At 43.7% G+C, this 144179-nt stretch overlaps 1 protein-coding gene across 1 annotated transcript; it reads left to right on the top strand.

Annotated features, from left to right (window-relative positions):
* Positions 1-48329: 48329 nt before the first annotated feature.
* Positions 48330-117766, top strand: CACUL1 (CDK2 associated cullin domain 1). Its single transcript, XM_020895685.2, has 9 exons — positions 48330-49204; positions 70258-70384; positions 71254-71356; positions 96073-96168; positions 98080-98182; positions 100120-100209; positions 103766-103904; positions 112941-112984; positions 113411-117766. The coding sequence occupies exons 1-9, from the start codon at positions 48841-48843 to the stop codon at positions 113449-113451; spliced, it is 1107 nt and encodes a 368-aa protein (XP_020751344.1). The 5' UTR covers positions 48330-48840; the 3' UTR covers positions 113452-117766.
* The last annotated feature ends 26413 nt before the right edge of the window (positions 117767-144179 follow it).

The raw sequence follows: 144179 nt of genomic DNA, 5'->3' as shown, positions 1-144179 counted from the left end.
CCTCTGTTTGCATGGCCAAGGCCAATATTGATTAAAAGTTGAGCTGTTTTCTAATTTTCCTTACCATTTAATTCATTGAAGGTGGTGGTTGGTGATATGTAGTTTTTGTTTAAAAAACTAAAATGGAGGTGAGACAAATGGGTCTTGCCACAGAGCACTTTATTGCCAACTCTACCAATGCATGTTTTGGGTACTTTTGCTTTTTTTTATTCTCAGATATAAAGACATGAAACCAGAGAATCAAAGGACAATTGAATGTGTTTAATAGAGGCTTTAAATAGCTGGCGAGACTTTCAGCTCATTAGGAGGGGAGCTGAGAGGCGGGCTAGGGTGGGGAGAGTGGAGAAAACCTCCCAGAATGTAATACTAACCATCCTGTTTGTAAGCATCATCTTTTGAGCAGTCTGGTCCACCTATTATAGTTTACAAAGCCCTTTGAGTCCCTTATCACTTGGTCCCCACACAGCTCTGGGATGGGGACGGTGGGGAGGGACCCACCGTGGGAGCCTCAGCATCTCTGATGAGTAAACAGGCCCAGAGAAGTGAGAAGAGTTGAGCAAAATGGAGCCAGCTCAGGAACTGTGCCCTCTGCAGGTTGGACCCTGTGTCTTCCTTTGTGCGACCCCATGGACTGTAGCCTTGGACTACATGTAGTAGCCATGATCCCATGGACTGTAGCTAAGATTGCCAGGACAAATATCAATAACTTCAGATACACAGATGACACCACCTTTATGGTAGAAAGTGAAGAGGAACTGAAGAGCCTCTTGATGAAAGTGAAAGAGGAGAGTGAAAAAACTGGCTTGAAACTCAACATTCAAGAAACTAAGATCATGGCATCCCATCCCATCACTTCATGGCAAATAGATGGGGAAACAATGAAAACAGTGACAGACTACTTTCTTGGGCTCCAAAATCACGGCAGATTGTGACTGCAGCCATGAAATTAAAAGATGCTTGCTCCTTGGAAGAAAAGCTATGACCAACCTAGACAGCATCTATTAAAAAGCAGAGACACTACTTTGCCAGCAAAGGTCAGCATAGTCAAACCTATGGTTTTTCCAGTAGTCATGTATGGATGTGAGAGTTGGACTATAAAGAAAGCTGAGCACTGAAGAATTGATGCTTTTGAACTGTGGTGTTGGAGAAGACTCTTGAGAGTCCCTTGGACTGCAAGGAGATCCAACCAGTTCATCCTAAAGGAAATCAGTCCTGAATATTCATTGGAAGGACTGATGTTGAAGCTGAATCTCCAATACTTTGGCCACCTGATGCAAAGAACTGACTCACTGAAAAAGACCCTGATTCTAGGAAAGACTGAAGGCAGGAGGAGAAAGGGATGACAGCATGAGATGGTTGGATGGCATCATTGACTCGATGGACACGAGTTTGAGCAAGCTCCAGGAGTTGGTGATGGACAAGGAAGCCTGGTGTGGTGCAGTCCATGGGGTCACAAAGAGTCAGACACAACTGAGTGACTGAACTGAACTGATAGACTGTAGCCTGCCAGGCTCCTCTGTTCATGGGGATTCTCCAGGCAAGAATACTGGAGTGGGTTGCCATGCCCTCCTCCAGGGGACCTTCCCAACCCAGTGATCGAACACAGGTCTCCCACACTGCCTGCTGATTCTTTACCATCTCAGCCGCCAGGGAAGCCCATCCTTTGTGAAGACTGATGCAAATATTGGCTGATTCTGGACTTCTGGGTCTCTCAGCTTCACCTGTGAGGTAAGCCAGGTGCCAGGCCACGAGCTTTAAGGCGTCCCCATTCTTAGGCCTCTGCACCTGTGCCCTCATGGCCTCATTCACTCCACTCCAACCCCGGGCCCTGGATCAGAGCTCACTTATCTCTGTCTCGAGCTTACTTCCTGCCAGGCCCTCTGTTACTCCTGTTTTATGCACTATCTAATCCTCATGAGCTGATAAAACATGTGTTTGGGTATCTCCATTTTTAGTGATGAAGATAACGGGGCTTAGAGAGGGAGTAGCTTGCCTGAAGGGCTTCCATGGTGGCTCAGCGGTAAAGAACCCACCTGCCGATGCAGGAGATGCAGGTTCAATCCGTGCATCAGGAAGATCCCCAGGAGAAGGTAATGGCAACCTACTCCAGTGTTCTTGCCTGGAGAATCTCATGGACAGAGGAGCCTGGCGGGCTACAGTCCATGGGGTCGCAAAGAGTCAGAGATGGCTTAGCGACTAAACAACAAAAATAACAACAAACTTGTCCAAAGTCACGTGTCTGGAAGGGTAGAACTTGGCTGGAGTCCTGGCTGGCTGGCTCCAGGGCCTTCGCTCTTGAGGCAGAATCCTAGATTTCCCAGGAGGAGAAATACTTGGACCTGGACTCTGTCTACCTAGGAGCTGCTGGCTCGGCTTGCCCCGGCTGGGGGTTCCTCGGAGAGGGGCTGGCAAAGGGAGAGAAAGCTGTGTGCTGGCATGGCTTGGGAACATGGCCTGGAGATGATGGGCAGCCCCAGGAAAGAAGCGAGGACTCTTGCTTGGTCCCCTCAGGGGGGCAGACCCTGCTGATGAAAACAGGCCTGCTCTTGCCTCTTGCACTCTCCCAGTCTTCTTTCTTTTTAAAATGTCTTTATTTATTTATTTATGTATTTGGCTGTGCTGGGTCTTAGTTGTAACATGTGGGACCTAGTTCTCTGACCAGCGGTTGAACCCCGGCCCGCTGCATTGAGAGCATGGGGTCTCAGTCACTGGAAGGGAAAGCCTAGCCTCCCAGGCTTAAAACACAAAATTCCCTCAGGTCGTTGGGCTTGTCTTCCAGGTCTCCGGAGACAGAACCTTTCCCAGGGGCTGGAGGATGGAGTGGGCATGCTCAGAGGGGCTGTGGTTTGGGGTTCAGGCTGTGGCTGTCCAGTGGGCAAGCAGCTTTTGGGGAGTCCTTTCATGGCATCCCCTCACCCCACAGCCTAAGGAATAGAATAAGTGCTTGGGGGAAGGAAAACGGGGCAGGAGGTAGGCGGGGCAGGAGGTAGGCAGCGCAGGGGAAGCAAGATCCCCCCCGGGGGCCGTGAACAGCACTCTGAGGGGCCTTGCCCAGACCTCTGCCAGCAGTGGGGTGAGGACCAGAACAGCGCCTGACCTGTAAGACTGTGATCTGTTCATTTATCCCCAGATCCTTCCGGGAAAGACCGATGGCTGCCTGTCGGGGGTTGTCGGGGGTTTGAAACCACGGCTTTCACTTTGATGAAGCTCAAGGGATTTCAGGTGGTCCCTCCGGTTAAGTGTTACTAAATTGAGATCATCTGTGAAGTGGAGTCTTGTGTGCTGACTTCTCTGCTCACAGCACTGCTGTGGAGTCAGGATGGTTATGTGACAGATAGGGAAACTGAGGCTCAGAGGGTGAAGTAACTTGTCCAAGGTCCCACCCTGGGGAAGACAGGATTCCAATCCAGGTTTGACTTGGGCAGCAACTGGGACTCTTCCCTGGAAGCAGATGATGACACCCCTTCAAATCTGACTGAAATCTCTTTGGTACCTACAGCCATCTGAGGCATGACACAGGTCAACACCTTACCCTGATGGTTCCAGCACCCACTGAACACTGGCTTGCATTTCCCTGGGATCATTTTCACCCAAAACGTGGGTCTTGGCTGGTCCTGAACGGATTGTCTTTTGTTGGGTAGAATGGAGAGGGTGAGCCTTGGCAATCTGTGTACTTTGTACCTACAGGCCCAGTCACATGGAGACCCACTACCTACCTCTCCAATCAGAGTCGAGTTGTAGATAGTGAGGTTCTTCTTTTCTTTAACTTTTTCTACTGGAATAGAGCTGATTAGGGGCTTCCGTGGTGGCTTAGCAGTAAGGAATCTGCCTGCAGCGCAGGAGCTATAGGAGATGAGGGTTTGACCCCTGGGTCGAGAAGATCCCCTGGGGGAGGACACGGTCACCCTCTCCAGTCTTCTTGCCTGAAGAATCCCATGGACAAAGGAGCCTGGCAGACTATAGTCCATAGGGTTGCAAAGAGCTGGACATGACTGAGATGACTTAGCACGCCCCCTTGCACATAGCTGTTAACAATGTTGTGATAGTTTCAGGTGGACAACAAAGGGATTCTGCCATATACATACATGTATCCATTCTCCCCCCCAACTCCCCTCCCATCCAGGCTGCCACTTAATACTGAGCACAGTTCTCTGTGCTATTCAGTAGGTCCTTGTTGGTTATCCATTTAAAGTATAGCAGTGTGTACACGTCCATCCCAAACTCCCTAACTATCTCTTCCCCATATTTTCCCTGCTGGCATCCATCATTCTCTAAGTCTGTGAGGCTCTTTCTGTTCTATAAATTAGATCATTTGTTAGCTAGAGTGGTTCTTGATGTGGCTCTGAAGTCAGACTGCCTGGTTTCACTGATGGCTTTGCCATTGGCTGGTGTATCAGCTTGGGCTGCCATTACAAAATACCACAGTTGGAGTGGCTTAAACAAGAGAAATTTATTCTCTCACAATTCTGGAAGCTGGATGTCCATGATCAAGGGTTAGCAGCATCGATTCCTTCTGAGGTCCTTCTCCTTGGCTTGCAGGTGGTCATCTTCTTTGTGTCCCATGTGGTGTTTTCTCTGTGAGAGTCTCTCCTGTCCTTCTTGTAAGGACACCGATCCTGCTGGATTAAGGCTCTACCTAGATGACCTCGTTTACCCTTTTAACCCCTATAAAGGCCCAATCTCCAAATTCAGTCACCATGGGGATAGGGCATAAGAATTTTGGAGAGACACAGCTTCATAGGTGAATGTAGGCATGTACCTCGCCAGTCTGTTTCCTTATCTGTTACATCAGGTTAATAAAAGTGACTATTCCATAGAGTTTTTGGAGGTAATTCAGTGAGGTGCTACATGAGGGTAATGATGGCATACAGCAAGGGCTCAGCCTGCTGAATACCACCATCTCTAACCCCTTCATCATCCCCATCACCATTGCATCATCTCCATCAATCTAGAGATCTGCTGGTTTCAGACCTCTGCATCCTGCTCGTCATTTGTGCTTCAAGGTTGCAGTCAGTGAGGATCAGAGAGGCAAGAACCTTGACCTTTGACACCAAATGCTGATTTTACAAACAAGGAAACTGAGGATGGGCTAGCGGTTCATCTAGAATCAGAATGCTGGCAACCTGTCCCCTAGTTTGGTGATTTTGAATCATTTCCGTGACAAGGAGGGGCTAAGAGAAGGGTCCCCTCCCTGTTGGGGCCACCCCTGGACTATTTGGACAATTCAATTAGTTTTAGCCCCTTAATATTTTATGGACTGTTTCTCTCATGTCTTAATGAAGTGCCTGTCACACAGTGAATGAATAAAAGCCATTACTTGCCAAATCCCTACACTTGGGTCCTCAGCCCAGCCCCTCTCCATCAATCCAGCATCCCAGCTCCTGGTGTGATGACATCAAACCCTTCCAAGGGCAGCCGAACATTTCCTTGCTTCGTCCCATCCAGGCATCTGTGTCTCCCTGGGAATTTGGATGGAAGTATTAATAAGCCACCAGGCTTCAGTCAGAAGGGCATGGTGACTCACTTGTTTTGACAGTATAATATCTCTAGTTAAAAATAACGCAGAAGCTAAAAAAACAAAAATCCCAACAAGCCCTGGCAGCTGGGTTGGTTTCCAGTTGAATGTCCACTCCCACCATCTTCCTTCCAACAGAATACCAGCTGTGCTCAGGATGGGGTGCTGTGTACACTGTGGGGGTCAGCCTGTAGCCTGGCTCTCTGCCCTTTGCCAATGATGGCTTTCAGGCTGGACATGTGAACCAGTCCTGGCCCATGGGACTCTATGGAAGTCTACTAAGGACTTGGTTTGAATGAGAAACCCCATTCCCCACAACTTCGTGTCTTGGGATGCAGTTGTCTGGGAGGTGGTACCTTCAGCATCTGTCTTGCAGCCAGGTGGGCAAGGCCAACAGCATAAACTCTCAGAGGATGTGACCTGGAGATGTTCCACAGCTGTGAACTTACCCTGGAACCTCCGACCTCCAGGCTTCTCATTCCATATTGTTTAAGCCTGGTTGACTCAGGTGCAGCCAAAGCCATCCCACCTGAAGCTGGGTTGGTGGTGACTCACGTGGCCAGGTGCAGGTGGGGGAAAGTATCTGTTTGCACTCAGGGATGGAGGGAAGACACCGGGTAACCGCTTAAAAATGTAAAAGCAATTCTTGGTTTGCAAGTCATACAAAACCAGGCAGAGGGCCAGATTTGCCAACCCCTGGACTACAGTTTCCTGGGCAAGGAATCCTGCAGGAAAGGCCACCCTCAGCTTTCCTCCAAGGCTTAGCCACAGAGGTCTGGGGCCAGCTGAGCCCCCACGCCCCTGTGCACGGCCACCTTAGCTGGGGACAGACCGCGTGAGTGTCCCAGGCCCTGGCCTGCTGCCTGTGCCATGCGCAGGTCTCTTTCCCCACTCTTGGTTCCTTGGGCCCCTGAGCTGCTGTGTGGCCATCCCGACATCTCCTGGTCCTCACCTCACATCTTCTTGCCTTAGTCCAGGCGCCACCGAGGCCCCCAGCTGTGCCCGGGCTCGCTGTGGTCCCAATGACCCCCTCCCTGTGTCACGCTCAGTGCTAGGCTGAGGTCATCTGTCTGATTCCATCTTCCCTAGGTGACTTCTCTCCTAACAAATTCCTTAGTTCATCAGACAAACACATTTCTGGTGGCCTCAGGGCCCAAGCCTCAGTTCAGTTCAGTTGCTCAGTCACGTCCGACTCTTTGTGACCCCACGGACTGCAGCATGCCAGGCCTAGCCTAAGTCAGGTCTGAATCCGCTTAGCCTTGGGCTGGGACGCTGGTCTTCTAGATCATACTGCCAATCCCACTCCATCTTACAGGGAAAAACTAGCAGAAAGAAGCTTGAATCAGACACCTGGTCTCAGGACCTGGAAACCAGCCATTCAATTCACCCCCTAACACCTTCCCATCTGTGAAAAGCAGGGATCACGGCACCCAGCTCAGTTCAGTTCAGTTGCTTAGTCGTGTCTGACTCTTTGCAACCCCATGGACTGCAGCACGCCAGGCTTCCCTGTCTATCACCGACTCCTGAACCTTGCTCAAACTCATGTCCACTGAGTCGGTGATGCCATCCAACCATCTCATCTTCTGTTATCCCCTTCTCCTCCTGCCTTCAGTCTTTCCCAGCATCAGGGTCTTTTCAAATGAGGTCAGTTCTTTGTATCAGGTGGCCAAAGTATTGGAACTTCAGCTTCAGCAATAGTCCTTCCAATGAATATTGGAATATATCAGAGTTGATTTCCTTTAGGATGGACTGGTTTGATCTCCTTTCAGTCCAAGGGACGCTCACAACTCTTCTCCAGCACCACAGTTCAAAAGCATCAATTCTTTGGCGCTCAGTTTTCTTTATGGCCCAACTTTCACATCCATACATGACTACTGGAAAAACTGTAGGCTTGACTAGAGAGACCTTTGTCAGCAAAGTCATGTCTCTGCTTTTTAATATGCTGTCTAGGTTGGTCATAGTTTTCTTCCAAGGAGCAAGCATCTTTTAATTTCATGGCTGCAGTCACCACCTGCAGGGATTTTGGAGTGCCCAGCTCAGGGGCCCACAAATCGGACTTGGTACCTGGAGGGGTCCAGCACAGGGCATCTGTGACCTGGAACATGTGTTGTCTTCAGTAGCTGCTTCCCAGATCTGCACAGAAAATTGAGGTTCAGAAATAGGACGAGCTGTGGACATGCTGGTGGAGAAACAGCCATGGGAAGGCAGAGCGCGGCTGGTCTGAAGCCAATGAGGAGGGGACACAGGCAAGGCTGAGATGAGAACAACCCACTTCACTTCTCAGAGCTGTGCCTGCTGGTGCCTGGCACAAAGTGATGGGAAGGGGTTGGGAGTCAGGGAGAAGGAGGGGTGGGAGGTGACCTGGCCACAGTCGCCAGGTGAGTCACCGCTGAGAACAAAGCCCCCACCCCAAGCATGGAGGGGTGGGTCTGGGTGAGGGTACCACGCTCCAAGACTTGGCTCCAGCCTCCCCACCAAAGTCTTCCCAGGGCCACTGATGCTTCTGGCAGCCTCCCTTGCTGGGGGCAGGTATGTTCCTGCCAATGGAGCAGCATCTTGCTGATAAAACCTAATGAGCTGCATTTAACAACAACACAGCCCTGCCATGTGGCTTCCTCCCGGGGCTGCCCATCTGCCGACCCTGGGGGCCACGCTTGGTGCAGCTGAAACCCCCTCCCCCATCATGGAATCAGGAGACAGCCCAGGTCCCTGGGGCCAGGCCTAGCACGCAGGCCAGCAAATCTCCGTGCTTAGCTCGTGCCAGCTCCTGGCCACCCTCCAGGCTCTCAACAACACCGCCAGATGGTGGCTAACGGAGGGTGAAAAGCTCCTGGGAAGGGCTGGGCACAGAGCAGTGGTGGGGGGAGGCCAGCCAAAGGCACCCTGACCATGGCCTTGGGGAGGGCTCCAGGTGTGGCCTGCCTCGGCTTGGACCAACCTGCCTTTATTCCCAACCCTTGCCGTCATCTTTCCTCTCCTCTCCTTGTCACTGGACCCAGAGACCTACCAGTTGGGCATTTATTCCTTGCAAAAGGACAAACAAGGCAAGGTGTGGATAGACATGTGTGGTCCACAGGCCCGGGCCAGGATTTCCGGGAGGGACTTGCTCCGTGGCCTCTTACCTGCAGATGTCTTAGCCGCCCAGCCTTCCTTTTTCCCGGAGTGAAGGAGTGTGGCGTCACGCATCTGAGGACTCTGCAGCTCCTCCTGCACCCCTGAGTCACAGGCTGGGCTGTCCAGGGGAAACAGTTTGACTTAAACCATCAGGGCTGTGATGGACATTCATTTCATCCTCTGGTGGCTTCAAGCATCGTGATATAGAACCCACTTCACAAACATGCCCACTACCCCCCAGGCCAGTGTCTTCTCCCTCCAAATCCACCCCCAGCCCCTTTGGGCTGCAGGACTAGGTTGGTAAAGACAGATGAGAGAACAGGGCTGGATGAGGGCAGATCCAGCCCACAGGAAGGAAAAAGTATCATCATAAAAAAATCCAAGCCAACACCAGGATGCCTGTTTTCCTGGGGGGAGCGAGGGACATCCTTCCCTTCTGCTTGAGGAAGTGGGTGTTCATATCTTTAACATCACGCGGGACAGGGTATCACCTGGACCGTGCACTGGTCTAAGGACGTGCTCTGGTGGACAGGCAAAGGGGTACTGAACTATTAGGAGCTGGAGAAAGCTGGGCTCTTCTATGCAATACAATGGTTGGGGGCAGTGTTTGCAGTTGCAGGGGAGCCAGCCACAAGAGAACCTGAGCAGCCTGCTGGCACCCAGGCGGGTGAAACAACTGAGGTTCTATTTGAGAGCAAGCACATCTGAGGTTTAATTTTAAACTCGTTTTGTGGATCCATCTGCCTTCATGTTTCCAAATCACCAGTGTGAACTGCTGCCCTCTCAAGGCTGGGGTGGGTCTACATCCTACGGCTGGGTGGCCGTGTGGGCGCAAAAGACCAGCAGCAGAATGTGAAGCAGAAACAGGAACTCAGGGAAGGCAGGGATTAGAGCAGGGTGACTGTGAGGGTGTAACACTTTGGGGGGAGCCAGGGCTGGGATGGGGGATTGGGTTTGAGGCAATGTTGTCTGGATTTTTTTTTCTTCTCTTTTGGTGGCACCACACAGTAGGGCATGTGGAATCTTAGTTTCCCGACTGGGATCAAACCTGTGTCCTGTGCATTGGGAGCTCAGAGTCTTAACCACTGGACCACTGTGGGAAGGACTGTTGTCTGGGTTTTAAGGGGTAGAGAGAGCCAGGTGATACCAGGGTTGTATCCACTCTAGAAAAGTGACTTGAGCCCCTTGAGCCCACAGTGGGTGGACAACAGATTAGCTCTGCTGGATGCTGGCCTGTTTTCCTGGTTGGTTTCTAGCCAATCCCACTGTCAGCACAGTCCCGGCTTTTAATCTGTAACCCAGGTCTCCGCCTGGTGAAGCAGCACTTTGGATGGGCACCAGCCATCTCTTCTGGGCATGAGGGAGGAGCTGGGACATTTGAGTGTTTCTTTTATTCTGCTTATTTTATCTCAGTGGATGGGGATTGAATGGCAGGAATGAAAAACCCAAAGAATCTTATAGCTTCAGATGCAAAAGAAATGTGCAGCTGTATTAAGCCATGAAATTTGGGGATGTTTGTTACACAGCCATAACTGACTGATACAGGGGTAGGAGGAGGTTATTACTATCTATTAAGCACCATCTTGCCAGATATTTCATAGGCAATAACTTGTTAAATTCTTGCAACAGAAAAGCAGAAGCATCACAGCCTCCCCCCAGGGGTTGGGAAAGACCTCTGGGAGAAGGTGCTATTTGAGGAGAGATGATAAAAAGGGCTGCAGTACTGGAGCAGACTGGGAGAGGGGCTGGCACTGGCACGAGTTCAAATGGTAGCAGCGAGCAGGTCACACAGGGCCTTAAAGCCACAGGTATGGCTTTTCCCTCCCAGTGAGAGGGGAAGCCCTCGGTGAGTTTTGAGCAGAAGAGGACACAACTTGACTTCAGTTGGAGGGCTGGCCCTCGCTGGTCCATGGAGAACAGGCGATGAGAGAGGGGCAAACAGGGAGACCAGCCAAGAGGCATGGTTGCAGTAGGGAGCATAGGATGGGCTGGACATGAGGTGTGAGAGAGAGAACTGGAACCAAGATTTGGTCTGACTCGCTGGAATACTGGGCTTGGCCATTATGAGATGGGGGGAACCATGGAGAAGGAGGTTTGAGGTGGGGCCCCGTGCCTTCCCAGGACTCTATATCCCGCCCTGTTGGTACTCTTTGGGGCTGTACTCAGCCAATCTCCCACAGCAGATGCTCTGGAAACCTCCCTGGGGCTCTGGAAGCTCCTGGAAGGTGGGACTGTGTCTATGTTTATCTTTGTAGTAGCTGCTCATGGAATGGGTGCACAGATGAAGGCATTCTGGAAAGTCCCTGGTAGAAGTGATGCTTGGCTCAGTTGGGGATGAGGCGATAGCATTTTCTGGGCTTCCTGACTTTTGCTATGTGGGAGTGGGATGCAGAACAGGTTTTCTCAGAGAGGCTGGTGTGACTGGATTTTGTGCTGCTTTTTCTTTCCTCTTCACTCTATTGTCCCTTGATCCAAATCTCCCAAAGACAGAAAACGGGGAGACAAGGGCTGGCCCTAGGAAGGATTCGCTCTGTGAGTAGCCTGCCCTGCACAATGAGGAGACAGAGGTCTGACTCATCCCTGGAGAGCAGATTCCCATCTGAGCAGGCTCAAAGTCTCCACGGTGCCCGTTGCCATGGCAAACAGCCATTTACAGACGAGCAGATCATTCCAGAACCCCTGCCCCATTGGTTACCCCGTGACCCAGCACAGTAAATAGGTTATGCTTTGAAGATGCTGCATCTCTAACCCAGGTCTGAGCTCAGTGTGTGACCTCTCCTTTGACGGGCTCTGCCCGTGCTCCTGCTTTGTAGCTGGGAAAAGTTTTCTCTTCACCTGCTGTCCTGGGGGATGGTAATGTGATGTTCAGATGCTCACAGCCCCTCGGCCTTAGGAAAGAGCCTTACGCTATGCTGATGAGCCTGAAGGCCGGAATTTGAGCTGTTGCGGAAGGCCAGTCCTGAGCAACTTTTCCTTTTGGGCCTCGCATGTCCCCTCACCACTCAGGAGCAACTTACTGTTCACTGACTAAGGCTGGTTATTGTTTTGTTGGGTCAACCAGAATGTCTCCCTCTTTTGGGCCCCTGGGTGAATGTGCTTGAGTGCTCAGTCGCTTCAATTGTGTCTGACTCTTTGTGACTCTATGGACTGTAGCCTGCCAGGCTCCTCTGTCCATGGGATTCTCCAGGCAAGAATACTGGAGTGGGTTGCCACGCTCTTCTCTAGGGATCTTCCAGACCTAGGGATCAAACTGGTGTCTCCTGTGTCTCCTGCACTGGAGGTGGATTCTTTACCACTGAGCCACCAGGGAAACCCTTCCTGGGTGGATAGTATGAGGTTTGATATGTCAAGGGTTTAGCACAGGGCCCTGACCCAGGGAGGGGCAAAATGCATGCTTGTCCCCATTTATTATCCTTATTCCCTACCCCCCAACCCTCTCACCCCACCATCCCCTACTCTCTTTTCTGCTCTTTCCCCCCAGAATACTCCAGAAACTTGAAAGAGAGCCTAGAGGGCTTCCTGGAGGTGGTGTTCCTATAACCAAAGCAAATTGTATGTATTTTAAAATAAAATGACGGCCCCTATTTCTAGAGTATCTACTATATGCCATGCACAGGCTATGTGCTTCTCACTTGGTTCTTATTGCGACCCTTTAAGGTTTTATTATCTCTATTTTTTAGATGAGAAAATTCAGATGAGACTCAGAGAAATTAAGTGTTTACTCAAGATCACACAGGTTATTTGAACCTGGGAAGTCTCGATCCAGAGTGTGGGCATTTACCCACATGCAGTACTTTTTTGATGTCCTATTTGTGTTTGTATTAGCTTTGGGCCTCTTCTCAGTTGCCCTTCACACCCCTCTTCCTGGTTCCTCTGAGCAGCAGCGCCTGCTTTTCTGAGGATCCAGGTCACTTCTTGCCTCTGCTCTCTTTCGGCTCCTCTCTGCCCTCAGCAAGGCAATGGTCACTTGTGCAGCCACTGGACCACACCTTCCAGTCCACTCAATGAATATGGAAAGAGAAGGGAAAGAAAGGAGACAAACTCAAGTGTGAGACCCATCGGGGCCACAGCCATGTGGCTGACAGGCTCAGGGGAAGAGAGAAGGCCCCAGGACCAGGAGGGATGGGGTGGATGTGGTCCTGGCAAGTCCAGCTGTCCAGGGGCCAATAGCAAGCTCTGGGAATCAAGCTCCAGCCTCTAATGAATGGCTAGAACAACTCAAGTGGAGTGATAGGTCCCCAACTCAGCAGATTAAGGGAAGTGAGAGCGGGACACGTGGTCTATAGGGCAACAGAGTGCTGGATTGGGAAACTGAATCAGGACTCTTGTCCTCCATGCTGGGTCAACTCATGGGGCCCCATTCAGGCTTCTGATTCCCAGGGTAACCTGCCTATACAAGCCCTAGAACCCATGGGCAACAGAACTTTCCCCCAGCCCTGGGGGCTGACATTACTGCCAAGACACTTGCTGCCCGTCAGGACGGTCTCAGACCTGGGTAGTGCTGAGTCTGCAAGTGAGAATGGGCATTCTCTTTTTGGAGAGCAGGGAGGAAAAATCGGGTGAGAAGAGATGAAGTTGGCACCTCTCAGCAACCTTCTCGCCCATCACAGGACCCTGGTAGCACAGAGCTGCCCCTCCCCAGCCCCCATGCAGAGCCTGAAGGCCTCCAACACCTACTGTTCAAGGACACTCAGGGATGGTGTCACCTAGGGCTTTGGAGGGAAGAACCTGATAATTTGATTCTAGGAGTTCAAAATGTCAGTGATGACTTTTTTTTAAAGGGTCTAAGAACCTCAGAGATGCCCTCCTTGGTGTGATGTTTGTGGCAGGAGTGGTGTTGACTAGGCTGGGGGTTGCTGTACACACTCTGATTCCCTTCCTGGGGGCGCTTGTCTCCTAGTTTTGGCCTGCGGTGATTTCACACGCTGTTACGTGTCCCTCCCAAACTGAGGCTGGCCACAGGACAATGCCGCGGGAAGAGACGAGGGAGGCCACACCTCAGGGCTCTTTGCTGTCTGGCTCCCATGGGTGATGTTCATTATTCTTAAACCCACGGCGCTGGGAGTCAGCCATGCTGGCCTCTGCCCGCAGCTGTAAACACCTATCTCCGCTCCACCAGCTTCATTCCGCCTGATAACCGCTGCCGCCTGCACAGGAAGATGGATGGCTGCTGTCATCCAGGCTGGTGTGCGACGTAGAGGCGCAGACTGGGGGTGACAAGGGCAAGGGGGGCCGATGCAGAAGGGCTGGGGCTAGCATGGGGCTCGAGGGAGGACGGATGCCCCAGGCCCGCCCAGCCCTCTGGGGGAATGCAGCTGCCTCCTTGTCTTTTCCTCTTCGCCTCGTGTCTAGAAGCCTCTCCCCTTGGAACCCGCAGGCTGGTGGGCTGTCCTGCAACTCCCCTGCTCCTCCTCTCTTTGCCCCCCATGGGTGTGAGGGGAGGCTCCCCAGTCTCTGATGACCTGTGTGCTGGCTCTGTTGTGTGTCTTTAGCCTGATGCCATCATGACGATTTCCAGCCTGGTTGTTGCCAGGGGAGGAAGAGGAGGAGGGGAAGGAGGAGGCGGGGTCATTGACTCCCAGGGAACACTCCCTCCCACTGAGCCGTGGAACTGGAGTGACCATCCACTCCAACTAGCCTGGGGCCAAGGCTTTTCCTGGGAGCAGAAACTGAGCTTTTTAACTGAGAAAGTCCCTGGCAAGCTGGGTCGAGCTGGTCACCCGACCTGGAAAGCCAGGACTGGATGGGGCTGCAGACAGTGCCTTGCTGTCCTGGAAGATCAGAGTCTGCCTCCTCTGCACCCCCCGAGACTCCCCCGGAACACGGCCATCTGGTTGTGTGATCCCAGGTGTGGCTCCTCGGCCATGAGGTCTTCATTTGCCTCTGTACTCGGAGTCCCTCTGGTGAATGTTCCAAGAACTGGTGTGCCTGGAACCTTGGCAGTGCGCTGAGAATGAGATGGTCCCGTCACTGGCACCACCCCATCCGGTGGATGCGGGCCCAGAGCCTGCTCCTGAGAGCTGAAGGTCCAAACCAGAGAAGCAGAGGCATTGTAGTCCAAGGGTGGGGGGGCCCTCCCTAGCAGTTCAGTGGGTGGGACTTTGCCTTCCTATGCAGGGGGTGTCGGTTCGATCCCTGGTCAGGGAGCTAAGATCCCTGTGCCTCGTGGCCAAAAAATCAAAACATAAAACTGAAGCAACATTGTAAGAGATTCAATAAAGACTTTAGAAATGGTCCACATTAAAAAAAAAAAAAGTCCAAGGATAGGGTAGGAAGTGAAGAGATTGAAGACTTCTAAGCGCATGAGACAAAGCCAAGCCAGGAGTTGAGATGATCCAGAAGGAAAACTGCTGAGTTGACTGTGCGGACCACGAGAGGGTGGGACAAGGATAGGCAGGCAGACAGTCCTGAGCAGCCATCACAAGTCACCCCTTCACTTGATGAGACTTATGAAGGCGTATGGTCCAACAGCCAATGGAGGATGTTGGCTGTGTGCCTACCCCCGTGACTGGCAATGCATAGGATGCAGAAGTGAATTCCATGGATGCAAACTTCACGAAGCAGAGACTGCTAATCTTTTACATCCCTAATTTTCTGAGCACCAAACAATATTAACTAACCCTTATTTAGTGCTTAATTTGCACCAGGCATTGTTCTAAGACATTTTAAAAACGGCTTTAGTGAAAATTATATTTCACATACCATACAGTTTACCAACTTCAGGTATACAATCCAATGGCTTTTAGTGTATTCACAGAGTTGTGCAGCCATTACCACCATCAATTTTAGAACATTTTCATTACCACAAAAGGAAACCCAGTACCTGCCCATCATTCTCCCTTCCGCCTGCCCAGTGACTACTAATCTACTTTCGGTCTCTTTATGTTTCCCTGTTCTGGACATTTCATAAAAATGGAATCATACAATATGTGGTTCTCTGTGACTGGCTTCTTTCACTTAGCATAATGTTCTCAAGGCTCATCCTTATTATATTTGTCTGTACTTCATTGCTTTTTATCACTGAATAGTCATCTATAGTATGGATGTGCCACCTTTTATGTATCCATTCATCAGATGGACATTTGGGTTGTTTCTGCTTTGGGATTATTACAAACATCTGTGTACAACATCTGTTGTACACAGAACATACATGTTCTCATTCTTTGTTCTCAGAAATTTATACATATGTCATTTAAACCTTAAAACCCTGTGAGGTAACATTATTATCCTAAGGCTCAGCGAAGTCAGTTAACTTGCCCAAGATCACACAGCTTGCAGGCAGTAGTAGAGCTGAAATAGGAACAGTGCAGCATTGCTCAGGGTGTGTGCCCAGAACCACTCAGCTCTTATATCTGGAAAAATGCCTGGCACATTCAGTAAGTATTTATGGGACGAGTGGCTGAATTAGACAGGGGCCCTGCCCTCCAGAGACTCATAATGTGGCTACCTTCTTACAGACAGCTTCTCTCTAATTAATCTCTGCAATACTCTCGGGGTTGAAGACGGGGAGAGGAGAAGCTTGGCTGGAATCAGCTATTAAAAAGCTGAATGTGGTTAATGCCAATTGCATTCAGCCAGGGCTGAGGCTGCAGGTTCCTAAGGCAGAGAAGAGCAGGCATCAGGGCCTGAAATTTCTGAGGTTACAGAAAGCTTCCTCTTTAGAGTGGCAAACAGGAAATCTGCTTTTTTTGATTGGTTTTTTTTTCAAGTAAGGGATGTTGAAGTTCATTTGTGTGCCTGGTAACCTCTCTGCCTAAACCTTGGACTGCCTGTTCCCTGTCACCTGTCACTGGATGACCAGGAGAGCTGATGCTGGGGTGGGAGGCTGAGCCGAATACTCTAGCGCAGCAGTGGCAGAGGTCCAAAGTCAGAGAATCAGAAATCCTCATCTCAGCTCCGGGTGAGCCGGGAGACAAAGACCGCAGCCGACCACGTTCCCCAGAGCCCCATCCTGCTGTCCTGCTTGCTGCATCCTCTACAAACCAGCCTGGAGGACTTCGCTCAGAAAGCTCCTGCCTGCACTTCGTGCCAGCACCCACTCCACAGGCAATCTGATGTTTCTGGGAGGTGACTCTGACTTTTACAAACCAGGCAGTTATCAACATGAATCTTAATTTTTTTAAACTGAAATATAATTGATGTACAATATTGTATTAGTTTCAGATTTACAGCAGATTGAGTTTTTTATATATATACACACATATATAATACATTCTTTTTCAGATTCTTTTCCATTATAGTTTATTACAAGATATTGAATATAGTTTCTTGTGCTACACAGTAGAATCTAGTTGCTTATTTTATATATAGCAGTGTTGCTGTTGTTCAGTTGCTAAGTCTTAAAAGAAAATGTATAAATATTTGACAGAAATTTTAAGGTATTTTTAACTTCTCAGAATCAGGGCCACTACTAGCCAATGTGGTGCCCTGTGCAAATCATAAAACGGGACAGCTTTTTTTTTCTGGATAAATACACCCTGCACTAAGGCACATCGCTGGATTTTAGTCCTTGTTTACCCCCTTGATCAGGTGCCGTTGTACAGTGTACAACCTGCCCAACCTTACAGTGCCATTTGGGATGAAACAACTACTTAAAACGTATAAGTCCTTTGCTCCTCTTCTCTACAATCACTTTCACACATATTTTTATATTTATAAAAGCAGAAGACTATATACACTATTTCCCCTTCTAACTCTTTAAGTTAGACAAGTCTCGTATTCTAGATATCCTTAGGGAAGTTGAGAAAGCTGGGCCATGAAACTCTGAAAATTGCCTGAAGGGTGGTGCTCTGCTTCTAAGATCAGGGTTCACGTTCCCTTCCTCCAGCAATTTTCCTACTCCTTTAGTGCAGGGACCACTCTCCATCTTGTTTCCTAGTTATTTCTTCTTCCTTCTACTAGATTGTCAACTCTCTGAAGACAAGGGCCATTTGCAAACAGCAGAGAAACCTGAGGGAGTTTACTGGTCATCTTTTGATAGAAAATGAACAGAACTGCTGGAATCATTGATACCATGCGAAAGACTTGATCCCTTTTCTTCAGGGACTTGCATCTCTGAACTCTTGTAGCCTTTTGGGTATGAGCAACCCTTCACAGAGCAGTTTTCTTCCATTTCTTCTTCCATCCAGCAGCTGATGGGAAAAACTTTGCTGACACCAACAGAGCTTGTGGATGGCGGAAGATTGTTAAATACCAGATCTCACTTAGGATCAAGTCATGCCTTCTCTAAAGGATTGCATTCAGGGGCTGGTAGATTCCAGCAGTTTCTCTGATGGGGGCTCTGTGTGTTTTCTTTAGTAGGTTCCTTCTCAGCTGTGCTGAGAAGCCGGGGTTAAGCTTTGGTTTGAACCAAATGAGAGACAAGGTCAGGTGTGGGGAAAAGAAATAGAACCCACCGTGGTAGTCAATGTGACAGGCATCTGGGTGTCAGCACAAACAGTGGGACGTGATGGGCACATCTTCTTAATTAAGGAATAATTTTGGGATCTACTTAGGAAAGCTGTGAGACCCGACTCAGTATGCCATATAAGCAAGCCTCATCAGCCCAGATGCCTCCCCACAGATGAGAGAGCTGAGTATTTCCCTAATGTTGGAAACCTGGTAATTGCCTTTTGCTGGAAAAGCAATGACTGTTTCTGCACACTCTCCCAATTTCCTGAAAACTTTGATTGTTTTTAGGGTGTTCTGGGATGAGTAAAAACCCAAGGCGTCTCCTTCTAAGCTATGTTTTATACCACAGGCCCCTGAGGTCATGTGTTTCCTCTTCTCCCGCAACAGAACACTGCTCACTTTGGCTTAATGCTTTTGCTTTCGACATTGTCCATCTCATCCCCTCTTCCTCCCATCTGAGAGTCAGGAAAAAAGGATACCTCTTCAGGAAATGGAGCGCTGGCTCTCGGGGTGAGGAAACGAATTCATGATGCACAGATCAATTTCACATGGTTTTCAGATAAGGATTGCTTTGAAAAGTGAATCTCTCATTAAACTCCACCAGGATTGTGCTCCGTATTGCCTTTCTCAGCAGCCTTCTAGATCTTGTTGGGCCAGGAACATCCCCTCTCAGGCCTCATCTTCCTCTTTTCTAAAACAAGCAGGAACTCAGCATCCTATACAGCTGGGCTGGTCAAAGTGCAGTTCTGGGACCAGCAGGATCTGCAACACTTGTGAGAAATGCACAGAAATTGCAGGCACTGCCCCAGAGCTGCTGCACCAGAGCCTGTATTTTAACAGGATCCCCAAGTGATTCACTGTACATTGAAGGTTGAGAAGAACTCTCTGAAGCCCCTTTCAGCTATAAAGCTTTATGATTCTGTAGAAAGGTATCTAGTAACAACGGCCAAAAACATATTGAGACTTTACTCTGTGCCAGGCCTCTCCCATGAGCTCAGCTCATTCCTGGCACAAGGCTGGAGGCAGGGGCAATCAGCATTCGTATTTTACAGGAGAGGAAGCTGAGACGTGGCTCAGAAAAGCTGGGCTCCTCTACTGAGGTGTCCTGGTTAACTGGGGACAGTGAAGTGAAAGTGTTGGTTGTTAAGCTGTGTCCAAATCTTTTGTGACCCCATGGACTGTAATCCACCAGGCTCCTTGGTCCATGGGATTCTCCAGGCAAGAATACCGGAGTGGGTTGCCATTTCCTTCTTCAGAGGATGTTCCTGACCGAGGGATCGAATCCGAGTCTCCTGCATCTGCACACGGATTCTTTACCATGTGAGCCCCCAACTGGGTGGAGAGGTGAATCCAAAATCAGGTAGTCTGACTTTACCCCTTGTGCAGCATTGTCTCAAGGGTCCAGGCAAACCTTCAGAGAGGAATTGATGTTTGAATTTTGCGTTGCCAGATGCCAAGGAGTTTACCAGGCAGTGAGTGGGAGAGAGACATTTCCGGAACGACAAGAACGAGGGCAGTGAGTGGCCCCAGGGCAGAAGAATGTTTGCAAGTCCAGAGAGTGGCCTGAAGTTTTAACAAAATGAATGATAATTTGGCATGAGCTGGTTTCTGCTGAGCACAGCATGGGAAGAGGGGAAGATAGACTAGTTACCCAAATTAGCAGCAAGTTTAGATAAAATCTAATGACATTTTAATATGTTTTCAAAAAGTGTCATCTACTGCATTGGGATGTATCATACTGAGCAGATATATCATGTGCTTATTGTGCTGGAGCAAGAACATTCTTGTGGACTGAATCAGCTTTTCATAATGTATCTGCTGCTACTTAAAGAGGGTCAACTTCACCCTGGCCCTGGGAGTCTCTCTTTGGAAAGAGGGACCATCATCAAGGAACCTTGTGCTTGTTGAAATTCTTCCTGCACTTACCTGTCAGCCCAAAGCAGCACAGACTCCTGTAGTGAGGTCAGGAATCCTTTCATAGCATATTGTAGCCATGGTGACACCACTTAAAGTCAAATTTTGGAGGCATCATGTCACTGAAGCAAATGACATCTATATGACCAAGTTCCGACTAGTCAAAGCTATGGTTTTTCCAGTAGTCAGGTACAAATGTGAGAGCTGTACCATAAAGAAGGCTGAGCACCCAAGAATTGATGCTTTTGAACTGTGGTGTTGGAGAAGACTCTTGAGAGTCCCTTGGAATGCAAGGAAATCAAACCAGTCATTCCTAAAGGAAACCAACCCTGAATATTCACAGGAAGGACTGTTGCTGAAGCTGAAGCTCCAATACTTTGGCCACCTGATGTGAAGAGCTGACTCATTGGAAAAGATTGTGATGCTGGGAAAGATTGAGGGCAAGAGGAGAAGGCGATAACAGAGGATGAGATGATTGGATGGCATCACTAACTCACTGGACATGAGTTTGAGCAAACTCAGGGAGACAGTGGAGGACAGGGATGCTTGGTGTGCTGCAGTCCATAGGGTGGCAAAGAGTTGGACACAGCTGAATGACTCAGCAACAACAAATTGGAGCAAACATTTTAAGCCCATCTTTAAAGATTTTGAGAGGCCTTGCCCCACTTTTTATCAAGTGATTTTATGAATCACTTGATGAAAACATAAGAAAGAAAAGAAAATCAACTCATCCCACTCTTTAAATGGGATTTTCCTTTTCTGAGGAGACATCCGAATCAGGAAGGATTGAGCTATAAGGAGTAGAAGCTGTAAGAAAACAAGGCCTAAGAAAACGTGCCTAAAAATAGCAAGGGCACGTATCAAATTGCCCCGAGTTAGGGCAGTGCCAAAGGTTCGCTGTGGGACGGCTACTCAATGAGTCTGGGATGCAGCCCCTTCCCATCTATTCTCTTCAAACTGTTGGTTTATCCTGTTGTCAGCTCCTCTCATGGTCCCGAGATGGCAGCAGCAGTTCTAAGAGTCAAGTGGCATTAAAAAAGGAAGCCTCATCTCTTGAATTCCTTATAACGAGGAGAGAAGCCATTTCAGAAAGCCCCTAGAAGCCTTCTGACACTTCACTGGCCATAACGGGTATAGATTTGCAGTCACCAGAAAACTACAATTGACTTGGATGAATGGAAATTTGTTCCTTGAGGTTGAACAGGACACCTTCTCTGGGCATTTGTCTGAGCACAGGGTGACCTGAAAATAAAATCAAGGTTCTAACAGAAGGAAAGAATGGACATGAATTTGGGTAGACAACCATTAGAATTTGCTATGAATAATCATATACTCATGGTAATGAAAAATTTCTTGAAATTCTGGAATCAAGGGGTGGAAAGACAACTATTGGTATGAAACTGTTGAGTAACAATCACAAAATTTTAGAGGAACTGGAAAATAACTATTTAACTCATTGGTCAGCTAGTGGTTGTCTAATTTAGACTCTTTGGCTGGAGTGGTTTAGCTCCACCTGACACTCATCCTCTTCTGTGACCAGCGGGGTCCTTCTTATGCAGGTGGCAGAGGTATAAGAGCCCCGGACTCAGAGGCCAAGACTGATTCAAGCCTCTGCTTGCATCATATCTGCTAACATATCATTGGCCAAAGCAGGTCACATGATCAAATTCACCATCACGGGGCTCCACCCATTTATCTGGGGGGGTGGTGATGGTGAGAGGAGACTGTGGAGTAAAATGGCTCAGAGGCCTGATCTAGGGAAGAGGGACAAATTGATGCAATCTCCCACAAGGGGAAATAAAAACGTTGTCAGAAAGAAAACGAAAGGCAGCGCCGATACTTGTTTTTAAACTGCATTTAAAGATACAAAGCCTTTCTTTAGAATGTAAAAGAATTTGGGGGTGTTCAGGTGAACATAAACATTAAGAATTTGTGTGTGTGTATAGATTGCAAAGGGTCTTAAAAAGCAGATCTTTCTAGCTCTGAATAACACCACTCTCTGTGGTTGTATTAACACCACATATCAGGGTATGAAATCTGTTTCCATTGCCCCCTCTCCCTCTCTACAAAGCAATACCTGTGGTCTCTACTGTGGAAATAAATGAAGACGTGACTTAAATAGGAATAAACAAGCAATTCTTTTAGAGCAGAAACTCAAAGCCAAGTAGTGGGCAGGAACGCGTTTCAGAGACTTCAGGTGTGCCCTAACTGGAGCTTGTTGCCTGAGGAAGGTGGAGGCTGGTAACTGGAAATGGGGCATTTTATGTGATTGGTCCTGAGTTGGAAGCAGGGACAAAAAGGTGGGAAGCTGGGAGCTGTGGACTGAGGCTGTGACTTGGATTTCTGGGCAGGTTGCTGCAGCGGTTGTGGGCACAGCTCTACGGTCACTTATGATCTGAACTTTGTCCATTTGTAGGTTTGAACCCATCCGAGAAAGCCCCAACTCCTCAGCATGGGGTATAGAGCCCTTCACTCTCCAGACAACACTCTGGCCCCCACTTCTGATGCCAGTAGTCCCCCACCCTTCCTCAGACTGACACAGCTGCCACATCAGCAACCTGGCCTCAGCAAGAGCTCCACTCCATGCTCCCAGAGCCCAGCATGTCTCCTGAAGTCATGCCTTCCATGGCTTTGCACTTGTCCATGGAGTCAGCTCAAGAGCCTTCCACTCCTATGCCTTTTCTTGAGCTTTTTCCCATCTCATTCAGCTCTTCCTCATATAGATTTGCTGCTTCTTCTATGTACTCTGAATAATTTGAATGAAGCTTTATTAGGATGGAGAGGAATCTCATTGTGCAAAGGCCGTCTGTTACCTATCTCCTCCCCTATGTTGTGAACACCTCGAAGGAAAGCATTGTGTGTGTTGCTCAGTCGTGTCCAGCTCTTTGCTGTCCCATGACTGCAGCCCACCAGGCTGCTCTGTCCATGGAATTTTCCAGGCAAGAATACTGGAATGAGTTGCTATTTCCTATTCTAGGACTTCTTCCCAACCCAGGGATTAAACCTGAGTTCCTTGCATCTCCTGCATTGGCAGGCAGATTCTTTTCTACTGCACCACCTGGGAAGCCCCAAGGAAAGTACTGACTTTATTTATGCCTACTATGGGATTTTGCAGAGACCAGGTTTTTTGGAAGAAAGGAAGGAAGAAGAGTGAGGGAAGGTCATACGTAGGATTGACAGATAAAACGCAGGATACTCAATTGAATTTAAATTTCAGATAGACCATTTTTTAAAAAAGTAAGTGTTTCCAAATATTTCATCTTCAGTAGATTTTTAAATATGCATGAGAAATACATATAGTAAAATACTAAAAAAAAACCCAAAACAAAACTGCTCTTTGTCTATCCAAAATAGAAATTCAGCTGGGCACCTTGATTTTTATTTGCTTAACACAGCAACCCTGATCATGGGGCAAACTCCTAGCAAAACTTGAAAGTGTTTAGATTCTGAGACTAAGAGGCAATGTCCCTAGTTTACTGTTCCTTTCCTGGTTGGCCAGAGCTCTGCCCTGGGGCTGGCCAGGCTTTGGCACTATTGTGCCCGCTGTAAAACCCCAGTGGCTGGCTCATTCCTTGGAAATCAGAAACCAGGCTGGTAGTTCCTGAGAGAATGTTTGGAGGAGTCCTAGAGGAGAAGAGATGCACGGGAATGGTAGTGGAAAGACAGGAGGAAAGAGTCTTAAGAGTTCTTAAAGGACAAGCAATTACTTTTCTGAGTCTCAGGCATTTCCTTCACATCAGAAGACATGAGTTAATCATGAACCACAGTGAGGAAGGACTTCTTTGCTGGAGGAAGTGTTCTGGAGAGAAACCTTGTGTTCAGAGAAGGTCTGTGCGGAGAGACAGAAGGAGGGAGAGGCAGAAGCCGGTCCACACTGCGCCCTGACTCCCCTCTAGTTCCTGCTGCATCCATTACAATAGTGGGGAGGATGCATGCGTTAGGTTGAATGGTGACCCTCAGAACCTGCAAATGTAAACTTATTTGGTAATGGGGTCTTTGCAGATGTGATTAAGGGCTTTGAGAGGAGCAGATCCCCCTGAACCAGCTATCTGGGTAGGCCTCACGTGTGTGCTTGCTCAGTAGCTCAGTCGTGTCCAACTTTTTGCCACCCCATGGACTGTAGGACTCCAGACTCCTCTGTCCATGGGACTTTCTCAGCAAGAAAACTGGAGTGGATTGCCATTTCCTCCTGCAGGGGATCTTCCTAACCCAGGGATTGAACTCACATCTCCTGCGGCAGGCAGATTCTTTACCACTGAGCCGCCTGGGAAGCCCCAGGTAGGCCCGACATCCAATGACAAGTGTCATTTGTCATTGTAAAAGGACATTTACCAGGGAAAATAGACACACGGAGGAAACGGCAATGTGAAGACACTGCAGAGCGATGCAAGCCGAGGAATGCTGACAACAGTAGAAGCTGGAGGAGTCAAGGAAGGGTTCTCCCAGAGCCTCCAGAGGGATCAGGGCCCTGCCCACACCTTGGTTTCAGATTCCAAGCCTCCAGAATTGTGAGAGAATACGCTTCTCTTGCTTTAAGCCCTCAGGTTTGGGTAAATACATTTCTTTTGCTTTAAGCCCCCAGGTTTGGGTATAAGGCATTGTTTCAAATCTTAGTATCATGTGTGAAACTTCATATTTGTCTTTATAAAGCAAATCAGTGGTCTCTAAGTGGGGTACTCAACACAAGTGGGTTGTGGGGAAAAAGTAAAACTTTGGGGTACCCCAAAGCCCCACAGTTATACTTTCCTAATCTTTTGAGGTTCAGATCAGCACTAGTAGCTTTCTTCAGTGGATATGTCAGGGCATCCGATGTCACCCATAACATAGTTAGGCCCTTCAAGAGCTCCACAGTGAGGGAGTGATGGGGGGATAACCTCACCTATGCATTACTTCCCAGGAGGATTTGGGATATTATGGTTGACATGTGCTTGGCTAAGTGATTTACAAATTACGCAACCTAGAGGAGCCTGGTGGGCTGCAGTCCATGGGGTCGCAAAGAGTCGGACAGGACTGAGCGACTTCACTTTCACTTCTCACTTTCATGCATTGGAGAAGGAAATGGCAACCCACTCCAGTGTTCTTGCCTAGAGAATCCCAGGGATGGGGGAGCCTGGTGGGCTGCCATCTATGGGGTCGCACAGAGTCGGACACGACTGAAGCGACTTAGCAGCAGCAGCAGCAGTTTTAGCTAAACTAGTCCCTACAAAATGGAGAAATGATTTGAATGGATTATTGTAGAGAGACTGAGAATTAAAGACAACACTAATAAAACAGTACAAGACTCAGTAAAAAAAACATCAGCTGATGTGGCTGGTATGAGCTCTGTATTGTATGTATGAGTTCTGTATCGCCACACGGCGAGGTGAAAAAAGATCAGACAAGAAGTCATTCCCCTTGCCCCCCAAATTAAAAATTATGAAGGAGATCACTCCAGTATTCTTGCCTGGAGAATCCCAGGGACGGAGGAGCCTGGTGGGCTGCCGTCCATGGGGTCGCACAGAGTCGGACATGACTGAAGTGACTTAGCAGCAGCAACAGTATACAGTCATCAAAATTAACACTTCAAATATTACTTTTCAAAACCTTTAACTCATCTGATTAAAATTTCTATTTAATAGAATGTATATACAATGTGTACATAAGCATGCATATATTGGAGATGTGAAATTAAAAAAATTAGGCATAGCTATGGACTGAATGGTACCCCCAAATCATATGTTGACGCCCTAACCCCATGGTGACGGAATTTGAAATTAGGGCTTTTAGAAGGTGATCAAAGGTTGAATGGTGATTCCAAGGTGGCTCAGTGGTAAAGAATCTGCCTGCCAATACAAGAGGTGCAGGAGATGTGGGTTCAATCCCTGCATCAGGAAGATCCCCTGGAGAAGGGAATGGCAACCCACTCCAGTATTCTTGCCTGGAAAATCTAAGAGGACTGGTGACCTTATAATGGCAGGAGGAGAGCAATCTCTCTCTTTCTCTCCATACACACACACGGAGGAAAGGCCACGTGAGCCCTGATCCAGAAGGTGGTCATCAGCAAGCCATGACAGGAGTTGTCAGCAGAAACTATTGTGATGGTACCCTGATCTCAGACTTCCAGCCTCCAGAAGGGTGAGCAGGCCATTTCTGTCCTTTAAGCAGCCCAGTCTGTGGTATTCTGTTATGGCAGCGCCTGAGGGATATGTGATCAAATACAGGGATACGTGATCAAAAACATTTGTGAATCACTGAAGTACGTAGTGTGTGGTTCCCTTATATTTCTTCTCTGATTCCTATCATCAGGTTCTTTCTCCTCTGGAAGGTGGAAATGGCTCATTGTGTTTGACTGCAGCAGTGACAGCCCCATTTGTTCCCACTTCCCTCATTCCACGCCTTTGGGTGGTCCCCTCCCGTACAGACTCCGGCCCTGACCATGTGACTTGCTTTGGCCAAGGGAGCGAAGCTAATGTGTCACAGGCAGAGGCTGAGAAAGTGCTGGCGAGTTGGAGCTTGCCTCCTCTCTTACCATGGGGCCTCTGGCAGCTAGTGAACTGGCTCACCAGCAGCCTCCTGGGGGCTCCGAGACCAAGAGAAGTGTAGCTGCAGACCTCCCAGCTGAGGCCTGGGACCTGTGCGTGGGGCCGACCCTGCCCACCCAGGTCTGACCAGGCTGGCCCAGACCAGAAGAACTGCCCAGATAATCCACAGAGTCATGAGAAAGTAGAAACACATATTGCTGGAAGTCACTGAGTTTTGGAGCAGTTTGTTACCTGGCAGAAGTTAAGTGATACAGTGGGGTGGGTGGATCCTAGGGCCTTTTACTCAGTTTAGAAGCTCTGCAGCTTAAAAATGGATGGTCCCAGATGAGATGCCTTTCAATTGTCCTTCCAGCTTTGTTATTTGTGTTTGCATTTCTGGAGCCTAGAACAGAGCCTCACGCATCTTAGATGCTTGGAAACGTGTGGAATAAAGCAGATGGGTCAAAGCAAACACATGTGGAAGATTTCCTAAAAGTGTTTACGTGGATTGTTTTAGTTACTCCTTCCCCTCCGGGGATTACCATGCCCATTTTAAGATGAGGAAACCAAGGCTTAGGGAGGTTAAGTACCTTGCCCAAGATCAGACACCTGGAAACAGCTGAGCAGGACTTGATCTCTCTGTTAGGTCTGCCTTCATAGTACTTTGCTTAGGTTCCATGCAATCCCTCCAGTTTTGGACTGCCTATCTTTCTGTATTGCATGAAATTTGAAAGCCAGAAAGGGAATTTTCAGAATTCCTCTGTCACTTAAGTGGTCCTCACTGCACACACATCTGGCCCCTCCAGAGAACCAGGTTTCTCATGATGATGACAGCCACGGGCCCGGTGGGTCCGGAATAATGGAACAGAGGTCACCAACGGAGGCTGTGAGCAGTAAACGACACGCAGCTCAGGAGCTGGCGGTTTCTGACTCCACTACCTGGGAGGGGAGCCAGGGTGCCGCTCCAGCTCGGGCTTGATGAGAACTAACTGATGCCAGTTGCCGTCCCTGGGACCCAGGTGGTGCCCATTAGGCACAGGGACAAGGCCAGTTCATTCGTGGGTCTGTGCCAGGCAGGGTTTACAGCCAACAGCTTTCCCTGCTGGCAGTCTGTGTGAGGCCCTCTGTCCGTCCAGCCTCCCTCTTCCATCCTTGGATGGACAGAAAAAGCACAGATCAGATTACCCTGATAGAGCTGTGTGCAAGCAGCACAGGGTGGGGGACTGTCCTTGGGCTTTGTTCATGCCCCGTGCGGGGAGACTGAAGTGTCTAGGCGAGGACTAGAATAGTAGCTCGTGCATGTGTTCAGCGCTTTACACCAAGTGTGTCTTTTAGCCCTCATCGGGGAGGATTTCCCAGCTCCCAGGGCTCCTACGTTCTGTTATTCTCTGTTACAGTAAACTGTTCACTGTGATTATTTTGTTGGCTTGTTTATTTGCTTTATCATCTCTCCCTCACTGGACTTTGAGCCCCTTGTTTATTTCTCCCCTTGTTTATTGTCTATGGTATCTCCAGTTTAATGTCATGCAGATAGTGGATGTTCAATAAAAATTTGTCAGATGAACTTTTCAAGACAGACTTTATTATTCTTATTTAATAAAACAGAAGGGACTTCCCTGGTGGTCCAGTGGTTAAGAACTGCCTTCCAATGCAGGGGACTCCGGTTTGATTCCTGGTCAGGGAATTAAGACCCCACATTCCACTGGGAAACTAATCTTGCATGCCGCAGATGGAGAGCCCACACCCTGCAACCAAAGATGCTGTGTGCTGCAACTAAGACCCAATGCAGCCAAAAATAAGTAAGTAGAATATATTTTTCTAAAAACCCTCTAATAAAACAGAAAACTAAAACTCAGAAATGTTGGGTAAATTGCTCAAGGTTACTACACAGCTGAAGAAATCACAGAAACCAAATTCTAACTTGGGTTTTACCGACTTTGTAGCCTGTGAGATTTTTCTAAAGCATGAGGCAGGCACCACTTGTGGCAGGAGGGAGAACTAAAGTAGCACACAAATATGTTTAAAGAATATCAAGTCATGAGGCAGATTTCCTTTCCATTTGTCTTTCAATCCTGCAAGCAAATGATTTTTCCAATAAAGTGAGGCCTTAAGCTTACAGCCAGACTATTAGCACGAGTTTTGGCTGTAAGAGGAAGTTTGAAAAAGATTGATTGAACACACTAAGGCATGTTTCTCTCTCATGTAAACAGATGACAAATAGCCTAGGGATGGAAAGGCAGTTCCACGATCGTGGGGTACCCAGACTCCTTCTACTCTGTTGCTCTGGCACCTTTATCATGTAGTGTCTCCTTTACAGCCCACGATAGTTGCTATAGCTCCAGCCATCGTGTCCATCAGGTCCACCTTCTAGCCATCAGGAAATAGGGAAGATCCTGTCCTTTCCTTTAAGAGCCACTTTCTAGAAGTCAGTTTATATTCCTTCAGCCACTGGAGAATTGAAGAAGGAAGGAGGGGAGCTGCTGCTGCTGCTAAGTTGCTTCAGTCGTGTCTGACTGTGCGACCCCATAGACGGCAGCCCAGCAGGCTCCTCCTGTCCCTGGGATTCTCCAGCCAAGAACACTGGAGTGGGTTGCCATTTCCTTCTCCAAGGAAGGGAGGGAGAAACCAAAATTTGTATTCCTATGGCTCTGTTAGGATCCTGACTTTTATAAGTTTCATGAAGTCATTGCACTTGGCACAGCCTTCAGATCTGGAAGCTTTGATCAGAAGATCAAGAAGTACTTGATTGTTGGACAGGCTGTGAGTTGGGACTTGTCCTGTGGCTCTTGGCCCATGACTGATGAGGACAAGGAGTCACCTGATTGGGCGGTGTGAAGGGGTTCACCAGGGACAGTTTCCTTTCCTCCGCAAGGTGTGTGTGGGGTGGGGGGGCTGCTCCTTTGTGTTTTCACCCTCCTTGTGCAACTAAGGGTTGCAAAGTATCCCTTGTGGGCCCTCGGAGCCCCACCGTCCCGATCAGATAGCGCTCAGCCCTGAACATGCTGTTCTCTAGATGAGCCTCACCGTGCAGGGGAGAAGAGGGCGGGGGAGAAGCTGCAGGGCGGGGCTGGCGCCTGTCCACCCATGTGGGCCCTGAACACCCACGTGTGTGACTTTCTCAGGCGTCCAGGGGACACGGTGGGAGGCGGCTGCCTCCAGGCAAGAGGACCCCAGCAGCCAGAGGCCATGGGCGTAACTGCCAGTTTAGGCAGCTTAGGTATGTGGTGGAGTGGAACAGGATCACTCACTCAGAGAACATCCGGAGGAACCCCCACCTGCCCCCTACAAGGCACTAGTGTTGAGAAGCTCCCCCAGGAAGAGTCAGGCAGGCCAGCAGCTCTGCTAACCTGGAGAGGATTGCAAAACACTGGCTACCCCGAGAGACTCCCCGTTCCTTTCCCACGAGTTGCTGACTCCCAGCCCCCAACCTCTGACAGCATGAGGGAGGAGAGGGTTATCTCAAAGGCACACCAAGCTCCCTTCAATCCCAGTGGTGGGTGGGGGGAGGTGGGGGGAAGAGGTGGAAAGCAGACTGTCTGTCCCCTTTCAAGTCCCCAGAGCCCCAAATCCACTCATGATGGGGAAGGGGTGACCTTGGAATCAGATAAGAGATTAAAGTTCTAAACCAAACTGGGCTGAGTTTTAATAAGGAAGGGGACCTGAAAACTTTGAAATCTGTCCCACATCTTGCTAAGGGATGGGAAAAGGAGCTTCAGTAGAGGCTGGTTCAATCTCTTCTTCACATTATGTGCTAGGCACTGCCACATGCCTCAAGGGTGGGAGAGACGGATGATAAACAATAAATACACACTCCAGATCGGGTAGTGGAAAATGCTAGGAAGGATGAGGAAAGAGATGGAGGGAGACAGTCGTCCCTCTGCGGAGGGGATTTTGACCAGGGTTTGAATGAGGGAGGGAGGAACTCTAGTGACTGCAGGGGGATGACTGCTTTAGGCCATGATTGGCATTTTCTTCCTATTTCCTACTGAAAGTGGCCTCACCAGCCTGATGGGGTCTCCCTAGGGTACTGAACCTGGCTGATTCCTCAGATTCCTAAGCCCAACCCAGGGATTCTGATCCAGTTGCATGAGGAAGGGGCAAGGAGCTTTTCCCAAAGCTCCCTATCTGATCCTGCTCATCTGAAGGTCTGAGGACCAGAGTGATACGATGATCACACCTGTTGCTCCCCAAGCACCTGCAAGACAGAGGAGGGAGATGGAACTGTAAAAATTAAGAGCAGTTACTATGTATCAGGAAACCTACTAAGGAACCCTACTAAGCATTTTGCTTGCATTACCTTATATATATACACAGATATATACAATATTTGCAAGAACTCTAAGGTGAGTAGTATTATTCTACCCATTTTACAGATGAAAAATTAAGGCCCTGAGATATTCAGTCATTTGCCTGCAATCATAAAATAATGTGTGGGGGCACCAGGTTCTGGCCCAGGCATGAAACTCTGGCACCCTATTCTCTCTGCAGAGATGAGATAAACAATCACTAGTGAAGAAGCAGCCACACAAGGCAGTAATTCTAGGTGACAGATGGGAGTGGGCCCTGGGCCACTTAAGATTTCAGAGGCAAAAATGAAACCAGTGAGGTCTGGATATTCAGGATAAAGGGCTGGACTGTCTCCAGTGGGAAGTCAGGCTCGCCTGGGAGAGAAGAAGCAAGCAGAAGCGCTGCCATCTGTGAAGCAGAGCCAGGCACAGTTGCCCAGAGGGAAGCAGAGACCAGAGACCACCTGGGCCCTGGGTGGGGGGGGTTGAGATGGTACTTGCCTCAGCTCCTAATGGCCATCTGGACCCTCATCCTAGCACAGAGGAAGATCAGTGGAGCCTAGGGGCTAGGGTTTGTCTGGAAATGAGTATCAAATACATAGCAGGACTAGAGGTTTCATGGTCAGCATATTTTAAAACAGTAACTCAGTGGAAAAGACCCTGATGCTGGGAAAGATTGAAGGCAGAAGGAAAAGAGGGCAGTTGAGGGTAAGATGCTTGGATGGCATCACCAATTCAATGGACATGAACCTGGGCAAACTCCAGGAGATAGTGAGGGACAAGGAAGTCTGGTGTACTGCAGTCCATGGGATTGCAAAAGTCGGACACAACTTGGTGACTCAACTCAACTCAGTGCAAAACTGAAATTGAAAACGTTCTCTACCTACATTTTTGGGACAACCCCGTGACTGGCACTCAGGGACCCATTTTCCTTTAGCCCTCTTTGCTTGCTGTGCTTCTGACTGCTTGCACAAGATTTGGGTGTACTTTTTTTTTTTTTTCTGTCTCCAAAGTCCCTGACGTCTCAGGGACTTATAGTAAACTAAGTAGCCTCATAGTACACTCTTACTTTGCTTCAGCTGGTTTAAGGGGGTTCTGATTCCTGTAATTGACATAGCCCTGCCTAGAGCAGATATGATGAATCTGGTTTCTGATACAGGCCAGTTGAGATTTGAGGGTGGATTATACAAGTTGGACTCTACTAGGAAGCTGGAAATTAAGAGATGGAGCTTGAGTGAGGTATAAGTTAATGCCAGCTGCTGGGACACCCAAACCCCAAAATCTTAGTGGTTTAAAACAATAGACGTTTATTTCTTGTTTATACCATGATGTGCGTGTGTTCCTGGTCAGGCAGCCTTCATCAAGGACTGAGGTTCCTCCATCTTGTGGTTCCTTCCTCCCGTCCAACTTGGAATCCACTGAGGGGGCTGAGACAGAGGGGAGGCACTCTTGCCGAGTGCCGAAAAATTGATGCTTTTGAACTGTGGTGTTGGAGAAGACGCTTGAGAGTCCCTTGGACTGCAAGGAGATCCAACCAGTCCATCCTAAAGGAGATCAGTCCTGGGTGTTCATTGGAAGGACTGATGCTGAAGTTGAAAAGCCAATACTTTGGCCACCTGATGCGAAGAGTTGACTCATTGGAAAAGACCCTGATGCTGGGAGGGATTGTGGGCAGGAGGAGAAGGGGATGACAGAGGATGAGATAGCTGGATGGCATCACTGACTCGATGGGCATGAGTTTGAGTAAACTCCGGGAGTTGGTGATGGACTGGGAGGCCTGGCGTGCTGCGATTCATGGGGTCGCAAAGAGTCGGACATGACTGAGCGACTGAATTGAACTGAACTCTTGCCCAGATGTGATGAAGGTCCCTTCCACCCACTTGTCATTGTAGAGAATTTGTCACATGATCCACAATAGCCGAAAGGTGGGCCCAAATGGCCATCAACGACGATGACAATGTGTTAGTCACTCAGTCGTGTCTGACTGTTTGTGACCCCATGGACTGTGGGGCCCACCAGGCTCCTCTGTCCATGGCAAGAATACTGGAGCGGGTTGCCATTTTCTTCTCCAGGAATGCCCATCAACAGATGCATGGATAAGCAATTTGTATTAGAAATGGGTACAGGTTTAGAAAACAAACATGTGGTTACCAGGAGATAAGCATGCGGAGGGATAAATTGGGAGATCGAGACTGACATGTACACACTACCATATATATATAAAATATATATATATAATACATAACTAATAAGAACCTGCTGTGTATAGCATAGGGAACTCTACTCAGTACTCTGTATTGGCCTATATGGGAAAAGAATCTAAAGAAAAAGAGTGGATCTATGTATATGTATAACTGATCCACTTTGATGTATACCTGAAATGAACACAGCATTGTAAATTGATTATACTGCCACAAAAATTTAAAAAAAAAACAACTAAAACAAACAAATGAATAACCCAACTTGTGGTAAATCCATCCAATAAAATATTATTCAGTCACAAACAGGAATGAAGCACTGACCTAGGCTACAACATGGATGAACTTGGAAAACATTATACAAAGTGAAGCATAAAAGGCCACACATTGAATGCTTCCTCTTATAAGAAATATCCAGAATGGGTAAATCTGTAGACAGAGAAGGGCTTCCCCAGTGCTTCAGCAGGAAAGAATCCACCTGCAGTGCGGGGGCCACAGGAGAAGCGGGTTAGACCCCCGGGTCAGGAAGATCCTCTGGAGGAGGGCATGGCAACCCACTCCAGTAATCTTGCCTGAAGAATCTCATGGACAGAGGAGCCTGGCGGGCTACAGACCATGAGATCTTAAAGAGTCGGACCTAAAAGAAGCAACTTAGCCCACAGGCACATAGAGACAGAAAGCAGAGTGGTGGTTGCCAGGAGCCAGAAAAAGGGAGGAATGGGGTGTAATTGCTCCTTTTAAGGTGATGAAAATGTTTTGGAACTTGATATAGGGGTTGGCTGCACAACATTGTGAATGGACTAGCTCCTGTTGAATGATCCATTTTAAAACAGTTAATTGCATGCTATGTGAATTTCATCCCAATTGAAAAAACAAATGCATGCAAGGGGCTGGCAAACATCATCCCTGGCAGGGCAGCTGCTGCTCCCCAGTCACCACTCCCCAGTCCAGAAGGAGGTCACAAAGCCTTGATGACCAGCTGAACATCTGTGCACACTTTTCTTCTTCCTTCCCTAAGAACATACCGGACGGCCCTTGAGTTTGAATGTGGCTTCTCTCTCATTAACGATGTATAAACTAAAAGGGCAAGTTATCTCAATTCTCAGCTCACGCCCTATACATGGAAGCAGAGCAGACAGCATGACTGCAATACCAGCCTGTGTCCAGAAAGAGGAAGGCTGGCAGACGGAGCAGCCCCTAGCCCCCAGCAGTGATGAGCTCTGCCAGGCAGACGCTGAGGAGGTGGGCTCCTGAATGGACTGGTCCCTTCATTTCAGCCTATTCTGATTTCCGAGAGGAGCTCCCTGGTCCACTGTTCTCTATGACTGAGTCCACCCTCTGGGAGATTTCTCCTTGGTCACTATCTCCTGGGCCACATATGAAGTGCTCTGCTATAGAGGCTGTCCAGCTTGCATAAGCCAACTTCCTGCCTGGGCAATCTCGGGGCCTTGAGGGTGGCTCAATGTTTCAACAGTCAAATCTTTGCTAGTTGGGGCTTGTCATTTCTTTGGCAACAAAACACCCTAAACATTGTTGTAGGTGTCTTACTAGACACACAGAAAATTACGTGGCGTCTGATTTCAGTTATATCATGTTCAAGAACAGGCAAAATGAATCAAAGACGGCACCGTGCTTGATTGGAATGCAACAGACAAGGAGACTCCGAGGGGCTCAGGGGCTGACCTAAAGTCACACAAAAGCCAGTTTGAGCAGAGGCAGGATGAGAACCCAGGTCTCCAGACTTACAGCTCAGGGAGCTCTCTTTCCACACTTGGCTCTCATAGGGAATGAGGAGACACCGTGGTTTCAAACCTGCGTTTTCTTCCGGTGCTTTTAATTAGCATCTACGAAATACACTGCCAATCTAATTTAATTATAATTAGGTAACCGGAAGGCTGATTATGTTGTAAATTTAGATTAAAGAGCTGTTGTTTTCAATTAGATTTGATTGTAAAGTGCTTTGACACTTTTCCGGCCTATGGAAAGTTTATTATATAATTTCCCACTTGTTCACTTGTGTTTTTACTCATAGGTCTGGGGTGCTGGTGATGGGACTAAAGTTCCCAGGGCACCCCGAGTTTGGCACAGATTTGGATCTAGTACCCCATCAATGGCAAGGGCCACCAGATGCTAATGGGCTGTTGTATCAGGGTGATTTCACCAACATGTTATAGCAGATCCAACCGAAAAACAGCTTGAACGTCAAAGGGACTTAAAATCTCTCATGATAGGAACTGTGGAGGTGAGGCAGTTCCAGGCTTAGTTAATTTACTTTCGGAACACTCAGGCTCATTCCATCTTCCCGCTCTTCTAATCAGTGTGTTGGGTTCTGACCTCAGACCTGTGGTTGTGTAGCCGGTGATGTATCTCCAAGCTTTCCGACTTCCCTAGAAAAGGACATGCCTTCCTGGCATCTTGAACCTCCAGTAAATTAATCATGACTCCTTGGCCAGGACTGCAGCCCAGGGCCATTCCTAAGTCAACCACTGTGCCTAAGGAACCACTATAATGGGCCTGAGCAAATCAAAACTCATTCTGTAGCACCCAGGGTTACTTGTTGCCTGCCAGCCACCTAGTAGCCCTGTGGGGACAGGGAGTTACTGTTGGTTAGGCTACCAACTGTCCTTGCTTGGAACCAGCGTGGCCACATTCTAGGCAGATTTGGCTGAGCCCAGCCCAGGTCTGCAAAACTATGATCAAAGGACTCTAGCTGCAAATCACTGCTTCGTGACTTTCCACTAGATGTCTGCCATCTCTGCATTCCTGAGGACTAAGCTTTAGCTTTGCTTGTAGGTGGGGTTGGCAAGATAAGGCGCAGTGAGGCAGGGAGAAGGGATGGAAAAGAGCAGTCAGAGAGAGGACTGTTTAGAGGAGGAGGCAAGCTGACTGGAGGATGAGAGAGAGGTGCATACGGCTATGAGTGGGGGCCAAACTGCCCCCGTTTCTTCTGGGGAATATTAAAGCTCTGCCTTGGGAAGAGGGTATCACAGAGAATGGGACTGGTCCTCAGAACCTCAGGAAATGCTCCCTCTAAGGCGGGATTGGGAGAAGGAAATGGCAACCCACTCCAGTATTCTTGCCTGGAGAATCCCAGGGACAGAGGAGCCTGGTGGGCTGCCGTCTATGGGGTCGCACAGAGTCGGACATGACTGAAGCGACCCAGCAGCAGCAGCAAGGTGGGATTATCTCTCTGACCCAAACTCTCCTGTTCTGTCGGACCAGACTGCCTGTCTCTCCTGTCAAGCCTCCTGTGTGATGATGCCTAAGGATCGGAGAGAGGTTTCCATTTTGAATCTCTGCTGATGGCACAGGCAGCCTCTGCTTCCCTACAAAAAAATTCCTCGAGATGTTGGGACAGCTGTATACGTGAAGTTGAACAATGGATCCACGTGGTTATAAATGGCTGTTCTATTCTCAGAAAGCTCAAAAATACTTAAAATCCTCAATCACAGTTGTCCCTTTTAACCCTCCTTGCTGATGTTTTGTTGCCTTTTGAATTTCATTGTGTTATTTTATTTTGCAGTTAGACATGTGAGGCTGAAGTCCAGTGACCAGCCAGTAGAGATTAGACTTCCTGTGGGGCTCCTAATGGTTTCCATCTGTGTCTACAATGGGGTTAACTTTACAGCTTTCTAAAAACCACTGGTATCAGTCCATCTGACTTCCCAGGTGGGGCAGTGGTAAAGAATCCATCTGCTAAGGCAGGAGATGCCAGAGATGCGGGTTCCATCCCTGGATCGGGAAGATTCCCTGGAGGTGGGCATGGCAACCCACTCCAGTATTCTTGCCTGAAAAATCCCATGGACAGAGGGGCCTGGAGGGCTACAGGTCATGGGGTCGAAAAAATATACAAACACACCCCCACACATATATCAGTCCACCCAGTATTCCATTTTCTACTCATTTTTATAAAACAATAAGGCAAAACCCCTGCAATTTTCATAAACATATACTGTTGACCAGATAATGAAAGGGAGCTGCCCGAACTGACCAGTTGGCTGACAGGAGACACCACTGTGCCAAAGCTGGAATGTTTGGGTTGAGAGTATGAAAGGCAGTTTGGGGTATGATGTATGAAAGTGCCGGCTGTGCAAAACAGATGGAGCTGAGGCCCGTGGATGTCTGTCCCTCCTTAAACACGACAAGATGGATGTCAGCTTCTACCGGATGATCAGTGTGGCCTATGAAGGGCTCTGAGCCCCTGCCCAATGCCAATCCACTGAGAGTGCTGGCCCCGAGATCGTGAAGCATCTTGGTCCAACCACCTGGAATGCTGGTGACAATTGCTTGGATTGATTGGCTGTGAAGAACCGGGTGTTTTGTGCTCACTGCTGCCAACCGCGTTTATGCCTGTGGTTCCTGCCAGTGCTGGCTGATGTGGCAGGAGGGGGAGGAGAGGGGGTGGGCGAGTCCTGAATTTCAGTCCCAGGAAGACCCTTACTTCCAGGCCACAGCTGAATGATGTTGGACCCGGGTGTCCCCTTCCTCTAAGAACTCCATTGGGATTGGATGCACTAGACCTTTGAATGCCATTTTTACCCCCTGTAAGTGTAGGCGCTAATGTTTAATAAACTAGCTCTCATCTCCAGAATTCTCTGTGACCTTCTCCCCGACACAATCTTTCACCCTTTTCCTCCTTCATAATTCTTTCACTGTGCCTTCTAGAACATTTGCTTCACGATCAGCAGCTTTTCTCATGTATTTTTTCTTCAAATATTCCCTCCACGTCCCAGCTTTAACCCAGATTTAGCCCTCCTCCGAGAGCAGCCTCCCTGTGCCTTCCCAAAGGGACACATTTCTCGTCACTTGGGTTCCTTGATGGGCAAGTGGTGTTGGTGTCCTCCTCGTCCCAGCTATTCCTTCCTCTGCCCCTTGTGGGCTCCGCCGAGGCTCACATCATCGGAGTTTTCTACCCGCCCTCCTCACATTGACCACCTCCTGGAAATTACCACCGCGTCACTTTCCTTTCCAGATTCCCCTTATCTCCATGTCAGCCCTGCCATCAGTCCCATGTGGGAAACACCAACATCTGTGCAGAGGGCCCTTCAAGCCCTCTAGCCTCAACCGTTGCTGGCCTCCTCCTTAGGCCCAGTGCTTTTTTATTTAAAAAAAATATTTATTTGGTCACACTGAGTCTTAGTTGCAGCACTCAGGATCTTCGATCTTTGTTGCAGCATGTGGGATCTTTAGTCGCAGCATCTGGGATCTAGTTTCCTTACCAGGGATCAAACCCAGGCACCCTGCATTGGGAGCATGGAGTCTTAGCCATTGGACCTCCAGGGAAACCCCACCAGCCCCAATTATAATATTTGCTGCAAGAATACAAATGGAGGCTCATCTATATGTCTCTATGTCCAAATATTGACATGTTATTCACCCAGCTAACAGAATGTTAAATGACACATATACTATCCCCTTTTCTTGAAAAATATATCTTTATATGACAGCAACATTACAAAGTGTGCAAAGTTATGGTAAAATTTCAAGATGATGGATTTATCCATAACTATTTTTGTTTTTGGCTGGGTGTTCTTTCCATGAGCTTATTATTTGGATAAGTAGTAAAATGAATCCATAAAAAATTCATAAATTATATTTACTCATAAAAGTTAATTTTCTTGCCTCATTTAAGTAAATTACTAATTATGTTGTTATAATCAAGACTGTCACATAATTTGTGTTCTATCAAGAATAATGATAAATAAGATAAACTTCTGGGGACATTTCAAAATGAAGAAATTACGTTTGGTTGAGGTTGCAGCAACTAGAATTGTCAATTAAATTCTTAAAACAATACTTAGATTGGAAATGAATCATAAATCTAACATATCATGTGCACTTGATCATGATATATTATGAGTTTCCTATGTAATATTTTAATGGGGGTTGGCCATATATAATTAATTACTGTTACAGAAAATAGTACAAAATATTTTAATTTCATTATGAAAATTTCTTTTACCAATATCATGAGTTTCACTCTCTCTTATAAGAAAGATCAAGATTTATACATTATTTTAAAGTATTTTCCTTTCAAATTCCTCAATGCTGAGACAGAATAAGAAGACTGACAACCACAGCATATTATTTCATTTGTTAAAATCTTTCTTCAGAGTCCACTTTGATCTCTAATGGACAAAAAATCTCTATAGAAACTATTTTTGGGTAATTTTGTACAAGGCTTTTTGTAGTCACGCAAACTTTTTTGTTTCCTTTAACATTTTCTTTAAAAATTAAAATATTAATGCTCTTAAAAGTGAAAAACAAACAACTGTGTATGGTTTTGTTTTGTAAGCAACAGTTCACACCAAGTATCTGTGGACAGTACCAATATAAATACAAGAAAAAGTAACTTTATTTTCTACTGAAGACTATAATTCACTTCTATTGCTTCACTTAACTTTTCAAGTGTACCCCATCTATCTTGTCTAAATTAAATCAAATTGCTTTAACACAGCAAGTAGCTCCAAGCCTATGAATTAGAACATGAAAACAGACACCTAGCACAACTGGGCAATGTTACTGTTATGCAAGAAACTATCACATTAACGCCAAGTGGAAAGGATTTCAGAAGTTAATTAATTTGTTCTCTTTCAGTTAAGTGCTGCTGTTGCTCAAATCCTCCTTGCACTCTGATATGTCACTGTCACTATTGGTGGTGTTACCACCAACACACAGAAACCTTTATGGCATCCAGAACTGTTGCTTGTTGTTTTGAGGATGTGGGGTTTGGAGAAGCAATTGCTATTAGATCACCAAGTTGTGTCCAACTCTTCATGACTCCATGGACTGCAGCATGCCAGGGTTCCCTGTCTCTCACCATCTCCTGGAGTTTGCCCAAGTTCATGTCCGTTGAATTGGTGATGTCCATTGAATCAGTGAGAAGCAATACTGAATTGCTAATTCAAACATCCTACCTTTTGGTTATCATCTATCCTGCAGGTTTCCTGATTAATGACTGACATCGTTGCAGCAGCTCTTCAACCTCATGGACACCTCTCATCCATAAACAACTCTCCTGGCTCTCTAGCCACGTGCCCCACCTGTCTTTATTTTCTTATGCAGCTTGAAGTTTATGACTGATTCATCTTTTTCATCACTGATCCAACCCTCCTTCCATTGCATGCATCTGACAAAACCCCAGCTTTAGAAGAACATGATCATTTACATCAAGCAGCTGCATCATTCTTGAAACCTTTCTTTCCCTCACCTTCAAGCTTTAACCCAAGTCCTGTCCATTCAAGTGCCAAAAGAGTCCTGCAGTCTACTACATTTTTCTTCAGCCATTACCGTCCCCAAAGTCTAAGTCATTGTTACCTCTTTAAAAAAAATATTTATTTATTTGGCTGCATTGGGTCTTAGTTTTGGCACTTGGGATCTTACATGCTCTCTAGTTGTGGCCCAAGGGCTCTGGGCTCTGGAGTGCGAGGGCTCAGTACTCAGAGCTCAAAGGCTCAGCTTCTCTGTGGCATGTGGCATCTTAGTTCCCAGATCAGGGATGAAACCCATGTTCCCTGGATTGCAAGGCAGATTCCTGACTGCTGGACCACCAGGGAAGTCCCCCACCATCCTCTCTTTCCTGAAGTATTGCCGTAACTCCCTGATTGGTCTCTTTTTCCACTCTTTCCTTCCCTATAGGTCATTCCCCTCAGGGTAGTGAGATGCCCCTATACAATGCAAGCTACATCTCATAGTACTTCCTTATGTCTTTTCCATTCAAACAGAAATACAGACTCCTCAACAGGCAGTATAGAGCACACATGTGGCTATTTCCTTTTGTTGTTATTGTTGTTTAGTTACTAAGTCATATCTGACTCTTTTGCGACCCCAGGGACTATAGCCTGCCAGGCTCCTCTGTCCATGGGATTTTCCAGGCAAGAATAGTGGCATATTTTCTTGCCTGGAAATTTCCAGGCAAGAGAATATATCAATAGTATATTGGTATTCCAATTCGTATATTAGAATACCAATGTACTAATACTGGAATATTGGTATTCCTTTTCTAATATTCAAGGAAATGGGTTGCCATTTCCTCCTCTAAGGGAATCTTCCTGACCCAGGTATTGAGCTCGTGTCTCCTGCATTGGCAGGCTTTGGCAGGCAGATTCTTTACCACTGAGCCACCAGGGAAGCCCTTTATACCTCTCCTTCATATGTCACAACCCTTCCATTCCCCTTCCCTCCACTAGAGTTCCTTTCTTTTAGTTCCCAGATGATGTCAAACACCTTCTGCCTGGAAAGTTGTCTCCTTAACTTGTTGACTGGCTCACTTCTACCCATCCTTTTGTCTTGGCAGAAATACTCTTTCTCAGGTTGAGTCTCTTTGGTCACCCCAAGTAAAATAACTTTCTCTGTGATGCCTTCTTACAGTGCCTGGTGTTTTCCTTTATCCTGCTTGTCAGTCTTTGGTTCCTGTGGTTCATTGTTTAAATCTTGACACTTCAGAGGAACGGAAACTCCATGAGGGACAGAAACCCTTCTTGTCTGTTTACTCCTGTAGCCCCAGCACAGCGCCTGAGCACAGAGATATTTGTGAATGATGGAGTAAACGAAATAGGCTGACAACAGGGAGCTGGTAGGGTAAGCTTTTCCCCTACAGTCTCCTTCAGCCTGGAGTCCTTTCCTTCAGCCCCTTAATTCACCAGGTTTACAGAAAGAATCTGCATCATATTTTTGTTCCCCTGCTAGGATGGAATCTGGCTGGATGCAGATGCTAAGATGTAAAAGGAAGGAACAAAATCCAACATGGAAAGAAATACTGAATAGAGAATACTCCCCCGAGTGGCTACACGTCTCCACTGAACGCAGAAATCTCACTGCGCAGCTGTTGAAGCTTGAGTTATTTACATGCCTTTAATCCTCTTACCTTCTAATCAAGATCATTCCAATAGCTTTGCCTTTAGACTTCCCATTGTATTATGCATTCACAAGTCACTTCTTTGTCAAACGCTGTATTGGTACCATTATAATCTCCTAGGGAGATTACAAGAATAGTATTCATTCTTCTTTATCCTAATATAGTTTATCTCTATCAAAGTTGTGCTTTCAATTTTTCCATGCTAATGCCTTCATGAAATTAATAGTGAATTTAAGATGAAATAGAAATTAAAAACAATCATCTATAGGTCTGTGTGTTATCTATCACAAGCTTGTCTAATTCAATTGGTTCTGACTTGACTAGAAGCATGTACAGTTTGGGAGTTTTTTCATATAAATTTTCATCTCTTCTTTTCTCTTCTTGCTCACCTCTGAGCAATTTTATCTAACAATGCAAGAGGCTTCCCTGATGGCTTAGTCAGTAAAGAATCTGCCTGCAATGCAGGAGACCCAGGTTTGACCTCTGGGTAGGGAAGACTCCTTGGAGATGGCAATCCACTCCAGTATTCTTGCCTGGGAAATCCCATGAACAGAGGAGTCCATGGGTAGAAAAATTAGACATGACTTAGCAACTAAACCTCTCTACCACCAACAATGCAAGAATAGGAGGGTTAACTAGATGAAAAGATTCAAGAAAATGGTAATAAGCTTTATTTTCTCTTAGGGAAGAATGTATCTCATCATATGGATGGTATTTTAAGAGTTGATTAAAACGAAAAAGGGCTACCAATATAAAAATAAGATTTCAAGTAGATTTAAGGTAGTGATGTTTATTCATTCAAAAATATTGAACAATCATAATGAAATACTCTGTAGGAAAGGTGACATAGTGGTATCCAAAGCTATATAAGACTAATTCTTAGTGACAAACCTCTGCACTCCCCCATTTTACCTATTTTAAATAATTAGCTGCATATTTATCTTATAATTGTCTGTCTTGATTCTAATCAATACATACTCAATTTTGTGTGTGTGTGCATGCTAAGTCATGTCTGACTCTTTGGGACTCTGTGTACTGTAGCCCTCCAGGCTCCTCTGTCCACGGGATCCTCCAGGCAAGAATACTGGAGTGGGTTGCCATGTCCTCCTCCAGGGGATCCTCCCAACCCAGGGGATCAAACCTGCATCTCTCCTGTCTTCTGCATTGGCAGGCGGGTTCTTTACCATTAGCGCCACCTGGGAAGCCCACTCAATTTTGCAAACATATATTTTTTAGGGATGTGTTTATGAGGGGGAGGGAGTGGAGAGGTCGGGATGAAGTTATGTAGTGGATAGGCTTTGGGGATTAGATATCTGGGCCTGTAATGGGTATTGAATCCATTTCAACTTCCCTACTTGACCTCAGATTTTATTCTTGTGTCCCACTCTGAGTACCAGGGATGGGCCTCACTTTCCAAGAATAAATCCATGCCCTTGCCAGTAAAGGACTCTGGGATTTGGGTCTAAATGCTGTGTAGACTGGTTCAAGAATGAGCCAAAGGGACATGGAGAAGAAGTATGCTCAGGGCTCTAGGAGAGAACTTGCTTACAATCAACGCCTACCAGGAGCCACAGACCCTCGTCTGGACATTGTTGGTCAAGTATGTGAGGTCTAGGGCTGTGGCAGCCAGTTTGTTGGCAGCCTAAGGATGAAGTTTGCAAAAGAGAAGATCAGGTCAAAACTCAAGGCAAATAACAGAGCTGGAGACCTGATGGAACCATGTCTCACCTTTGCCCTGCTAGACTTTTATCAGTATGTTAGTCAATGAATAGCCTTGATTTTTAAGCAATTTTAACTTGAGATTTCTGTTTCTGGAAGCCAAAATAAATGTTTTAACATACAGAATCCCAACTTATACTTTCTTAATGTTGTTTTTAAACTTTGAGGTTAGGAATGCTTTTCTGATTATAAAAATAGCATTGATACACACTCACTGTAAAGAATATAGAAAAGATTGGAAGACAATGAAGAAGAAGATAAAAACCATCTGTAAGAAGCAACAGTTAGAACTGGATACGGAACAACAGACTGGTTCCAAATAGGAAAAGGAGTACGTCAAGGCTGTATATTGTCACTCTGCTTATTTAACTCATATGCAGAGTACATATGAGAAATGCTGGGCTGGAGGAAGCACAAGCTGGAATCAAGATTGCTGGGAGAAATATCAATAACCTCAGATATGCAGATGACACCATTCTTATGGCAGAAAGTGAAGAAGAACTAAAGAGCCTCTTGATGAAAGTGAAAGAAGAAAGTGAAAAAGTTGGCTTAAAGCTTAACATTCAGAAAACTAAGATCATGGCATCTGGTCCCATCACTTCATGGCAAACAGATGGGGAAACAGTGGAAACAGTGGCTGACTTTATTCTTCTGGGCTCCAAAATCACCGCAGATGGTGATTGCAGTCAAGAAATTAAAAGACATTTGCTCCTTGGAAGGAAAGTTATGACCAATATAGACAGCATATTAAAAAGCAGAGACATTACTTAGTCAACAAAGGTCCATCTAGTCAAGGCTATGGTTTTTCCAGTAGTCATGTATGGATGTGAGAGTTGGACTATAAAGAAAGCTGAGCACCGAAGAATTGATGTTTTTGAACTGTGGTGTTGGAGAAGACTCTTGAGAGTCCCTTGGACTGCAAGGAGATCCAACCAGTCCATCCTGAGGGAGATCAGTCCTGGGTGTTCATTGGAAGGACTGATGTTGAAGCTGAAACTCCAATACTTTGGCCACCTGATGTGAAGATTTGACTCATTGGAAAAGACCCTGATGCTGGGAAAGATTGAGGACAGGAGGAGAAGAGGATGATAGAGGATGAGATGGTTGGACGGCATCACCGACACAATGGACATGGGTTTAGGTGGACTCCGGGAATTGATGATGGACAGGGAGGCCTGGCGTACTGCAGTTCGTGGAGTCTCAAAGAGTCGGACACGGCTGAGCGACTGAACTGAACTGAATCCCATTAGCCCTAGGTAATTGCTATTAATGTTTTGAATTAGTCTTTTATTTACATAAATAAACTTACATACACATATTTCCTACTTTGGTGGAACTAATATCCTCAGTTCAGTTCAGTCGCTCAGTCGTGTCCGACTCTTTGAGACCCTATGAACTGCAGCACGCTAGGCCTCCCTGTCCATCACCAACTCTAGGAGTCTACTCAAACTCACGTCCATCGAGTCGGTGATGCCATCCAGCCATCTCATCATCTGTCGTCCCCTTCTCCTCCTGCCCCCACTCCCTCCCAGCATCAGGGCCTTTTCCAATGAGTCAACTCTTCACACGAGGTGGCCAAAGTATTGGAGTTTCAGCTTCAGCATCAGTCCTTCCAACAAACACCCAGGACTGATCTCCTTTAGGATGGACTGGTTGGATCCCTACTAATATCCTAGTGGGAAATAGAAGACAAATAAAAAATCCAAGAAAACAGATTAATGTCTGAGACTATGGAATGTTGTAGTATTTATTAATTAACCTGTGTTATATCTGTCCAGTGTTGGGTCAATGGTTGCTAGTAATGTTATTCCCCATCTCCACATTCCAGAACAAATCAGCAAAGATTTTAAGTTAATACCTATTAAAATATATTAAGCTTTTAGTGAAAGTAAGTGTTAGTCACTAAGTTCTGTCCGACACTTTGCCACCCCATGGACTGTACCCCACAAGTCTCCCCTGTCCATGGAATTCTTCAGACAAGAATACTGGAGTAGGTAGCCATTCCCTTCTCCAGTGGATCTTCCCAACCTAAGGATTGAATCTGGGGTCTCCTGCATTGCAGGCAGATTCTTTATCGTCTCAGTCACCAGGGAAGTCCCAGGTGTAATATAATAATGTCTCATGTCCATAAAATCAATGAGTTATCAATATGTTCATTTGTTTCCCTTCAGTAGGTGATGCTTCTTATTTATGGCAAATTGCACTCTGTCAGTAATTGCTTTGGTTCAATCATTGTTAGATTTTTTTCCTAATGGTGTGTTTAACCAATTACAGCTAAGATGAATGTCTCAAATTGATTAATATAGCAGTATACATGTAAAGGGTTCTATGTTCTCAAGTATGCTGGGTAAGCCTCCCCCATAGTAGGCCTTACTATTAATAGATGAAAGTTATATGCTGTGTCAGTACCAATCCCTTCAGTTCTAAATGTCTTCATCAATGATTTTCTGACCCATAAGTTGATTGGAAGACTAGAAATATGGGTGTTCACTAGCTGTCTATTGGTTATTGATTTCTAACTGAACTATACAGTGGTCAGAGAATGTGGTTGCTATGATACCAATCCTTAGACATGTAGAGAGACTTGCTTTATGATCCAGCATGTTCAATTTTTATAAAGTTTCACATATTCTTGAAAGGAGTGTATATTCTGCAGTAGTTGAGTTCTCTGTGTATACATTAAACCAAAGCTTGGTAACTGTGTTATTCAAATCCTCTAGTCCCTTAAAGATGTTTTGGTGCCTTTGATCTATGTGTTAGTTCTTGTGGCTGCTATAACAAATTAGCAGAAATAGGGGACTTCAGACAACAGAAAGATATTCTTTCACGGTGCTGTAAGTCTGAAACCATGGTTTTGGCAGGGCTGTCTTCTCTCTGGAGACTCTAGGGGAGAATTCATTCTTTGCCTCCTCCAGCTTTGGGTGGCTGTTGGCCTTTGGTGTGACAGTGCGACTGCATTGCTCCAGCCTCTGCCGCTGAGGCCACACTGCCTCCTCTTCTGTTTCTGTCTCAGACCTCCCTCCTCCTTGCTCTAATTACGACACCTGCCACTGGTTTTATGTTCCATCTGGATAATCCTAGGGCAATGCAGGAGATCTGGGTTCAATACCAGGGTTGGGAAGATCCCCTGGAGAAAGGGATGGCAACCCACTTCCTGGATAATCCAGGAAACTCTCCTCATCTCAAGGTCTTTAATTACCTATGCAAAGACCTTGTTTCCAAATAAAGTAACATTTACAGGTTCTAGGAATTAAGACACAGAGATATCTTTTGGGGGAGCTACTATTCAACCCATTGCAAACTGTTAAATCATCTATTCTGATGATAGATTTCTCTTTCTTGTATGTCTGTCAACTTGTGCTTTATGTATTTTGTGACCATATTATTAGACACACGTTTATGATTCTCTTGTGTACTGAGCATTTTTTTAATCTAGTCACATCCACCACCTCAAAAGTCTAGTAATGACAAACTATCATTTGTTGCCTGCAAAAACTATAATTTCTCTTTCCTCTCACATTCTTTTCTTGCCAGGCTTATAACTCTAAGGTTACAATTCTCCCCCACCCCGCCCCCAACGCTGAGCATTTCACTCTGAAAATTGTCTTTTTTTCTTTATCATATTCCCCAAATGTCCCAGGGCCAGGGAATCAAAACCCTGTGCTGATTCAAAAAATATATGCCCTTAATGAATATGAGAGAGCATTTTCTGAAATTAAACCATTCTAAGTGCTCACAGGGCTTCCCTGGTGGGACAGTGGTAAGCAATCTGCTAGCCAATGCAGGAGACATGAGATCAATCCACGGGTCAAGAAGATCCCCCGGAGAAGGAAATGGCAACCCACTCCAGTAGCCTTGTCTGGGAAATCCCATGGACAGAGGAACCTGATCGGTTCCTACAATCCATGGGGTTGCCAAAGGGTCAGACATGACTTAACGACTGAAAAAACAACAAGTGGTCAAAATTCTTCATTAAGTATAGTGCAGAATACGCTGAGAAAATACTTGCAGAGAAGCTGAAATAAATGTGGACACTGAAGTATATCAGAGACAACTTCTCAGTGGCTGAAGTGATTTACGTAACTTCAAACTAATTACATATCTGTGGAAATAAAGATTCATTATTTGCTAGTTTAAAGTAATTAAGGGTTTTTTCTAGACAACTTTTCACCAGCACAGAACGAGCGCCACAATAAACAACTGTAACCACACATTCTCACACAATATACTGCTATTGCTATAATCCGAGAATGCAGAGGAATAGAAGAAATTATAATAGTTACATAACGTTTCTTCTTTGTCCCTCAAAACTCTAATCTCAAATTTGTAGCTAAGATTTGTGAGACAGCAAACAGAGAGTAGCATTTTTAAATTTAAAGTTTCTGGCCTCAGTGTATGGAGGAATTAGGAACTTAAAAAATCCTTGATTAGCTCAAACATACTTAGTATTTTTAGTCACTCTGCTGCTTCGCCTGTTATTCACCAGAATGAGGGTTTGGGACGGGTCTGCAGATGGCCATGAGCTACTCAGCAAAGGGCCGCCCTAGGTGGTCCCAACCCGTTTATGATGTTCGACCCGGACCCTCTACTGGCCACCAAGGTTACGTATCAAGCAAAAGCCGGAAATGCAAGGCCCTCTGTGGTCCGAAGGCTCGGTAAATCTGGCGAGCGGAAGAAAAACACGGCCGAAAGGGGAAGCCTGGGTCACATCGACCATCAAGGCTCTGGACACATCTTCAGTCACAAACTCGGCTGCCCGTCGTCCTGGTAACCAGCTTGCGAAAGCGCGTGCGCAGCTCCACTCCCTTATCACGTGAGTCCGGGCGCGGGGCGGGGCCGGAGCCGGCTACCCAGGAACTGGGTCGCCCAGCGCCTGCGTCTCTGTGCGCTATCAGTCGAGGCGGGGCGAACCTCTGTTCTCCCGCCTGGTGGTGGCTCACAGCTCCCGCCCCTTTTCGCTCCGCTTTCCGGAGGCTTGTTTCCTCGCACCACGTGCCCTCCTGGCCGCTCCTCCCCCGCTGCCCGCCCTTTCCCCAACTGCCTGTTGGAAGCTGCTGTAAAATGTCGTGAAGAGCGCCCCCACTTTACGGCTGCCTCTCCCCTGACTGGAACCCGGGAGCGGCCACCGCCGTCAGTCCTGTCTGCAAAGAGGCGTCCCGGCGGAGACTGAGAGACCAGAGGCACGCCGCTGCCCCTCCCCGCCGCGCCCGCTCCGGCCCTCGGCGATGTGAGCTCGAGGAGGCTGCGGTGCCCGCCCCCACCCCGGCCTGGCCCGTCCCGGCCCGGCCCGGGGTTGAGACGGGCAGCAGGTGCCTGTGAAGGCGGGCGGGTGCTGGGGGCCTGCAGGATGGAGGAAAGCATGGAAGAGGAGGAGGGGGGCAGCTACGAGGCGATGATGGACGACCAGAACCACAACAACTGGGAGGCCGCCGTGGACGGCTTCCGGCAGCCCCCGCCGCCTCCGCCACCCCCGCCTTCGATCCCAGCCCCTGCCCGAGAGACTCCCGGGGGTCAGCTGCTGGCGATGCCTGCGGTCTCCGTGGACAGAAAAGGCCCCAAGGAGGGGCTTCCGATGGGGCCGCCGCCGCCGCCGGAGGCCAATGGGGTGATCATGATGTTGAAGAGCGGCGACGCGGCCTCCGTGGCCAAGGCGGCCCCCGCCCCCACCCCCGGCTCCACCATCAACATCAACACCTCCACCTCCAAGTTCTGTGAGTCCAGCCTTTTCGCCAGCAGCCTTGGCTTTTCCTCCTCCCCACGCGGACGCCGAATCCGGCCCTCTCGGCCAGCCCTTCTTTCTTTGTTTCAGGCCTGGGTCTCCTCTTCCCTCCCTCCCCGCGTCCCTCCCTCCCTTCCCGGGTTTGGTGTCGGTGGGCCGGCGCCGGAGCGGCCCTGGCTTCTTGTATTACCTGGCCTATAAAAGAGCAGCCTGGGTTAAACGCACGCAGCCCCGAGTTCTGCAGACGCGATCCGTATCAGGACTGGCTCACTCTCAACGTTAGGGAGCTCTTTTCTTCTCCGTTCCCCCTTAAGTTTCACCCTCAGACGTGAAGGGAAAAGTATAAGGCTGCCGGGTTTCGTTAGGGAGAAGCCTTCAGTCTTTTTGTGTTTTTGCAGCCAGAGGAAAAAGAAATCTGGCCACTGTGTTTCTGTGCCTTTAGCCAACCTGCGTTATAAGTCAGGAATTAGAAAGTTGACCTGTATCTGCGCTTCGTTCTTTCCCGTCTCCAGTGCACGCCTTCTGTATCCTCATAGGGAAAATGTATGAGTTGCTTCTTGAGTTAACACCAGTGCAGTGGGAGCTACGACATCCGTTTTGAAGCTAATACTGTATAAAATTATTTTTCAAAGCCTACACTCATAAGAATAAGCCATTCGGTATGTGTCCAAGTCCAAGGTTGTGTTGAATGTTGAACTTTTATGTTAGTGATCCGCCTTAACGCTAAATTGCAGGCAGAAAGATTTAAGACCAAATCTCTTCTGTAACTGAAACTGTCCCCAGCCAGGGATGTATGCTTCCACAGCTAGAAAAAAAAAGTGCTTTTGCTTTAAGCGAGTTTTTTTGGGGGGCTGGTGGTGGTGGAAATCGATCGCCACAGCCAGATTTTTTCCCTCCTATTAATAACTACAAGTTTTGAATGGCATCTGGTAAAGCAACTGGAGATTTCATTTCTAGTTGCTAATTTTATCAAGCTGTACCAGTAATTGTCCAACTAGCTGTGCAGAGAAAGTGCCTTGGTTCAGGTATATAGTGGTAGCCTTACATATTTTGGGGGAAGGAGCACATTACCTTGTTTATGTGCCTTCAACGTGGACACATTCATATGTAGTTACGGTTGATAAGATTTCTCTAGGTTTTTTTGTATTGTGAATAGGAGAGAATAATGTTTGTATTGTATAGTTTCTGTGTTGAAGTCTATGTAGTGAAACCAGATCTGAGACAGAGTGGCAGGGTGACTTATCTAAATGTTGAAGGAAGCTTGCCTTACTGCTTTTACCAAATTCATTTCAAGAGTTCCAAAAATCCAGCCTACAGTTAAGAGCATAAATCAGTGAAATTAGGAACAAAAGAAAGATTGGCCAAACTGAAAGAAGATGTTTTGAAGGTAAATAAGCTAAACAGATCTCTGATTTTAAAAAGATGCAGATAAAATAAGTGATAAATGGGAAACGGCTACAAACGTGAGCTGTTTAAAAAATAATTTTATGAATTGCTTTCGGTTTATAAATTTGAAAGCCTGGAGGAAATGTATAAATTCTTAGAAAACTACAAGCTATGAAGGTTGGTATCAGAAGAAATAGATAGCTTGAGCTGACTAATAAATATTTAATGAACAATGGCAAAACCTCTCCTTTTAAAAAAACCCTGTATGAAGATAATCTTACTGAGTTGCAATGAATTTTTAAATGAAAATTTCTTTTTAAAGGTTTGTCTGGGAATAGGGGGAAAAAAAAAGAGGCCAAACTCATTTTATAAAGTTAGTAAAGTCTTGATTTCAAAACTAGTTGAGGTCAGTATGAGAAAGTTATACATCTATAGTGTAAACAAGAAAATCCTGCATAGAATACTAGCTCATCAAATCCAACAGTGTGTTGAAAGAATCTTGATCAGAGTTTAAGAATGTAAATATGCCATGGCTGATTCATGTCAATGTATGACAAAACCCACTACAATATTGTAAAGTAATTAGCCTCCAACTAATAAAAATAAATGAAAAAAAAAAAGAATGTAAATATGGTTCAACATCTGTTTGTTAATGTAATTTGTCTCATTAATAGGCTGAAGGAGAAAAGTCATCAATTATTTGTATACCATAAAATCATTTGATAAGATCCAGCACCAATATATGATAAAAAATCTTAACAAACTTTGAACACAAGATAACTAGATAATGGTCGTTAACCAAAAACCTACAGCAAATAATAATAGAGAAATTTCAGATACACTTACTTTAAGATCAGTAACAAGATAAGGATGCCCTTGTATCACTGTTGGTATTTAACATAAGGAGGTCCTGACTGACACTACAGAGGGAAAAATAAAAAGTATAAGGATTAGAAGGAAAGCAAGAAAACTCATTATTTGCAGATAATATTACTTATTTAGAATAACCATTAGAATCAAGAGAGAAACTGTTGGAACTAGTAAGAGTTTAGCAGGGTTACTGCTTTTAAAATCAACCTACAGAAATTAGTAGTATTTAGCACACTAGCAATAAGCATGCAGTAAAATAATCAAAGATAAATATTGTATACAGTGGTGGGAACAAACTAGTCTCTAGGAATGAACCTAAGAGCACGTGAGATCTTTAAGGAGAGAACTTGACTAAGGAGCCAGAAATGTCTTCTCAGTTGCACAGTCGAGTCTGATTATTTGCAACACCATGAACTGTAATGTAGTCTGCTAGGCTCCTCTGTCCATGGAATTTCCCAGGCAGGAATACTGGAGTGGGTTGCCATTTCTCTCAGGATCAGATCCTCATCTCTTCCATCTCCTTCATTGTCAGGCAGATTCTTTACCACTGTGCCGCTGGGGATGCCCCTCAGGGAGCCAGAAGAGGATCTGTATAAATAAACGAGAAAACTTTCCATGCTCTTGGGACTATTTATTGTTGTAAGGATGTCAGTTTTCTCCATTTCAATCTGTAAGTTTGAGTAAACTACCGTCAAGATTCCAGTCGGTTTGTCTAACAAACTCCATAACCTAGATCTAAAATTTATATGACAGGTGGGATAAAGTCTGAATAGCTAAATCAGTCTTAAAAGATTTGCTTTGGTGGGGGCTTGCCTTACCAGAAGTTAAGATTCTGTTTCAAAACTATAGTAATAAAAACTAATAGGAATGTGAGAACATAAAAATAAACTGGGGGGACATATTAGCAGAAAGTTACCTATAAATGTTTAGGAACTTAAGGGTGTCATAAATCATCAGAGAAAGTCATGTTGCTCAGAAGAGTGATTCAACTGTATGGGGAAAAAAACAATATAACACCACAGATGGGATGAACTATAGATAATTAGAGATTTAAGTGTGAAAGGAAAAGTTAGAAAATTAATGGAAGACAGTGTTGAAGACACTTTTTCCCTCAGGACAGGGAAGGGCATCTTAAAGCTGCTAAGACTTAAACAGAGGTGAAAAAATGATAACTTCATAGGAAAAAAATGAAAGATTTTTCTTTCCGTGACAGACAGATGAAGGAATTAGAGAAGATAATTGCAGTACCTAAAATTGCCAAGGGATCTAGTTTGGAATTTATTCAACTTTTGCTTGTTCACTGAAGTGTTCTTTTACCTTCATTTTCTAAGGATAATTTTGCTGGAGATACAATTTTAGATTGACAATCTTGTATTGTCTTTGTTTTTCCTTTCAGTACTTTAAAGATGTCTTTCCTTTGTCTTTCAACCTCCATTATTTCTCATAATAAATCTGTGAATATTCTAGTGTCTATGTAATGTGTCCTTTTTTTTTTTCCTGGCTCTTTTTAAGATTTTCATTTTATCTTTCACTATATCAAATTTAGTTTGATTGTGTTGTTTCTTGGGGGTAGAGTTTTCTTTAGGTTTATTCTTTTTAGTGTTCTTTGAGCGTAGGGTTCTGGAATCTGTCCAGTTTGGGACATTATCATTCAGAATGACTACGCGGTGCCCCTCAGTTGCACACGTTAGGTACACTAAATCACTGAGGCTCTGTTCATTATGTTTTTTGGCTTTTTCACCCCACTTTGTGCTTCACTTCAGATAGTTTCTATTGCTGTGTAGTCTTTGGTGTTTAATTTGTTGTTTGTTCAAGTCTGCTCTTGATCAGCAGGAGTTCCAACTGTTTTTAACATAGGCTATCATTTGATCCAGGTTTCAGTCAGTTAACTGAGCAAATCGTTATAATCATGTCTAGTTTCTTGAGATTTTACAATGACTCTTCAGTTAGTGTATTCCTTCTGATAAGTCTCATCTAAAGTTATATTTCAGTCTTTAGAATTCTTAAAAAGTCTTCCGAAAGTCTACATAGGCATATGTAGAGGTATTAACGGGTTATGTACCAAACCATTGCAATAAAGTGAACCACGTGAATTTTTTGGTTTCTCCAGTGCCTATAAAAGTTATATTTACAGTATAGTATAGTCTGTTAAGTGTGCAATAGCATTATGTCTAAGAAACAACAAACATAACAATTAAAAATATTGCTAAAAAAATGTTAAATGTCATCTGAACCTTTAGCAAGTCATAATCTTTTTGCTGGTAGAGAGTTTGCAATATTTTGAGAATTACCACAATACGACAGAGATGCAAAGTGAGTAAATGCTGTTGGAAAAATGGCACCAATAGACGTGGCTGACTTAAGAGTTGCCACAGAACTTCTGCTTGTAAGAAGCACAGTATCTGCAAAGTGCAATAAAGCACAATAAGATGAGTTTTTTTTAACTACAGTGCATCTAGTTTTTTTTGGAATGGAGGCTGGCTCCTGTTTGTTTAGATTTGGTGCTGGTTCCCCTGGGGAAATTTAATTTAGTTGGAGGTTTATTTCCAGGTAGTATTGTGGCAGGGGCTTCTGTCAAGTAAAGATCAGCCTCATACCGGGGAGAAGGGGTCCTCCTCTCTGAGAGTACTTTGAGGTCAGGATTCTCAGGTTGATAAAAACACCAAACTGACCCCATTTCAGGTCTCAGGGAGTGCCCTAACTTTTACTTAAGATTTATGTCTAGAATTTGAATTATTTTTATCTGGTAGTTCTGTAACTTGCAGAATCATTTTGTTTCTGATTTTTAGCTCTCTCAATCCTGTGCCTGTAAGCATTAAAGGGCGTTTTTTTTTTTTTTTTTTTTTTTGGCAATCATGGATATTCTTTGGTCCTCAGTTTACTGCGCTAAATGTTTTTTTAAAGCTTTCACCTGTCATCAGAATCAGCCCACTCCACAGTTCTTGTCTTTCTTATTTCCATCATAGCAGCTGTAGGTCTGCCATGTTGTTTTCTTCAAGAAGACGTTTATTCCAGGTAGCTACAGGTGATAGGTTTTTCTTTGCTGCTCCATGTCATATAGTGTTAGCAATATGTTATCTAATGGTGGCAATGCCCATCATTGTCTTTAAATCCAATTAGGTTGGCAAACCAAAGCCAGCTTCCTAACTTCAGAGTCTGTGTTCTGTAACTCCTCTGGTACCAAATACTTCATCAATCACAGTTCAGTCCAAGAAAACACTAGGTATCTAAAGCAATAGGAGATTTAATAGCAAAAACCAGATCCTTTGCAGATTGTTGGAGAGGTTGGAGGCGTGAAGTCAGTGAGGCTGCTCCACTAGCCGCACTCCCCAGGGCACGCTGCTGTTGCTGCCACCACCAGCATTCTTGAATCATCACCGTTGCCTCCCCCATCCTTGAAGCTGGTGACCAGACACTGAAACTCACTGACGTCTCTAACTTTGCTTGCCAGAACCACCAGCCACAATAATCTGTTCTTTGCCTCACTTTGCCCTTCCAAATCTCATTCAGATGTGTCTGACTGATGGAATGTAATTTGGGAAGTGAAATTATTTACTTCAGTTTTTCATTGCACATTAGTCAACTTTCTATAATAATAACCCCCGAATTCAGAAGCTTATGGGACAATAAAGATTTATTTCTTGCCCGTGTTATGTTCCTGGCTGACAGTTGGCTGTCACTGTTCACACGTCATCTCATTCTGAGGCACACCTCTCTTCTGGGTCTTGTCACCCTTGGCCAAGGCAAAGAGAAGAGAATGGACGGCAGTACCCAGTGGCTTTGAAAGTCTCTGCTCAGATGTAGCATATGTCACATCTGTTTATATTCCAGATTTGTTAAATAGGCTAGAATGGTTCCCTGTCTGAATGTGTTGGGCTGCAGGCAGGTGGGACTGAGTGTGAGGATAAAAGACAGTGGACGGGTAGATGGAATGAAAAGGCGGTGAAGGGGTAAATGGGAGGAGGGGGTTGCGAGGGATTTTGCATTGACTAATGATCTTGTAGCATGATCTCAGGAGAACTATGAGCCCAGTGCGCCAGAAGCTTTTCCAGATAGATGAAAGCTTCACAGTATTTTTAATTGAAGTCAATGAAATCACTTTTTAAAATTAGTCATTCAAAAGTCTGTTAAAATTGACTTCTGAATTTAGTGAAAGTGTTAACCGATTTTAGTAAATCCTAAATAAAGTTGCTCTTTATCTGATCAGGTCCTGTCTGCCAGTTTCTAGGTTGATTGATTCTTTCCCAAGTGGATCAGCTAATCAGGCCCTAAAATATGCACTGCTCGTAGCATCGGTGATGGTGGTTTGGTGTCTTCTCACCTTCTCTCAGTGGAGTTGGTGGTGGTTTAGTCGTTAAGTCATGTCTGACTCTTGCGACACCATAAACTATAGCCCGCCAGGCTCCTCTGTCCATGGGATTCTGCAGGCAAGAATACTGGAGTGGGTTGCCATTTCCTTCTCCAAAGCACCAAACATCACTGTGATACCAGTTGATTGTCTGAATTTCAGGATCTCGTTGGGGATCTTGTCTTGACTTTGTTTATTTATTTATAGATGCGCAGGGCTCTCTTTGCTGCGTGTGGGCTTTCCCTAGTTGCGGTGACCCGGGGCTACTCTTGTTGCGGTGTGTGGCTTTCTCCTTGTGGCGACTTCTCATGCTGTGGAGCGTGGGCTCTAGGCATGAGAGTTTCAATAGCTGTGGCCCGTGGGCTCCGTAGTTGTGGCTTGCGGATTCGCAAGCACAGGCTCAGTAGCTGTGGGCCATGGGCTTAGTTCCTCCCGGGCATGTGGGATCCTCCCGTACCAGGGATTGAACCCATGTCTCCTGCATTGGCAGATGGATTCTTAACCACTGGACCACCAGGGAAGTCCCTTGTCTTGCTATTTTTTTGATATAAATTGCACAAGTGAAACTGTAAGAGAAATCCATTGTAATGTTTATGTAAGGCGCAGTCCTATATCCTTCAAGAAAATGAGTACTGTTCAGTTCCTCTTTAAAAACTGTAACTCTGTAAGCTGCAGACCATATATTGATTAAATCACATTGCAAACTGTTAAAAGCTATATAAGTGTATTCTTTGGTAATATGGCTTGGCAGAGCAAACTGGCCTTTCATGTTTCTTTCATCGTTTGTAGTTATTTGGCTGTCAACCTCTGCAGATTAGAGGAGTAGTAATTTGTAGTTGCAGGTGTGCTGACTGGGTTGGCATTTTATCTCACAGATATTTATTGTCTTCTGTATGCCAAGGTAATATTTTAGCCTTTCATGATGAATGAGACAATTTAGCATGGAGGTTGATGGACAGATGATTGTGATATGTTATAATTAAATGCTGTAGTAAAGTTATGTATGTCCATGGTAGCACAGAGGGCAAAAGAATCTTTGAAAATGAACAACAGTTTGTTGGGAGGACTGAGGTGGCAGGGTTGGGCTTGAAGAGACTTCCTTGGCAGAGAGAAGCCTGTGTGGAAGACTTCAGAGTTAAATTATTGTAGGAAAGTAGGGTGTGAGGAGGGGGTGGCGCAGATTAAACCTAGATAGATTGAGAGGTCTAGATGCAAAGGGCATGCCAGGTTAGAGATGGGATTCTCTTCTGTAGGAACAGGAGCCGCAGGGAGTCACCTTGGTAAAATTTGTCTTAGCGTGTTCGATTAGAAAGGAGAGTAAATAAAAAAAAAAAGAAAGGAGAGTAAATGGAAACATAAGAGATTGGTTAGGGGCTTGTAATGACAAGAGATGACAGCCTGAGCAACTTAAGGATTGGAACAGAGGTGGTTTCAGATTTTGGAAATATCCCGGGACTTGTTCGGTAGTGAAGTTGTGTCTGGCTCGTTGCAGTTCTGTGAACTGCAGCACGCCAGGCTTCCCTGGGCTTCACTGTCTTCCTGAGTTTGCTCAAATTTGTGTCCATTGAGTCGGCAATGCTCTGTAACCGTCTCATCCTGGGTCATCCCCTTCTCCTGCCTTCAATCTTCCCCAGCATCAGGGTCTTTTCCAGAGTCCTCTTTGCATCAGGTGGCCAAAGTGTTGGAGCTTCAGCAACAGTTCTTCCAGTGGATATTCAGGGTTGATTTTCTTTAGGATTGACTGGTTTGATCTCCTTGCTGTCCAGGGGATTCTCAAGAGTCTTCTCCAGCACCACAATTTGAAAGCATTTGGGAACTATAGTCTATAAAATTTGGGGGTGAAGAAGGGAGGATATGGATATGGAAGGAGTATAGGAAGGGGTGTATATTTGTGTGGGTCTCAGTTATCTGTGGGACATTTGGGTGGAGAGGTCCGTTGGCAATGGGTTAGCTGAGCTTTCCTGTTTCTTGTGCTTTAGAATATTGGAAGTACTGAAACAGAAGTTTAATGTCTGTTCAGCTTGGGTGATTTCTACTCTTGTCTTCCCAGATCAGCAGTCGGTTACTCTGTGTTATCTAATCTACTGTCAATTGCCCCTGGTGTATTTTTAATTTCAGTTACTGTGTTCTTAGGCTCTGTTTGGTTCTCAGTATTTCTATTTTAAAATCTTCAGTTCAGTTGCTCAGTTGTGTCTGACTCTTCGCGACCCCATGGACTGCAGCACGGCAGGCTTGGAGCTTGTTCAAACTCATGTCCATCGAGTTGGTGATGCCATCCAACCATTTCATCCTCTCTCGTCCCCTTCTCCTCCTGCTTTTAATCTTTCCCAGTCAGTACTTTGCATCAGGTGGCCAGCTGAAGTTTTGGAGCTTCAGCTTCAGCATCAGTCCTTCCAATGAATATTCAGGACGTATTTCCTTTAGGATGGACTGGTTGGATCTCCTTGCAGTCCAAGGGACTCTCAAGAGTCTTCTCCAACACCACAGTTCAAAAGTAACAATTTTTTGGCACTCAGCGTTCTTTATAGTCCAATGCTCATATCCATACATGACTACTGGAAAAACCATAGCTTTGACTAGATGGACCTTTGTTGGCAAAGTAATGTCTCTCCTTTTTAATATGCTGTCTAGGTTGGTCATAGCTTTTCCTCCAAGGAGCAAGCCCCTTTTAATTTCATGGCTGCAGTCACCATCTGCAGTGATTTTGGAGCCCAAGAAAATAGTCTGTTATTGTTTGCACATCTAGTTGCCATGAAGTGATGGGACTGGATGCCATGATCTTCGTTTTTTGAATGTTGAGTTTTAAGCCAACTTTTTCACTCTCTTCTTTCACTTTCATCAAGAGGCTGTTTAGTTCCTCTTTGCTGTCTGCCATAAAGGTGGTGTCATCTCCATATCTGAGGTTACTGATATTTCTTCTGGCAGTCTTGATTCCAGCTTGTGCTTCATCGAGCCCATCATTTCTCGTGATGTACTCTGCATATGAGTTAAATAAGTAGGGCGACAATATACAGCCTTGACGTACTCCTTTCCTAGTTTGGAATTTAAAATCTTACCGTGTTTATCTATTCTTCTGAGTTAGGAAGTGTCTTTATGATCATTACCTTGAACTCTATTGAGTAGATTGTGTATCTCCACTTCATCTATTTCTTTTTCTGAGGTTTTTCTTGTTTCTTTGGAGCATGTTCCTCTGCTCATTTTGTGCAGTTCGCTGTGTTGGGTAGGCTGATTACATTCCCTGGCTTGGAGTGATGGCCCCATGTAGGAGACATCCTGTGGGCCCCAGCAGCACTCTTGCTGGTCACCAGAGTTAGATGTTCTAGGGGTGCCCCCGTGGGGTTGCCTGTGCCCTTCTCCTATGGCGGGGCTGCTGTGGTTGGTGCAGTGGTGGGCGGGACTGGCCCCCAGCCTGGCTGTGAAGCCTGCCTCATGTGGTGGGTGGAAGCCTGCTGGAGGGTGAGGTAGGCTTCCCACTGCTGTCTGCCTGGCCTTCGGCCTGGGGCCTGCCCGCTGGTGGGCGGGTAAGCCCCAGCACTAATAAGCTATGGGAGAATTCCAAAGCGTCCCTTGCCAGTGCTGTTACCTTGGTAGACGGAGCGCCCCCTAATGGCTGCTGCCAGCATCTCCACCCCCAGGGGGAGTTGCGGTTTGCCTCCTGCCTCTCCAGGGGGCTCTCCAGGATCAGCAAGTGTGTTCAGGCTCTCCTGAACACAAGCCCTGCTGCTTTTCAAAGCCAGAGGTTCTGGGGCTCGTCTTTCTGGTGCAGGAGCCCTGGGTGGGAGAGCCTGAGGTGGGCTCAGGAGCCTCGCTCCTTGTAGAGAACCTCTGTGATTGTGATATTCCTCCCATTTGTGGACCCCTGACCTGGAATTGTGAGTCCTGGTACTGAGTCTCCTCTTACTTGGCTCTTTGTGATTCCTTCTTTAGGTATGTAGTTGTGGAATAGCTTTTCTGCTAGTTTCTGGGCCGTTCTCATACATAGCTTCTCTGTAAGGAGCTGTAATTTTGGTGTATCCATGGCAGAAGGGATGAGTTCAGGATTTTTCTACTCTGCCGTCTTGGCCATCTCACTTCATATCTTCCTTTTTACTGGTATATTCCTGTGTGTGTGTCTTGTGTGTGTGTGTGTGTGTGTGTGTAAAACATGCCTTCTAGCAAACTCTTGAGAAAAATGTGTATGGATAGTAGTTTCAGGTGTTGAATATGTAAAAATGCTCCTTCATACTCGATTGACACTTTGGTTAGAGAATTCTTATGTAAACAATTTTTATTTTTATTTATTTATTTTAAACAATTTTTAAAGTGTTGCTTCATTTACTTTTAATTTGCAGTGTTACAGTGGAGAGTTCAGGTACAGTGTTTATTCCTGTTATTTTGTGCATGGCCTTTTCCCTTGAGAGATTCACCGGGACACTTTTCAGGCTAGTGAGTCGGTGTTTCTCTCCCTTTCCATTCTCTCTGTTCTCTGAAATTATTCATAGTCAGATGTTGAATTTCCTGCCTTGATCTTCTAAGTCTGTGAACTATTTTTCAGTATATTCTATTTCTCTTAAACTATTACTCTATTTCTCTAAACTCAGGGAGAATTTCTTGCTGTTTTCTTTTGGATTTTTAACAGTGGCTGTGTTTTTAATCTTGAGAGTGTTTGGATTGCTTCTTTTTCATCACCATTTTTAATTTTTGTCCTCTCTGAGCACAGTAATTATAAGGTTTTTTTTTTTTAAGTTTTCTTTTATTCTCTTGATTATCTTTGCTTTTATGTTTTTACAATTTTTTGTTTGTTTTGGTCTCTCTCGTCTGAAACCTTGCAAATTATGGTGATCCTTTGCTAGCTATTCATATTTAAAAGTGAAAAGGCTAATTGGTAGCTCTTTGTTTACAAGGGACTTTGCCCTTGTAAGTGTTGGGCTTCCCTGTAGGCTAATTGGATGCAGAACTGCTGTTTTCTTGAGTGAACTGCCAAATAGGAAGTAAATACTACTCCTTGTCAGTGGCATTCTAGAATTAAAGAAAAGGGGCAGGGTTGGATGTTTGAGCATTTTTTATTTTGACTTTTGACTTCAGATTAACCCACCAGCCCTGAGCTTCGCACCTATGCACCCACCTACCGTGTATCTTGTCCTTGAGTCCTAATTTCTTATCTGTCAATTTCTGTGCAGAATAATCCTCTCTTTCTCATTGTTTAGTCTACAGATTTGTAACCAGTCTTCACCCTTCCCACTCCACCCACCAACTCTCTGCCTCTAACCTTGCCCACTGTCCTCCCTGTGAACTTCTCGGGGTTCTGCAGGGCACGATTAGCTCACCTGTTGGTGTTTCCACCTCAGCGCGCCTTACTGCAGTACTTTCCTTGTGTCAGTTCCATGGAGAGTTGACTTTAAATCTTGCAAGAAGTAACAGAATTTTAAAACTGTGGCAGACCTGCAGTTAGCATGGTTCACACCTGTGGAATCTCAATTGAGCAGATGCTTTATATTTGAACATGGGGAAATTTGGGATTAGTTGGAGTTGGAGCCGTAAAGGATATGTTGATAGCACTTGACCGTTTTCATATATGTACGTTCATAAATAACATGTTCATTGTGGAAACTGTCACAGGCTCAAGTGTGATATTATAATTGTGGAATGATATGCAGGAATTATTCTAAAGTAACATTGATTTCAATCCTGCTGGTAGGCCACAGTGGCTATTTTCTGTTTGTAAGATAGTAATGATGAAGGAATTTTCTACTGCTCTATTTTGCTGTATGCTTAGTCGCTCAGTCGTGTCCGACTCTCTGCGACCCCATGGACTGTAGCCCTCCAGGCTGCTCTGTCCGTGGGGATTCTCCAGGCATGAATACTGGAGTGGGTTGCCATGCCCTCCTCCAGGGGATCTTCCCAACCCAGGGATCAAGCCCAGGTCTCCTGCATTAGAGGCAGATTCTTTACTGCCTGAGCCAGCAGGGAAGCCCATGAAGAGTGGAGTGGGTAGCCTGTCCCTCTCCAGGGGACCTTCATGACCCAGGTGTTGAACCAGGGTCTCCTGCATTGCAGGTGGATTCTTTACCAGCTGAGCTACCAGGGAAGCCCCAACTCTTCTATTACATTTTTTCAAATTGAGTAAAATAATAGTGGAATGTATTTCTGTGTAAGTTTTTTGGTGTTTGGGAAAAGAAACATGTCATTTGAAGCAAGCCAAAGCAGGTTATGTAGTTTCATACAGTTGTTGTTCAGTCAGTCAGTCATGTCTGACTTTTTGTGACTCCGTGGACTGCAGCACACCTGGCTTCCCTGTTCTTCACTAACTCCAGGAGTTTACTCAAACTCGTGTCCCTTGAGTGGGTAATACCATCCAACCGTGTCATTCTTTGTCATCAGTTTCTCCTGCCCTTAATCTTCCCAGCATCAGGGTCTTTTCCAAAAGTTGGCTGTTCTTATCACTTGACCAGAGTATTCCGCTTCAGCATCAGTCCTTTCAATGAATATTCAGGGTTGATCTCCTTTAGGATGGACTGGTTGGATTTCCTTGATGTCCACAAGACTCTCAAGAGTCTTCTCCAGCACCACAGTTTGAAAGCATCAGTTCTTCGGTGCTCAACCTTCTTTATGGTACAAGTATCACATCCGTACATGACTACTGGAAAAATGATAGCTTTGACTAGATGGACTTTTGTGGGCAAAATGATGTCTCTACTTTTTAATATGCATGTCTCTACTTTTTAATATGCGTGGTCTCTACTTTTTAATACTCTTAAGTTTGTCGTAGGTTTTCTTCCAAGGCTCAAGTGTCTTTATCTTACAAGTCTTACCTGGACCAAAATGTTAATCTAGTTAATTGTTTACATGAATGTAACTCAGTATTTACATGGGTATAACAACTACGCCAAAGCCTTCGACTGTGTGGATCACAATAAACTGTGGAAAATTCTGAAAGAGATGGGAACACCAGACCACCTGACCTGCCTCTTGAGAAACCTGTATGCAGGTCAGGAAGCAACAGTTAGAACTGGACATGGAACAACAGACTGGTTCCCAATAGGAAAAGGAGTACGTCAAGGCCGTATATTGTCACCCTGCTCATTTAACTTATATGCAAAGTACATCATGAGAAATGCTGGGCTGGAAGAAGCACAAGCTGGAATCAAGAATTCTGGGAGAAATATCAATAACCTCAGATATGCAGATGACACCACTCTTATGGCAGAAAGTGAAGAGGAACTAAAAAGCCTCTTGATGAAAGTGAAAGAGGAGAGTGAAGAAACTGGCTTAAAGCTTAACATTCAGAAAACTAAGATCGTGGCATCTGGTCTCATCACTTCATGGGAAATAGATGGGAAACAGTATCAGACTTTAATTTTTTGGGCTCCAAAATCACAGTAGATGGTGATTGCAGCCATGAGATTAAAAGATACTTACTCCTTAGAAGGAAAGTTACGACCAACCCAGATAGCATATTAAAAAGCAGAGACATTACTTTGCCAACGAAGGTCCATCTGGTCAAGGCTATGGTTTTTCCAGTGGTCATGTATGGATGTGACAGTTGGATTGTGAAGAAAGCTGAGCGCCGAAAAATTGATGCTTTTGAGCTGTGGTGTTGGAGAAGACTCTTGAGAGTCCCTTGGACTGCAAGGAAATCCAACCAGTTCATCCTAAAGGAGATCAGTCCTGGGTGTTCATTGGAAGGACTGATGCTGAAGCTGAAACTCCAGTACTTTGGCCACCTCATGTGAAGAGTTGACTCATTGGAAAAGACCCTGATGCTGGGAGGGATTGGGGGCAGGAGGAGAAGGGGACGACAGAGGATGAGATGGTTGGATGGCATCACCGACTCGATGGACGTGGGTTTGCATAAACTCTGGGAGTTGGTGATGGACAGGGAGGCCTGGACGTGCTGCGATTCATGGGGTTGCAAAGAGTCAGACATGACTGAGCGACTGAACTGAACAACATTACAAAGAATGACTTATTAATGATCACAGTAGATATTTTATATTGTTCATAGTGTTTAAATTAAATTATACAAACCACATACCCTCAAACTTAGAAACTTCCCAGACACATGCAACTTAGAACTTAAAACTTAAAAACTCCCCATAGAGCATACAGCTCTTAAAAAGTTTTAGCTTACTTTAGAAACAATTCCTTTATTAGGATTTAACATTAGCTATCATCTTTTAACGGTGAATCAAAATATATCTGAGTAGCTGGTACAGGTTTTGTTTTTAACGTTCTAATATGGAAAAATACATTTAAAGGATTTGGTAACTTCTTTTACTGTTTTTTCCCCAACTGGGCAGTTCTCTTGGGAGCAGCTAAACTACTGTTTTCTTTGCTTGGATCAAGTTATTTTCTTGTTGAGAGAAATAAGTAACTGGGATTTTCTTTTTTTAAAGAAAGAGTAAAACTGCATTTATTTGCTAAACTGCACAACCTTATTCTGATTCTAATTCTCTTCCACTCTGACTGTTCTTCCCACCCCCCACCCCAAGGATTCTCCCCATTCTACAGAATTTGTTCTCTCCATTGCTTGAAAGATTTCAGACTTCCCCTTATGTTGGATATTATTCTACCAGGGGGTAAAGTTTTAGACCACACAGATTTATTGATAGATGGGCACACTGTGACCACAAGAAATCATAATTTTTCTCTTAAATCATTTACCCTAGCCAGATCTTTTTTCTCCTAGTCGACTTGTCAGATTATCTCATTGTAATTAGTTGTAATTAATCTAAAAGTCATTATGCTTGAGACATAATTTAGCCTGTTTAATTTGGCTTAATCATTTATTTCATAATTGCCAATACTATATTCTCCTTAAGGAGCCAGTTCTTAATGAGGGTGGCTTTTTTGGTGGGGAGAAGGGAGTGGAAGACTAGAACTTGAAGGCTTTTTTGACTAGCTGCCCTTGAAATTGTTTTCTTTGTTACTCGTGCCCCTTTATTTGTTCTGCGATTGAAGTTGTTAAGACCCAGCAACCACATGCTAGCAGAGAACAGAGGAGCGCCTGTGACCCCTGGCTGCTCTGAGCGGAGTGGGAGCAGTGGGCAGTGGTTCTCTTAAGAAGCAGGCAGCAGAATCACCTGGAGGGCTCAAAGGCACTTCTGCCCCGTGTGTTACCCCTCCCTCCTCTTCTGACCCCAAGGTCTGGGCTGGGGCCTGGCCGTGTTTTGCATTTACATCAAGTGAACGAGTTTCCAGCTGGTGCTGATGCTGCTCCTGCTATCTCATTGTCGGAGCCCCTGATCCGAGGGAGGGGCCAGTCTTTGCAGTAGATCCAGAATGAGTTAATAACGTCTGCTGTAATTTCGGAATATATCCTCCCCTTATAAAAAAATAACAAGGAAAAAAACCTCAAAAGGAATATCTGGTAGGGCTTACCTGGTTTGCTTTAGTCTGTGAAACCAAATGCACTTTAATTCCAAAGCTACTGATAAGTGGTATGCCTTGAACTGTTTTTATATTAAACATTTACTTTGTCTTTCATTAAATTAATTTACTTCACATGCATTATTTAATACCTATCACGTGCTAGTTTGGAGTTGGGAATCTAGCATTGAATGAATTCCTTCTCCAAAGGGTTTATGTCTGGTTTGAGGAAGATTGATAATTAACACATAATATATCAAGTGTTGATAAGTTACTTGGATAACAAAGTATGAAAGTGGAACATAGTTATTCTTGCCTGGTATGAATTACATATCCCCAGTAGTTTCTCGTTTATTAACAACCTGACAGTACTTTCTGGACTTCAGATTCCAGCTATTCCATGAGTTTCAGATCTTATTTCACTTTATTTTAGTAAAGATCAGTTGTAGTACTTTTCAGTAGGCTATGTGAGCTTGTTATCTTTTGAGGTTCAAAGTTTAAGCTTTGTGACATGATGTTTTGAGGCTGTAGGGTTTTTAAATTTTTTGAACTTGAATGTCTCTTAGAGGTCATATACATTCTCCACTTCGTTGAAATGCTCACAGCTCTTTTTTATTCTTGTGCCAGGTCTGTTTTACTCATCTATGTTACTGACCTGGGCCTTGTAGGTATTTGAGTTTAGAATATCTTCTTTAGGCAGTTTGAAAGATAGTGCATTTTTTTCAAGCTGGGAAATCTAACGTAGATAAAATTCAGTTAGGTTTTGTTTAGGTTCCGTATTTTATATTTCTTTTGATTAGTCTGAACTTTTTTGTGGGCAAAGTTGAAAGGGATTGCTTATGTTTCTCTAACAAGAGGATCTACTTTTAGAATTCAAGGGTGTGTGGGTACACACACACACACACACACACACACACACACTGTTTGAGGCTGTGTGTATCAAGTGTTAGATAAACCAAACAAATGGCTAATATTATTTGGTTTGTTTTAAATCAGATTGGGTTGAGATTAGCAAGGAGTTAAATATTTTAAAAGTTGTCGGGATTGTTATTTTAAGTGTTGACCGAAGAGTGATATGAAAAACCTTCTTGATCTTTGGCTAAAGGTATGAAAACCAACCAGTGCTCATTCTTCAAACTCCCTGTAGCTCTGGCAGATGCTTATCTGTGTTCTGCTTTCCTTTCTACTATGGTGAAGATTGGGTGGCTCCTGAGAAGCCACATGTTAGCTAGTGTTCATGCTTCTGGGCCAGACTGTTGTAGACAGGGTGGCTTATTTATCACTCACATTTCTGGAGATGAGAAGTCCAGGATCAAGGCCCTGCCAGACTGGGAGTCTGGTGAGGGAGCCTGCTTCTTGGCTCATAGAAGGCCACCTTCTCCCTGGGTCCTCATATCGTGGAGAGGGTGAGGGGGCTCTCTAGAGTCACTCAATCCATTCATGAAGATCCACCCCCATGATCTGAAAACCTCCCAAAGGCTCCACCTCCTAATACCATCACCCTGGGGGTTAGGATTTCAACACATGAGTCTTGAGGGAATGTGAACATTCACTCCATGATAGGTAGCATGTAAGTGAATTGGTTTTCTGTTGTTTTTCAAGCAAAATGTGTGTGCAAATAGATATAACTTCTTTTTAGATGTGGAAATAGGAGTTAAGATTTTCTGCTGTGACTTGTGCCTTTTTCATTTTGGTTTGAAGGTCTCTTCTCAAAGATGTTTAAAAGCAGAGCTCTTTCTTTTTTTTTTTTTTCTTAGTGCCACATGAAAGATATCCGAGAGGCATCAGAAATCTCTGCTTTTGTACTGGGACTTCATTCTGTCCTTACACCTGTGGGACTTCACATCTTAGGTTCTTTTTCCTCCATCAGATCTTTACCTTGGAGATTTGTAGAAGTGTGAGACCTGTGCATGGAAAGCAGGCTGCTCCCCAGCTACAGTGCCGGGTGTAGTTCATTGAACTGAACTGTCCAGGAACCCATGGGTTGGCCTGTTCATTCTTGGCTTTTGGAACTTGAAGTTTTCTTTCTGATCCGATAATGTTACCTTCTTCAGTTCCCAGCTTTGGGCATAGAGCAGGTATATGGTGTGCTTTAGATGATGGACACTGATGTTGTATTGTTCGGTTGCTAAGTTGTATCCAACTCTGTGACCCCATGGACTGCAGCACACCAGTCTCCTCTGTCCTACGGTCTCCCCCACACTGATAGGTTCAGTAACCTAGAATCACATAGTAAGTTCTTTGGTTTTCAGTTATTTTCAGTTTTTTTCCTTCAAACTTTAAACTTTTTGTTTTGTATTGGGGTATAGCCGATTAACAGTGTTGTTAAACAGCGAAGGGACTTGGCATAGGGGAAGGTGGTATTGGAGCTAGTTTGTGACACTTCGCAACATCTGCTGATCCCCTTTTATCACTGGGAAAGCAGACTTCACTCAATCTTTCAAGGCAGTAGAACCTCACTAGAATTTAATAACTGTATTTATGTCTATGGATATATTGCCAATGGCACTACTTTTCTGTTTTTGATGAGTTTTTTTTTTTTCTTTGTTTTGTTTGAAGACGGGTAGTTTTACGCCCAAGGAGGTGATTCTAGGAAGCACCTGTCAGAGTGTGGAGATGAGAGACAGGGATGGTAAGGAAGCCAGTAAGGAAGTCAGCACGCTGGCGACTGGAGTGTGTTCCCAGTGGGGACTCGGGAGTCGGCGCAGCACTCACCCAGAGTAAAGGCAGATGCTCCCGAGGTCTCATTAGTCATGACTTGATGGCGGCTCCTGGGGTGTTAATTCTCTTGAACTTCCAACCTGCCCCTCCTTCAGACAGAGCAGTGGCAGCCAGAGAGCACTGTGGCAGATAGTGGTAGGTGTCCACCACGGCCTTTGTGGGCAGAGTAAGTGGGTGGGGTGCCAGCAGTTTCAACTCCAAAACGTGCTGGACTTCTCCTGCGTCCTCCTCATCTCAGTCTATGGGATCCCCATCCTTTGATGCGCAGGCTAAAAACTTCAGAGTCATCCTTGACCCTTCTCTCACATCCCACATCCAAACCATCAGCAAGTCTTGTTGGCTCTCCCTTAAAATATGTGCAGAATCTGACCTTTCCTCTTGTCCTTACTGCTCTCACTGTGGTCCAACCCCCCACCGTCTCACAGCTTTCTTGCGTAAGGCGGCTGGAATGATACATAGAAAATCAAAGATTATGTAACTTGGCTGCTCAAAACCCTCCTCCTCTTACTCAGAGTGAAAGGCAGAGTCTCCACTGCTCATAAGGCCCTCCAGGATCTGGCCACCTTCTGCCTTTTGTGTGTGTGCCTGTGTGTGCACATGCATGTACAGTTCTTTTTGTCTTTAGTCTTATATGTAGTCAAAACATTACTTTGGTCTCCATTCTCTCCCACCTCAGCCCTTTTTTTAATGGCAGCTATGTGATTCATTTGTAAATTAGATTTATATGTCACAGTTTACATTCCATCTTTACCACTACATCCTGGCTGAATTTTTTTTTTCATACAGTGAATGTATTTTTTATAGTGATTAGTTCTCTTGGTTTTGAGAAATGCACGGAGTGGTGTTTCCGCTACCATGTATCCATACAAAAGAGTCCATTGTCTTAAACGTTTCCTCCTGCTTCCCCTTTGTATACAGTCCCTCTTTCAACCTTCTAGTCTCTGGCAGCTACTGATCTGTTTTCCTACCTACAATTTTGCCTTTATAAATAAGTGAGTCTTACCATATATGTATATAGCCTTTTAGGTCTGATTCTTTTACTTAGCAGATATTCCATGTTGTGCAAATCACTAGTTAACTCCTCAAGTGTCCTTTAAGTATATTCAAGCCAACCAAAAAAAATGAATTAAAAAAAATCTTGAACAAACACAGTAGGTGTGGCACATAGATGTGAGAAACATCTTGAACCTTAGTGAACCTAAAATTGGGAAATGGACTGGTGGTGGCTCAGGCCATAAAGAATCTGCCTGCAATGCAGGAGACCTGGGTTTGACCCCTGGATCGGGAAGATCCGCTAGAGGAGGGGATGGCAGCCCACACCAGTATTCCTGCCTGGAGAATTCCATGGACAGAGGATGCTGGTGGGCTACAGTCCATGGGGTCACAGAGTTCGACACGACTGAGTGACTGACACTAATGTGATAGAAAGATACCAGATCAAGACTTCGTTTTTCCTGGTACCACTGCCAGTGATTAGCTGTGTCCTCTTGGGGAAATCACCCTTCTGCTCCCAAGTTTCTGGTAAACTCAATAGTAAAATGGCTGATCTAGTAGTTGTTAGCTCCTGTCGAGACTCCTAAAATGCAAGTTATTTTAGGTGCTTTGGGTAGCTCTTTTCACTATTAACATTACAGTGCTGTCAAGTACCCATCACCCCTGGGTTTCACAGTTAGGACAGGCTGTTATATAAATGCTTTATTAAACCCATCCTGGAGGAATAAGAGCCAGCCATTAGGAATGAGGTAAGCCTTCAATTTATGGCTGCAGTTCCTGGACATTTTTCTGTTGGACTTATCTAAAGGGTGGGATTGCGTGAGCCTGCATTACAGCTATTGTCATGTCCAGGAGCTCCTGGTGGTGCCATAAAATCTTAGCAAGTTTCTAGCACTGTAGCATTTGGAATTTAATCTCCACAGTTATTTCCTTAGGTAGATTTTCCCAGGGGTTTCTGTAAAGATTGATTAGAAGTTAAGTTTCCTAGAACTTTATTGCGGTTCATGAATAGGCCATCTTGTTGCATCATGGACAATGTGTATTTGAAGGTCAGTGTATGTTAGGGATGCTCCAGTCATCACAGAAAACTGCAGAGGGAACCAGAGAGAATTGCTTGTTTTGTTATTTTTAACGATAGGTAGATTTATAGTAATTTTTTGTTTTTTTCCTTTGTATAGTGATTTTTAAAATCATAATTCATGGCTGCTTAAATTCCCTGATCAGACTGGGCTTTTTGAAATTGGAAATGAAATAATAATTGAGTTGTATTTAGGTGATAAATTGTCAATGTAAAATTAGAGGAATTTGAAAAACTGCTGTGATTTGTGTTTATTTTATATGTGGCACATAGTAATATTCATTTTACTTTTTACTTTTAGTAATGAATGTTATAACTATTGAAGATTATAAGAGCACATACTGGCCAAAATTGGATGGTGCCATAGATCAGCTTTTAACTCAGAGTCCTGGTGACTATATCCCCATATCCTATGAACAGATATACAGGTAAGTCAAGATTTTATTTGCTTGAATTTTAGAGGGTATATTGAGGTTCACAGCAAGTTGAATTATGACAGTATGTATGCATATAATATATGATACATACAGTGAGGCTCTATAAATTATTTATATGTTACACACTTGTGGATTTGGAGTTTTATTTGTACTTCTTGCTTCAAAATTGGTTTTCAAATCAAAGTATTGTTAACCTTACCTCAGCCTGCCACCCCCACCAAACACAATGCAGAAATTATAGAGGTCAGTGAAAAAGGTTAAAAAAAATATTGTCCTTTTAGTCTTGTGGGGAAGTGCTAGCTTGTTCTGTTGATGTTTACAATACACAAGTTTACCTAGCTTTGGTGATTTTGCTTCCCAGCTCCTGGTAAGTGAAAGTAGCACATTAGTGAGGACTGGGGTGGGATGTCAGATCAGCCCAGTCACAAGAGGAGGAAGTGACAACTGTGCTGTTCTACGCAAGTGAATCACAAAGACGTTACCTTGCAAACCCTTGTGAGTTAGAAACTTTGTGCTGTGTATCACTCGCTCTTCCTTATTTTGATGTCCATTAATATCAAAGAAAGAAGCTGACTTTTAAGTAGTTGTCATAGTCAAACTCAGATTATTACCCAGTATTAGGTTATCTAGTACTGATAAAATAGTTAATAGGATCCTCAGAAAGATTCTTTGTAGCTGGCAGTGCTGGCTGTTCCATCTGAATACTGATTGGGGCAGAGTACATTTTTGTCTAAGAGTTGCATTGGTCACTTTGTTAGGCCCAAATTAATTCACCAGTGGTTATATATTGAGGGGATGCCTTTCCCTTGGGCTGATGAAGTGTGTCATCCTGATTTTTCTGTCTGCCCTCCTCCCCACAGTTGTGTGTATAAATGTGTGTGCCAGCAGCACTCGGAGCAGATGTACAGTGATCTGATTAAAAAGATAACTAACCACTTAGAACGAGTCTCAAAGGAGCTGCAGGTAAAGAACTGATCGTATTGATTTTTGCTTCTTCAAATTGTCTCATCTTGGCAATAGATTAATTTGAAAATTTGACATAAACTGTGGACATTTTTAGATTAGGTGTATTTCCAACCTTAATTCCATTTATTAACCATGTCAGCATTTCTTTTCTTTAAAACCTTATTTGTTCTGTTAACCTCAGTCTTTGGTGACTTCTGTATTATGAACGTGTGTATATTTTAATTTTTTCTGAACTTTTTTTTATTGTTATCTTTGAAGTGTTATTTGCCTACCAATTTCTAATATTTGCTGATATTAACAGCTGAAGTTAGCATTTTATTGGTCAACTTTCTACAGATGAACATCATCCCAGCTGTAAAATCTGGGCAAAGTTGCAGAAATATTTTGCTTAAGGAAGCGGTTGGCTTCTTGATAGCACTCTGGCCCTCCCCACCTCAGTAGAGTTTCCAGTGCTTGAAGGTCACATACTATCGTTCTTCCAGGGCCAGTTCACATTTTAGTTGTGGTGTAGAAATTACAGGATGTGTGGAAAAGTCCCTCAGCAGTGGATCACCAGGGTCCACCCCACAGTTGGGACGTGCTTCAGCAATTCTGAAATATCCAGTTTCCAGCAAGTGCTGGGTTACTGTTTGGATATTGTTCCTCACTTCCCTTGTGGTCTGTGGTGTCTTAGTTTTTGTTTACCCCAAACAGTTGTTGTACTAAGTAAAAGTAGCTTTTTCTTTAAAAATTATAGCCAGAGTTGTATTTATCATAGCCAAATATATCTTCTTCCCGTTGTTGGTATAAATTGTTTTCGTCATCTTTTTTGCCATTAAATGCAAAATCTGTCTTTTTTGTCTTTTTAAACATTTTATTTTGTATTGGGGTATAGCTTATTAGCAAACAGTGGTGTGATAGTTTCAGTTGAACAGCGAAGGGACTCAGCCATACATATACATGTAAATACAAAATTTTTATTCATTTAACAAATATATTTAGTATTAGGCATTGTATATGAATTACAGGTAAAACCTAAGACCCGTGCATTGTAGTTTTGAATGGTTTGCTTAATAATTCTTGACACTGCCCTCTCTGAATCCCCATGTCCAATTTATTGCCAGATCCCATTTATGTTCTACTTCTGTCTTGGCTCCTGTCCACTTTCCATCATCCAGTCCAGGCTACGTCTTTTTAGGTGTGTTATAAAATGCTCATCTCAGTTGGTGCTTTGCCTCTACTTTTAACACTTCTAAAGAATCTTGCATTTTAGAGTGACTGTTTCTAAAATACAGCTCTGATAATCATATTCCTGTTAGAATAACATCTAAGCTTCTTAATGGGATTTAGAAAGCCCTTCATTGTCTTGACTCCTGCTTATTTCTGTAGCCTAATGGCTTTTAGAATGAGATGGTTGGATAGCATCACTGACTCAATGGACATGAGTTTGAGCAAACTACGGGAGACCGTGAAGGACGAGGAAGCCTGACATGCTGCTATTGACGGGTTCGCAAAGTTATACATGACCTAGCGACTGAGCAACAATAATGGCTTTTCTGTTCCTGAACTTATTTCAGTTCCGTGAACACTTTAGGTACTCTCTCACATCTTGGCTTTTGCCATGTTAAGCTGACTGCCTGAAACAATTCTTCCTTTCCTCTGCCCTCTTATTTTGTCAGTCATTGTGAACTTAACATTCAAGCTGCAACTCAGACATCGTTTGTTTTGGAAAACATTCTCTGATACCTTGTTCCCCAAGTCTGGGTTTGGGAACCCCTTATCTGTGCTTCTCTAATCCTGACTGTGTCATGGTAGTTCACTGTGTATTGTAATTTCTGGTTTAGCTGTCCCCTCTCCCCACACCCCCTGCCCCAGTACCGTGTCCTGAGAGAGCAGAGGTGCATGTCTGTCTTCTTCATTATTGTGCTGTTATACCTTACCCAGTGTCTGATACACACTAGGCATCACTTACTGAGTAAAAGTGAATGAATGTTTACGAATATTGATCATCTCTTGGATAATGAAAATTTTTGTAGTAGAAATCTGAGTTTGATCTTGTTTTTAACCTGAAATCTAGGTGGTCTTCTAGGTGTAGGATATACCAGAGATTTCATTAGATCATCGAAGAACTCATCTCAAAAAGGATCGTTTTATTAGTACTCTTTTGCTGTTATTGAAATGATGTTAAATAGTCTTCTAAAACAGAAAGCAAACCTTTCAGTTCAAATTATAAGGATAAAATATATCACTTGTCTACTTATAAGAGTCACCTTTGAAATGTGAATTGGAGATTTTATGATACATTTTATGCGTGTGCTCTGACTTCAGGTGTGTCCTTAATTTGACTGATAGACTTCTGATTTGCCAAAGCGATTTGTTGTATTGCAGTTTCTGCTTGAGTAGATTTTTCTGGTACTTAATTTTGTAAGCAGTATAAGACTTTTCATTCTTACAATTAGAATATTACTGTAAAATATTTTTAAAGGTAGAGGGCCTTGTAGTATAGTATTATCATGCTCTGTCTAACCAGTAGTTTTGGAAGACCACTTGGCTACAGTCTCTGGCATAAATTTACTTGATCAGTTATTGGTAACCCAAAGGTAACCTGTTACTTGCCCAGGATGGACTGTACAGAGAACTAATACCTGTGAGTCACTGAAGTTCAGAGTGAGTTTCTGCTGTTTTGGAGAGTGATCTCTGACTGTGTATAGAGCTCCTTTATTCTTTATCACGAATGCACCATAGTTCATTGTACCTTGCTTTATGGATGTTCCTCAGTTTATTTAACCACTTTTTAACCAGTGAATATTTAGGTTGCTTCCAGTCTTTGGCTGTTACTAACAGTGCTACAGTGGATAGTCACTCTTGTAAGTTTTATTGTGCTTTGCTTTATTGCAGTTCACAGGTGCTGCATTTTTTACAGATTGAAGGTGTGTAGCAACTGCGAGCTGAGCAAGTCTACTGACGTCATTTTCCCAACGACGTCTGTTTGCTCAGTGTCTCTGTGGCACATTTTGGCAATTGTTGCAATATTTCAAGCTTTCTCATTATTATTATATTTGTTATGGTGATTTGGGATCAGTGATATTATTACTTCAGGTTGCTGAAGGTTCAGATGATGTTTAGAATTTTTTAGCACTAAAGTATTTTTAAACTAAAGTATGTACATTGATTGGTTTTTCTTAGACATAATGCTATTATACACTTAATAGACTATAGCACTGGAAAACTAAAAATACGTGTGACTCGGTTTATTGATATCTCCTTTATTGCAGTGGTCTGCAGTTGAACCTATAGTTTCTCTGAGGTCTGCCTGCCATCTCTTTGTGCATATTTTGTGGTTCACAAAAGTTGTGCCAAGTTATGTGCTCCCTCTGCTTCAGTGTGTATCAGAATGCCTGTTTTCTCTACCATTACTAATATGGCATGTTAGGTAACTAAATGGTTTATATTAATATAGGGATAATTCTTATAAAATTAAAATGTAGACAGTGGTGATAGCTCTTGTGAGCTGATATTGAAGTGAAGTGAAGTCGCTCAGTCGTGTCCGACTCTTTGCGACCCCATGGACTGTAGCCTACAAGGCTCCGCTGTCCATGGGATTTTCCAGGCAAGAGTACCGGAGTGGGTTGCCATTTCCTTCTCCAGAGCTAATATTAGGTGATAGCTAATACTTTAAAAGCCATATTGATAAATATGTAGATAAAATACTATGTAAAACCAGGGAACTTAGTTTATTTTTAGAATCAATGCATATCCTACTTTGAATTCAGCAACATCGGACTATGAAAAATCTTACTTTGAAATGATCTCTGTTGTAAAATTGTTAAACCATTATTAAATAGCAGGGTAAAGTGGATAAAAGTGTGAGGACCTGGGCTCTGGTCTCAACTCTTGCCCCTCAGCAGCTATTTGCCTCTTGATTAAGCATGCTGATATCATCTTGCAAATTTTCTCAGTGTTAAAATGAAGTGGCTTTACTGAAATATCTGGTTCCTTTACTCTCAAGTCTAAGATACTTTTTCTTTGCTTACTACCTGGCCAGTGCTGCTTCATTCTTTTCTCAGGCTTAAACTCATTAGTGTCCACCTGTGTAAAATCTTCCCAGCACCCTCACATTTCCCTCAGACAAACAAAACGCCATTGGGACTTTTTCTTCTGTGTACTCATAGCATCTTGGCAGTAACAACTCTGTATTGTTTCAGTGTCCATGTCTGGACGCCTCACAGCTCCTTCCTCCTTAGAGGGCAGGGACTCTGTCTTGTTTGTCTTTTTGTCCCTAGTGCCTGGCACAGTTACAGCTCACCAAGTGTTTGTCAAGTGAATGTTCAGCATCAGATTGGACTAGTGGGAAGAGTAGCATAATTAGTGACCACTCATCTTTGTGTCTCTGGATGCCTGCTGTTCAGTCTCTTAAGTCGTGTCCAACTCTTTGTGACCTCGTGGACTATAGCCTACCAGGCTCCTCTGTCTGTGAGCTTTCCCAGGCGAGAACACTGGAGTGGGTTGCCCTTTACTTCTTCAGGGGATCTTCCCAGACCAGAGATCAAACCCACGTCTCCTGCGCTGGCGGGCGGATTCTTTACCACTGAGCCACCTGGGAAGTCCTAACTAGTTGTGTGGGCATTTTATTACTTTATTCATTTTTCACTTAATCCAGTATATTGATTTGTTCAGTGTTGCAGGTGTGTGGCATAATCATAGTGTAATCTCTGCTTAGGAACCTTAGAGACCTTAGGGACAGCTTTCATTCGGGACAGAACCTGAGAGTATGCTCAGGCCCCTTGAGCCAGAAGAGTTTCATTTGGGTGGAATGTTTTGTTTGCAGCTCTGAACTTAATAGTGAAATACTGTTATGAGCTAAAACAGAAGTGTGGAGTGAGTTGAATTTGGCAGATAATCAGAAATTTAGTGTTGGGGTTAATATAATCAGTGAATTGAACCTTTAGGGCATCAGCCTCTTATCTATCAAGAGCATCTTAAAATAACTACTGGTGTGTGTATAGTTTACATTGTCAGAATGATTTATTTATTTCTATCAAAAGCCATATTGTATTCAAGGGACTGAAGAGTATATGAAATAATGTTTCATGTTCCCCAGTTATTGAGTTAAAAACTAGAGAATAACACTGTTGGTGGGAATGCAAATTAGTACAGCCACTATGGAAAACAGTGTGGAGATTTCTTAAAAAGCTGGAAATAGAACTGCCATATGACCCAGCAATCCCACTTCTGGGCATACACACCAAGGAAACCAGATCTGAAAGAGACACGTGCACCCCAATGTTCATCGCAGCACTGTTTATAATAGCCAGGACATGGAAGCAACCCAGATGCCCATCAGCAGACGAATGGATGAGGAAGCTGTGGTACATATACACCATGGAATACTACTCAGCCATTAAAAAGAATTCATTGGAATCAGTTCTAATGAGATGGATGAAACTGGAGCCCATTATACAGAGCGAAGTAAGCCAGAAAGATAAAGACCATTACAATATACTAACACATATATATGGACTTTAGAAAGATGGTAACGATAACCCTATATGCAAAACAGAAAAAGAGACTCAGATGTATGGAACAGACTTGTGGACTCTGGGAGAAGGAGAGGGTGGGATGTTTCAGGAGAACAGCATTGAAACATGTATATTATCTAGGGTGAAACGGATAACCAGCTCAGGTTGGGTACATGAGACAAGTGCTCGGGCCTGGTGCACTGGGAAGACCCAGAGGGATCGGGTGGAGAGGGAGGTGGGAGGGGGGACTGGGATGGGGAATACATGTAAATCCAGGGCTAATTCATATCAATGTATAACAAAAACTACTGTAATGATGTAAAGTAATTAGCCTCCAACTAATAAAAATTTAAAAAAAAAAAAAAAAACTAGAGAATATTGGTTTAGACATTTTAAAAGATTCTTTTAATTTGTTGAACCTAAATGTTTTAATATAACAGCATAATTTAACTCGCTTGTCCTTGAAAAAATTCATTTTTTGTTTCCATTTTGGAAACAATGACTTTTGACCACCCTGGTAACTTAAAAACTTTTTTGTTGTTAAATTTATTAAATCACTTTCATGGCTAAACCTACTTGGTATTCTACTTACTATTGTATTTTTCTTGTGTGTGTATCTACACTTTTTTTTTTCACTTAAACTACGAGATTATTTGAGCTGTGACATATTTTGCATTTGGTTTTTTTTAAGTCATCCTCCTGGACTTGTGCTTCACTCCTCTGGTTTTAAATATGGTAATGAACATCTCTATTCTATTTTTTTACCCATGTCTCCAAAGCCTCAAAATGTGAATTTACAGTTCTGATTTTTTGATATACCAAAATTGGTTTATTAGTTTAGTAAATGATATTCTTTCTGGTTAGTTTTAGAAAATTCTGTTGAAACTTGTAGCAATCATTATACTTTAAGTGAGGACTCAAACCAGCTTTTCCAAATGCCTATTAGACATTTCAACTTGGATTTCTCCTTTTGGATACTTCATGTATAAATTGAAATTCCTTTTCTCTCAAATCAGTTTTACTTTCAGGCTTGTTATTACATATTCACCTGTGACTCTTTTTTTTTCCCCTATCTCTTATTTCCAGGTGATAGTCAAGGTTGATGGAATACGGTCATTTGACTTGTTTCTGTCCCCTTTTATTCCCACTGCTGTCATCTTTATCCTTGTCATTGTTGGCTGGTGCCTGCTCTAGTGCAGGGCTCTCCTAACTGGTCTTCCTTTCTCCAATCTGTTTTTTTTTTGACTGACTAATCTTGATACTGAAGCTGAAGCTCCAATACTTTGGCCATCTGATGCAAAGAACTGACCCATTGGAAAAGACGCTGATGCTGGGAAAGATTGAAGGCAGGAGGAGAAGGGGAAAACAGAGGATGAGATGGTTGGATAGCATCACCGACTTGATGGACATGAGTTTGAGCAAGGTTCAGGAGTTGGTGATAGACAGGGAGGCCTGGCATGCTGCAGTCCATGGGGTCACAAAGAGGCAGACACGACTGAGCATCTGAACTGAACTGAATCTTCTAAAAACGCTAATATTTGATGGGCATACTTTCTTATTCAAAAACATCAAAGACTCCCATTTGTTTTTCTTAATCACTGTTGATTTCTTAGCCAGTATAAAATAACTGAGCTGGTTGGTTGGTTGTAGGGATCCCTAGTGGGGAACCTACTATAGCTTGCTGTTTCCTATGCAAGTGTGCAAGGTATTCTAGTAGGTGCAGTCATAGACATATGATTGATGAGACTGGATAATTTTAGACCAACCCTACAGCTGAGAGCAGCTGTAAAAATGGACCAGGGGTGGGGACTTGCTGGTGCCCAGTGGTTAAGATTCCACCCTTCCACTGCAGGGGGCATGGGTTTGATCCCTGGTCAGGGAACTAAGATCCCACATGCTTCGTGGCATGACCAAAACCCAAAAATGTTTAAAAAAAAAAAAAAAAAGTCCACGAAGCTAATTAAAAAGTGAAGAATTATAGGACCAAGATCTGGGAAAAGAAGGAAATCTAGAGAGGGGAGGCTAGCATTTGAGCCATTTCTCTACTGGGGGCGCCTGTTTATTTGGGAAGAGTAGTGTCATAGGCTAAGAAATTTTATAAAGCTTTGATGGGTTTATGGGGGTAGGGTGATAAAAATTGGGGTTCAGGTCCCACCAAACCTAAAGGATCACATCCTAGGTATAGTAAGAATGGTCAGTTAGAACTGGCATGGTAGCTGGCATTTCATTCCTGATGGAATGAAGATGGTCTGGATTTGGTAGCTCCTCTAATGGCTTACCAAAAGCAAAAGTAAGTTCTCTCTAGAGCAAGATCATTATCCTGGGCATCAAATTGTTTGCATAATTTTTCATAAACAGTGTCTAATGTTCATTCAGAAATACCTGGTTATATTAGGAGATGAGGTGATCATGAAACGGAGAGAAATGATGAAATACATTTTTAGACAAGAATTGGGAGAATTCATCACCAGTAGTTTCTCCTTTTGAGGAAATACTGGAGTGTTCTTCAGACAGAAGAAAAATGTCCCTAGGTGAAAACTTGGAGAGTCAGTAGGAGTGAAGGAAAACAGAGATGTGAATTACATATCTCTGAATATACATAGGTCCACAGTCCCTTGTCTGTAATTCCAAAATACAAAAAGAAGCTTTGAAAATTGATTTTTTCCCCCTCTAAGTTTGGTGCCAAAACTCATTTGCAATAAAACTTGGTTAAAACTCATATGAGGAAGGAACTTAGTGGGAACCTACATATGTTTTCTCCCAGAAATATCAATGGGTTGATATTCCCATTTTCTACTGAATGTTTTACAGAGTATATGGTATATGTACCATAGTACCTTCTAAATCTGAAAAGCTCTGAATTGTAGCACACTTCTAGTCCCAGGAATCTTGGGTGAAAAATTGTGAACCTGTTGTCAATCAAAAGGGAGAAAGAGATGTCTGGGGCACATTGCACAGATGAAAGAGGCAGGACAAATAAGACAGTAAGTTGGAAGAGAGGTAGGATGAAAGGATTTGAAGATCATTTTGGCTTCAGAGGAATTGTTAGAAGTGGGAGTGGGAGGGAAGATGAGAGTGGTTTTTGAATATTTAGCTCAGCTAACATTTAGTGTCCATATGCCAGGCATTGTGCTGGATGCAAAGGATATAGTGATGAGTAAGATGGGTTTATTCTTTGTACTGTTCAGGGAAAAAGTGTGATGGTCATTTTAATATACTGGAGTGTGATGAGTAGCATAATAGAGATTTGAAATGAGTCACAAGTCTTGCTGATTTTCCTCCCTTGTAAAATGTCTCAAATTTATTTCCTGCCATGTCCCTAGTTTATTTAGGTCCTCATTCATACTTGCTCAAACAACAGAAAAAGATTTCTGGTTCATATCTTGACCTTGCACCTTCCCTCTATCCATTTTGTTTATTTTTTAGGCTTATCATGTCATTCATTTTCTTAACCTTTTGCTTCATTTGTCCAAAGAACAAAGACCATCTTGCTTAACAAGAATTTCAAAACTCTTTACACCTGAACTCAGGGAGATAGTATAAGAGTATTTTGCTTTCAGAATTTAAGTGGTGGTGGTGGGGAGGGGGTTGTCTTTTTATCTTTGTGTATTTTCTTTGTTCCTTTTGCCACTTTTCTTTCCTCCTTTCCCTTTCTGCAGAGGGGGCGTTCTACTTGTCCCCTTGTTAGGGTTTGCCCAGCTTTGTTGCTGGTAGGCTTCACTGACTACTCTGTACTCTGCTGCGCTAGCACTTTGTGCTGCTGCTAGAGTCCTTAGTTTGGCACTTGGCACATATTTAGTTACCAGCAGGAAGTCACCTTGCAAGTGCTGGGAGCTTCTTAGGGCCAAGGGTCCTAACTTACTTTGTTTTCCCTGGCCTGTTGTGGTCTTGAACTGAGTACTCGTTAGGTAGCATTTTCTTGGTGGCTCAGTGGTAAAGAATCTGCCTGTCAGTGCAGGAGATGTGGGTTCAATCCCTGGTCTGGAAGATCCCCTGGAGAAGGAAATGGCAACCCACTCCAGTGTTCTTTCCTGTAAAATTCCATGGAGCGAAGAGCCTGGTGGGCTACAGTCCATGGGGTCGCACAAGAGTTAGATACAACTTAATGACTAGACAGCAACAACAATTGATTAGGTAAATATGCTGGTCTTGATGCTATTAACCACATGTTCCCAATTAAGAGTATATTTCTCAATCCTGTTGAAGTTAGACTTGGCCAAATGCGTTGGCTTGTGAATTGTAAGAGAAAGTGGGTTCAGTGATGATGTGCACCCCCCAAAGATCTGAAGCCTTTAAGATCGGCAGTGCAATTTTCCATGTTTCCCTTTCTCTGCCCAGTGCTTTAGATGGTACAGCCTCCTGGGTCCCTAAGTGAGCATAGCGTGGAGCTATACTCAAGATGGGCATGAAACAAGGGAGAAAGAAAGGTGTGCTGTATGTATTTTTTTCCTTTTTTAAACACAGTAAAAAAAATCTATTATGTTTATTGAGCTACAATTCACATACCCTGACATTTACCCTTTTGAAATTTACAACTCAGTGGGTTTTAGTGTAGACGCAAAGTTGTGCAACATCACCATTATTGTCAGAACATTTTATTCACCCCAGAAAGAAGCCAGCACTTATTAGTAGCCAGTCCGTCATCTCCACTCTCAGCCACTGCCACTGGCAGTAACTAATCTACTTTCTGTCTTTGTGGATTTGCCTTTTCTTTGTAGAAATGGAATTAGTCAATATATGGCCTTCTGTGTCTGTCTTAAGTAACCTATCATGTTTTCAAGGTTTATTCATGATTATAGCACGATGCTTCATTCTTCTTTTTGGCTGGATAGCATTCCATTGTATGTTTATACTGCAGTTTGTTTATCTAAGCTCTGTTCTGTTGAGTCACTGAGGTTTGGGGAGTTGTGTTTTGACTGATAAAATCAGCACTTGAATTGACAACATTTAGAAGATTCTGCTTGGCTCTGCTGCTATTTGTATAACTGAACTGCATGGGTTTGACATCCTTTCCTCTTAAAACTGCTAACAAATGGAACCTGATTATCTTTGTGTTTAAAAATCATAGCCAAGAATTGCTTTGCCATTTGTGTTTTGTCCAGTGGATGGCAGCATAATTCAACTAGTTGTCATGAACGTTGTCCTAAGAAATTTTGTATAGTTTTCGGAGGCTGTAATTTCTATAGCTGTTGAACTACAAAGTGTATACATATATTTTACGACTAAAGGTTAACAGATTTTTAGATAATAAGAACAATGTCTGTTACTCTTTCTGCATAGATTTCAAGTAAGGTAGCTGTCACTGCCACCTGATAAGTAACTCTTCACAGGAAGTCTTTCCAAATAAGTTATTTGGAGATCTATTTTTAAGTACAAATTAGAACTTAAAATAGTTGTTATAGCAAAGTTGTTCTTATCTCAGGGAATTTGCCAATGAGACGCCTTAACCCTTGTTCAGCCTATAGGCTTGCATTCAGACTATAGTTCTAATAGGTTTACCACCATCCTTTGAAGGTAGGTCTGTGTTTTCTTTTCATTTGTCCTAATAGAACCAGGCCCTAAAGAGATCCAGTGAAAGCACTTACTAGTTGATAAAGATAAAAAAACATGCTTGCCTTACAGCTGAGATTACTAGAACCATCTATTCCACTTAAAAGAGTTAACTTGGAAAATGGAATTAGTGATGAGCAGGAGAGTCAAATCTCTTAAATAATAACTATTTGCCGTTGTTTATTATCAGAGTGTACAGAGTACCTTGATGAGTTGTACTCTTTTTAAAGTAAACTTTTTGTTTAAGACAGTTATGTACTTAAATTGAAAAAGATAAGGAAAAAAGTTTCCTTCAAAAAATAAGCAAATATGGAGAAGTGATCAGATCAGTTTTGCTCAGTGTTCAAAGGGATGAGGGGTATAAGACATTGAGAAGTCATCTGAGTCCATCTGACTTCTTTGGATATTTTTTCTATGAAGTAATCCTTGAACCTTTTGTAACTGTTCTTTGTTGTTCCCTGGTAGCTCAGTTGTTAAAGAATCCAGCTGCAACGCAGGAGACCAGGGTTCGATCCCTGGGTTGGGAAGATCCCCTGGAGAAGGAAAGAGCAACCCATTCAGTATCCTGGCCTGGGAAATTCCAGGGACAGAGTAGCCTGGTGGGCTACAGTCCATGGGGCTCAAGAGTCAGTCACAAAACTTATTGACTAAACCACCACCAGTCAGTTAAAAAACTGAGATTAGAACCTAGGTTTATCTCACTGTTGTGTGGGTAAGCTAAAGGAATCCAGGAATACAGAGGCTTGATTTTAATTCTGTTTAGTGTTCAGATCCAAATAGTATTTGAGAAATAAAGACAGTCCTTTTTTTTTTTTTTTTTTAAGAAATAAGTGAGAAAGAAATTTCCATATAATGGTAACAGTAATAGTAGCAGTTGACTTTGAAAGTTAAGAGGCCTAAACAAGAAATGTCTTCCACTGTCTGTTAGACTGAGTTTAATTTTTTATTGTTGTTGTTTTTAATTAGAAAATCATCCTTACAGTTTATATTAGGAGCATCTAATATATACATTATAATTCTTAATAGCTCCTGAGACTCATTTACCTTGTACATATCTTATCATATTTTTGGATATTTTATTATGGAAACAATATCTGCACAGTAGAAATGGGAATGGATGAGAATATAATACCAGATGTATGCATTTGTCTATTTGAAAAGAAATTCCATTTTGATGTGGCCTTTGTCCCTCTCAGGTGTAGCGTTGCTTCTGGACCCTTGAGAAATCTGGCTGATGGCAGTATGGAACTGTTCTGGAAAGTCATGGATTAAGCTAGTTAGACAAAGTATATTACACTCTTCTTTTTTGCTAAAGTTAGTCATATAGAAGCAGATATAAAAGAGAAAAACAAATTTTTGATTCAGAAAACATTAAGACAGCATTCAGGTCCATTTGTATGGCATCTAAAATGCTGAAGTCCTGCTCGATAATATAAGGAATAAATATTAAAAGATTATGAAAGAACTATTTGAAAATTTTTAGCATTTGTTTGACTTTAAAAACCCCATCTTTTTATGCATGTTGCCAACCTTTTCTTCTAGATCATTACATATATTAATCATAGTTATTTTAAAGTCTGTAAGATAGTTTCAGCTTTGTGTGCATCTCTGTGTCTGGGCCTGTTGGCCATTTAACTCTTGACAGTGGGTGTGTTTTCTTGCCTTTTTTGGGTGTTTCTAATCGAATGCCGGGCAGTGTGTATGGAAACAATAGTGGAGACTGACATAAATAATATTTATGCTCACTAATGGGCCTGCCACTCTTCTGTTGGGCTCTTAGTTTGAGGAGTTGAGTCAGTCATAATAGTAGTTGAGTTGGATTTGAGTTTTATTGTTTCAGTAGATAAGAAGGCCTCAGATTCTCGAGCAGTGCACTGTGACTGTTCTTAGTGTGAATCAGGAGGGGTTGGACATTGCAGTTGTAAAATATGGTGACCTCAGGTCTCTGATGAGCTCCAAGAATTGATTTTGTAGGTTGACCAGCTCTTTCTCATCATCAGGGCAGGGCTGGTGTTCTCTGGTGATTTTCTGCATTCTGAGTGAAGTGAGAGCTTCACTGTTAGGCTTTAATAACTTCATAATCACTGAATTTGATGATAATCAAGAAGCTGTTAAAAAAAAAAATTCACCTGTAGTCTTAACGCTAATGTTAAAATGCTAGTGTACCATATTTTTACTGGTTTCAGTATAGTTTGCAGCTGCAGTGTCCCTGTGTCATGCAGTCAATGCCATGTGTCGCTGGATAATTACTGTTCCACCCTCCTTTGGTTCCTTTAGACTTCCTTCCCGTAGAGCACCTCCTTTCCTTTGAAGTGGTCAAAGGTAGAGGTTTCTAAGTGCTTAACAGCTGCTGGGCCAGCTGTCTAAAAGAATCCCCTGAAGTTCTCATTAAAAATTCACACTTCTGCAGAGTTTCTGAGTCTGGACTTTGGATTAGAGTGTGGCAAAGGAATCTGCATCATTAATAAACCCTTCAGGTACTTAGGAGAGTGGTAGCCTGGGGAAATGTATCCTGATTCCTGAACGCGGACTCTCTCAAGCTAGGAGTAGTGGCTCTTTTGGTTTAAATGTAAGATTGTATTGTTGCTAAAAACACACAACACATTTGCACCACTGCAGTGCCAGTCTGGAGTAGGAGTACCATGCATACCTGGATAATATAAATAGCAGAGCTTGGTTTAAGTGTCTAGTGAAGAGGGAGTGATGAAGTAGACGCTGGTGGGGCCAGACAGTCATTATAATTACATTGTAGAAATATATTTGATCTGGGAGGTGTTGATGAGTATATATAGCTGAGTGATAATACCAGATTACAAAAATCATTCCGTAAAAACACACACGGAAGAACAGAAGAAAATGTTGATGGTAGTTATCTACCATTCTTGGTAGTGGTTATTTTTCTATAATTGCATTTTTGATTTTTAAAAATTTCAATGAATATGTATTACTTCCAACAAACGTGTTAGTGGCCTTGTTAGGTTTATTAGAGTCTTCCTTTCCTTCCTTTCTACCTGCCTATTTAATTGTAACATACGAAAGCTGTTTATTTGAAGAATGTGAAGTCAAGTGGGCCTTAGGAAACATCACTACGAACAAAGCTAGTAGAGGTGATGGAATTCCAGTTGAGCTATTTCACAGGACTGGAAAAGGTCAGTTTTCATTCCAATCCCAAAGAAAGGCAATGCCAAAGAATGCTCAAACTACCGCACAATTGTACTCATCTCAACACGCTAGTAAAGTAATGCTTAAAATTCTCCAAGCCAGGCTTCAGCAATAAGTGAGCTGTGAGCTTCCAGATGTTCAAGCTGGTTTCAGAAAAGGCAGAGAAACCAGCGATCAAATTGCCAACATCCGCTGGATCATCGAAAAAGCAAGACAGTTCCAGGAAAACATCTATTTCTGCTTTATTGACAATGCCAAAGCCTTTGACTGTGTGGATCACAGTAAACTGGAAAATTCTGAAAGAGATGGGCATACCAGACCACCTGACCTGCCTCTTGAGAAACCTGTATGCAGGTCAGGAAGCAACAGTTAGAACTGGACATGGAACAACAGACTGGTTCCAAATAGGAAAAGGAGTACATCAAGGCTGTATATTGTCACCTGCTTATTTAACTTATATGCAGAGTACATCATGAGAAACGCTGGGCTGGAAGAAGCATAAGCTGGAATCAAGATTGCCGGGAGAAATATCAATAACCTCAGATATGCAGATGACACCACCCTTATGGCAGAAAGTGAAAAGGAACTAAAGAGGCTCTTGATGAAAGTGAAGGAGGAGAGTGAAAAAGTTGGCGTAAAGCTCAACGTTCAGGAAACTAAGATCATGGCAACTGGTCCCATCACTTCATGGGAAATAGATGGGGAAATAGTGGTAACAGTGGCTGATTTATTTTTCTGGGCTCCCAAATCACTGCAGATGGTGATTACAGCCATGAAATTAAAAGATACTTACTCCTTGGAAGGAAAGTTATGACCAACCTAGACAGCATATTAAAAAGCAGAGACATTACTTTGCCAACAAAGGTCTGTCTAGTCAAGGCTATGATCTTTCCAGTGGACATGTATGGATGAGAGAGTTGGACAATAAAGAAAGCTGAGTGCAGAAGAATTGATGCTTTTGAGCTATGGTGTTGGAGAAGACTCTTGAGAGTCCCTTGGACTGCAAAGAGATCCAACCAGTTCATCCTAAAGGAGATCAGTCCTGGGTGTTCATTGGAGGGACTGATGCTGAAGCTGAAGCTCCAATACTTTGGCCACTGGATGTGAAGAGCTGACTCATTTGAAAAGACCCTGATGCTGGGAAAGATTGAGGGCAGGAGGAGAAGGGGATGACAGAGGATGAGATGGTTGGATGGCATCACTGACTCAACAGACATGAGTTTGGGTGGACTCCGGGAGTTGGTGACCGACAGGGAGGCCTGGTGTGATGTGGTTCACGGGGTCACAAAGTGTCGCACACAACTGAGCGACTGAACTGAACTGAACGTTGTTTATGAACATAAAAGCAGATAGTCTTAAATTTTATTTGTGTGTATGTTTCATTTTGGTGGGATGGGGACAGGGCGTGACTAGGAGGGATAGAATTATGAAGTTATGGAACTTATATTTTATATCTGCAGTATCCAGTTTGGTTGCCACTAGTCACATATAACTTAAAAGGATGTAAAAACTCAGTTTCTTGGTTTTACTTAATTCATGTCAAGTGCTTAGTAGTCACACATGGCCAGGGGCTGCCACATTGGACATTACTGATATGGGACATTTCCATCATCACAGGAAATTCTGTTGGGCAGCACTGACCTAGATTGCAGTGTATTTGTCTGTTGGCTTCTAGTGCTCGTGTGCTCGACTCTGTGACCCTTTGGACTGAAGCCTGTGAGGCTTCTCCGTCCATGGCCTGCTCCAGGCAGGCACACTGGACTGAGTTGCCGTTTCCTCCTCCATGGTATCTTCCCGACCCATGCATTGAACCCAAGTCTGGTCGCCTGCATTGGAGGGCAGACTCTTTACCTGCTGAGCCATAGGAGAAGCCCTCTATTCGCTAGTAAAATTATTTAAACAAGTCATGCTGTTCTAAAAATTAATATACATCTAATTAGAGTAACTGAGCAGACTTTCTTATCTAGCTTTCAAAATTAAAGATAACTAAGGAATATACTTAGTAAATATATGTGTTTATATATAATATTTAGCAGCTTTGTTCTATAAAAGTATAAAAATTATTTTGTTTTTATATGATATTTGATTATCTAGTTCTACCTTTTTTTTAAACTTAAATTTTCTTAAGACTAATTTACAGAATAGCATCTGTGTGAAGTAATTAATTTCGACTTTGTGTGGTAGTAACAGATAAGCAATAAGCTATCAATGGTGACTGATTAAATGAATAGTACATTCAAACACCATACTTACAAGAATAGATTTTTTAAAAAAAGTGGTTTGAGGACCTCTGAGGGTCACTGAAATCTTTTCAGGGGGTCTGTAAAATCAGGAGTTTTTCTAATTCTGCTAAGATCTAATTTTTCCTTTTCACTATATTGATATTTGGTCTGGTGGTGCAGAAGCAATGGTGGGTAAAACTGCTGCTGTCTTAGCTTGAATCTTCATTTCTTGACACTCATAGCAGAAAACAGAAGCATTTCACTTAATATCCAAGATGAAACAGTGAAGTCTTAATTTTATTAAACTGTGACTTTGAATATACTTAAAAGAATGTTCTTTGTGAAGAAATGGGAAGCCGTGTATACTAAAGTAGGAGTGATTGTTTTGAGAAATAGCACTTGTGGTAGTTATATGAGTTTTGAGCTAAACCAACTGTTTAGGTAGTGTTTTCCCCTTTAAAACATTATTTGAAAGAATGACAAACTATGGTTATTTAGTGAAAGTGAAATAAAGTGTTTGACACTCAGTCATGTCCAACTCTGCGACCCCGTGGACTGTAGCCCACCAGGCCCCTCTGTCCATGGAACTCTCCAGGCAAGAGTACTGCAGTGGGTAGCCATTCCCTTCTCCAGGGGATCTTCCTGCCCCAGGAACTGAACCCCCGTCTCCGGCTATGCAGGCAGATTCTTTACTGTCTGAGCTACCCGGGAAGCCTCATGGTTGTTTAGACTGCTGTTTAATGGACATTTTCTGGAAAAGGAAAGATCTGTGTCACCTAAAGAAAAACAACTGATGCTGTTTTCAAACTCGAGCGTTGAAGTGAAAATCAGAATTTTGGAAAACTGTATCTGTCACGATGACTTTGATAATATCCCAATCCTTAAAAAGACTTTTCTAATGAGATAGGTGGTGATATTAATTTTTTTGATGTTTTGTAGTGATACCACTCTTCTTACTAATTTTTTTGGGGAAAATGTAGTTATTTATATATTAACTTAGTTTATAAAGTATTTATCTGTATTTTAACATTAAAATTGTTAAAATGCAATTTTTATTATTGTTATTTTATAATATGTTAATACATAGTTTTAAAACCCAGTTTTAATTTCTAACATGGTAATTATTAATAGCTGTAACCTACATTATAAATACTTTTAGAATATTCAATTACTTTTTAAGAGTATAAAGGATTCCTGACATCCAGATGTTTGAGAACCACTAGAAGGAAACAATCTCCAAGATACATTGTTAGGAAAAGCGCAGATCCAGTATAATTGTAAGTTAGCATTTATGTGAAAAAGAATGTAAGTGGGATTTTTAAAAATTTATTTTTAATTGGAAGATAATTGCTTTACAATGTTGGGTTGGTTTCTGTCCTACATCAGCATGAATCAGTCATAGGTATACATGTGTCCCCTCCCTCCTGAACTTCCCTCCCACCCCTTCTCACCCCTCTAGGTTGTCACAGAGCACCAGGTTGAGCTCCCTGTATTATACACCAAGCTCCCACTGGTTATAAATAGGACTCTTATTTACTTGTATGTAAGTAAAAGTCTTCTGGAAGTGTTATAAAGGAATTAAGTGTTGGTTTGTTCAGTAAGGAAGGAATGAAAGGTGAATTTTTTAAACCCTTTTGAACTTCCTTGAATTTAAAACCAGTTGAATGCATTGCTCATTTAAAAAAGAATAAATCAAAATATTCCTACCAGTTGTATTATAAATTTCAGGTAATATGTAAGTCTGTTATGATAGTTGGAGCAAGTTTGGAGTAATGGTTATTTTTCTGGTGACTTGCTTTTACTTATTTTATTAGTGAAGAAAATGAAGCTTGCTTATTTTAGAGGTAAAAAATTTCACATACTGTCCAATCCAAATACACTGATGGTGAAATTATATAAATCAAATAGGTAGCAGTTTCCCCAGTGGGGCCCAAAGTATACTCAACTTAAGTTTTAAGGAGAAAAAAATCTGATTGGTTTTTTTACTAGCAGGTATTTTCTAGGTTTATAGTAGAGACTGGATTTATTTTAGAAGACTATTACAATTTGTAGTCTGTTATTTAAGAGGTTTTGAAAAAGTGCTAAATGAAATATGGAAATATAAAAACTAACTGAATGTTTTGACATTTGATTCAACACAAAGAGTACTTTCTAACACTCATAACCTTTGAGGCTTTGGGAAGTCTTTAAAAGAATAGCTAAGGAACTCAATTTTATTTATTCTGTCTGCTGTTAAGCATGACTTTTGATCACTGTTCATACTTTTAACTTTTGGATACATTAAATATCCTTTTATGAAAAGAGAAAATTATTTAATGCAAAAACTCTTCAGATTTTCTTTTTTCATATAATACTTACAAAGTTTATTTCTTTGAATGCTGAAATATTTCCAGAGTTCTTTGATGCAGTTTGGAGAAAGATACTACATGTGATTCTGTTCATTATAGTGAAAGGTTTGCCCATAATGTGGAACCGTTTTCCCCAATTTCTTTAGTTAACAAAGCATGCCTTTAATAATGTTAAAAAGTTTTTCTGAGGTATTAGACTGTTAATTCAGAAAGGAGTTTACTATTTGCATGTATATGTGTAATAATTGACATTTTTCAAAGAACTTACACATTATTTTCTTTGATTTTCAACATATCTTGGAAGTAGCACATTAGTATTTTTTTTTGTATGTATGGAAATCAAAATTCAAAAGACTAAATAAATAAATAGTCATATAACCTTGTTAAATGGTAAAATAGCAATTTAGATTTAAGCAAGGCTAGATTAGATTTTTCTGGAGGAAGAAATGGCAACCCACTCCCATATTCTTGCCTAGAAGATTCCATTGACAGAGGAGCCTGGTGGGCTACAGTCCGTTGGGTCACAAAGTCAAACGTGACCAGGTGAGCACACAGCACAGATTAGCTTTAAACAGGTTTAGATATAAACAAGACTAAATGCAAAAAAAAAAAAAAAAACCAAAACGTTTATCTATACCTATGATGTTCAGGTTCTGTGGTCTGCAACTGGAGATGTAAAGACAAGACACAGACCTTGCCCTCTAGGGGCTGAAAGTTTAGTGACAGAGACCACTTAGTGGAGAAAGAAGTGTGGTGGTGCCCAGTTGAAGGGCCATATATCTCAGTTAGTTTTGAGGAAGTGGCACAGATCCTGAAGAATGAGTAGGAAAAGTTAGCCAGAGTGAGTCTGGTTAGGGTGTGGTGAGAAGAGGTAGACTGTGTAAGCAATTAGGCCTAAGTAGCACGTGGATGTGGTTTGGGAGCTGTTAGTAGCTCCATGTGATGGCTGTGCTGGGCTGCATGGGAGAAGGAGCAGGATGTGAAAGGACAGAGGTAAGATAGTGCCTTAAACTGGAATTCTGATTTTTTTCTATAAATTTCTAGGTGCTAAAAATTGATTGTATTAGGTTGGTGCAAGCGTAATTGCAGTTTTGGACTGTGAATCTTAAATCATTATCAGTTCAGTTCACTCACTCAGTCTTTGCGGCCCCATGGACTACAGTTCGTCAGGCTTCCTGCCCACTACCAACTCCTGGAGCTTGCTCAAACTCTTGTCCATCGAGTCGGTGATGCCATCCCACCATCTGACCCTCTGTCGTCCCCTTCTCCTCCTGCCCTCAGTCTTTCCCATCATCAGGGTCTTTTCCAGTGAGTCAGCTCTTCGCATCCAGTGGCCAAAGTATTGGAACTTTGGCTTCAGCATCAGTCCTTCCAGTGAATATTCAGGTTGATTTCCTTTAGGATGGACTGGTTGGATCTCCTTGCAATTCAAGGGACTCTCAAGAGTCTTCTCCAACCCCACAGTTCAAAACCATCAATTCTTCAGCACTCAGCTTTACTTATGTTCCAATTCTCACATCCATGCATGACTACTGGAAAAACCATAGCTTTGACTACATGGACCTTTGTCACAGAGTCATGTCTCTGCTTTTTAATATGCTGTCTAGGTTGGTCATAGCTTTTCTTCCAAGGGGCAAGTGTCTTTTGATTTCATGGCTGCAGTCACCATCTGCAGTGATTTTGGAGCCCAAGAAATATAGCTAGGCTCAAACACATCTTTATTAATCAAAATAGGAACCATTACAATCAACATGCTTTTGCTAATGAGAAGTAAATTTGTTTATTCTTGTAGCACAAAAACCCATGCCTTGGGATTCAGTGAACTCTGGAAAAACATTTTCTGTCTCCTGCTGGTTGTGGAAGCGTTTTGCCTGTTGTCAAGATGTTTGTCAAGAGTTGTCAAGATGTTTGTCAAGAGTTGTCAAGATGTTTTGGGAAGTGGTGGTTGGTTGTTGAGAGATCAGGTGAATATGGAGGATGAGACAGAGTTTCCTAGCCCAGTTTGTTCAACGTTTGAAGCATGGGTTGTGTGAAGGGCGTTGTGATGGAGAAGAGTTGGGTTCTTTTGACCAGTGCTGGCTATACGTGTTGCAGTTTTCGATGCGTCTCATCGATTTGCTGAGCATGCTTTTCAGATGTAATGATTTTGCTGGGATTCAGAAAGCTGTAGTGGATCAGACCAACAGCAGAGTACTGAACAGTGACCATGACCTTTTTTGGTGCAAGTTTGGCTTTGGGAAGTGCTTTGAAGCTTCTCAGTCCAGCCACTGAGCTGGTTGTTGCCTGTTGTATAGAACCCACTTTTCATCGCATATCACAATCAGATTGAGAAATGGTTTATTGTTGCGTAGAACAGGAGAAGACGACACTTCAGAACGACAGTTTATTTGGTTTGCAGTCAGCTTATGAGGCACCTACTTATTGACCTTTTTCACCTTTCCAATTTACTTCAAATGCTGAATGACGAGAATAGTCAGTGATGAGTTCTTTGGCAACTTCTTGTGTAGTTAGTTATAAGAGGATCAGCTTTGATGATGATCTCAGTTGGTCGTTGCCAACTTCTGATGGCTGGTCACTATACACTTCATCTTCACGGCTCTCGTCTCCTTTGCAAAACTTCTTGAACCACCACTGCACTGTACGTTCTTTAGCAGTTCCTAGAACAAATGCGTTTGTTGTTGATGTTGAGAGTTGTCTCTGCTGCTTTACAACCCAATTTGAACTCGAGTAAGAAAATCGCTCAAATTTGCTTTTTGTCTAACATAATTTCCTAGTCTGAAATAAAGATGAAAAACACAAAAAGTAGTAAGTCATTAGCCAAAAAATAGAAGGAGAACTGCACATTAAAATGATGTATAATGTAACCACATTTATTTAAGAATGTATTCCAGTAGGAAATGGCAAAGTTCAACAATGCTAAACCACAATTACTTTTGCATTTACCTAATAAGCAGATGTGTGGATCACAATAAACTGGAAAATTCTGAAAGAGATGGGAATACCGGACCACCTGACCTGCCTCTTGAGAAACCTGTATGCAGGTCAGGAAGCAACAGTTAGAACTAGACATGGAACAACAGACCGGTTCCAAATAGGAAAAGCAGTACGTCAAGGCTGTATATTGTCACCCTGCTTATTTAACTTATATGCAGAGTACATCATGAGAAACGCTGGGCTGGAAGAAGCATAAGCTGGAATCAGGATTGCTGGGAGAAATATCAATAACCTCAAATATGCAGATGACACCACTCTTATGGCAGAAAGTGAAGATGAACTAAAAAAAAAGCCTCTTGATGAAAGTTTAAGAGGAGAGTGAAAAAGTTGGCTTAAAGCTTAACCTTCAGAAAACTAAGATCATGGCATCTGGTCCCATCACTTCATGGGAAGTAGATGGGGAGACAGTGGAAACAGTGTCAGACTTTAATTTTTTGGGCTCCAAAGTCACTGCAGATGGTGATTGCAGCCTGAGATTAAAAGATGCTTACTCCTTAGAAGGAAAGTTACGACCAACCTAGATAGCCTATTAAAAAGCAGAGACATTACTTTGCCAACAAAGATCCGTCTGGTCAAGGCTATGGTTTTTCCAGTGGTCATGTATGGATGTGAGAGTTGGACTGTGAAGAAAGCTGAGCGCCGAAAAATTGATGCTTTTGAATTATGGTGTTGGAGAAGACTCTTGCGAGTCCCTTGGACTGCAAGGAGATCCAACCAGTTCATCCTAAAGGAGATCAGTCCTGGGTGTTCATTGGAAGGACTGATGTTGAAGCTGAAACTCCAGTACTTTGGTCACCTGATGAGAAGAGTTGACTCATTGGAAAAGACCTGATGCTGGGAGGGATTGGGGGCAGGAGGAGAAGGGGACGACAGAGGATGAGATGGTTGGATGTCATCACCAACCTGACAGACATGGGTTTGAGTAAACTCTGGGAGCTGGTGATGGACGGGGAGGCCTGGTGTGCTGCAATTCATGGGGTTGCAAAGAGTTGGACGCGACTGAACTGAATAAACAGATGCAAGGACTGAGTTTGAACAGTGTTTGAGTCTTAATTCTTGGGCTTACTAGCAATAGAACTACAGTCAAGTGATTGTTTCTGAGCCTCAGTTACCTCAGAAGTTAAATGGAAAAATGTTGGATGTATTGCAGTAGACTAAGAAAAATAAATGTTAAAATAGTGTGTACCAAACCTCTATGTAAGACCTCAGTAATGGGAGATGACTTAGAAGTAAGTATGGCTCTGATGGTAAAGCGTCTGCCTGCATTGAGGGAGACCCAGGTTTGATCCCTGGGTCAGGAAGATGCCCTGGAAAAGAAATGGCAATCTACTCCAGTACTCTTGCCTGAAAAAGTCCATGGATGGAGGAGCCTGATGTGGGCTATAGTCCATAGGGCCGCAAAGAGTTGGACATGACTGAGCGACTTCACTTTCTTTCTTTCTTTCTAAGCAAAAGTGAAAAAAAGAGTTAAGTTTTATTTTAAAATATTTTTGGACTATTTGGACATTTTCTAAAGCAGCTTAGCTGAAATGGTTTTATAATCTCAGTATTTAATATTTAGGAGTCTTTCAATGTGGTGTTTCTTTGTAGCCTTGTTTGAAAGTCAGACTTTCTGTGTATGATATGGTTATCAGCCTATCAGACTTGTTACCAGTCAGCCCTTTTGTGGAATCAACTTTGTATGATGTTGTGTGCCATGCCTGTTCCCCCAGCTCCTTGGCCCAAGACTCAGTTCAGGACTGGAAGACGTGGATCTGTCGTCTCCTAACACACTCATTTTTGGCAAATCCTTGCCCATTTGTGTGTTTCTTCAATGTTAAAATGGTACCTAATTAATTTAGCTTCAGAGAACAAAGTGAAATAGAACCTGGGTACATTTTTGTAAAACACAGTGTCTTAGTCTGTTTGGTCTGCCATAACAAAATACTGCAGACTGAGTGGTTTAAACAGTGGAAATTTATTTCTCACCATTTTGGAGACTTGGAAAGTCCACGGTTAAGGTGCCAGCTGATTTGATTTCTGGTGAGAGCTCTTTTCATGGCTTGCAGACAGCCATCCTCTTGCAGTGTGCTCACGTGGACTTTCCTCTGAGTATGCTTTGAGGGAGGGAAGGGAGAGGAAAGGTAAGAGAATGAACCCCTGGGTGTCTTTTCTAATAAGGACACTAATTCTTTAGGGTCAGGGCTCTTGTGACCTCATTTAGCCTCTGCATACAGCTTCACTGACTAGGACTTGCATGTGGGGACACACATAGCTTGCATGCATGCATGCAGGCACATTCAATAACATGCGTTGAAATTGGAAGTGTTGTCTTTTGATGGGTTTACAACCATCAAAACTATCATTGATACCAGTTAAGTGCCAGTCATGTATTATATTTAACTGCTGTCCAGAGCTGCAGATGTGTATGGATCCTCTGAGTCCTGCTTTCTAGCTGATGAGTTTATAGTTGGTTAGCTACAGGAGTGATTTACAACCGAGTTAGTATAGAACTCAGAATATTACTGTACCAAAGGTAATTACAAAATACCAACAGCCTTTCTTATAGTATATTAAGCATATACCATTTCCTTGAATTCCAGCCCCCCTTTTCCAAGCCCAGATATAGTTTGGTTCCCATAGTAAATGTCTATAGTTTAGTGGTATTTTAAAAATTGTATCATTTATCTTAATTATGAATTTAGATTTTTACTTACAGAGCAAGCTTTTTAAGGTGGTACAGTTTCACAGATTTTAAAGACAACTAAATCAAACCTTGCATAACAGATACTGGAATACAGATAGAAGTTTTAACTAAACTTCAGGATATAAGCCTTCTCTTTTCCTAATTGTGAATTTCAGTATGAATTTTGATTGAGTTCTGTTTGCATTTTAGATTGTGCTGGAAGATCTTTGTACCTGGTTTCCCAAAATGATCACATTTATGTTGTTTTTCACAGGCCAGCCCTCCAGATCTCTATATTGAAAGATTTAATATAGCTCTTGGACAATATATGGGAGCATTGCAGAGCATTGTGCCTCTTTTCATATATATGGTAAGTTAGAGCTATTTTCCCTTTCCACATACCTTGGTTTATTGGTCTAAGTGCAAACAGATGCAGAAAGTTAAGTATATTCTATTTTTCTTTTACTAAGTATTACATTAGAAATGGAAATTAATCCTTTCAGCAATATTTGATAGTGTTGACATAGAAAGCTTATTTAGCCTTGTGTACACTGTTTTAAAACTTCATAAATACCATTGCTGAAATAGTCAATTAGGCATCACTTAACTGCAGTCACCCAGTTAGCATTTATTTTATTTCTACCGTATGAAAGATACTGTGCTTAGAAAATAAAGATAAAGAAAGATAAGAAAATAAAATCTTTCCTATATATGAAATTTCTTATCTTCAGAAAGTACAGTTAAGACATGTTTCTAAAAACATGGTGTATAATAAATGCCAAGGAGGTAACTTCATAAAAAGTAGAACAATAAAATTTTCTTTCATTCTAATGATCTTTTTCACTTGGAGGATATGCCATGGGTAGAATCTGTAGTCTGTTAACTTTGCTGATGTGTTCTCCACTCCCACCCCACCCCACCCTGTTTTAAATATATAAAGTTACAGGATCTTAATGTTTGTGTTCCTACTGAATGGAAGAGGCTTTAGAAACCATTGTCCCACTTTCTTGTTGTTAGGTTGAGTTGTTTAGGTTGATCCTACATTCTGTTGCTTAGAGGTTACTGTGTGTAATACCAAACTTCAAAATGATTTATTGTCCATAAGATATGCTTTACTGGGGGGAAAAAAAAACCAAACAGGTCATTGGGAGAAATCTGTGTTGTCAGTGGGGGACTACTATTTAAATAATGGATGAAGGATATTTACAGTAAAAACTATACAAAAATGACATGTCCGTATGTTATTTTCAAGGGAAATCTTTTCAAGCTACAACATTAGGTGAAAAAGCAAGATGTAAAGCAGTGTGAGGTATATTTCTTCATTAGCAAGTGTTTTCTTCTTTATTTTAGGGGAAATAAAAATATCAGAGAGGAAAAAAATGTTAACAATGGAAAGAATCAGTGAGCAACTTGTTAATAGTCCTCTTTGTATTTTCTACTCCTATACATGGAGTTAGCATTTTTAAACACGAATGAGTTTAGTCTTTTTGACTTGCCAGTCATTTTAATTAGGATGCTTTTGGCTGTAAGAAACAGAAAACTTGATTCAAAGTGATTTAGGTAAAGAAAGAAAAGTATTGTCTCTTGCTATAAAGTTCTAGAAATAAAGTAGTTTCCAGGGTTGGTTAAATCTGTAATTGAGCAGTGTTATCAAAGTCTTAGCTTGTTTTTTGTCTCTTTGCTTTACATAACTGTTTCATCTTATTTTCCACATGGTTGTAAGATGACTGTAAGGTACTCTTCACTCAAGACTCAGTTTCCCTTAGTCTGATTGGGTTACCTTGGGTCACTTGTCTGCCTTTGAACCAAAGACTACCCATCCAGAAGGAATGCTGTAAACTGAATGATTTGAACTAATCATTAAAGTGGAATGTAGGGGAGTCAACCAGTGCATGCCCACTGCCTGCTTTAAGCCTGGACTTTTAAATAGTGTACCTATCACTTGTGTTTCCTGGTATTGCCTTTAGATCATGATGTAGTCATATGAAAGGGCATATTAAGTGCTTGTCATACAATATGGTCCATTACATCCCTGTCTAGTTAATGTTGAGTATCTTCCCATGTTCTTTTATGTGAGTTATAGCATTTTGTCTTTATGTGCTTTAAACTCCATGCTAGGAAGACTATAATAGTGGCAGAGCTTTTGTTTTCTGATGTTTTTTATGTTTTAATTGATGTTTTATGAATTGTTTCCTAAAATTATTTTTTAGTGCTTCAGTTCATTAGACTAATTATTTCCCTCTATTTGATGCCCTGAAAAATAACTTGTTTTCCATTTCAGAATAAGTTTTACATCGAAACCAAGCTTAACAGAGACTTAAAAGATGACCTTATAAAGCTGTTTACTGAACACGTTGCAGAAAAGCACATTTACAGCCTAATGCGTAAGTGTTTCAACTTGGAGGGATGATGTGACACTAGCAGGTTTTCTTTTTTGAATCAGTGAGCACTGGCATCTGAACCCCAATGTTGATATCTTTGGAATCATATCACAAGACATGTTAAAATCTCATTCTATAGTGAGGCACTGAGGAGTTGAAGTTTGACTTGAAGTTTACCCAGTGAGCTGGGAGAAGCCGGGCTCTGAACAGTGCTATCATAGCTGGAGTGATACTTTGCCTCTTTTGTTTTCCTCTGACATTGGGGGAAATATTATTAATATTAAGGAATTCATTTGCCCATAATTTTGTTACCGGTAATTCTAGAAGGATAGTGTTAATATTTTTGAAATAGCACAGTATCCTCTCAGTTTCCTTATTTTTATTAAAAAAAAGTTAAAGCTTATGAGAATTAAACATATGTTTGTCCCTTCTCTCAAGCTACGGCTCCCTCAAATTCCCATTTTGTTTTAAAAGGGGAGTTCAACTAGAGAATTTTACTTTTTAATTAAAGACTTTCTACAAAGAATTTTAAGTGGAGAGGATTTTATTGAAATGTTATATCTTTTTGTAACTGAATGTGATTATTTTCAATTAATTCGTCCCAAATTTGTATTCATTTTATGTTTAATATGTGAATTTATCATTTCCTTATATAGCTATCAAGTTTGACATAGGTAGTTATAGTTATGTAGAGGTTATTTGCAAATGTATGTATTTGATGACATAATGACTATGTGATTGAACCTGAAGAATTAGTTGGGAATAAGACGATAGCTCAGTTGGTAAAGAATGCGCCTGCAATGTAGGAGACCCTGGTTCGATTCCTGGGTCAGGAAGATACCTTGGAGAAGGGCTCGGCTACCCACTCCAGTATTCTTGGGCTTCCCTTGTGACTCAGCTGGTAAAGAATCTGCCTGCAATGTAGAAGACCTGGGTTCGATCCCTGGATTGGAAGATCTCTTGGAGAAGGAAAAAGCCACCCACTCCATTGTTCTGGCCTGGAGAATTCCATGGACTGTATAGTCCATGGGGTTGCAAAGAGTCGGATGTGACTGAGCGACTTTCACTTTCAAGACTTACTGAAAGCCAAATGGTTGGTCCAAAAGTAGGAAGATGAATTAACAGAGACAGAGTCTGGGTTTGGGGTCATGTTGAAATTAGTAGAGTAGGAGAGACTCCAAGAAACTGAAATTTAGAGTTTCAGTTTTTAAACTTTACTTTTTTTTAAGATGTGATTTTTCTGCAATGCCTAGCATTTGTTATCCTTTAAATTTATCTATGCCATTCAAAATTCTGGCTATCTGCTGATGATAAAATCAGAAGGAAAAACTTGAACCAGTGACCCTCCGGCCTTCAGAACATGAATTCAGATGTAACACACATTGCATGTCTGAAACTACAGAGTGTTGACTAAGTGAGGTGGCGTTTCCAGTTTAAAACGGTGTGAATAGAAAAAACAGTTTAATAATTTGACAAGCCTGGCTTAGACTAAAGTTACACCAAATTTCATGAGTATTTGTTAGTTAATATATGGTGATTTTGGGGAAAGGGAAATGATTGAGGGAGTTCGAGAACTTTCATTCCCCGAATGTGTTTTAAATCATGAACTTGATGGGAAGTATTTATAGCTCACTCACTTAAGTACCATGAGTACTGTTGCTTTAATAAAGCTTTGCTTATTTACAGAACCTCCGTCAATTGAATCATTTCCATCAGTGTTTCAACAACATGCACATATTTACTTGGTAGATGGAACTCGACTGTGATGGATTAATTTTGAAAAAGAAGAACTTCAGTGTATAAAATACTTGGTTTGCCCTCTTGAGCTGTTCTTTTCTTATCCTTGTTTATCCTTCAGTCTTTGGGAGAAACGGTGATAGAAAGTGAAACCTTGACAATAAGTTGCATAATTTTTATAACCCATTTTCTCTTTATTTCAGCTTTACTTTTAGAAGCCCAGTCAACACCATTTCAGGTCACACCTTCAACTATGGCAAATATTGTGAAAGGCCTGTATACTCTCAGACCAGGTAAACAGTCATCTTTTGTTTAGGGGTTAGATTTGTTTGTTTATGGCAATTCCAGCCTGATTCGTCAGAGGATAGTGTTTTTCTATGTTTTCTGAAGCTTAATGGTATTTGGGTTTGTTACAGAGGAAAGTTGAGTTAGGTATTCATTATTGTGAAATGTAAACTCAGGGTCTCACTTGGAAATCTTTCTATACTAGTGAAAAGCAGATAATTTAGAGAATACAAGAAATAGTTTGTCGGAGACACTTTAGATACAGTTGAATCTTGTGTCTGGCATGAATCTCTTTTTTTGTTAGGTTCTCCTTTACTTCAGTGTCATAATGCAAGTATGCCCAGGCATACACATTCACAGCTCCATCTTGTAAGGCCTGTGATGTATTGCGAGGAATCTAGAAGTTTGATAAAATTATAGTTATTTCAAGGCTATTTTGAGGAGGGAGATAGAATAGCAGAACCAAAAATCAAAGATCACTGTGTTTGTAAGTTAATCTTAATATATTTCTTATAATAAAAGCACGGAATTTAAAGGATTCTCCAGATGCTTTTATACATATCTTTCTGTTTATAACCCAGAACCTCAAACTTATCCCAGTGGTCTAGTCAATTAAAAAATGTCCATGGGACAGAGATTGCTGAAGTTCAGGGTAGAAAATTGTTTTCTGACTGCTTCTGGTTTTCAGTCTCCTCTGATACTTTCTTAAGAGTGTACTTTCTCTCTGCTTAATAAACTCTTGCTACTTAAGAAAGAAAGAGAATAAAAAGAAAAATAATTGCCAATCTAGAAACTTAAGGATGCCTTTTTGACAGTAATTATTTTTTTGTGAAATTCTGTCACTTGAAGATCGAATGAAATAAAACAGGATCTAAAGAACTTAACATAATAGTACTTGATAATGTAATAAGCATGCTAATATTAACTGTTGTTACTGCTTTTCATTTGGGTCCAGTGGTTATTTTAATGGACTGATATCTGAATAATTTACTTATTTAATTTAAAAGAAATAGCAGAATTTAGCTTACCACATTGGAAACCAAGTAAAAATTGTGATATTACGGGTAGACTGTGATCTACAGAAGTACCTTCTTTCTCAGGCTTCTTTAAAGAGTTAGTGATTTCTAGAGTATTCAAATGTAATGTTACTTAAATTGGAATCAGTTCTTGCTCTAATCTTCATAATTTTTAAACATATTATTCCTACAGAATAAGTATTTATATAAAATTAAAAGTATTGCCTGTGTCCAATAAACTGATGAATTTCTTTTTCTAGTTTCATAGAATTTTAAATTTCATTTTGCTAAGTGTGGTGAAAGTAATTTAATGAATTTTTCTTTTAGTGCTAGATTATGAATGATTTTTTTCTTTTATTTTAGAAGACATCCAAGTACAATATGACAGATTTCTAAATTCTGCCTCCAAAGTGAGCAGCTTTATCAGCTCTGGCTTTTATCATTAGTAACAAAATCACAGAATAAAACTAGTCACTAAGGGTAGAAAAAAACTTGTAGATACATGTTTATCCAAATGCTATTTTTATCCAGGTTTGAGCTCTTGTATAGGATTTGTACTACTTGTGAGGAGAATTCTGTATTTGACAATTGTCCTTTTGAAAAGGTGAATTTTATCACAGACGAACCTTTTGCTGTCCTTGCTATTTTCTGAGATACTCTTAAACTTATTTTGACATTTATTCGTCTTGCCAGTACCCATTGTCTTCCTAGTTTGCTAAAGCAGTTTTATTCACCTGACAGACTAAGGTTAAAATATTTTAAAAGTTGAATTTTAAATGTAAAGGTTCCTTTCATTACAGTAGTGCTGATTTTTATATAATGGATGCATCTGAATCACCCAAAAAGGTTTGTTAAACTGTAGATTCCTGGGCCCTAGTCCTTGGAGATTCTGGTGACATCTATTATTTAAATGTGTTTCCATCTAGTCTTTAGAAGCTCTCTAGGAATAGTTCCCATGATCCCATCTTGCTCTTCTTCATTTAATACAAACACTTTTCATTGTTTCTTTATCTTCATTTTAATGATTGCCTGGAGTTCCATAAAGTGTCAGACTGGTTTGACTCCTTGCCTTCTCTGATGGATTAGTGGTTCCCCAGGGCACTGAACTGAGACTCTTTTTAAAGCCATTTGAACTGAGCTAGAAAAAGGGACATTATTGAGAACATTTTGATACAAGTCTGTACAGAGGGTGATTGGATCACCTTGATAGTGTTTGTGGTGCTTGGTTTTTTCATTGTTTGTTGTTTACCATCTCTAGTTTAGCTCTTCTCTTATTAGGCATTTTTTTTAACTTGCCAGTGATCCAGCACTACATAGCATTAAATGTGTTTTGCTTTCTTTTTCTGATTTAGAGTTGTTCACTTAGATTACAGTTTTTAAAGTGAGCATACTGGATTAAATACAGCATTGACATTTTATGGGTTTTGATATATACAGCCAGAATACACACACACCACACACACACACCCTCACACCCACGCACACATGCGTGCACGTGCATGCGTGCTGAGTCATTTCAGTCATGTTCTACTCTGTGCGACCCTATGAACTGTAGCCCCCCAGGCTCCTCTGTCCATGGGATTCTTCAGGCAAGGATACTGGAGTGGGTTGCCATGCCCTTCTCCAGGGGATCTTCCTGAGCCAGGGATTGAACACATGTCTCTTAGGTCCCCTGCATTGGCAGTTGGGTTCTTTACCACTAGTGCCACCTGGGAAGCCCCATATATATATCCAAAAGGGAAAATTTGAAAGGACTAGGTTAAAAGAATCCAAGAGGGCACAGAAGTGGCAGTATTAATATTTAGTGTTCACTGAGTAAGGGGAAGAGTATCTGATTTGTTAAAATACTTTATAATAAAGACAACTTAATTTAGCTTTGTCATGTCTAATGCAGATATTTTCCTTTGATTTCTTTTTGTTTATTTTGATGAATGGATTTTTTTCTATAGATTATTCTCTTGATCTTTTATCTTTTCCTTAATAGTTTGATTACCAGTTAATTCTCTTTCTTTCACTGTTACATATGTTTAATTTGCTATAATTTAATGTGAGACAAAGTTGGTTTATATTTTAAATGATGGGTAACATCTCTCCCACCTCCCTCCCCATTTTTTGGTACTTTTAAAATATGTCTTGCTTATTACTTCATGTACTGTTCTGTTCTTAGGCCAGTGTATTTTTTAAATTAATGTTCCACAGGGCTAAGTATTTCCATAAAATCTTTTCCTTTTAAGTCCCTCCTGCTCAGAATTCTTTGCTTATTTCCCTTGCGTTTTCTTCCACATTGAGAATTTTTGAGAAGGTTCATTCAAAAATTCTCTATGGATTTTTTTGTTAAATTTGGTTAAATCAGTAAAATGTAAAATATCCTCTTCCTGTAAATTCCATTTAGCAAAGAAACTTAACCTCTTTATCAGAAGGGGTTGCACTAATTTTTTTCCCACTTTAAGTTTGGTTTAATTTATAATCTTGTTCTTTGGTAAGAAAACTTTTCCTTTTCTATTTAAATTATGTGATTTCCTTAATGAATCTTTTCCTTCCCTCACAGAGTGGGTTCAGATGGCGCCGACTCTGTTTTCTAAATTTATTCCAAACATTCTCCCTCGTGCGGTGGAGTCTGAACTGTCTGAATATGCTGCTCAAGACCAGAAGCTTCAAAGAGAACTTATACAGAATGGTTTCATGAGGCAAGTTTTCCTCTCCTTTCATGATAAAATGTGTCCATTTCCTTAGGCCAGTTTGGCTTGGTGGGGGGCGGTGAGGGGGGGACGCCAGGTTCTTAGAAGGGGAGATATCTGCCTGCTGATAGGGCCGGTGCTGAGGGGAGAGGTGGTGAGCTCCTTGTCTGTGAAAGTGTTGAAGCTGGGTTTTGACTTTATGGGAATTGCTCTTAAGTAGGTTTTGAAGAAGGGATTTCTCATTGGGTGGGCAGTTAGTCTGGGCAGCCTCCGAAGAGCTCTTCCAGCTTTGATCCTCTTATACTAGTTTTGAATATTTGGAGAAACCTTGTCAAAATTTTATGATCAGTTATAAGGTACATTTATGACTAAACTAGCAAAGGATTAGTTTTATGACTAAACTGGTAAGGAGGGTTTAGATTGTGTTTTTCATATTTCCATTTTTTCCCCTAAATTGCAGTCATTTCTTCACTTATATGTGTCCACAAAATTCACCTCCCTTGATTTTGATGTAAACACTTTGCTAATTTTTCTGAAACTTGCAATTCAGTATCCTGGCTTTACCCCAGAAAATCTTTCAAAGTGTGTATTTTCAAATAAACTTACGGAAAAATTTTGATTCTTCACGGGAAAGCACCCTGTTCTGTAATCAGATCGTTGGAGGGTATAGTGGAACTTTATAATTTTCATAGTTCTTGCCCTCTCCTTAGCACGGTTGCATGTCTTCTCTTATTTGAATCCCTCATATTAAAGGGAGAAAGTTATGGAAAGAAAGACACCTCGGTTCCTCCCTGAGGCGTAGTTGTGACACAAAGAGTGGTTGGAAGAACTAAACAGACATTTCTCCAAGGAAGACATACAGATGGCAAAAAAACACATGAAAAGATGCTCAACATCACTCATTATCAGAGAAATGCAAATCAAAACCACAATGAGATACCATTACATGCCAGTCAGGATGGCTGCTATCCAAAAGTCTACAAGCAATAAATGCTGGAGTGGGTGTGGAGAAAAGGGAACCCTCTTACACTGTTGGTGGGAATGCAAATTAGTACAGCTGCTATGGAAAACAGTGTGGAGATTTCTTAAAAAGCTGGAAATAGAACTGCCATTTGACCCAGCAATCCCACTTCTGGGCATACACACTGAGGAAACCAGATCTGAAAGAGACACGTGCACCCCAATGTTCATCGCAGCACTGTTTATAATAGCCAGGACATGGAAGCAACCTAGATGCCCATCAGCAGACAAATGGATGAGGAAGCTGTGGTACATATACACCATGGAATATTACTCAGCCATTAAAAAGAATTCATTTGAATCAGTTCTAATGAGATGGATGAAACTGGAGCCCATTATACAGAGCGAAGTAAGCCAGAAAGATAAAGACCACTACAGTATACTAACACATATATATGGAATTTAGAAAGATGGTAACGATAACCCTATATGCAAAACAGAAAAAGAGACTCAGATGTATAGAACAGACTTGTGGACTCTGTGGGAGAAGGTGAGGGTGGGATGTTTCAAGAGAACAGCATCGAAACATGTATATTATCTAGGGTGAAACAGATCACCAGCCCAGGCTGGATGCATGAGACAAGTGCTCGGGCCTGGTGCACTCGGAAGACCCAGAGGGATGGGGCGGAGAGGGAGGTGGGAGGGGGGACCGGGGAGTACATGTAAATCCATGGCTAATCCATTTCAATGTATGACAAAAACCACTGCAATGTTGTAAAGTAATTAGCCTCCAACTAATAAAAATAAATGGGGAAAAAAAAAAAAAGAGTGGTTGGGTATTGACTCACTTCTCTGGCTTGGGCAGGGGATGGCCACGCTCTTTCGCAGGTTCTGAGGCCACATTCAGCCTCAGAACACCAGCCTTGATCAAGATCACTGTTTGTCAGTTTCTCATTTCAGCACCGGTTAGAAAAGAAAGCAGATCCTTTGTTCTTTGTTGGCATCTATTCCCTTTGTGTCCTGGTGGCATCTGCATTCATGTGGTAGAGGAGCCACTGAGTAACCCACCAGTCATTGTCCACCTCGTGGGCAGCTGACACTGGAAGGGCTCGGTCAGCTGTCAGAGGAAGCTATGTAGACAGGCCCACGAGCCCGCCTTCTCTGTGGCAAGTGAGAGGAACAAAAGGCCGTGGGAGAGTCTGCATGCCAACAACTGACTTTTCTCCCTGATGTCCAGTGATTGGGTGTCTTCTGACATCAACTGTAGTATTTCTAACAGTGGTACTATTTTCATACACAGAATGAGGCCATTTAATGCTATAATAATTTTACTTACTCAGTTTTGAAGAGCTGATACCGGTTTGTTTTTTTTTTTTAATAAAGATTAAAAAGCATACACTGAGAAGTTTTACTCCCGCCTGTCTCCCTGTCTGTTCTCAGCCATTAGGTAACCATTTTTTATTAGTTTCTTATGAGCCCCTCCAGCGTTCATATCATATAGAGATAGAAGCAAGCACAATATATATTCTTAGTTTTATTCCTTTCTTACACATTCTGTTGTGTAAATGTACTATAACTTAACCAGTCCCCTATAGATGGCAAATTGAATCATTTCCAGTCTTTTTGCTGTTACAGAGAATGCTGCATGCATAATTTTTATACTGGTTGTCAGTATGTTTGGAGAGTAAATTCACTTAAGTTAGGTTGCTGAGTCAAGAGTAAATGCAGTGGTAATTTTGATTAATATTGCATATAGCCCTCCATAGGGGACTATGCCAGTTTGTGCATTCACCAAGTGAAGTGCCTGTTCTTCACGTCCTTGCCTATGGAGTATGTTGTTTACACTGCCAATCTGGCAGGTGAAAAATAATTACTCAGAGTTAGTTTCATTTGTGTTTCTCTTATTATGAGTGAGGCTGAGCATACTTTCCTGTGTTTGTATTTCTTTTCCTGTAAATGGTTTCTGCTTTTTTGCTCATTTTTCTTTTTGATTGTTAGTCTTTTTTTCTTGGTTTCTAGGAGCTCTTTCTATAGTGAAGAGATTGTTTGCCCAGAATGACAGTTTTTTTCTCATTTTCTTTTGACTTTGCTTATGGTCGGTTTTTTGGTGTGTTTGTTTTATTTGAAGTCATGTGGAAGTTTTTTTTATTTTACGTAACTTTATCAAGTTTTTTCATTATGGCTTATGCATTCTGAATTATAGTTAAAAGTTTTTTCTTGAAATGTTTTAAAAATAAATGCAGAATAAACTGAGTATACCTCTTATGTTTTTTCCTAGGCTCACCATAATTTTGAATTATTTTATGCTTTTTCTCCATGTTATATTTGAGTGTTTGCTTTTAATTTTAGAGATGAGCTTATCAATGCTTTTAACAAACAGCCCTCTGAAGGCTTTTATTTCTGTGAAGCAGTGTAGGAAATAGCTCTTGTAGATTTCTTTGAACACCTGAATTCACCTTACAGAAGAGTGTGGAACACACCCAGAGACATTTTCCTAATCCTGATTTTGGAGCTGGAGTAGGAGAACAGGGTGTAAGGCTGTTTGGTGTCTCGTCGCTCTTATGTAAAACATGGGACCTGGAATGAGAGAACAGGGCGCAGGACTGTTTGGTGTGTTGTCGCTCTTATGTAAAATCTGCTTGGGGTGAGTTGAGGCACTGACTCCATAAATAAGCTCAGGTAACATTGCCTTTGAACGTGAAGGACTAGCCTGGCACTGTTCTAATAAGGTCAGGATGGTCAGGTGTGTTCATTCATATGAAATTTAAAAGCTAGTATTCCAAAAGATGATAAAATTAAAAATGTTTTATTTTACAAACTGAGTTGAGCTATTTTCCGTTAACAAACTACTCTACATTTATTCTGAAGATTAAAGTCTGCCTCAAGGGGAGGAGCCAAGATGGTGGAGGAATAGGACGGGGAGACCACTTTCTCCCCTACAAATTCATCGAAAGAACAATTGAACGCAGAGCAAGCTTCATAAAGGCTGCCTCATGACTTACTCTGTTGGGTGATTTGCACAGAGTAGGCCCTGATTTCAGCGGACATTCTGAACTGTTGGGCTGGCTAAGACCAGTCAGAAAGGGTGTGCACACACCATGTACTTAGCAGCTGACGACAATCACCTGCGCTTCTAGCACTTGTGTCTGGACCTTCCATACTCTGCTCCTTCCAAACTTGATGCTGCCTTTGATCATTTTTGGCTAGAATTGTTTTAAAGAAATGGTGTCCACTGATGCAAAAAATACCATATAAGCTGTCTAACAAAAATCCTGTTACTGGCTGCCTTCATGTGAGCAATCTTTTTATGGTTTGTGTCTAGCCATACATGATTCCTGTTCAGCTTTGCAAGCTATTTTTTCATTTGAGGCTGTATTGCATTTACATGATGTAGGGTATGACAGTGCATTGCTTTAATGTGGGTGGCACAGTCTTTGAAATGTTTTAAAATAAGTGAACATTGTCAAATATATCGTCTTTGTAGTTAATGGACAGATTCTTATTTGAGTTGGAGTTTATGTGAGACATCTTTAGGTGCATAGAAATACAGTGTGGACTTATTTCAAAGCCAGAAGAAACATACCAGCTAAAAGCAGTAGTTTTTTTTTTTTTTTTAAATGTTACCTGCATAGTTGAATTGCTTATTGGGGGGAAGGGCAGGCTGTTGTCTGCTGTTGTCAAAGATTACATTATGGAAGATAAGCTCACTAGGGAACTTCTAACATGCAGGCCCTCAAGGTCGAGCATCCTCATTCAAATCCATCTATGGGCCTTTTCAAAGCGTGTGCCAAATAGCTTTTAAAGGCAAGTAAACCATTTTTGCTGAGTGACTGTCCTGGATTTCTAGAACAAAGTAGAACCTTGTTAGGGGTACTGTTGTTCTTTTAGCTGAGACGGTCACCCAAGGATCAGGGCTTTTTCAGTAGTAGCCTGGGTCTGGTGTTGAGGGCAGCTGACTTAAGAGTGTTATCAGAGAGTGGTTTAACAACCTCATGTACATCACACTGACATTCTGTGTGCCTACTGTTGTTTTCATATGCGTATTTTTCTCCTGTTACTTTAAAACGTGTTTCATTTTTAAAAAAAATTTTGGTGGTGGGGTTGGGAATGAAGTTTGTTTATAGAAGTCTAAGTTCCAGATTCAAGATCTATCCTGTGTCTTCCTTTTTGATCAGCATTAATTTACTTGTTTCAGAGTATTTGGTGAATGCTGCTGTGATGATGTTACATGCCTCTGTTCATAGTTCTTCAGGCACTCTGTCTACCAACGCTAATCCCTTGTCACCTCCACTATTATTGTAAGGGATTAGATTTAGGTCATACTTGAATGGCCTAGTGATTTTTCCCTATTTTCTTCAATTTAAGCCTGAATTTTGTAGTAAGGAGCTCATGATCTGATTTCATTCCAGTCCCAAAGAAGGGCAATGCTAAAGAATGTTCACACTACCATACAATTGCATTCATTTCACATGCTAGCAAAGTGACACTCAAAATCCTTCAAGCTAGGCTTCAGCAGTACATGAACTGAGAACTTCCAGGTGTACAAGCTGGGTTTACAAGGGGCAGAGGAACCAGAGATCAAATTGCCAACATTTGTTGATCGTAGAGAAAGCAAAGGGCTTGCCTGGTAGTTCAGCTGGTGAAGAATCCTCCTGCAATGCAGGAGACCTGGGTCCAATCTCTGGGTTGGGAACATCTCCTGGAGGAGGGCATGGCAACCCACTCCACAGTATTCTTGCTTGGAGAATCCCCATGGACAGAAGGAGCCTGGCAAGCTATAGTCCATGGGGTCGCAAAGAGTCAGACATGACTGCGCGACTAAGCACAGCACAGAAAAAGCAAGGGAATTCCAGGAAAACATCTACTTCTGCTTCACTCACTACACTAAATCCTTTGATTGTGTGGATCACAACAAACTGGAAAATTCTTTAAAAGATGGGAATACCAGACCACCTTACTTGTTTCCTGAGAAATCAGTGTGCAGGTCAAGAAGCAACAGTTAGAACCAGACATGGAACGACGGACGGGTTCAAAATTGGCAAAGGAGTACGTCTAGGTTATATATTATCACTCTGCTTATGCAGAGTACATCATGTGAAATGCCGGGCTGGATGAATCACAAGCTGTAATCACAATTGGTGGAAGAAATATCAATAACCTAAAATATGCCGGTGATACCACTCTAATGGCAAAAAGTGAAGAACTAAAAAACCTCTTGATGAAAGTGAAAGGGGAGAGTGAAAAAGCTGGTTTAAAGCTCAGTCTTCAAAAACTAAGATCATGGCATTCAGTCCCATCACTTCATGGCAAATAGAAGGGAGAAAAGTGAAAACAGGGACAGATTTTATTTTCTTGGGCTCCTAAATCATGGTGACTGCAGCCGTGAAATTAAAAGATGCTTACTCCTTGGAAAGAAAGCTGTGACAAACCTGAACAGCATAATAAAAAGCAGAGACCTCACTTTGCCAACAGAGATCTGTACAGTTAAACCTATGGTTTTTGCAGTAGTCACATGTGGGTGTGAGAGTTGAACCTTAAAGAAGGTTGAGCTTTTGAAATTGTGGTGCTGGAGAAGACTCTTGAGAGCCCCTTGGACAGCAAGGAGATCCAACCAGTCAATCTTAAAGGAAATCAGTCCTGAATACTCATTGGAAGGATTGATGCTGAAAGCCCAATACTTCGGCCACCTGATGCAAAGAGCTGACTCTTTGGAAAATACCCTGATACTGGGGAAGATTGAAGGCAGAAGGAGAAAGGGGGCAACAGAGGATGAGATGGTAATAGAGCATCCCCAGTTCAGTGCACATGAATTTGAACAAACTTGGGGAAAGACTGAAGGACAGGGAGACCTGGTGTGCTGCAGTCCATGGGGTCGCAAAGAGTCGGACACGACTTAGTGACTGAATAGCAACAAAGCTGTGATAACAGTACTGTAATATTCTCAGCTGGCTTTGGCCAAATAGTATATTAACAGTAGAGGTGTTCAAAAGCAGCATTAGGGTGGATCTGTTTAGAATTTGTTAGGCTGTCTAAACCTAGTTCATGCTAGGTTTTTCCCTCAATGTTCAGTCAAGAGAAAAATCCTTCAGAGACCGTTTGGTGTGTTCTCTTTCTTCTGGTCCTTAAGACTCCTCATCCAGCTTAGCAAGAGGTTTCTGTTCTGGTCTTGATGGTAACCAGAGAAAGTGGGAAAGTTTGGTAATCTGGAAGATTACACAAAAACATGAAATAATTACTTAGGCTAGCATTTTAATCCATCTGTGAAGGCTATTTATTACTTATGCACTAATTTGTTAATTCAGCAGATACTTCGTTTTTCTACTCTGCACCTAGATACTGCTTCTAGATACTGGGTGAACAAGACAGGCAGAGTTCCTATTTTTATGGAGTTTATACTCTGTTGGGAGATAAGTAGCAAACATGTAAACAAATTATTTCTAATAATAATGAGTGCTACACAGAAAAAGAGATGGAGTGTAGGATAGAGTACCTGACCAGGGCATGCATGAGGGGCTGTTCCCCTCCCTTGGTGATGTAATGCCCTTGAAGAGGAAAATTCCAGCTGAACAGTAAGGAGATAGCCATGTGGCTAACTTGGGAGAAGAGTGTTGCAAGTATAGAGAGAAGTGCAGAAGTGCTAACATGTCCAAGGGACAGAAAGAAAGCCAGAGTGGCTGAAGTGTAGTGAACAGAGAGAGGAAATGGGTGTGGAGAGGTAGATACGAGCCATAAGTCACAGGGCTGGGAAAATAAATTTGAATTAGAGTTGTTGTTTTTTTTTAAACTGTCATAGAAGGCCACCGAAGGGCTTTTATTCAGAGACATGAAGTCATCTTATATATGCTTTTAACATAAGATAGCTCTGGCTCTTGCCTGGACTAATACTAAGATCTTGCAGTGGTGTAGGGGACAGGTGAAAGTGGGTTGGGGTTGGCATTGTAGCCGTGGGGTCGAGCAGTGGTTGATTTTGGGTTATGTGTTGAGACAGAATGCCCCAGAGTGAGGCAAAGAGAGGAATCAAGGATGAGCTAGGATTTGGGGCCTGAGTAATTGGGCGGATGGTGGTGCAGTTTATTGAGGAAGGCCTGGGGGTGGAATGCGTTCTGGCAGTGGTAAATTTGCAGAACATGGAAGTCATCCAGGTGACAGTGGTGATGAGACCACTGGGCCTCACAGGACCGAAGTATCAGGAGGGAATCAGAGCTGGAGATAGGATTCTGGGAGCCATTGGCATAAGGGTCATATTTCAAGTCACAGGACTGGTATGACCATTCTCCTAGACTAAGGAGAACATACATGGAGAAGAAGAGAAAGTGGCCAAGGACAGAGTATTGGGCAGCACATGGAGTGTTTCAGGAAGGAGGAGGTCAACTGAGTAAATGCTGCTGAGATTGAGGAAGAAAAAGCTAGTGGACTGGTTATTATTACTCATTATTTAGGCATTTTAGTCATTTGTCTGGGTTATTGTCTAAGAAACTGCAGAGACAAAAGTAGGATTTACAAATAGCGAAGAACTCTTATTTTCCTATCTCTTAAGTGGAACTTGAACTTCTGTAGGTCTTTGGGTATTTCTGTAGGTATTTAAGGTGAACTGTTTACTGTATGTAAAGGTTCATGTTCTATCTGCTAGAAGGGTATTCATTAAGATTTCTGAGATTTTCCAAAAGCTTTAAGCAGTTATCAATCCCATAATAGGACTCTTAAGGGAAGATTTTAATTTATTCTATTTCATAGTTGAAATTTGCCCTGTTATATGCAGTTCACCAGGGATGTTGTTAATAGAGCCTAGATTTGTCTTCAAAGACAGTTTAATCTGAACCAGTTTCTAGGACCTATCTTTATAGATAATCCTTACTTCATTTAATAGCTTTCTATATTTAAAAGGTAGCACCTTTTAGCTAAGAATATTCAGGTTATAAATGACTCAACTGCTGTTTACAAGTTTAATGTCAATTTTAAGATAGGATGTTAAAATTGAAAAACCTACTCAACTTCCATCATCAGTGATGCTAATTCATTTCTCCTCTGCTTTGGTGTGTGAAGATGTCAGTCAGTTCTGTTGACTTCTTCTTTTCTTATCCCCAGAGGTGACCAGTCCCGGAAGAGAGCTGGGGATGAGTTGACTTATAGTAAGTAATGATGCTCCTTACCATCTTTGATGGTTTTGTGATGTAAAGCAGCCCCTGGCTATAATGATCTCTGCAGAGTTCCTGATGGTGGTCTCCAAGGGCACTGTGTATGGTCAAGTTCAGACTGTTGGGCAGGCCATGGCAGCTCTGAAGCCCTGTTGCTGGTGGTAGTTCTCAGGCAGTTGTCGAGAGGCTGCCAGTTCTTTCATCTCCACTAGAATGAGATAAGTGTCCAGACTCAGTTCTGGGTGATATGGTCCCCTTTCTTGTCATTCATAGCCACGTGGTTTTGAGGTTTTTTCCTGATCTACTTTGGGGAGAGGGGTGAGAAATAGGTGTCACATAAGCAGATTTCTACCTTTATCAGATGCTGGGTGTTGTTGATACTTCTCCCTTTTCCAATGTTTTTTTTTTTTTTTTTCCCAGACAGCTCATCAGCCTGTGCAAGTTCTAGAGGGTACAGATAGTGAATGTATTGAATGTACTTTACTTCCTGAGAAGAGGACACTGGAGCTGCAGAGACTGTGTTCAGAGCGCAGCGGGGTCCCACAGACACTCCGGAGCCGTGTCGCCAAGCTCTTCTTGGAAGAGGATGCTGGACTTCTTACTTTGGTTTGTAATTTAAAAAAAACAAAACTAAATGAAACAGTTGCTGCTAGACCTGGGGATGATTTTGAAATGGAATGGGACAATCTTCTAACAAGTTTATCTACAGATTCTGTGAGGAACACACGTGAAGAGTGACCATTGCTAAGTGAGATCCGGCAGCCAAAATCAGCAGCTTCCTCCAAAAGATATAAGAGCAGAAGAATCTTTTCTTTTTTAAAGCACTTGTTTTGTTCATTTGTGGACTTGGCACTTTGGCATATTGGTTTCACACATCAAGATGTCTTTGCTTTAAAATCAAACAGATCATTACAAAATACAGTATTTTTCGCCCATAACCAAAATGACCCCCTTAAAAAAAAAGAGTTGGTCTTTGTTTAGCATTAGAAAGTCTTGTTACAGGAAAATGCTAACTCTGCTTTCAATATAACTTCTCCCCACCCCCACCCCCACCCCCGTCAGTTCACAACTCTTCTACGCTGTGCCTTGAGCTTTGTGCACTTTGCAGCTCTGTGACCATGTTGTCAAACACAAATGCTTCCTGAAAAAGCTGATGGTATTACAGTCTGACCCACCAAGATGTCGGGTATGACTTCATAGCAGGACTCTGAAATCAGTGGGGAAAGAGAAACATGTTGCACACGGGTCAGATTTCCCCCTGCCTCGCAGTGGTGTTTTCTTGTTAAATGTTGGGGACCAACTCTTGTAGAACATTTCCATTCCTCTGTCATTTAACAGGCTCTCCCCAGCTGCTGTAGTGTTGGCATTACGCTAGTTTAGCGTTGGGCAGTACTTTAGCACTAAAGCTCCCTTTTTAATACTGTTGAAAATTACCCAGTTGTCCAAGCTGGTTCCTGTGATGCTCTAGGAAGCAGATACGGTTATTAAATCCAAACATAATCAGTAGTGCGGGATTCCTGATCAGTCTCATTCTAAATGGGTGAGATAAGTACTTAAAAAAAAAGTCTGTGGTCTGTATCTTTTAAAACATCATATTTGAGTGTCATAGAGAAGTAGCAGCTCTGGCCAAGCTATATTTTCTGTTTCCATACACTCACAGTGTTGTTTAGTTCCTTATAAAAGACTGAAGCTTACCGTATTGATTTTGAAAGGCAAAGGAAAATAGATGCGACAAGGGGAAAATGTTTTTTTTCTCAGTTTTGCTTAAATCTAAATTGAGCATATGCTTGACTCTCTTTGGCTTTGTTGGCTATGTCAGACTAATTTATCTCTTCAGAGAACTAGGGGCAAAAAAAGAAGACATATCAGGGATACTGACTATCACACTTGTGATTTGCAGGTTGTTCATAGAATTGCCTCTGCCAGTTCACTTGGTCCTTTTGCGGGGAGCAGGCTCGGGGTGAGTTCGAAGTGTAGTGTTAGGAGCAAGTCAAGTCACCGAATAGAAATCCTTTATTTGTAAAATTCGTATTCAGAGAAGCAAAAGTTAAACGTTGTCAGATTTATTTTTTTAAGTATTTATCAACCAGAGTTGGTAGATTTTGAGGAGGACTTTGACGTGTGCTCCTTTAATGCCGTGAGCATCTTGAATTGTGTTGATAAACACTGAAACTGCTAAGACTATTGACAGGCTCTCATTGTGCCCTGGACGGTTTGATTTGCCACATCATAACATTCCAATGTCAAGGAAGAATTCTCTTTTATCATGAAGTTCAGATTTTACTTTACTCAATGGACTGCTTGCTGCAGGCTTATAAATATAACACCTGCAACCAAATTCTCTCAAGTAGTTTTAATAATAATATTTCTGAAAAGGAATGAAATTGGAATGTTTTGTTAAATGTGGATGAATGCTTCATTATCCTAGTAATGTACCCAAATGGTTTTTCTGGGAAGGAAGTATTCTTTGGCCAACAATGGAACCTTCCCTATAAAAGCATCACATTAGGATGTGAATTGGCATTAAAATCTTTGGATGCTTTTTGCATTGTTTAGTTAATGGGGGAATAGTTTGTATTGTCTTCTTTTTATTTTGTGTGTGTTAACAAAGTGGACAGAGTAAAGTTTGCAGAATTTAGTCTCTAAGTTTTTGCCCGGTGGCTGCAGCTCGCTGTGGTGAGGGCTTCATGGTGCAAAGCTGTGATTGGAAGGCACTGGCGGAACACCTTCTGCCAGTGCATCCAGCCTGGTTCCTGCTCATCTTGGCCTTTTGAGGTGCACTGCAGTGTGAAGAACTTCTTTCTTTAAGTCAGTATTGACCGTACTTATTTAATTGGGATTCTTAACAAAATTCTTAGTCTGCAACGAAGAAGTAAGAAATGCCTCCATTTTGTATTGACTAAGCACTGTCTGCCTAAAAGTATTTCCTTCATGTGTTCACTTGTATTCTTCCTGCCAGTACAGTATGTAGTTTACACACCATAGTTAAACACTGGCTTTTTATGGGGCCCAAATCATCAAAGGCAGAAAATTGTAAAGCAGGTTGATTATCTCATGAGTCAACACATGCAGTTGGTTTGCCAAAGGGACTAGTGTAGACATGCAGCCTGAAGCTGGACCCTCCAGAGAAAGCCAGTTCACTCACTCTGGGATGGTGACACTTCACATCAATAGGTGGTCGTTGTTTGGAGAGATGGTACTTATTTTAAAGTTGGCATTAAGCTTCAGTGTGTGTTGTCTTATATCCTCATCACAGCTGCACCCCGACCTGACTGCTGTTTTTCTGTGGGGCAGAGAGCAAAACCTGGTGGTGTGACTCTTCATCTACTATTCTTAGATAGGACTTAGTGAAAAGAGACAAATACCCGGGCACATGAGCGGTGCATTATTAAATTTTGTGGAAAAGTGACTTTATCCCCTGTCCCTTTTACAAGTTGGAGGCAGTTCCCCTCCCTTCCTTCGAGGTGCGGGATGAAAGTCAACGTGTGAGTAAGTGAGCTTGCAGAAGAGTGGGCTGTGGCGATACCGCTGCATGCACATACATCCCCAGTGCTACAGCCCCGGACGCCGTCACTCCTCTTGCTGCATGCCACGCTTTCTGTCAGGTTGCAAATTTGCACACACAAAGAATTCCTCAGGAAGAGTTTGCACACGCATCACCTCGCTGTAAAATTCTGTACCGACCAAACAAGGGATTTGAAAGTTCTTCAGCACAAAAGGATAACTTTAGAGTGATGGTCTGTGCACATGTACAAGCAAAGGTAATGGTGATCCTGCAAACACAATTGGTTTCCGGAGCTAAGTGAGCAGGAGCACTTGTGTCATAGTATTTAAAGAAGCTATTTAATCTCCCAGGGTCACCCTTCAGATCTTGTCTTCTCATTGAAACTGGCTCTCTTTTCTTCTCTGTGTTTTTTCTTTTTTATTGCAGTTTATTATTTCCATGATTATTACATGAGGCATTATCCTTGAGCTAAAATTCAATTGTCCAGTAAGCAGCTAGTATTAGATAACATTGTTCTATGAATATACACTAATCTGAGTTATTAAAAAACAAAACAGATCCCCTGCATTAGTTATCCAATCATTGTTTGGATTTTTTTTTTTTATGATATCTTATTGAGCTTCAGAGTATTACGTTGACTTTAATCCACTTTAGACCTCTTAATGGGACTTTAAATTTAAGATCAGAATATGAATCCCTTGACATACACCTAGAAGAGATTTATAAGGACCTTTTTAGTTGTGATTACTCTTTTCACTAAGATTGCATAAGGTGAAATTTATGTTTATCAGAAGGTAAAACAGAGGTCATAGGTATTCATGGAGAAATGGCTTTCCTGTTATTTTCCTTACCGAGTTGAAATGTGCCCCAGTTTCTGGCCACCAGGATCTGTGAAAGGACCTTTGTTCTTTTCAAGGGAAATGATTCCTCTTCTGTTCCCACTGTTCATTAACTAAGTCATTGACACTTTCCCATGTCCACTGGCCAAGACCTCATTTTGAATCTCTTTCCAGAGCCAAGTGGCACACGTACCTATACTATTTCTGCTTATGTTGGTGGAGTGGCTGTGGGAGAATTAAAGAAAATGCTAATCAGAGGACCGTAGGGTATATTGTACCCCTGCTGATTGGAAATTATCTTCATTTCTGGTTGGATTGCATTGTTTAGAAATGCAATGTGTTACTGGCTTATAATTCTGGGAAATTGATAGTGTGGCTCTGAGGTGAATTCTGTGGTTTGAAAAAAATAAATATTTTGTATTGATTCTCAAATGTCATTTCAATGTTGTGACTGTGTACTAAATGCAATAAGACTGTGGCTGTTCTCTTCAAAGGGTATGTCTTGTTCAACAGTTGGCAAGTTAATTGCTCTCATTAGCCCTGTTTGTCAATACTACAGCCATGCAGTTCAGGAGAAGTTGTTCAGATGTGATGTGGGGAGTTATGACTGGAGACAGGAATGCTTGAGAGTGAATGGGAGGCCAGATGCAGACAAAAGGCTTCTGCCACCCACCAGCATAGCCAGAGCAAGGATGAAGCGATGAAGTCTAGTTCCTGGTGGTTCTTGTTTGTCAGAAAGCATGGTGGAGCTTAGAACAGGATGTTCTGTACATCAGCTCTTTTATGAATCCAAGAAGAACAAAATGGTGGATGAAACTCTTATTGACTGGGGATTCAGAGCCACTGACTTCGGCTCTGACCTTTGACTCTTGATGGATTTTGAGTCACTCCTGTATTAGGGTGTATACCATCACTCTGAAACATTGTGGTTAGTGAAATAAATCTTGTACAGGTGCCCTTGGCCTTGTTATGTTGACACCTGGTTTACTGGAACTTTGCTTTAATACAGAGTGTATGGTTTTGCTTATAGGATGTTCATGACGCTCCCCAAATGATAATGACACTCTGTATTCTACCACATTCATTAGCCTGCAGCATGAGTGGCCATCCTGACCCCACACCAGTGTGAGTGTGGGTGTGTGATGATGCTGATCAGAGATGCTGATCAGAGATGACCAAATTGGATTTATCTCAGGAATGCAAATTGGTTAATGTTGGGAAGTCAATTAATGTGACCCGTCCATCAACAGATTAACGTGTGATCAGATTGTCTGTGAAAATCCAAAATATCTACAAAGCAGATTAGTAGCCTTGTGAGTTTATCAGGGTTGCTGGAACACAATCAATATGCAAATGTCAATTACATTTTCACGCAGCAACCACAAGCAGTAATGTCTGTAAATTTTTTAAATATTGTTAAGAAATAGAATTTATACTAGGAACAGAAAAGTCACAAAGTACCTAAAAATCTTAATAAAAGATATATAAGCCTTTTAACGAGAAATTGATAATTTTTAAAAAGCACCTTTGTTGACATAAATAGACAGTGGTTGGTAAGATCATCTCAGTCTCAACTCTTTCTCCGAATGTTAGTAGATTAAAGTATTTCCAACAGAAAAATCCCAGCTGATCCTAATATTTAAATGGAAGAACAAAGGACCACAGATATCCAAGATACTCATAAAGAAGGTGAGGTGTGAGGAGAGCTAGGATTACCAGAGTATGACCCTTACTGTGAAATACAGTGAGTGCTTAAAACACTGTGGAGTTGGCACAGAGATGATAAGGAGATGAATGGACAGGAATAAAGAGCTCAGAAACTGACCCACTCATGTTCCAGAACCAAATTTTGTTAAAGGTAGCCATTGCAGGTCAATGAGGAGGAGGACGGGTTATTTCTTAAATGGGGCTTCAGTAATTTTTCACAAGGGAAAAAGTGAATTGGAGTTCAGCCTTGCACCAGATACAAAAGTCAGTCCAAAGTGGATTAAAGATTTACTGGATTAAAATTAAAACTGTAAAATTTTTTTATGACTTTAGGGGGAAGGGAAAAAGGTGCAAACCATTAGTTAAGAGAGAAATAATTTGGTTACACTAATAGTAACTACTTTTGTTTACCAAACATGCCACAGAATGAAAAAGCAAAGCCAAACTGGAACAAGATACAGATAATCATGACATGTACATAATTGTTAAAAAGCACCTGAATGTATATCAGTAAGAAAGCGACAACTCAGGAGAGAATTGGGCAAAATTCACAAGTAGGTGTTTCACAGAAGAACCAGAAATGGCCCATAAGCATGAAAAAATGTCAAGCCTTACCAGTAATCAGGAGACACATTGAAACCACATTGAAAACACATTGAAATGGGAGAAGGCAATGGAAACCCACTCCAGTACTCTTGCCTGGAAAATCCCACGGACGGAGGAGCCTGGTAGGCTGCAGTCCATGGGGTTGCTACGAGTCAGGCGTGACTGAGCCACTTCACTTTCACTTTTCACTTTACTGCATTGGAGAAGGAAATGGCAACCCACTCCAGTGTTCTTGCCTGGAGAATCCCAGGGATGGGGGAGACGGGTGGGCTGCCGTCTATGGGGTCGCACAGAGTCGGACCCAACTGAAGCGACTTAGCAGCAGCAGCAGTCCCCGTATTGGCAACAATTAAAAAGTTGGTAAGTGGGGGAGAGATAAATTAGAAGCTTGGGATTAGCAAATGCAAACTACTATATATAAGATAGATAAAAAACAAGGCACTACTGTGTAGCACCCGGAACTTAATTCAGTGTCCTGGGGTAAACCTAGTGGAAAAGAATGTATATATGTATAGCTGAGGCACTTTGCTGCACAGCAGAAATTAATGCAACATTGTAAGTCAACTACAATTTTAAAAGGCGGGGAGGGGTCAGAAAATACTAAAAATTGCAGAGGTTGCGACAACAGGATCTTTATCTGCTGCTCTGCGTGTAAGTCAGTACTACCACTTTGGAAAACAGTATTAGCTAGTGAAGTTGAATATTGGGTTTATCTTAGAGAAAATCACGTCAGATGTGAATACCCAGGAAACATGTCCAGGAATGGTCACAACAGCAGTGTTTGTAGTAACAACAGGAGGAAAAAGGAGGAAAAGAGAGCCAGCTGCCCATCTGCAGGGAAATGAAGAGATGCAGTGTGTGTGTGCAGTGGGATCTGTGGAGTCATAAGTGCAGCACCCAGATTTGTGCATCAACCTGGGTAAGTCTCAGAAACCACACTGAGTTAGAAAGAGGCAAATCAGAAGAGTATAGTCAGCCTGATTACCTTTATACAAAGTTCATAACCAGAAAAAACAGTACATTGTGTAGAGATTCATAAGTAGTAAAACTGTAAAGGAAGAGAATTACTAACATTTAAGACCATGGGGCTTCCCTGATAGCTCAGTTGGTAAAGAATCTGCCTCAAATGCAGGAGACCTCGGTTCAATTCCTGGGTTGGGAAAATGTGCTAGAGAAGGGATAGGCTACCCACTCCAGTATTCTTGGGTTTCTCTCGTGGCTCAGCTGGTAAAGAATCCGCCTGCAACGCAGGAGACCTGGGTTTGATCCCCGCATTGGAAAGATGCCCTGGAGAAGGGAAAGGCTACCCACTCCAGTATTCTAGCCTGGAGAATTCCATGGATTGTTAGTCCATGGGGTCTCAGAGTCTGACACAACTGAGCGACTTTCACTTTTCGAGACCATGGTCTCCTTGAAGGTGGGGTAAAGGGAAGTGAGAACAGAGAGGAACACTGGCTTATGAGCAGTTGGGAATAGGAACATTTTGATCTTCGTAAACATGTCAGTTCTTGAATTAATATCTAAATTCAGCACAAAGCTAATCCAAACACCAAAAAGTATTTTAAGTATAAATAAAAAATCTGTGTGAAAGTATGAACAGATGAAAATTAAATCTTCATTGAAAGGGGGGAAAGAAGAGGAACTTGTACCAAAAATCACTTTTTTACAATGGCAGTTACATTTTTACACTGGTGTCGAAAGACAAGTTAATGGAAGATGCTTTAAAATAGAGACTCAAATGCTTTTAAACATGTTAAAGGTGGGTATTTAAAATGGTTCTGATCATGACATTATTCAATGGAAAGTGCTGATACAGCTGGCGAAAATTCAGTCATACAGTTCACCAAAAAGAAATTCCAGATGGACTAAAAATGAGCCAAGTTAAAGTTATTAAAACTAGAAGACAATACCATTTATATTTTCTTGAGGTGGGAGACGTTTGTTCTATGAATGTAAGTGATGGTCTGAAAACAGAACCCCGTGTAAATCAATCACCCAACTACACTGTGTCGAGCACTGACCCAGCATTTGTACATACGTATATATTTTTAAATTGTGTTCTATACTAATACACGTAAGACAAAAAATAGATGAGAAAAACGATGAGGTGAAAATGTTTTGAAATACTTTTTGTGTGTATTGTGGTTTAAAAAAAAACCCTTTACTCTTTCTGAAAAGTTTAGTGAGAGCCATATTATTAAAAATGCTTCATTATTTTTGAAACTCCTAGTTTTAACACTTCACAATAAAAACAATGTGTGATTCTAAGGTAAGTTTATTTTAATGCTGAGTTCTTATGGCTATTGTAGCTGGGTGGGGGGGGGGGGGACTTCATTAAGACATGGATCCAGATGACTTGGCTTTCTGAAAAACAATAATGTTTTCAGTTCCATCTACTAGTCTTAAAGTATTTGTTGAAATCTTTGTAATAAATTTCCATCTGTCTCACTGTCCCTAATTTGTTCTTGCTCAATAATTGTGAGTGTGGTATTTTTATTATTAACAAATGGGTTCAAGAGCTACTGAAACTCACTTTTGAATTTTAGTTCCCAAGTTTGAGTGTGCTCTTATGAGAGGTTTTATTGGTGACCAGTTTTGGACAACACATTTTCATGAAGCTGTAATCATGTCTAGCCATTTTTGAGATGCTCTTAACATGAATTTCTTTAGAAAAAGTAGCAACTTTCTTACTCAGTATAGCATCTTTACTTTGAAGGGTTGGATGAAGTCTGTCTTTTTTGTTTTTAAAATACCTTCGTGATTGCATTATTGACAGGCACTTGTCACCACAAGAAAGGTTGGCAAATTGCAAACATCTGTGTTTTTATCGCTAAAAAAATTAAGAATATATTTAATACTGACAATACTTTTTCAAATGTTACTGTGAGATAACCAACAAACCTCTTCTGGGATTTAAATTTCTCCATCTCAGAAAATAGGACTACTCAGGTGGTTCAGTGGTAAAGCGTCCGCCTGCCAATGCAGGAGCCACAGGAGACTTGGCTTAGATTCCTGGGTCCAGAAGATCCTCTGGAGAAGGAAATGGCAACTCACTCCAGTATTCTTGCTGCAATATCGATAATCCCATGGACAGAGGAGCCTGGCAGGCTACAGTCCATGGGGTCGCAAGGAGTCAGACACAACTAAAGAGTCTCAGACACAACAGGGCATGGATGTACACACACACACACATCTCATAAACTTGTAAAGATGCTCTTATGTAAGATCAAGTCTAAGTCCGATTGCCTTGTGGGGGCGCTCAGACCACAGTTTTCAAGAAGAGAATGGTGTCCAGCATTGTCAGCATTGTGAAATGCCACTGTTCCTTTCAGAATGTATCACTTTTTTAACCAGTATTGGGGGAGTGAGGCCTCCCAGGTGGTGCAGTGGTTAAGAGTTCACCTGCCAACACAGAAAATGTAGGCTTTGCGGATTCAGTCCCTGGATCAGGAAGATCCCCTGGAGAAGGAAATTCCAGCCTACTCCAGTCTTTTTGCCTGGAAAGTTCCGTGGATAGAGGAGCCTGGCAGGCTAAAGTCACAAACAGTTGGACACTACTGAGCTGCATGCATGCACACATGCATGGGGAAATAGTCCCATTAGAAAACCACAGTAATAATTGCTATAGACATGATCTACTGATGAATGCTACATGGAAGTTGTTGAAGGAGAAATAGGATAGTTGCATAAACTCAAAAGTTGTCTCATTCTCCAGATATTTATTAGTGTGGTACTTTGGCCACCTCATGCGAAGCGTTGAGTTATTGGAAAAGACCCTGATGCTGGGAGCGACTGGGGGCAGGAGGAGAAGGAGACGATAGAGGATGAGGTGGCTGGATGGCATCACTGACTCGATGGGCATGAGTTTGAGTAAACTCCGGGAGTTGGTGATGGATAGGGAGGCCTGGCGTGCTGTGATTCATGGGGTCGCAAAGAGTCAGACACGACTGAGCGACTGAACTGAACACATCTATAGAAACTCTGATCTGCCTTTGGGAGGTGGAGCTTAATTACATTCCCCCTGGATATGGGCTGGACTCAGTGACTGGCTTCTGAATATGGAAAAAGTTTCTCATCACAGAGAAACCTGGGGGCAGCCCCTTAATCAAGTGGTTATGGTTCACATCGTAACCATGAGTCACGTGGTATCCTACCCCCGATATGATGCCCTGAGAAGGACACTTCACCTCTGTGGTGTCAGACAAGAGGGGGATTTTCTCCAGGACACCTGACTGCCCCTCTTCACAGGTGTCAAGGTCATGAAAAACCAGGGAAAACCAAATACTTGTGATAGGTGAAGCTAAGTACAGAGTCATAGTGACAAAATGCCATTTGGTATCCTGGGATTTAAAAAAAGATATAAGTGGAGAAATCTGGATAAGATCTGAGGCATAGCGTTGCTCTGATGACTTCTTCGTTTCGAGAAATGTACCATGGTTGTTAATCAAATTGTGTGCTTCGTTGTGTCCAACCCTTTGTGACCCTGGGGACTGTAGTCCACCAGGCTCCTCTTCCCTTGAGTTTTCAGACAAGAATACTGGAATGGGTTGCCCTTTCGGTCTTCTAGGGAATCAGACCAATATCTCCTAGGTTTCCTGCATTGCAGGCGGTTTCTTTACTTGCTGAGCTATTGGGGAAGCTTGTACCATGGTTACCTGAAGTTTAAACTCTGGGGGAAATTGGAAGGATTTACAGAAACACTGCCCTGTCTTTGCAACTCTTGGTATGTAAATCTAAAACTGTTTCCCCAAGAAAGTTTTTGGTTTTGTTTTTAATCCCATGGGATTCTCAGAATTATAAGGGGACCTGATTCCTCTGTAGAAGCCATACAGAGAACCATGGTGATTCCAGTGAACACAGCTATTGGGGCTGGTGGCCCATTTATAAGCTCTGTCATCAAAAGTCTGTTTTGAAGTGGATAAAAATGTTTATCCTTAAATTGGAGGGTCTGAGCTTAACAAGCTATCACGTGAATCACGTTTCCTTCATAGCTCCTCTTGCTGTAGTTGATTGTATATGTTGGCTTCCAATCAGGGTTAGAGAATTGGATTGACATTTGGAGAAAATGTCATTGCAACGCATCAGAGGAAGCTTTGATGGAGGAGCAGTTGAAGTCCTTGGCATGCAGTCAACGAGTGGGGCTGTCCCTGGGCACTAAAGGGGCCCTCCCTTCTGGGTTCCTGTGCTCTCTGCTCTCAGGCTTTCCTAAGGATAACATGGTTAGTCAGACCCTCCCAAGTTCCACAGACCTGGAGTTCTCCAGTCTACTGGAAGTCATGCTAAATCAAGTTAATCCAGGGCGGCAGTGTGAAGGGGGGAACCATGTCAGAGCTACGAGGACAGCAAGAAAATTAAAGGTACCAGACCCATCTGCTAATACAGGAAAGGAGATCAAAGAGAAGAAGCAGGTATAGATGGGCTTTCTGACTGTGGGGTGCCACTTATCATGGGTGCAAGGGGGTCTTGGAAGGAGAAGTGGGAAAATCAGGTGCAAGGCAGTGCTTGAGGGTGGGTTGATGTGAAAGCAATTGTAAGAGTCAAGACTTGCCAGTCTCATCAGGCCATCTCAGGCCAGGGCCCAGCGTGAGCCCTTTCAGGCAGGAGACATGGGGACCTGGAGACCCAGAAGCTAGAGGGCAAGAACAGATGTGGACCAGGACTTCTGAGAGGCCATGTGGGGCCATACAGATAACATAAGCTCTTCACTCAGAGATGCATTTGGGGTCAGGAACTCCTGGTCCTATGTGTCGTGTGTCCCCCTGCAGGTCACTCCAGCTCTCTGAGCCTCGGTTTGCTCTGCCATAAAACCCATCTCCTTCTGCAAATAATTTAAAGAATTGCTCCTCCTTATTCAACACAGTTTGAACAGGGCTGGTGAAACTGTCCTGCCTTCCTCAGCCTTTGTTTGGATGGGTGTATTACCTGAGCCAATCAGCTTTCTCCCCTGGAGATGGAGTTTTTGAGCAGAGCCTTCTGAAGCCTGCAAGAGGCCCCAGGAACTGGGCTGGGATTTGCCTGCTGAAATCCTGGAGCCTCCAGGCTCCTGTTCCCTCAGAGGCTAACTCTGCCAGGCACTTGGTGACACTTCCTTCACTGTAAGGGGTGAAGGTCAGTGTTTGCTGCTTGTAGCCCAAGTGTCCGAAGGCCCCCAGAAGATCTCTCTGGTGACTCTGTGATCCCTTTTCTATAAACAGGGTCTTTGTTACCCACTTTGGAGCTTTTCTGAAACAAAGTGGTGAGCAAATAATATGAAATGGAGCAGGACCCTGTGGTCCTTGTCCCGCCCCCCTACCATGTTCTCAGCTGCCTTTTGTGGAAAACTTTAGTCAAAAGAGTAAGTTTAATCCGGGAAGTGAGAAACGCAGAAACGGAAACAGTCCAAGGAGACCAGGTAACGATGTCATCATCGAACATAGTCAAGGACGCCTAGTCCCTTCTCAAGTCAGCTCAGTCGCTGCCGTGCCCGACTCTGCGACCCCAGGGGCCGCAGCGCGCCAGGCCTCCCTGTCCACCACCAACTCCCGGAGCTTACTCAAACCATGTCCATTGAGTCGGTGATGCCATCCAGCCACCTCATCCTCTGTCCTCCCCTTCTCCTCCCGCCCTCAATCTTTCCCAGCATCAGGGTCTTTTCCAACGAGTCAGCTCTTCGCATCAGGTGGCCAAAGTATTGGAGTTTCAGCTTCAGCATCAGTCCTTCCAATGAACACCCAGGACTGATGATCTTTAGGATGGACTGGTTGGATCTCCTTGCAGTCCAAGGGACTCTCAAGAGTCTTCTCCAACACCATAATTCAAAAGCATCAATTTTTCGGCGCTCAGCTTTCTTCACAGTCCAACTCTCACATCCACACATGACCACTGGAAAAACCATAGCCTTGACCAGATGGACCTTTGTTGGCAAAGTAATGTCTCTGCTTTTTAATATGCTATCTAGGTTGGTCATAACTTTCCTTCCAAGGAGTAAGCGTCTTTTAATTTCATGGCTGCAATCACCATTTGCAGTGATTTTGGAGCCCAGAAAAGTAAATCAGCCACTGTTTCCCCATCTATTTGCCATGAAGTGATGGGACTGGATGCTATGATCTTAGTTTTCTCAACGTTGAGCTTTAAGCCAACTTTTTCACTCTCCTCTTTCACTTTCATCTGAAGGTTTCACTTTCATCTGAAGGAACTGAAGGTTAACTGTACCTAAAACAACCAGGATAATGCTGGTCAGACCACCGATGACCAATCTGAACGATTGATTCAGAGTTGACTGTGTTGTTTCTGTGTGTAGCCCCTTCTGTCTATAAAAGCTCTTGTCCTACTGGTTGCTGATGTGGTGGTGGAGTGGGGTGGGGGGGTGGAGTGGGGTGGGGGGAGTTGGCCTTTGAGCAGATGTCTGCCATCCCACCACCACCCGCTCTGTTGCAGGCATCTGAAATAAAGCAAACTTTCCTTTCCACCAACCTGGCCTGTTTATTGGCTGTTGAACGGTGCTCGCTGAACGCCCCCCCCCCCCCCACACTTTCTGTACCAAATACATTTAAAAGATGGAGTCTACAGTTTCCTCCCTGCATTTTCTCTCTGGCTAGAAATGGGGGATGCTCAGTTGATCCCAAAGCCAAGGTCCCCAGCGTGGAGTGACCAGGCACGCCGTTCCTAAGAGCCCGCATCCTTGGTCACCCCCGTGCAGAGACACCCAGTTGCACGCTCACCCCAGCCCCGTCCGGGCACTGTGTGTCTTGTAGCCCTGGTCAGCACTGTTTGATAAACCACCAAACGCTTCCAGCCGCAGCTCTCCTGCAACTGACCATTTGTAAATTGCTTTTGCCCTAGTGCCTAACAGCGTGAAAAACACATTTGCAATCTCCAGGTAGCAGTAGGTGTATTTCTATCACAGCATTTCTGAGCTCCCAGGGACAACCTGAGATGCTGGGCTGGGGTTGCCTCTGGGCCTAGAGAGGACAGATGATGTTCTGGGGTGGTGGGAGCCAGGCTGGCAGGGGCGGGAGGGGGCAGGTGACGGGCGCCATGTCCCCACACACACAGGCTCTAAGGCCCTCTCATTGCGTGCCTGGCAGGACCCGGAGGGGGCCCCCACAGGCCCCCCAGCCTCAATGTGTCCTGAGCAGGACGCTGAATTGAAGGCCTCAGTGTCTGTTCTCAAAATGAGACCATTTAGGAATAAGCCTCCCTTAGCTATTCTACCCCTGCCGTCTGCATGAGGCCCAGACCTCGTCCAGACCAGGGCTGTCTTGCTCCAGAGCCGCTTCTGTTAGGCAGCAGCCCAGGGGAGCCAGCTGGCGATAAACCCAAGTCCCCTCGTCTTTAGCCCAGGGCCATCCCCTCCTGACACTGCACCCCCCAGCACCTGGGCACAGCGGCGCCTGGCATGACAGTACTGTGGCATCCACTCCCTTGCCGGGTGACCTTGGAGGGCTGCTTGGGGCCACATCATCTGTCCCTTTTCCCAGGGGAGATGCAGAGCTGCAAGAATCGGTGCTGTGTCAGCTGCCATTGAGTTTTCCTGCTGATGCTCAGAACCAGGTGTTTCTTAGGAAGGAGCCTGGTTCCAGGGAGGCAGACAGTTCAGCTCAGCCCCTTAGAGATGTGACTATCGTTTCCCCATCTACAGATACACTGGGCTTGTATTAGAAGTGGGGCTAGTAATCATACTGGGAAAACGGATAGCAGCTACAATTGTAGTCAATTTAAATGACTTTTTTCCTTTAAGGGAAAGCAGTTACCATGTAGTAAATGCTGGAAACATCATCAGTTACTATCAAGCTGTCTAGCCAGAGCCCATTACTCTAATTGTCATGAGCTTTCTCTTCTTTGGGCTAAAATTAGACTCCTATTTTCTTTTAACTCAATAAACAGCCACACAGCAGCCTTTACAGATTAGATTAGACAATCTCCATGGTAGTCTGAGACGTCTCCATCTTATTAGCTTTGTGCCTCGGCGTCCAAGGCTGCGGGTGAGGGAAGGAAGGCCTTGGGCAGAATCAGTGGCTTTCAATTATTGAACTTGAGCGTTGTCAGGCCGTGGGTGAAGCATGTTATATACACTGTGGCATTTACTCCCCAAGACTCTTCAGGAGGGAGCTATGAGCATTTTCAGCCCCATTTTACAGATGGGGTAAGTGGTGTTCAGAGATAGTTACTTATTTAAAGTCCCTCAGCTACTAGGGCTTCCCTGGTGAAGAATCCAGACAGTGAAGAATCCACCTGCAGTGCAGGAGGCCAGGGTTCGATCCCAGGGTTGGGAAGATTCCCTGGAGGAGGGCATGGCAACCCACTCCAGTATTCTTGCCTGGAGAATCCTCATGGACAGAGGAGCCTGGTGGGTTACAGACCCATGGGGTCACAAAGAGTTGGACACAACTGAGGGATTAAGCACGACTAAGCACAACAGCTACTCGGGGATAGAGCTGTGGTCCAATCTGGGTCTGTCCCCACGGGCTATGATATCAGTCCCGGGTTGCACTGCAGACCCCAGCTCAAGAATGAGGCTCGGAACCACCTCAGCATTTTAGGACCCTCACTACAAACCGATCATTTACCTCTGAAATGCTGTTCAGACTGGACTATTTGGCAACCGGAATGCTGTTAACTCTCCACGAACACCTTGGCAGTCTCATTCTGGCCTAACCGGTCCTGATGGGCAGTTAAAGATGTGATGAATAACACAGGGGTTGAATTAACCAAATGGTGGGCAGGCAGCCTCTTTCCAAGCAAGGAGTCTGGTGGGGCCTTGAGTGGGGGAGGAACTGAACCGCACTCTGCCCCTAGGAGGGAGAGTTGGGAGGCTTAGGGCTGGGAGCAGAGTTGGGGCTCCCCTTTCCCCCTCCGTCTGCTCAGAAACATGGAGAGATGAGGGTGGGCGTCGGAGAAGCAGCAAGAACTGAGAGGCAAAGGCATTGAGCAGCTGCACCATGTCTCACCCCCCCCAACCCTATCCCCCGACCCCAACTTACCCAGGGAGCAGGAACCCCAGCAAGTCCCAGTTTTCAGATGAGCTAAGACCCAGAGAAGTGCCCAGGGTCACACAGCCATTGGGTGGCAGGGCCGAGGTGGTGGGACGCAGAGCAGAACCCCGAACCGTTCCCTGCACTGTCCACTCTGCTGGTTGGTGGCTGCCACACAGGAGTGGACCCCGGCCCAGTGGATTTGCTCCCTCCTGAAGACCCCGCCCTGGGCTGAGACTCCACCTGCTAGGCTGAAATAGCTGCTAGAGTCCAAGTCCCCTTAAGTCCAGAAGCTGCTTCCCAGCTAATCGAGTCCTGGCCACCACCCCTCTCCACGTCAGCAAAGATGGCATTTCTCTGAGTTGTCCCCAGGCCGCCTCCTGACCTTACCTTGCTGGGGGCCCCTGGCCAACTGGCTGCCTCTCTTCTCACTGGTGAAAAGAGGGGGGGTCCTGAACTTCAGCCTGCAGAGCCAGTGGGGATTGTTACTTGTGACCCCTCTCCCACCTGCCGAGATTCTGATTCTTTAGGTCCCGAGTAGGGCCCAGAAACCTGCATTTCAGCCTCACGCCACAGGTGACTTACATACACCTGGGGCCCACCCCAAGTGGGGACACAGGCTGGACCAAGTCTAAGATTCTCACTTCTATGGAGTCTGTGTGTGCTAAGTTGCTTCAACTCTGCAACCCTATGGACTGTAGCTCTCCAGGCTCCTCTGTCCATGGGATTCTTCAGGTGAGAATGCTGGAGTGGGTTGCCATGCCCTCCTCCAGGGGATCTTCCTGATCCTGGGGATTGAACCCACGTCATCTCTTATGTCTCCTGCATTGGCAGGTGGGGTCTTTACCACTAGTGCCACCTGGGAAGCCCGCTATGGAGGGTCTGAATTGAAGACTAATTCTTAAATCATCTTTCAGTTTTTCTCATCTGGGGCTGAAATTAGAATCCCAAATTCAGTGGATCTTTTTATGCAGTTCTGTCACCGTGCCCTGGGGCCAATGGGGCACCTCCTGCTGTAGGTTCACACCTAGAGCCCTTGGTGGCAGCTGGGAGGAGCTCAGCAAGCACTTCAATGGGGGCCCAGCATGCGGGGCACAATTTCTGAAATTCATGATGGCTTTCTCCCTGAGCAAAGCTCTCAGCCTCCCCGGATGGGGGTCCTGAGAGAGACCTGGCCGAAGCTTCCCTCTCTCGAGGAAGCCCCCTGAGCCCTGCTGCAGCCCAGCCCCGGGGAGCCCATTGTCCGCTGGTTAGGGTGGCATGATTACCCACCAACTGGGGCGGATTTGGAAGGAGCGGGAAGGAGGCTTTGGTTTGGAGCCCCTCCTCCAGAGCCCTCTGCAGTCAAAGGTTTTATTCGTATAGATTAATGGGCATAAACAGGATTCTTGATTTCCTTAAATAAATGGATTTTGAATGGTTACTCTGGCAACCAGGCCTGGCTCCATTCATTATCCAGCGGCAGGAGAGAGGGCCTGGCAGGATCTCTCTTCTTGCTCACAGACTTTGCAGTCAGTGAGTTTGGGGTGGCAGAGCCTTCGGACCAGTCTGGATGAGGTAATACAGAATCATGTAACCACTAAATGTGTTAAGATCAAGAAACACAGTGCGTTCTCTCTGCAATGCCCGAGACAGCTGGGAGACTGCTCCCTCCCCTGCCGGAGACAAAGGATGTGCCTCTTGGATGTGGCAGACCCAGAGCCCTTAACCAGGGGATGTTTAAATTCTCATTCCCGGATGACACCCACATGACCTTGGTGAATAAATTCTGGGGTGGCGAGAGGAGGGTTGTTGATCAAGGGGCTCCTCTGGCCTCTCGGGATGAGGCCAGGCCCTAAGGGGGAAGCAGGCAGGTCTGGTGTGGCTCTCTGGCCTCCAAGTTCTGGTCCAGTGGGCTCATCGCCATCAAGAGGCCTTAAGTGCCAGCAGCGGTGGTTCTGATACGTGAAGACAAGGTGGGGATTGACTCTGTAGCACAGACTTAGGACACATCTGCAAGAGGATGTGTCACCTGGGGCAGGGGGGTCATCTGGAGCAGCGGGTGTGCCTGCACAGAGCCTCCTCCTGCTGCCTTCCACCCCTGGGGCCCCCTGCAGTGAAGCCCTCTAGAGGTGCATAGAGACAGCATCTGAGGACAAGCCAGGCAGGACCCTGGGAGCACTGGGAAGGGGACCTCTGGCAAGTGGAGCCTGGGTGCGCGCCAAGCTACAGTCCCAGTTGCTAGAATTCTCTCTGCGGACACACTGCTGATCCAGCATGGAGGAGGAGACCAGACCGAAGTCAAGGGCCCATCAGGTGGAAAATGGTCTGCCAGGGGCCGGTGGACTTTCACCCTCATCACAGCTGCCAACACTTCTTGAGCACCTTGTTACACAAGTTCTCTCTGCCTATGTGATCTCGGCTTATCTCCCAGTAGCTCTATGAGGCTCGGAGAGGTTAGGCACTGGTCCAAGGTGGCACAGCCAGCGAGCCTGGTGCAAACCCAGGTGGTCTAACTCCAAAACCTGTACCCATCAAGTTAGTTGCTCATTTAGCAATTCTTTGGTGAGCGTCTATTTTTAGCCTGTGGGAAAACTGTGGGAGTCCCAGAGCTTCTGAGCTAGGTCTGGGACTCCAGCATCAGTCCCATCCTGCCCTCTCAGCCCAGTCCCCAGGAAACTTAGCAGTGTCCGTTCTGCCTGCATCACTCATGCACTGCACAGAGAGGCAAATGACCCCACTGTGGTTTATGGAACACCGCTGAGGAATGGTCTTCAAAGGCCTCCTGTCAGGCTCAGATGGAGAAGTTTCTGGGAAAGAGCTAATTGCTAGCCCCAGCTGCCCTCTGAGCCAGGCTGCCTGACAGGGAGGAAAACCAGCAGAGAGGGGTTCTAGCCCCTCCAGAGGCCAGTGGATCTCTGTTCTGGTGGAGACTCCAAGTCTCCCCCAGGCAGTATTCGGACGCTTGCTAGCGTGGCTGTTAAAACTCTCATTGTCTTTGACTCTTATTTAACCCTCCCCAGAACGGGCTCCCACTCACCTGTCTCAAAAGGAGACACAGAAATTCCTGATCTGCAGGTTTCATGGGGAGACAGGTGACCCCCCAGAGTGATTACTTGAGTTAATTCACGCCCCTCCCCTTCTTTACACCTCCCTCCCTACCCCTTCTATCCCTCTCTTCCTTCCTTCCTCTTTTTCTCTTGTTATTTAGAAAACAATACAGGAAAGTGCAGAGAATAAGCATATCAAAGTTCTAGAGCAGCACTGTCCAATAGAACTTTATGTGAAGGTGGGAAGGTTCTAGGTCTACGCTGTCCAATGGAGTAGCCACTAATCATGTGTGGCTACTGAGCCTTTGGAATGTGGTGAGCGGAAGTGAAGAACCGAAGTTTTGAGTTTTATTTAATTTTAATGAGTTTAACGTCAAATGTCAGTAGCCCAGTGTGGCTAGCAGGTACTGTATTGTACAGCACAGCTCTAGAAGCAAAGAAACTATGGATAACTGGAGGGTCCCATGTTCCAGGAGATTCTGAACCACCCTGTTGGACACAACTTGTGTGTACCCAGCCAGGCTGCACAGGCTGAAGCCACATCAGTTCAGGGCCTTTGAATAAAAGATAGGAGGGCAAGGGAGTCGGGAGCCAGGGTTCAAATACAGACCCTACTACTTCTTAGCTGTATAAACTTGGACTCATTACTTGGACTCTCTGAGCAGATTTTTCTCATCTGTAAATTGAGGGGTCAGGGAGGGTATTACAAGCATCTGTTTCCAAGTGTTGTTTTGAAGATGGAAAGAGATAATTTGGTAAAGTACAACTGAACCCCGGAAGGAGCCTGGTCCAGGAGGTATGCACACACTTCTCCAGACACGTCCTGGCCACAGTTCAGGTAAGGAGTGCCAAGAGGACCCCCGTACTCCAGACATCCCGCAGGCGTTCCTTCTCTTGCTCCTCCTCACAGCCATAAGGCATAGTTACTGTCCTTGGCTCCTCTTGGCAAGTGGGCATAAGGGAAAACTAGGCACAGAGAGGTCAAGTAACCTGCCCTAGGTCACACAGCTGGGAAATGGTAGAGCTTGGCTTCCCACCCAGGTGTGTGGCCCCTCAGACTGCTCCACTAACCACAATGCTGAGCAGTATGTGACTGAAGGGTTGCTTCAAAGTTATAGTCTCAAAGGCATTTGGTTCTCAAAGCATGGTTCCTGGACCAGCAGCATCAGCGTCATCTCAGAATGTGTTTGAGATGCAAACTCTTGGCCTTTCCCTAGAACAACAGGATCAGAGACTCTGGGGGTGGGGCCAGCCCTGCAGGTGAAGCTACAGCTTGAAAATGGTAGTAGCTCCAGAAGCCTTCAATATCTTGGCTTTGAACTCCGCCACAACTCACAGCTCAGGCTCCCTCCCCTGGCCCCACACAACTCCCTCTCCCAGCCCAGCAGTCTCCTTGTGGCCCTGGTGGCTCCCTGATCTACATCCTTTCCAAACCTGCTCATGGGCTTGAGAGCAGGCCAGGAAGGAAGTGGTCAGTGAGCGCTGGCACCCTGCCGCTGTCCCCACCGCTGCTGGCCCTGCTCCTGGTTGGGTCTCAATAATCTGCAGTCTGCCAGGCTTGCATCTTGCACTGTCATCCTGCCAGTAATTAGTCCCATGGAAGGTGTGGATGGGGAGGCTGCTCACGGCTTGTTCTGTAAGGGAACAAGGGATGCATCTCCCTGGCTGATGCCTTGTTGTGACTGACTGTCAGCTTCAGATGATAGAAATCAAGTCCCCCGCTGAGAGTGTCCAACCGGCTTGGAACTCCCAGGTCCCCAGGAGGATGAGAGGGGAGGGAGGAGATAGAGAAATGTAGGCATCAGGCAGCTATTGAGCTTGAAAACAGGGAGCCCAGATCTCACCCTCGGCCAGGGAAATCAGACCCTCTGGGTCTGGGACCTGGGCACTGACAGGTTTGAAAAGCTCCCCACATGATTCTTCCCCCCCAACCCCTTAGATTTAGACATAATTGACATATGGCATTGCATAAGTTTAAGATGTACAATGTGACGGCTTGATGCATGTATATATTGCAAAGTGATTATCATGATAAGGGTAGTTAACCCGTCCATCACTTAACACACTTACTATTTTTTGTTGTGGTGGTGAGAACATTTGAGATCTCCTTTCTTAGCACCTCAAGGGTTCACTCTAGCACTGTCAACTGCAGCCACCATCTATCTGTACCCTAGATCCCCAGAACATATTCATCTTATAACTTGAAGTTAGTCCCTTTGATTGACATCTTTTCCCCACTTCTTCACCCTTGGTATCTACCAATATATACTCTCAGCTTCTAGAGTTCACCTTTTTAAGATTCCATACATAAATGTCAGACAGTATTTGTCACTCTCTGTCTGGCTTATCTGACTTATTTCACTTAGCAAAATGCCCAACAATGTTGTTACAAATGGTTGAAATTCCTGCCTTTTTATGGCAGAATATATTACGTATATTATATAGGTATACACATATATCTCACATTTTCTTTATCTGTTCTTCTCTCAATGATGGATACTTAAGTTGTTTCCATGTCTTGGCTATTGTGAATAATGCTGCAGTGAACATGCAGATGCAGGTATTTCTTCAAGAGTGCGATTTCCTGATTCTAATGTGGAACCAAGGCTGAAGTATCATTACTCTAAGTTAGCATTTCTCAAACTTGAAGAGCAGTCGAACTATCTAAGACCTTGTTTAAAGTGCAGACTCTGGTTCAGAGAGTCTGCAGCACGGCCCAAGGATCTGCCTTCTAGGAAAACTCACCACTTTGCCAAATAACCAGTTTGTCTATTTCCTGTTTGATTTGGTAAAGGCAATATTGAGTAGCTTATTAAAGGAGAGTTTACTTTTGCTTAAGATATTTCATCAGGCTTCACTGGTGGCTCAGATGGTAAAGAGTCCCCCTGCAATGCAGGAGACTGAGGTTCGATCCTTGGGTCAGGAAGATCCTCCTGGAGAAGGGCATGGCAACCCACTCCAGTATTCTTGCCTGGAGAATCCCATGGACAGAGGAGCCTGGCAGGCTACAGCCCATGGGGTCACAAAGAGATGGACACGACTAAGTGACTAACACACACACACACACACACACATCCACACACACACACATACAAGATATTTCATCAACAGAAAGACTATTACCAGCATTGCATTTGAGAATTTTAGCATTTATGTAAGAAGTGGAGTATTGCCTGCCATATCAACAGACAAGGATATGTCTTATCAACATACATATCATACAACACAACATACAACAACACAGCAACAGACGAGGATCCAAATGTGAGTTTCTGAGCCCTGAGGGCGCCCAGGAAGGAGGCCAATACCCGCTATCTGGCAACCACCTAACTGCAACCATTCCCGACGGTGAGCTCTGAGGAGCTGGAGAAGGTGCATGTGAAAAAAAACATAAGCTACTGCCCTAGATAGCTGAGATACATATGAAAGGAATGATTTTGCTGAACCCAGACTCTCATATCTTCCTATACATAGAAAAGTGCTAACTTCTTCAACTTGAGATACCTGGTTTTCCTTAATTAACAACAATCTTCCGATGCTCAGACTACCTGCCCCTTGTTGCAAACTTCTATGTAAACTGACTCTTCCTTTGCACTCCTACCCCCTCCCCCTGCCACTCCCCAGAACAGTCTCTCAGGGTTGCTTGAGATGCTGTCTCCTGAGCTTGAAGTCCTAAAAATTTCTGCAGAATAAAACACAACTCTCCACTTTCAGGTTGTGACTATATTTAAGTTGACATATGCTACTTTTTCATGTAAGGTATTTTCTTTGGATGATTTGGTATTTAGCAAAATGGTTCTTGGTGAATAGCGTGCTTTTAGTGTCTGTGGAGAAGTCGCTCAGCCAGCCTTGGGGTGAGGAACCACACAGATGTGGTCTTACAGGTGAGCTCCCCCATTGTTCCAAAACCCCCAAATTTATCAAGCTCTGCCTTTGCTTCTTGCATGTTTGAGGGCTCTGCTGCTGAAGGTTTTGGGGAACAAAATCTTTTTAATCTGAAAGCTGCATTTGACAGTGGAGACGTATGAGGCTCAGAGAAGTTAGGCAACTTTGCCTGAGGTTGCACAGCCAAGGCCATCAGACCAGAGAGAGGTTGCAGGCCATGTATTGTCAACTCAGGGGCAGAGCCTGGTACATGGCTAAGTAGAGACCGCCCAGACAGAGGATGGGGGCTGGGAGGAGTTTGGATACATCACCCTCACTTGCCCCTCTGTCCTCGTGGCATTGACTGCCTCTGAGGGTTCCCTTGCTCCATCTCCCTCTGTGGCAGTGGCAAGAAAGGGGAATCAAAGGCTTTTTCTTAAATTTGGCCCCATCGAGGCCTTTGGAGGCGCTCAGCATCTCCTTTCCTTACCTGCGGAGGAGGAGAGCCTTAGGACATGCCACGCCATGAGCTAAATGGGGCATGAAGTGAGGCGATCGGTGCCAAAGGCTCAGGAGGACGCCTGGTGCACAGAGCTGTTCAGGGAGTGGCTCTTTGTCTTCCTCTTTGGGAACGAGGAGGAAGGGGTGATTTAGAGGCAGCCCCAGGGTGGAGGGGGCTGTCATCTCAGCCACATCACAAGGACTGAGGGATTCAGCTGGAGGGGGACCTGCATCCCATGTTTCCAGGCCTGTCCTTCCCCCCACCTCCTGGCCTCAGGCACCCCCTCCGGAGGCTTCAGGGTCCCGGTTCCCAGCCGGGCCACGTGTAGGCATCAGGGCTTTGCGAGCAGGTGGCCTGAGAACTCAGCATCCGGCAGATTGTTGTCAACAGCCCTAGTGGACGCGGCTGGGCCTCTCATGCCCTCTAGCTGGCGGGAGGAGGCGAGGAGGGGTGGGTACTTCACGCTGCCGGCCTGGGTGGTGTCGAGAGCGCTCTCGCAGCCCTAATTTGAAAAACGGAGCTGAAAAACAGTCAGACGGCTGATGTGACTCAGCACCATTATCCCTAATCACGCGGAGAACGTACCAACCTCTGCCTGGCGAGTTCCTATGGCAGCAACTTGAGAGTTGTGCCGTCGTGTCGAGGGAGAGGGGACGGGGGCCTCAGAGCAACCGGACAGGAAGCCCCTACCGGGCCGCCGGAAGGAGGCCGCGCCGGGATGGCGGTCTGGTCCAGGCGCATGACCGACGCCATCATTTCTCTGCCCGAGGCTGGTCCTGGCCCTTCCTGGGTCTCCCCTCAGCCGGGCCTGGGATCCTGCCCTCCGGGAGTCCCTGCCCCAAGACGTCAACAGCCTGGATTTCAGAAACGTTTAGGAGAAGCTGCATGTGGACGTTAAAAAACGAGGAGGTAGCCCTTACAAGGAATGAACCCACCAGATGTCTGCGATGCACCATTAAGGGAAAAAAGCAGTTTATAAAATAGTGTGTGGTATGACTCAGTCTGCTTAGACTGCCATAGCAGAACCACAGGCTGGGCGGCCTCTACACCAGATGTTTATTTTCTCAGTTCTGGAGGCTGCAAGTCCACGATTAAGGAGCTGGCTGATCTGGTCGCGTTGAGGACTCTTTTCCTGGCGTAAGGACTCTTCTGGACTTAACGATGGCAGTCTTGTTACGTGCTCCTCACACAGTCATGCTTGTGGGGTGTGGGGAGGAGAAGGGAGGGACAGACAGTCCTCTCTGGTGTCTCTTCCTAGAAGGACACTGATCCCATCAGAGCAGACCCCATCCCATGACCTCATTCAACCTTAATTATTTCTCTGGAGGCCCCATCTTCAAATACAGCCACACTGGGGGCTAAGGTTGCAACGTATGAAGTTGGGGGAGGCTCGGACGTCGGGTTCACAACAAGGAGCAAACCCTGGGCTCCATCCAGCTCCTGTTTGCATGTGGAAGTCACTTGGGTGTAGTGATGTGACTTCTTTGAGGGCCTCAGTTTCCCCTCTTGTACTCTGAGGGAGACTGTACCTCTGTCTCTCTCCTCATCTGGGACTGTTACAAAGATGAAAAAGATGACCGTAAGATCGTCCAAGGCTCTGAGAGAGCTGGAAATGATGAGGTGGCCTGGAATGAGAGGTGAGGAGAGCTGGGAATGTTGTTAGGGAACCTGTAATCCTCAGGACCACCTCGGGTTGGGACAGGGTGGTTTACAGAGAAACCCAGAGCTCCAGGTATCAGCTACAGTACCAGCACCAATCAGAACACATCCGCAAACGCTTGCAGACGGGGCTGGTCCCACCACTCAGGGAAGTGGTAGTGAGCGTAGGCAGGATGGAGGGTTTCCATGGTGACCAGGCACCTGGAGCCCCCAGCTTACCACCTTGCTAAGCCAGGAAAGTCAGATGTTTTCTTTCGCTTTTTGAATTCTCAGGAAGAGATAGAAATTTGACTTCTTCTGCCAGTAGGTAGCAGATTGAAGCATTAAACTCTAGCGAACAAAACAAAATTGAACCGATTTGGCCCGCAACTCAGCAATCTCTGACCTAGGTTACAAGAGTTGCTGGCAGGACCAGGCTTGGGAAGGATAAAGGAGCTGGAGAGAGGCACGGGTGGGGAGCTAATAGTATCTAGTGGATAGAGACCTGAGATGTGGCTACACATCCTCCAATGCACAGGACAGTCCCCTACCATCTGCAACAAAGAATTAACCAGTCTCTTGGTCCAGTGGCCAAGACTGCACTCCCAGTGCAGGGGCCCGGGTTCAATCCCTGGTCTGGGAACTAGATTCCCACATGCTGCACCTAAAGAGTTCGTGGGCTGAAATGAAGATCCTATGTGCCAGTGCTGTTGAATAAATAAGTAAACAAATAAATACTTTTTAAAAAGAAAGTAATTAACCAGCCACAAATGGCACAGTGCCAAGGTGGAGAACTTTTGTTGTATATTGGGCCGGGTGATTCTTGTTCCAAGATGTCCTGTGTTATAAAACACACACACACACATACATAACGTTCTCTTAACTGGGAGCCAGGCAGTAGTGGACTGTCTCTTAACATTCAGCTGATGCCAGTTCTCCATCAGAAAAACATTCAGGCCAGTGCCAAGCTGCCTGCTCTGTGTTCAAAAGGCAGTTCCGTGATGGAAGATGTTTCTGCAAGTGTGTAGCCCACCCCTGCTTGTTACCAGCTTCTCTGGGAGAAAAGCACAGCCTAAATGTTGGTTATTATCGTGTTGACAGGATTGTATCTAAAATGTTTTATGCTGGGTATGATCAGCTGGGCTCTTCAAATGGGGAACAAACAAGCTTATTTCATTTATGCCTAAAGCTTTGCATTTGGAACCCAATTTCCTTTTCCCTTCTTGCTCCCCATTGGGATGATGGCACCTCTTCATTGAGAGAAGGGTGGGCAGGCTGAAGGGCCAAAGCACAGGCCAGCTGGCTCAGCTGTCTCGGGCCCCGAGTCCCTAACAGTTTCCAGGGCTACTTCTCCATGAACCTGTGCTCTCAGAGTGTGTCTGCTATTTATTATCTGATTAGCCTCTCCAAGGGCATCTTGATTTGTCCCTCCCGGTCACGTACTCCAGCCAGATGGTCTGAGAAATTGTGTCTCTGGGCCTGCTATAATAAGACAATTATTCCAGCAGCGTCCTGCATCACAGCAATAAGTCCTGAGCTTGGTCACGGCCTTAATTCTCATCTGGGGTGAGGATGCACGGACGTTTTGAGAAGCTGTAGCTTTCAGATGGCCGCTGTATGGCAGTGACACTCAGGCATGGCCTTGACTCTGGGGGCGATGCTTGTTCGCTTCAAACCCCCTGTGGTCTCTGGAATCATGGAAACAGTGTGGGGAGCCGTGGACTTTGGAGCCCAAAGAATGGAGCTGGAATCTTCATTCTGCACTAAGTGTGTGACCCTGGGAAAAGGATTTAATGCCTCTGTGTCTCAGTCTCCTCATCTGTAAAATGGGTATGTTTACAATAAAAATCAGCTGTTTATTGGCTGCTCAGCATTTATTTTCTTTCCTTTGCTAACAGTTCCTTGATTTCCTTTGGGGAATTACCTCCCCACCATGTGCGATATCAGATGGATATGTCAAGGTGTCCTGCCATCCCCTGGCCAGAGTGATCACGTGACCAAACCCAGCCAAAGTGACTCTAGGTGGGGTCACCCTCAGGACTACCTGGCAGCTGAGCCCTGACAAGACTCCCATAAGAGCTGCTTCCTAGACTCCTGGATCTGCTCAGCTTCCAGATCCTCCTCTGATCCCTTTTTTTCCAGCCTTCCTGTCACTTCCATTAGCTCACCAGTCTCCTTCCATTAGATGCCTTTTTGCTGCATTCTTCAGGGTTAATTTTTCTTGTCACCCTCAGGCTTGCTGGGAGATGAGAGAGCTGATCTTTTGCATAATTAAGTGCCTGCCTCTGAGCCTGGCGATGGTGGGTGCTCAGCCAGGATGCTCTCAGTCTCTGCCCAGGAGAGCAGAGTTTCTTGAAGTGGAGCACACAGCCTGAGACGTGAGGTGGGCAGAGCCCCAGGGGGCGAGGCTTTGTCTCCTTCCAGGGCTGTAGCCCTGCTTTGGTGCCCCTGCTCTCCTTGGGTCCTTTTCTGACTCCCTTGGACTGCTCAGGATGAGGGGTTAGCTCAGGGGAGGGGCTGAGGAGGGTCCATGGATCCTGAGGTGTCCCTCCCTCTGGCTCTGGAGGGGGCAGGGGGCTCCAGGGGCTGGGGTTCCTGCCTGCCTTCCCCCAGACTGCTGAGCCTGCTCACTGACCCCTCCCACCCCCACCCCTGCACCAGGTGGGGAGAGATGCGCCAACAGGAGCAGAAGCTGTGATGATTTTAAATTGCATCTTCGTATGTGGAGATGAGTTGTCTGAAGCCCCATCAATTTCTCCTAAATCTCGGGAGAAGCAGGATTTGCTGGGCGCCTCTGAACAGCCACCACCGGATCCGAACGTGTTGGTGAGAAACAAATGTTCACTGAGTTGCATGAAAGGTACAGAACTACTTCAGAATCACCCACCTGCTTTTCTTAAAAAAAAAAAAAAGATATCTGTTTTTTGATTTTTAAATTGCCCTGGAAAGTAAGTACAGAAAGAACATACCAACGACCATATTGTCACCACTTAAATGAATAGCTCTTAACATCTTGTCTATTTTCTTCCACGCTTTTATAAAAAATACTAAACTTTGGCAACAGTGCTCTCTTGCAGGGTCCCCGTCTCTCCCATTCCACTCCTGCACACCCTTTGTCATCTCAGGCGAGGTTGCTGTGGGCCCTTGTGCACTGCAGTGAGTACACACTTGTGTGTCTATAAGCCAGGTCAGTGCTTTGTGTGTGTTCATCTTAAAAAGGAAATAAGTGGTATTGTTCTGCACGTGTCATTTGTCTTCTTGCTCCTCTCATCCAACATTTTGTTTTTGTTTTTTTAATTTTTATTTGTGTGTGTGTGTAATAAAGTTTTATTAAAGTATAAAGGAGATAGAGAAAGCTTCCAACATAGGCATCAGAAGGGGGCAGAAAGAGTGCCCCCTGCTAGTCTTCAGCTGGATGTTACATAGTCATTATCAGTATGTTAGTGAAAGAAAGTGAAAGTGAAGTTGCTCGGTCGTGTCTGACTCTTGGCAATCCCATGAACTGTAGAGTCCATGGAATTCTCCAGGCCAGAATTCCAGAGTGGATAGCCTTTCCCTTCTCCAGAGGATCTTCCCAACCCAAGGAATCGAACCAGGGAGGGTCTCCTGCATTGCAGGGAGATTGTTTACCAGCTGAGCTATAGTCAGCTTCACGAGGTCCTGCCAAATGTTTTAAAGCAACTCCACTCCAGTAAAATGGCCCCCGTTGTTTTATTCCCTTCCTCCCAGCTCCCTGCTGCTGCTCTCTCCTCCAATCTCACAGCCACCCCTTCTCTGATCGCTGACCGCACTTACCTTCCCCGTTTCTCTCCCCCACATGCCCGCTCTTGCTTTTCCTGCTTCTTTTCTTAAAATTAATTTTTATTGGAGTCGAGTTGCTTTAAAACATTGTGTTAGTTTCTACTGTACAGCAAAATGAATCAGCCATATATATGTATGTATCACCTCCCTTTGGAGGTACATATGTATCATCTCCCTTTTGGATTTCTTTCCCATCCAGACCACCACAGAGCATTAAGTAGAGTTCCCTGTGCTACACAATATGTTCTCATTTGTTATCTATTTTGTCTGCAATACAGGAGATCCGGGTTCAGTCTCTGGCTTGGGAAGATCCCCTGAGGGCATGGCAACTCACTCCAGTATTCTTGCCTGGAGAATCCCATGGACAGAGGAGCCTGGCGGGCTACAGTCCATGGGGCCGCAAAGAGTCAGGTACGACTGAGGGCCTTATACATAGTAGTGTATGTGTGTTGACCCCAATCCCCCAGTTCCTCCCACTCCTTCTTTCCCCCTTGATATCCGTACACTTGTTTCCTACCTCTGTGACTCTATTTCTGCTTTGCAAGTAGGATTATCTGTACCATTTTTCTAGATTTCACAAAATTGGGTCATTTGTAGAGACATGGATAGACCTAGAGACTGTCATACAGAATGAAATAAGTCAGAAAGAGAAAAACAAATCTCATACATTAACACATATACGTGGAATCCTGCTGTCTGTACTGGCTTCTCCTCTCCCCTCTCCTGGCCCAGGCTCTGCCCAGCCTCTGCAATCTTTGTTTTCTACCAGGACTCTCATGCTTGTGGAGAGGCAGGTGTGGCTGAGATGTGTCTTGTCCGGTTAGCACGCTGTTCTTGAAAAGTTTAGAATCTGAACCCCCAACCTTCTGTTGCAACCTCCTTCTAGGATAACTTCCTTCGTGGCAGAAATGATAGTTTGGGAAGATCTGCACTTCCCAAACTCCCTGCGGGTGTGGCTCCACAAGTGATTCAGATCGACCCTCAGGTGCCCTTGCTGGGACTTGCACTCAGAATTGAGCTAAGTGTCTGTTGGCTGCCGCGGATTCCAGCAGGCACAGTGGAGCTGTGGAGCCAGCAGCGCTCGGGGCCACATCTGGTCCCTGGCCACTGGTCGTGTAGACCTCCAGCCAGCCATTGCCTCCTGCATCTGCAGCTTCCTGATTGCAGCAGAAGTCACAGTTCCTGTCCCTTGGTGGACTAGTTCTGTGCACTTGAGGGAATTTCTTCCCTGGTGGCTCAGACGGTAAAGTGTCTGCCTGCAATGCGGGAGACCTGGGTTCGATCCCTGGGTTGGGAAGATCCTCTGGAGAATGAAATGGCAACCCACTCCAGTACTCTTGCTTGGAAAATTCCTTGGATGGAGGAGCCTGGTAGGCTACAGTCCAGGGGTCACAAAGAGTTGGACACGACTGAGCGACTTCACTTTCCTTTTCACTTTCCTTATCAGACTAGAGATCATTTATTCTTTTGTCCCATCCAGTGACTCTGTAAACACTTGATTCCTGAAATTAAATTCATTGCTGCTTAAACTAGCTACAGTGGTTACTGTTATCTGCCACTGAACCCTGATTAATAAAACCCTAAAGGAGCTGGGGTTTTGACCCCTGATCTATTCCTTTACTTTCCTTGAGAGCACATTCTGACTTCAGTTTCACTCTTTTATTAATTGGATTGCCCCCAAAATATGTATCATGCATCTGCGTGCTAGGTCGCTTCAGGTGTGCCCGACTCTTTGTGACTTCGTG

This window comes from Odocoileus virginianus, chromosome 7 (assembly GCF_023699985.2).
Source record: "Odocoileus virginianus isolate 20LAN1187 ecotype Illinois chromosome 7, Ovbor_1.2, whole genome shotgun sequence".
In the NCBI taxonomy this organism is placed as follows: Eukaryota; Metazoa; Chordata; class Mammalia; order Artiodactyla; family Cervidae; genus Odocoileus; species Odocoileus virginianus.
This window is presented reverse-complemented; position numbering and strand designations above follow the sequence as displayed.

Coding starts and splice junctions, on each gene's coding strand:
- CACUL1 (XM_020895685.2), top strand. CDS start 48,841: ATGGAGGAAAGCATGGAAGAGGAGGAGGGGGGCAGCTACGAGGCGATG. Junction 71,357..96,072: donor GAGTCTCAAAGGAGCTGCAG/GTAAAGAACTGA, acceptor TGTTTTTCACAG/GCCAGCCCTCCAGATCTCTA. Junction 112,985..113,410: donor TGGGGATGAGTTGACTTATA/GTAAGTAATGAT, acceptor TTTTTTTCCCAG/ACAGCTCATCAGCCTGTGCA.